Source organism: Heteronotia binoei, chromosome 5 (genome assembly GCF_032191835.1).
Source record: "Heteronotia binoei isolate CCM8104 ecotype False Entrance Well chromosome 5, APGP_CSIRO_Hbin_v1, whole genome shotgun sequence".
NCBI lineage: Eukaryota > Metazoa > Chordata > Lepidosauria > Squamata > Gekkonidae > Heteronotia > Heteronotia binoei.
In genome coordinates, this window is record NC_083227.1 from 111,438,478 (window position 1) to 111,573,687 (window position 135,210).

The 135,210-nt window shown below is 43.8% G+C and overlaps 1 protein-coding gene across 1 annotated transcript; it reads left to right on the top strand.

Annotated features, from left to right (window-relative positions):
- Positions 1–25,029: 25,029 nt before the first annotated feature.
- Positions 25,030–120,685, top strand: CAMKV (CaM kinase like vesicle associated). The gene is made up of 11 exons (XM_060240078.1): positions 25,030–25,388; positions 107,760–107,867; positions 109,009–109,140; positions 110,400–110,474; positions 111,167–111,309; positions 111,637–111,753; positions 112,870–112,945; positions 113,165–113,301; positions 114,195–114,273; positions 116,251–116,338; positions 119,915–120,685. The coding sequence occupies exons 2-11, from the start codon at positions 107,773–107,775 to the stop codon at positions 120,281–120,283; spliced, it is 1,311 nt and encodes a 436-aa protein (XP_060096061.1). The 5' UTR covers positions 25,030–25,388; positions 107,760–107,772; the 3' UTR covers positions 120,284–120,685.
- The last annotated feature ends 14,525 nt before the right edge of the window (positions 120,686–135,210 follow it).

The window sequence follows — 135,210 nt, forward strand, 5'->3', positions numbered from 1 at the left end:
TGGGGCTGGTCTGTTGTTCCAGCATGGGGACGGTAGTCCCCTGACAAAGCATCAGTTTTGGGCTCTGACTGTCAAAGCTCTCGCCAGGCTTGGCCTAGCGGGGGTTAAATTTGGCACTCATTCTTTCCGCATAGGGGCGGCTTCTACGGCGGCAGCTCGGGTACTCCCCACCGTCCATTCAGAAGCTTGGTAGGTGGCGTTCCTCAGCCTATAAAGGCTATGTCTGCCATCTGGCGCTACAGTAACTGGCATCAGGTTATTGAGGGTGTGGTTATTCACTGTTTTCTTCTTTTCTCAGGTGCTGTTGTCCGTGGGGAGAGATGACACATCCTCATATGCGGGCACAGCTTCGTGTTCTGGGCTGCCCATAGGGCCAGGAGGACTTCGGCCGGGTCACAGCTGGGGCTCAGCAAGTGGGCTACCATAGAGTGGCATGGACGGCAGGGTCTCCATTGGTCGGGCCTCTTGCCCTTGCTTTTTGAAAACATTCATGTTTTGCCACCAAATGTTGTGGTGATACATTTGGAAGGAAACGATCTAGGCTTGCTCAAGGGTAAATCCCTTGTGCTTCAGGCCAAGGATGACTTTTGAGTCATTAGGAGTCGTTGGCCTCAGGTTTTGATTGTGTGGTCGGCCATGATCCCACGCCAGGTATGGTGTGGGGCATGGGATCCATGGGCAATTGAGAGAGCTCGCCGCAAAGCCAATTTAGAAATTTAAAAAGCCCTTGAAGGGGGGTTGGGCCACTTTCTCCCTCATCCTGGGATCCCTGCTGATTGCACGGATTTATACAGGATTGATGGCATCCATATTTCCGATAAGGGAAACGACACTTTTTTGGATGACTTAAAACTTGGGCTTCAGGAAGTGCTAGGTGTTTAGTGGGCGCAGCTGCCTAAGCAGAGGCTTGGCCTCGCGGTGGTTGGGTTTTTTGCCTAATTTCCATTATGCAGCTCAGTGAGCACCAATAGCACCCCAGTTTGGAGGCACAGGGTCAAGCTAAATCATTCCTGGCCCGTGCAGACTAGTTGAGTGATGAAGCGGACTGCCTTGGGTTTGCATGGATTGATCCACCCTTCAGCCATGTGGATGGGGGCTGGAACTCCAGGGCATAACCTTTGCTAGGCCAGCCGGGTACAAGCCATGCATTTTGGCTATATCTAGGGGCAGGGTGGCTCGCCCGTCATGCAGCAGGGGAGGGGTATTTCATCCCCTGACCCTGCTGTGCTGCCTGTTATGTTTATAGCCCTTGTTGTTAATTTAATAATAAAGAAAGTGGCCCTTAGTTACCCAAACCCTTGTGTCCACCTCTTCCTTCCGTCTGTGGGGGCAATCATGAGAATATTCTAGAAATTTCATTGGTTCTCCAGTTTTATATTTCAAAAATAATATTGAAAATGGCAATGAAATATTTGTAATTGATATAAATTTAAAAGACATCCTCAAAAGAAGAGACCTGAAGGTGTGAACTGTAAATCAGTTTATTCAAAAGCATTCAAGTCATTACTTGATTACATACATGGCATTTCAATAGATTAGTATAAAATACATTAGGAAGACGTTCATTAAAGCAAGGGGCAGCTATTTGTATGCTTTTTGAGATGTAAACTTGAGACAAATTTTTCACTATTCTTTGGGATTTTCTGCATGTTTGACTTATTCCTGATTTTCTTGGGAGGTGATCCATGAGCATTGGAATTAGTTTGGGTTTTTCTGCATGTCTGCCCTCCCTCTGCATTTTTCCAGTTGTGGAGTCAGTTTATTTTCTTCCACCTGTGCCTTCAATAATGAGAATTTTAAAAGAAGGGTGCTGCCATCATCAGTGGTATCATCAGTGTCATCACAGCACATACACCCTTTATTTTAAAAAAAACAGAACTAAAATATTGATATATTGCTGGAGCATTGCAACAATGGGCTTAGGAGTTACTCTGAATTCCTAGCTTTAAACAAAAAGACTCTAGCCCTTTTCCTCATGGAGATATATGCCCTTTTCCTTAGATCTCCATGAGGGAAGAAGGTAGAGGTCTACTTAAAAAAAATAATAAAAAAATTAAAATTGTGGATTCAGAGAACCTCTGAAGCCTATTGTTACAGCACTCCAGTGATATATTGATATTTTAGTGAATTTGAAGCATTTAAGTTTTCTTAATTGTGGTTGGATAGAAGCCACAGTGTAAAAGTTTTCACAAGAGTTATATGGAACATTTTTCTAGGTGGAATGTCAGTGCAAAATAAAAGGGGAGGGATGTTTTTCAGGGCAAGGTCCCAAGTCTGCACTTTGTAGCCTGCAGAGTGCTGCAGATATAACTGCATTAGATGGTGCTAGTGTAAAGTGGGTCCTCTAGTTTCACGAAAAGCTGCAGGCATTCTCCCTCTGTGACTACATAAGGCAGAAGTTAATTGAATCTGTCTCCAGCACTAAATTAAAGACATGGGTCCCTGTTAAGGCCAAGAGCAAAAGGAAAATGGGGAGGTTGGTCCTTTGTATTAACAAAGCTAGAAATTAATGCAAGATGTTCTACTAGGTAAAAAGTCAATGGAAGACAAACTGGGAAATATTACCTAATAGTAAGCAAAAATGACAGAAAGTGAAAATAAACCAGAAATAAAGATATAATTAATAAAAGATCATATTTTTCCTCTAGTAGAACACAGCAACCAAAGATGCAGAACTCCAGGCCAGCTCCTGAAAGGCCAGGGGGATGAATCTCCCATGGCCAACAGCCACAACATAAATGCTTTTGACAGCAATGACTTATCTTTCTATTGAAACAAATTACCAGGGACAAGTACATTCACTACTGAATGAAGTATTTAGATTCAAAGAGAATAATGCTATAGATCACATTCACAAGTTATGGTCTCCAAGACAGCATGACTGAGGAAATATGTCTGACACGGGTTATGCAGCAGGTCATGCTAGAAGATTAGAACAGGGTCATCTGGAGCAGCTCCCAGAATGGAAAGCAATAGTTTTGATAATATGTCAGGTTTGGACTGCTTGGGAAAATAGAAATTGAAATATTGCTTGCTTTTTTCTGCTATTCTGTTCTTTTTTCCTCTTTATACTATGTAAACAGGAACACTGATGAATTGCACATTAAAAAAAAAAAAAAGCTGTGACAGACATTATTTATTTCATAAACTCTCCTGAGCAGCAAGCATCGGCTCTAACAGTGTTGGGCAGCTCAAATGCAATCTCAAGGAAATTAAAAACATGGCAAGTGTTTGTATTACAGTGCATTCTTATTCATTCTAGTTCAGATGCTTGTGTACCATGTCCCTTTATTTTATGCTGTAGGCTTTTGTAGTCTATGCATTTCTTGCTGTGGCACCTTGCCTGTTTGCATTTCATTATAGTATTTGCATTGCTCTGCAGCAAGGAAGAGTCGCAGTTTAGCAAAACTGAATCTTCAAGCAGCTTATATTTTACCACCTGAGCCAGCCTTGAGTCATATAACAATGTTCCAACTTTTTAAAAGTCAAGGCAGTTTTATTTTATAAAAACTCAAGGCTGTCAAGGCTGGCCCAAGGACTTTGTAGCATGGCTTTGTTTTGAATACATTGTGGGTGTGCGCGTTTTTTTTCTGAAATGTATAAAAATGACAGAAAGTGAAAATAAACCAGAAATAAAAATATAATTAATAAAAGACAAAACAAAGGGGAAGGACATGGAATGTCCCTGTGTATCAGTGTTAATATACCAATGTATCTCATTGCCTGATAAACATCATAGCAATAGCACATTAATAGATTAAGAAATGGTTGGGATCATTTTTCTTCACTTTTAACGTCTGTCTTGTTAATTCCTTCCTTTTCCAACCATGGCTGAGCCTTAATGGGTTAGTGAAAGTTAGAAGGTGTTTCAATCATGTCCACTGGAAGGCAAGGCAGGCAAATTACTAAGCAGTTTTTGTAAGAAGTGAACAGTGGCTCTTTTTCTCCAGGATGTTCAGTTGAGGAAAGAGCCCCTGAATTTTGGAACCCCGGATGTTGCCTAGTTTGCCTTTATGGTTGGACAGCCTCAAATATCCCTTCCTTGCTGACATTTCTGGGTGACCTGGACAATGTGCTTATGTGAAAGTGAGGTCAATTAAACTGAACATTAATGCATGTTAATAAGGGCCATTGGGTTCAATTACTGCTCTTCCAATCAATAACAGACCAGTCTGCCTTTCTTCTAATTTATTCAAAGATGGTGCTAGATTAGCTGGCCATTACTTCAATGTCCAATACTTACTTAGATTTTTATTGTCATTTTCCAAAATCCCTCCCCCCCTCAAAAAAAAATCTATGTCATGTCATTCTTCAGAATGGTCTCTTTCACATAACAAGGGACAAAGATCTCAGTAAGTGATCTGCAGGTTAATTATACTCTGTGATTTCTCTCATGGTCTTCTTGACTATTATCTGTCAATCTTCTTTATCTTTGAAGCATCTACTCCACAAATGATAGAAGTTCTGCTTGAGTGATAGGCCTACCAGTATTCTATATTCTTAAAAGAGATTACAGAAAAGACCAACCCCAAGGAGCTGAAAACATAGCAGCCTGGAGACAGCATGGTGTAGTGATTAAATGCAGTGAACTCTAATCTTGGTTTGATTCCGCACTCCTCCACATAAAGCCAGCTGGGTGACTCTGGGTCAGTCACAGTTCTCTCAGAACTTTCTCAGCCCCACTTATCTCACAGGGTGCCTCTTGTGGGGAAAGGAAGGGAAGATTATTGTAAGCTGTTCTGAGACTCCTTTGGGTAGTGAAGAGTGGGGTATAAAACCAACTCTTCTTCTTCATAACAGCATCCACCAAATGCCTTTGAAAACCAGAAACGTAGCTCCACACCAGACATGATTGCTTCCTCAGGGCCACTCCAAAGATGCAACTACCATTTTAAAATGTTTTTAAAAGATGAGCCATGGCTCAGTGGTAGAACATCTGCTTGGCATGCAGAAGATCCATATTCAATCCCCAGCATTTCCAGTTAATAGGATCATGTAGCAGGTGATCTGAAAGACCTCTACCTAAAAAGCCACTGCCAGTCTGATTAGGCAAACCTGACCTTGATAAATGCAAGGGTCTGATTCAGTATAAGGCATTCGTTAAAAATGCCATAAAGGCCAGGCTAATTAGGCATTCTTGTCCCCCCTGGCAGTTTTTCAATTGCTGAAGCAGCCATAGGATGTGCAGCTATTTCAGCACTTGATAAGGAACAAGGGGAGCACCTTAGCCCACTGCAATGCAAAATCAGGCCCTCACAGCATTTTAAAATCACTTTAAAATGGCAACTGCCCTGTGGCAACCATGAGGATGCTGTTATGTGCTGTTGGCCCTTCACTCATCCAAAATGTGACAGCCAGGCTACCACTGTGAATTGGATACAAAGATCATATCACTCTGGTTCTGAAGATCTATGGTGGTTGCCCATGAGTTTGGGGCCATAATTCAAAGGGCTGATTCTTTAAAGGCTATGTTGTTTGGGGCCAGGGTACTTGAAAGATTGTCTTTTCAATACTGTCCAGCCTACCAGATGAGATCTTTCTCACAATCTCTGTTCTCTGTGCCCACACCTGCAGAGATGAGATGGGTGGCAACTCATGCCCATTCCTCTTTGATCACATACCCAACTGGGTACACAGGAATACAACACATCATGGGGCATTTGAAATCTTTAATTGGCCATTTTGTTTCAACGCAGTAGAGAAAGTCACAGGACTTGGGAGCAGGCTTAGTATGCCCAGGATCCTTGGTTGAAGTCCTGCTTCTGGTGAGATACCAAATGGACTAGGAAGGAGACCCTGCATAGGATAAATTTTAAATGGTCAGGTCTACACATTAGTCTCCTACTTTGGCATATTTATTGCTCTACTGGGCTTCTCCCATAGTTAAGTCCAAACATATTGTGACCTATATACTTAGCTTGTTATTACTATTTAGCCTTTATAGGGCTTTATTTGTAGCAGGATCTCCTTTGCATATTAGGCCACACACCCCTGATGTCATGTAGCCAATCATCCTGGAGCTTAAAGTAGGCACTGTACTAAAAGCCCTGTAAGTTCTTGGAGGATTGGCTACATCAGGGGTGTGTGGCCTAATATTCAAAGGAGTTCCTGCTACAAAAAAGCCCTGAGCCTTTGCATAAATAAAAATATCTTCATTAAGTTGTATGCTAATTTGCTGTTCACCTATTGCATCTGCCTATATATATGAAATGTTAACTTCCATTTCTATGTATCTGAAGAAGTGTGCTTGCACACAAAAGATCATACCTTGAATAAACTTTTGTTAGTCTTAAAGGTGCCACTGGACTCAAAATATAGTCAGAGCCTGTCACTGGGTATAGGCTGATCGATTGCCCCTGGTTCAAAACATTTTGCTTACCATCTTCTGATATAGATATCCTTCTGCTGCTATTCGACTTAGAAAACTTTGTTCAGTATTTCCCCTTTCAAACATGTAGCCTTCATGGTTTAATCACAAATCATAGAATCATATAGTTGGAAGGGACCTCCAGGGTCATCTAGTCCAACCCCCTGCACAATGCAGGAAATTCACAAAATCCCTAAATTGACAGGATCTACATTGCTGTCAGATGGCATCTAAGCCACTGATTAAAAACCTCCAGGGAAGGAGAGTCCACCACCTCCCAAGGAAGCCAGTTCCACTGAGGAACTGCTCTGACTATCAGGAAGTTCTTCCTAAAGTTGAGCTGAAAACTCTTTTGATGTAATTTCAACCCATTGGTTCTGGTCTTACCTCCTGGGGCCACAGAAAACAATTCCACACCATCCTCTATATGACAGCCCTTCAAGTACTTGAAGATGGTTATCATATCACCTCTCAGCCGCCTCCTCTAAACATGCCCAGCTCCTTCAACCTTTCTTCATAGGACTTGGTCTCCAGCCCCATCACCATCTTCATTGCCCTCCTCTGGACCTGTTCCAGATTGTCTATATCTTTCTCAAAATATGGTCCCCAAAACTGAACACAATGCTCCAGGTGAGGTCTTACCAGAGCAGAGTAAAGTGATACTATCACTTCACGTGATCTGGACACTATGCTTCTGTTGATACAGCCCAAAATTGCATTTGCCTTTTTAGCCACTGCATCCCAGTGTTGACTCCACTAAAACCCCTAGATCTTTTTCACACATACTAATACCAAGATAAGTCTCCCCCATCCTATAACTATTCATTGGATTTTCCCCACCTAAACACAGAACTTTACATTTATCCCTGTTAAAATTCATTTTATTAGTTACAGCCCAGTTTTCCAGCCTGTCAAGATCATCCTGTATCTTGTTTCTGTCTTCTACTGTCTTCTACTGTATTCACAACCACTCCCCATTTAGTATCATCTGCAAATTTAATAAGCATTCCCTCTATTCCAGGGGTGGCCAACGGTAGCTCTCCAGATGTTTTGTCTACAACTCCCATCAGCGCTAGCCAGCATGGCCAATGACTGGGGCTGATGGGAGCTGTAGGCAAAAAACATCTGGAGAGCTACCGTTGGCCACCCCTGCTCCAAATCATTTATAAAGATGTTGAACAAAATAGGCCCCAGGACAGATCCTTGAGGCACTCCACTTGTCATTCCTCTCCAAGAGGATGAAGAACCATTCACAAGCACTCTTTGGATGTGATCTGTCAGCCAGTTATAGATCCACCTAATGTTAACAAGATCCAAATCACATTTTACCAACTTGTCAACAAGGACATTATGTGAAATCTTATCAAAAGCCTTACTGAAATCAAGATAAATGTCTACAGCATTCCCCTGATCCAGCAAGGTAGTCACTTTCTCAAAAAAAGAGATCAGGTTAGTCTGACATGACTTGTTCTTGAGAAAATCATGCTGGCTCTTAGTAATCACAGCCATTCTTTCTAAATGTTCCAGGACTGACTGTTTGATATGTTCTAAAACTTTTCCAGGTATAGATGTCAAACTGACGGATCAGTAGTTACCGAATCCTCCTTTTCCCCCTGCTTGTAGATGAGGACAACATTTGCACGCCTCTTCTGGCACATCTCCTGTTCTCCAAGAATTATCAAAAATAATGGCCAGAAGCTCAGAAATTGCCTCTGCAAGCTCTTTTAGAACCCTTGGATGCAGTTTGTGGAGAAACACCATCTGAGAGTGTTGGTGCTTCATCCAAAAAGGCAGGGATCAGTAAATCCATTCAGCAGGCTTTGTAGCCTTCCCCTCACTCCCCCCCCTCCCTTCCAGAGCCAAACCAACAACGCTAGGGGGAAAATCTCCTAGAGAGGCAGGAAGTGCTGTTGTTCCTTGCATGTGTTAGGCAGGAAGAGAAGCCAGATTTGAGCCAGCGCTCGAGCAAGCATGTGGTGAGCAATGGAGGCTCCTGCCAGGGGGGGGCCCCCAGGCAGGCAGACAAAGTAAGTCATTTTCTTAGGCAGATCAAGTATAGACCAGGGACAATACGATGCGTTTAAAAACCACCTTTATTTTGTTATGCTGTTTGCTGTGCTTTGCTGTGCGGTGCTGTGCTGGGCTAACTTTTTAAAGGCAACTGTTTTTGGTTTGTTTTTCTTTTCCTATCTTTTTCTCTTTTTAAATAAATATATTTTTACTGTTTAAATGCTGGCAATCAATCTCTGTACCACCTAGATCCCCAGACCGCTTTAGACCACGCTGTGTTCAGAAGGGGGCCCCGGGGAAGGGGGAAGGCATGCAGTTGGATAAGGTGCCAATCCTCCAGGGGTGCCCCAAAGAAGTGCTGAGGTCTCTGTGAAACCCAAGTGCAGGGTGGCAGAGGACCTGGAGGCCTAGCCTCACAGCTGGAAAGGGGGATTGGGAGTCCTGTTCCTCTCAATCTGAACCCCGGGACTGAGCAGGTGGTGGCAGCGAGCCCAAGGGGCAGGAGGAGAGATAGCTCCCTCCAGGAGTTGGCGACTCCATAGGGAGCTGACGGGACCGGGCCTGAAGGCAGAATCGGGCCGGTTCCGCCACACTTGGTGGCAGCGGTGGGATGAGAACAAACAGAGAACTTGATTGGCCAGGCATTTTTGGTTTTTGATGCGTGCAAGCACCCAGAGGAAGCAACAGCGGTTTTGTTTTATTTTCGGGTCAACTGGAGTAGGGAAAGTTTAGCTAGTTAGGATGGAGCGTGCTAAGATGCTGGAAATCCTGAAGATGACAAAGCCACAGCTCCAGGAAGAGTGTGCAAGGCACAAGCTGGAGTGTGACAACATGACTGTAGTAGATATGAAAGACCTCCTTTTGGAGTATCATCAGCATGCAGGGGCACTTGCAAAAGTGTTTCCCACCCAGTCAGAAGAACTCTTGAGGCTACGGTTGGAACTGGCAAGAATCCGTACCAAGGCGTACCAAGAGCGCAGAGAGGAGGAACGAGAGAGAGAGGAAAGACAAGCAGAGAGGGACAAGATCCGCAGAGAGGAGGAACGAGAGAGAGAGGAACGACAAGCAGAGAGGGATGCGATCCGCAGACAGGAAGAAGCAGAGATCCGCAGACGGGAACAAGAAGAGCAACGTCGCCATGAGCTTGAGGTGCTACGTCTGGAAGCTGAACTAAGCAAAGAGATCCAAGTCACCCCCAAAGACTTTGCAGTGTACAAGGAGGGAGAAGACCCCTCCATGTACCTCTCCAACTTTGAGAGGGCAGCCAAACAGTGGGGGATTGCAGAGGAGGACTATATGTCTTACCTCTGTAGCAACCTGACTGGAGAGCTTTCAGCCATCTATCACAGCATGCCTATGGAAGATGGGGGGATAACTTTTGCGGCCTATAAAGCCACTGTATTTAAAAGGTTTAAACTGGGGCCAGACCACTCCCGAAAGCAGTTCAGGGGTTTGGCTCCACAAGAAGGTAAATCCTATTCTGAATGTGGGGTAATGAAGGAACAGACAGTTCCAGTGTTATTGGGCCGGGATTTGGTGGTTGGCCAGTACTCTATCAAGGCTGTACCCCGCAGCCAAACCCCCAGGGGGAAGTGGGAGGAGGAAGGCAACTTTAAGGAAGCCACCTCACCACCAACCAGGGAGGGGGAAATAGCCCAGGTTACTGAGGACGAAGAGAGGGCAGTCACCCAGGAGGGGGAGGGCCAGCCTATCTCAAGCCCTGGAGTAGGGGGTTCCCAAGGGGAAGAGGGGTGTAGCTTTCCCCAAGTGCAGCAAGAGGCTGTGGATGTTCCTAGCGAGGAAGGGAACCTGTCTAGCATAAAGGATGTGCAAGCTGAAGAGACCGAGGTGGAGAGTGGAGATTTCACAGGAGGTTCTGAGAGCAGCAAGGCTAATGTGGGCTCAGAGGAGCACATAGCTGAAGGCTTGGGGGAACGGGAGCGGTTCCAGGAGGGGGTCCGGAGCGGCCTTAGGTTGGAACCGGTTCACCAAGTAGCTGTGGATCAGGAAGTGGGATCGTCCGAGACGCTCTCAAAACAGGTCATCTTGAAGCAGGGCAGACAGGAATCCTGGGAAGCTGTGGAACCTTCCAGGCAAGAAGGGGGTCAGTTGGGTAGTGCTGAAAAACCAACCGAGGGGACTGAGAACCCAAGCCAAACCCTCAGGGGAAGGTGGGGGGAGGAAGGCGACTTTAGGGAAGCCACCTCACCAACCAGGGAGGGGGAGGACCAGCCTGTCTCAAGCCCTGCAGGAGGGTGTGCCCAATGGGAAGAGGGGTGCCAATTTCCGCAAGGGCAGCAGCATGCTGTGGAGCCTGCCAGGCAGGAAGGAGCTCAGTTGGCTGACACTGAAAAACCAACTGAGGGGGCGGAGAACCCAGATCCCACTTTGGCTGAGTGTTCTGGAAACAGTGGGACTAGGGGTGGCTTGAAGGAACAGATGATAGGAAGTCTGGGGGAGCCAGAAATGTTCCTGTCTGAGGTTCAAAGTGACCCTAGGCTGGATCCACCGTGTGAGTTGGCAAGGGACCAGAAAGTGGAGTTCTCAGAAGCTGAGACAGGGGCTAGGGTGATGGATGTCCTGCCACTTCATACTGGTGAACGGAAAGTGGAATGGGAGGGACCCCATATGATTGTGGATGACCTGGGCGATGCTACTTATGTGGTGGCTATGGGGAAAATGGGAAAGGCAGCTCAAGTGGTGCAGGTGAATGTACCACAGCCAGTCTCTGCGAGGTCCATGGTGTTGCATAGAGGTAGGAAGGAAGGAGACAAAAAGAAGCTGGGACAGCAATTGTTTGGAGCCCCAGAGGTGGTTTTCTGGGAGGACAGAGTGGACAGAGGGAATATTCCACCAATGAGGGATAAAGAAGAAGCAACTGTGTGGGAACTGGGCAGTTTCCAACCCCATATGTGGGGCCAGGAATGTCCTCCTTTGATGGACCACTCACCCCAGCAACAGCAGCCACGGAGGGAGAGCACCAAACTCCAGAAGTGGTCCTGGGAGATGGAGGAGTACATCTTAAAGACTGGACATTCCTTCTGCATGCAGCAATGCAACGTTTTGTCCAGAAAGGACATGGGCACCTAGGGTGCTGGACTTTGTGTATTATTGGAGAAATACCTGAATGTTTGTGTAATATTTTGGGTTAATGGGTTTCTCCTTGTTTGTTTGGATTCTGCTACGGGGTCACCTCTGTAGGAGGCAACCCCTCCGGCTCAGAATTTAAGGAGGGGGACGTGTGGAGAAACACCATCTGAGAGTGTTGGTGCTTCATCCAAAAAGGCAGGGATCAGTAAATCCATTCAGCAGGCTTTGTAGCCTTCCCCTCACTCCCCCCCCTCCCTTCCAGAGCCAAACCAACAACGCTAGGGGGAAAATCTCCTAGAGAGGCAGGAAGTGCTGTTGTTCCTTGCATGTGTTAGGCAGGAAGAGAAGCCAGATTTGAGCCAGCGCTCGAGCAAGCATGTGGTGAGCAATGGAGGCTCCTGCCGGGGGGGGGCCCCCAGGCAGGCAGACAAAGTAAGTCATTTTCTTAGGCAGATCAAGTATAGACCAGGGACAATACGATGCGTTTAAAAACCACCTTTATTTTGTTATGCTGTTTGCTGTGCTTTGCTGTGCGGTGCTGTGCTGGGCTAACTTTTTAAATGCAACTGGTTTTGTTTTGTGTTTTTCTTTTCCTATATTTTTCTCTTTTAAATAAATGTTTTTTTCTGTTTTAAATGCTGGCAGTTCATCTCTGTACCACATAGATCCCCGACCGCTTAGACCACGCTGTTTTTGAGAAGGGGGCCCCGGGGAAGGGGGAAGGCATGCAGTTGGATAAGGTGCCAATCCTCCAGGGGTGCCCCAAAGAAGCGCTGAGGTCTCTGTGAAACCCAAGTGCAGGGTGGCAGAGGACCTGGAGGCCTAGCCTCATAGCGGGAGAGGGGGATTGGGAGTCCTGTTCCTCTCAATCTGAACCCCGGGACTGAGCAGGTGGTGGCAGCGAGCCCAAGGGGCAGGAGGAGAAATAGCTCCCTCCAGGAGTTGGCGACTCCATAGGGAGCTGACGGGACCGGGCCTGAAGGCAGAATTGGGCCGGTTCCGCCACACAGTTCATCTGGTCCTGAGGACTTTGTTTCATTTAAAGAAACTAGGTGTTTATGTATTACCCCTACGCTGATCTTAGGTTGCAACTCCTGTCTCTCATTATATGTTCTGTTTTTGCCATGTTGAGCACTGTTTCCATCAGAGAAGACTGAGGAAAAGTAGGAATTGAGAAATTCTGCCCTCTTTTCATCACCTGTTACAGGTTCACTTTCCTGCCCTCACAACAGGCCTACCATGTCCTTGCTTTTTTTCTTACTCTGAACATAAGAAAATAACCCTTTTTTATTTTAGCATCTTTGGCTAGCCTAAGCTCTTACTGAGCTCTAAACACTTTGTTTATATTCATCCTTGGTTATAAGGCCCTCTTTCCATTTCCTAAATCAACATGGTTTAAGCACAAATCAATGGTGATTAAGGAGCCTGCCTTTACCCTTTGCAAGAGTACAAGTGGACACTGGAGGACCTTTCGATGGAGGACACTGAATGTCTTCCAAGTGTGAGTCCCATGCTGAAATAGCTGAAGCTAGTAATGATAGGAGTCTATAACAGGGGTGGCCAACGGTAGTTCTCCAGATGTTTTTTGCCTACAACTCCCATTAGCCCCAGCCATTGGTCATGCTGGCTGGGGCTGATGGGAGTTGTAGGGGGAAAACATCTGGAGAGCGATCGTTGGTCACCCCTGGTCTATAACCCTATATAGCAAAGCCCATTTGAACAAAGAGTGAGCAATGAAGAAAAGAGAAGAAAAACAAATTGGATTTATACCCCACCATTCACTCCCCAAAGGAGTCTCAGAGCAGCTTACAATCTCCTTTCCCTTCCCCTCCCCACAACAGACACCCAGTGAGGTAGGTGGAACTAAAACAGCTCTGACAGAAACTGCTCTTGAGAGGAACAGCTCTGTGGCTAACTCAAGGTCACATCAGCAAGTGCATGTGGAACAGTGGGGAATCAAACTCTGTTCTCCCAGATAAGAGCCAGTGCACTTAACCACAACACTAAATGAAGCAGTTACCTGAGCAGCATCAGGAATGGAGTGCTGGAGACAAATCAGATTAATGGAGCTTCAACATCCCCTGAAACATCTTGGAAAATTCCATTGATAGCAGACTCATATGTAGCCAATGCATGCCCTTGACAAGTACAACTACGCTGGTGAAATAACTGTGAAACAGCTCGCAATGGTGCAATAGCTAGGTTCAAACATTGGCAACTATAGAACAGAACAACTAGATATTTACTAGACACTATAATAGTTAGTCATATTGTAGATGGTTGGCACTGCACTGTTGAATGGGGTCCAGCACTAGTGTTCCCTCTAAGCTGAGTAGCGTGAGCTAGCCTCTAGCTCATACTTTTTTGTTTTAGCTCAAGAAGGATGGCCTCACCAATTTATGCAGTAGTCAAATTGCTTGCTCACAACTTTAATGCCAGTAGCTCACTAAGTGGAATTTTTGCTCAAAAGACTCCACAGCTTAGAGAGAGCATTGGTCCAGTCTTACCTCTATCCCTATTGGAAGTTTGCCTGGAAAGATCAAAAAGAGACAGGAACAACAGGGAGTAACAGGAATACCTAGCCCCATATGAACCTACCAAAAAGCTATAGTCATTCCCTGATGCCTTGTTTTGAGCACGCCCACTTTTGACATTAGACAGGTTGCAACCCAAGAGAAGGCTTTCTTGGTCATGGCACCAAAGTTATGGAGCTTCTTCCCCACAGACAGTCATCTAACACCTATCACTGTCTTCCTTTTTTTAATTGACATTTTTAGTGATTTTTTTTAAATTTTGTCTGGTATTTCCTCAATGATCCCTCCTTCCTGCTTTATGTTTTATTTTGCTGTCATGCATTTTTTTATATGTATTTTTGCTCTGGTTTTATTTGCTTTTATGATGTATTTTTAGTATGCTTAATTAGGCACTTTGGTAGTCCTGATTGGACAGAATGGTGGAATATAAATGTATCTTCCGCCACCAAAATTATTTCATATGTGTCCTAAATGTGCAAGACATGAGGCCAAAGACTTGTAGCCTCATTACACACCCTATCATCTGAACTACAGGTGTTGTGCCCAGGAGAGCAAAGACTGGCTGCAGACTTAGCTGGTATTTTAATGTGGGCGATGACAGGAAGCAGGGGATGGGACTTTGTTTATGCATACACCAGCATTTTAGGCAGCATAACATTACACCAGAGCTAAAGATGAAATGTGGGCTGAAGGGCACAGAATACCATGTAAGTCTCTTTCCTTCCTTGGCATACCCCTTGCACCACACATTACTAGCCTGTATGCTGGCCAAACAACAAAAACACCAGCCCTACAGCAAGACTCTATTGTACTATTGTGGGGCTTAATTGCTATTGTAGTAGAATACTACAATACTGTTCCGCCCTGCCCTCCAAGGTTTTCCCAACACCCAGAAAGGCTTTTCTCTCTCGTTGGTAACCCAGCACCACCGCCAGACCTTTGTAGGAATTGCCCGCTGGGAGTGTCAGAACTCCCAGCTTCCCTTCCAAGTTCTGAAGCCTTGCCTCTGTGTCTCCTGTTGTTCAGTGCCTGGTCACCATGGAAACTGTTTACTGCCTTGTGCGCCCCTGGAGGAATAGCCACTTGCCAACTGACTGCCTTCCCCCGGCAATCCTTTTAAAATAACGTGTCCAAGACAGTGGAAGTCTATGTGGTATAGAGAATCACTACCAGCATCAAAAGTTATAAAGTATTTATTAAAGAGAAAATGCTCATAAGCAAGGGATTCAAAAGAAATTGGAAAAATGCAATTCCTATCAGGTATTAAAATATAGGACAGGCTCTGTAGTTTAGGAAGTAACAGGTTACCATTACCTTGACACTTCCTTCAGCTGTCTGGGCAAACACATAGCTAATGGCTGCCTCCTCCAGATCTCAGTTAAAAGTTCAGTCTGCTCTGATGGACTCTGCACCAAAGAGCCCTGACTCCTTGCTCCCACAAGTGTTATCACCACACTTTTCCCCACCCACTAACCAGGTCAGGTCAAGTCAGAGAAGCTTTTCCTGAAGTCTACAAAATGTCCTTCCTGGAATCTTTCTAGTATTTAATACCTCCAAACCTCTGTTACATGCTTAAAGGGGAAGAGCTTGAGCATCCCATTGTCTAGACCTATTAGAACTTGTATGAAGGTGAGCTGAGGTATGTCTGGAAAGCAGTTGAACTGACTTTCCCCTTTCCTGCCTGTTCTCTGCCCACAGGAGAGAGGAAAAAAAACTTTTAAAACTCATTTTGTTCACAAAGAAGAAATGCATTTATTCACAGCTATCCAAGGCAGTTTACAGAGCAGCCATATTGTGAAACATTTGGCATGAACTGGGGACAGTTCCTTGTATTAGTCAAACTTTCACTTTGGATGATCTATACAGATTTTTAAATAGCATAATTAGAGAAATATGTCTGTTCACAACATATGGAGCTAGATTTCAGATTAAAGCCCACAGATACCATGCATCATTGACGCAAAATGTAGGGATGAGTGCGTGTGTGTGTGTTCTTGTTGTTTCTCTCCTGCTTTTAATACCTGACTAGTATTGGTTTGTTAGGTATACATGAATGAAAGGAAGTTCCTGTAGCAAACTAAATCTTATGTTTCAGGACAAAAATAATATTAAGTTGTTAAGTCTACAGAAGCATCAATACATGATAATTGTCTTGCATATTATTACTTGCAAGCTCATGGCAATACTCTGCTACATCTGATTTATACGAATTTTCAGAAGTAAGCGCAAAACATTTGCTATGGCAATTTGTCTTAACTATAATTGGGGTTATTTTAGATAGGTAAATACATTCTTATGTGCATTTAATAATGGGACAGAGGCTGCTGAAACTATTTTCACAAGACATAACAGTTCATAGGGGAGGACCTATATTTCTATCATGAAGCACTATGCATGCTCTTAAAAATGTGTAGCTTTTTTTGAAATTATATCTTACTATATCTGTTGACTTAGCCCCGTGGCGCAGAGTGGTAAAGCTGCAGTACTGCAGTCCTAAGCTCTGCTCACGACCTGAGTTCAATCCTGGTGGAAGCTGGGTTCAAGGAGCCGGCTCCAGGTTGACTCAGCCTTCCATCCTTCTGGGGTTGGTAAAATGAGTACCCAGCTTGCTGGGGGGAAAGTGTAGATGACTGGGGAAGGCAATGACAAACCACTCTATAAAAAGTCTGCCATGAAAATGTTGTGAAAGCAATGTCACCCCATAGTTGGAAACGACCGGTGCTTGCACAGCAGACTACCTTTTATATATATATATATATCTGTTGACCTCTACTGAGGGAAAAATTCACTCCTTCCAACAAAACCTGAAATATCACTCTTGCCTTGGGGTCAGGAATGATTTAACCTTCCCAGAAGGGAATGAGTTAAATAGCAAAAATCGGAAAATGGACTGGATGTCACTTTCAAATAAGAAATCAAACTAGGCTAATTTAGAGCCAGGTTAAAATTGCTAGTCAAAACAGCAAAAAAATTTACTATATACTCTGTCAATTAATATGATTGACAGTCAGCTGTGCCACTCTTCCAAAAACAGTGACCATTTGTAAGTCTGTTTCCCACTCCATGCAACTTTGTTGTCTGTTAAAACATTATTATTGTTCAGAGGCTTTAAAAATGCCAACAGAAGCTTAAATCCTTTTGAAAATGACAGTGCCTGACACAGAGAGGTAATAGGAGCTCTGCTTCTTACTAGCGGGTGCAGCACCAAGTGTAAGAACAAACAGAAATAAACCTTGCCTTTGACAGCTTGTCTCCAACAGCTCCTCTCAAGAAAGTGCTAACATGGCGACAGGCACAGCAGTTAAGTAGCAGGCCCCTCTTCGCTATTGAGAAACTAGCAGCTGGATCAGGGCACCAAACTGTTCAGTGATGTGCTAAAACACCTCTATGGTATGAACAGCCTGTGCAGAGTGGTATGGGGTAGGTGAGCCATTTCATTTGGTGCAGATTGAGTGCAGGGTATGTGTGACCATCAGTGATCATTCACAGGCCTGTCTCCCTTTCCAAAAATGGAGGGACCCACAAAAATTATTATTTCAATTGCCCCAAATCAAATATTCAGCTTTTCTGTGTCACTACAGTAACTCCTGCAGAAGTGGGGGCAATTTCTGCTCCTGTGCATGGTAGAACAGTCCTTCAAGCTGCGAATTCACTGGGATGCCAGCTTAAAATTTCAAAACCAAGCAGAATATTGTACTATGCTGAGCCAGGGAATGGAGGCTTGAGAAGCAGTATCTTCTCTTAGGTTCTGTAGTTCAGCAGTATTCAAAAAATGGGGGCAGCTTGTTTCCTAATAATTACCTTCTCATATTTTTTGTGCCAAATAAAACACCCCATCCACACTTTGGAGGTGTGTTGGAAATTTATTAATTTTTTTTCCTGCAAACTGGAAGTTTTCAATGGCATAAACAATCTAATGGTAATCCTGAGAACTGCAATATGTTTAATTTTTAGGAAGTTTTAATATGGTTGCTATTTTTATTTTGTTTTATTTATGTATTAGCAAATTTGTATCCTGTCTCCTGCACGCTGCATCAAGCAATAAATAAATGCAATAAAATTTCATAATTTATAAAAACCATTCAGTGATTTAAGGAAAAAATATTTGAAATGGTAAAATAACATCAAACATAAAGCATCACATCATCCATTTGCAAATTAAAAGCATGCTTTAAAGGGAAGGCTTTACAGCATCTACAGAAGCTGGATAACAGCTTCCTTCTTAACCTCTGTGTAAAACTGGTATGGATTTACCAGACCAACTAGATGGATGATCTGGGATGTAACAAAAGAGTTTTAATGGTCCTTATCATGACCTGGAAATGTCTCTCTTCCCTGCCTTTGGAATGTGGTACCAGCAGACTAGAGGCATGAACAGAGAGACAGCAAGAAGCAGCATCAGATTTCATTTGGATTTCAAAAAAGGAGAGAGAGTCAAGAGTTTTAGCTTCAGTTAGTTGTACTGAATATGGGGGGGGGGGTGGCTCTTGCTGTTTCTTTATGGGATCTTGTACAGGATCAGCAATTTTGCTGCCTGTATTTTAGGAGTCTGCTTTCTTCTAATAGGCTCCTCATGCTGATTTGTAGGAAAACAAATATTACAAAGGCACCATAACTTCCTAGTGTTATTTCATCCAAGGGGGAAACAGATAGACTGACCTTCAAGGCTGTGCATTATTACTGTCTTGTTAAGTAATAATAAAGTATAGGCATACAGAGATGCTCATTTATTTTTGAAAAATATTTCACTTAAATATTCATTTGCTCATGCAGCAAGTTTTGTAAAGAAAAAAATGCACAGATAATAAAGGAAAAGTAGATGATTGCACTGCCGGGCTTAGTTAATCAACACAAAATAACTGCTACATATTTGCTTGGAAATGGCACTTTTTGTAGCCAAAATGATGAATAAAAGTATATTTTTAGAGCAAAGCATCAATATTCATATATTTCAAATGCAGTATATGTTAATTTACTTAATTAGAGTGCAAGAAACCTTTTGTTACTTCAGGGGAAGTTTGTGGGAGTTTTTAAAGTTTAAATGCAGAGTTCCATGCATATAAGTAGTTTAGAAGCCAACATTTCCTGTTAAACAGCTTCAACTCAAGTACTAACAAGCAAATTTTAAATATGATGTGCCAAACAACCTTGGACAAATCAATCATCTCCACAACGTCTGTTACCCATCTATAAAATAAATTAATATAGATTACTTTCTGTGCACTATTCAGTATTTTATGTCAAAAGAAGGGACCAGAATATGAAATTATACCAGGGTCAGGAAATCCTTGTATAAGCCCCACCGGTATGTGTATAAGAGGTTTTGGGAAAGATGGAGAAAAGTTTGGCAAGGGGCTGAGGTTTGTTGTTCTGATGGTAAGGCAGGTTCTAGCTAGGTACTTCACTACAGAAGGGAAATGGTGAGCTATAAAGGAAGTCATTCATATTTTCTCTGGTTCATTGAGTATTGTTACTAATGTTCTTGTGCAACCACACAGTTTTCTGTTATCACTCTCCAGCAGTGCTTTTTTTCACCTGGGGCAAAACCTTTCCCTGGTGTGGTTTTTTAAAATGACATGGTGTAGTGGTTAAAAGCTGTGAACTCTAATCAAAAGAACCGGGTTTGATTCCCTGCTCCTCCACATGAAGCCAGCTGCTTTGTGACCTTGGGCCAGTTACAGTTATCTCAGAACACTATCGGCCCCATCTGCCTCACAAGGTGCTTGTTGTGGGGAAGGGAAGGAAAGGCAATTGTAAGCCACTTTGAGACTCCTTAAGGTAGAGAGAAGGGGGGGTATAAAAACCAACTCTTTTCTTCTAATGCTTCTACAAAGGGCATAATTAAAGAGAAGAAAAGGGTCTTATAGCATCAGTTTCACTTTTCAGGCATTTGGCATCGTTGTTGTTCTGAAGGTAAGGCAGAATGAAGCAGGTTCTAGCTAGGTACTGTCCTTACAGCATGGTCCTTCCAGAATCTTCTAGTTCCTGATACTGACCAGGATCAAGTGCTTCACAGAATCACATAGCAAACAGCCCGAAGTGATCTGATGTCCATTAGTCAAATAGCCTGCAGTCAGGCACTGATCTGAAGCCCAACACAAGTTTTATATCTTCAGGGGAGCATGACAGATCAGAGTGAATGTATGCATGAGGGCAGGCCTGGACAACTTGTAACCCACCAAGCCAAATACAGCCCTTTAGTTATATATGGTAGCCCACCATTGGCATGGTAAGCTTCCAACCTATCTGGGACTGAAGAACCAGGCCATTTGTGCTTGCTTTGGCACATTATAAGTTGTGTCTTTATTACTTATTTGTTTAGAAACTGCCTCCACTGCCCATGCAGAGAACCTGCTCAGTGAAACATGTTTTTGTAAGACACATCCCTGATCACTTAGGCAAGCAAATCATCCCCTCCCATAAAGAGATGCCAAATAAGGTGGGAAGATTTAAACAGAACAGTCTCTCTTGTCTTTCAGAGCACTTATCTGGACCTTTTATGGCGTAAGTCTGCAAGCAAGATTTTATTCATCAAAGAGAAAATATTCCAGGATCACTATGCCCTATGTCTCATCTCCAGTGGTGGTCATCTTTGATGGATCATAAATAAAATACAGCATCTTAGGCTTTTGCTGAAGCATCAAATTAAAACACTTCAGTCAATACCCCTCACATTCATCCAGCTATATCTTTTTAATTTAAAAAACAAACAGACAAGACAGCAGCATTTCAGAGTTTATTTCTTTGAGTCAATCTGCATCCAGGGAGAAAATTCTTTTGCACCTCCATGAGTTAGAGGCTGGGGTTCCCTGTGGGACACCCAGGGTTATTATTCTTCCAAATGCAAGCCACAGTAGATGCTGTGGTCGATCGTTATCTCCAAAGAGATGGAAAGGTTTTTAATAGTTGATGTGCAGCTCTTTTTAAGCCGTGTGGCCCGAGGAGCTCTGAGTCTTTGTTTTTGTAATAATTCTAAAAATAAGCCATTTGGCCTCTTTTCCCTCCCATAAAAAGAGAAAGAGAAGAAGGTGCCTTGTTCCTGAGAAGCGCTTTGAACCTGAGTTTATCCAGGCACATTTGCCTTTCCCTAAAGCTGTTATTCTGGGATAGTATCAGAGGGTCTATGACACTGATATTATTAATGGCCGTCTTTGCTTACAATTGCTTACAATTTCCTATGTATCTATCTAAATGTGTCTCCTTTTCCATTGTAAATCAAAACTCTTTAAGCAAATGCTTCCCGTTTTTTTTTTCTTTGCCACTTGGCACTTAATGCTTTTGAGGTTTACAATTCTGTAAGGCAGAAATGTTTTACCTTTAACTTTAAAATAAGAAACCAAACTCTCATGTAAATCACATGACTACAGAAGGGAATCAAAGGAAGACACAATAAGAGCCATGGATACATTATCTCCATATTGTTGTCCCTATGCTTATAGAGTACTCAGGCTCAAGAGCTTGGAGGAGATAACTGTTACCTATGAGAGAAGTATGCATCCACGAAATACAACAAATGACCGATCCTAAGCAAGGCAGCTTGGAAGGAAATTTCACTAAGTGCAATGGGAGAAAGAGGAAGGAAGGAAGGAAGGAAGGAAGGAAGGAAGGAAGGAAGGAAGGAAGGAAGGAAGGAAGGAAGGAAGGAAGGAAGGAAGGAAGGAAGGAAGGAAGGAAGGAAGGAAGGAAGGAAGGAAGGAAGGAAGGACATAGTTAAACATAACGTTAATATGTATAATTTATTTTCTGTATTGTAATATAACTTTTTATATATTTATCCCACAAATCTTCTTGATCCTTTTAATCAATAAAGACATTATTCTTTTAATATTTCAAGCAAATAAGATAACTGGATTCATACCAGGCTTTGGTAAGAAGCTCCAAGCCTTCTGCTGGATGAAGAACACCGTCCCTTTTGACATTGGTTGTGATCTGCAGAAGTCCTGACTTCCTTGTGCCCTCCTGATTCCCTTACCCACTTGACTGGAAGCCCCACCCCTTGAAATGTTTGACATGATTCCACCACCATCAGTGGGTGTGAGTGGTGCTTTCTATCAACTGTTTCAGCCATGTTCCATCTTAATTACGCAAAGGGAAAGACTTGTTGTATTTGATGACATGGCAGCATATAGTATATGAAACAGATGTTATAGCTGTGTCTTAGGATTCACAGTCATAAGTAGCAGGAATTTCCCTGGACTGCTGATGAGACCCCATTTGCAAGGGAGTAGTGCTGCTGTTACCCTCCTCATGTCTGCTTGCCAGTACCCAGGCATCCAGCTCAAAAGCACAAATAAGGACAACACTGCTGCCCAGGCAGTCCCCTTACAGAGATGGATTCTGCCATGACTAGACCCAATATCACGGTGTATACTTTAATTTGCAGCACAGCATAAAATCTATTATTCAGACAAGGATATTCCTTTGACAGACATCCATTTGTGGTGCATGTAAGCAGTCCACAGCTACTGAGTAAATCCCTTGGTGCTACAGAAGCAGAATTATTAACAAAATGCCCTTTCTACGGAACTGCAAAATGTGATTACTTACAGGCCCTGATTTAAGAGCCAGGTAATGGTATAATTTAGTAATTGGCTCACAAGCACTTCCAGGTACAATTCCATCTCAGGTTATAAATCGTAAAACTTAATGTGTTACTCCCAGGTGATCCATGGCACCTCGGTACCTTGATTTCTTGCTTCGTAACATATAGTTATTACTGGTGTGCCTCGTAGACTTTCTTTTAACCATCAACCAAGGTTCTATTTCTAACGTTTCTTTTCCATGCAATGCTAACTTTACAAAGCTGATGCTCCCAAGTCCCAGTCCTATGAGCGCATAGTAAGGCATGCCTAAGTATGAGTTGATGTCAGTGATGGTGACTCATCCAAACCATGTACAATAATAAAATGAAATATCTGCATCCATATTAACAAGGCTGGGAACTCAGTGATATAAATAAAGCTTTAAAAAAATCCGTGAAAACCATGCAGGCTGCACACACAAATATGAAAAATCCCACACTGTGATATCTGGAGGGTCCCACAGATATCACATCTGTGATCTCAGTGACGTCCATAATAAGCGAGGTTTGTATTCAGTGACATAGCCAACTTCAGATTTATAGACAAATGCAAAGAACCCCTTGATCTTCAAGCAGGGGCGGCACTGGAGTTTTTGATGCCCTAGGCCACCTGCACGACTGCACCCCCCCCCCATGGGGGGTCGGAGCAAGGCTGCGGTTTCTTTCATCCATCCAGATGCCGGGCGGAGAAAAGGGCTGCAGGGCTGCCTGCCCTGCTTTGAGGCTGTCTCCCTTTGCAGGGGAGGCAGCTTCAGAGCGACGCTGCTCTCCTCCGAGCCCCACTAGGAAGCCAGGCTTCCAGGAGAGCACGAACTGGGACGCAGTTCCGCCGCTCTCAGCTCCTGGGGTCTGTGACCAGGGAAGCTGAGAGCAGCAGAGCAGTGGGAGACAGTGCCTGAAGGCGCCCTGTAGGCAAGGTGGCACCTGAGGCGACCACCTACCTCACCGACTCCCACACACTGGTCCTGTCTCCAAGCCAAATCCCTGCAGCATTCAAACTGTAGAGCATCTATCTGTCCAGGGTACTGTCCATGGTGCCCGTTTGCACAGATAATGGAATTACAAAAGAGAAAAGTTCTGGACTTTCAAGGGTCAGGGTTACAGGCTGTGGGGAGAGGGAATGGGGGGAACAAAATTTGGGGGAGCCAAAGAAGCAATTCAAGTTATGTGAATTGCATGAGATGTTTCAGTTGCATCTTTGTTGTATGAGAGTGATCAAAAGGGAATCTTTGTCAGGGATAGCAGTGGCTCTCAGAAGCCCTATCAAGGGGTCCTCTCCCTAGCATTAGTTTCACATTTATTCCTTGATGATATAAATCAGTCAGGGAATTAAATGAATTGTTATCCTGGGATAATTGCTTGATGAATAAATACTCAAGGGCAGGGCTTTTTTTTCTGGAAAATATAGATGCCAGACTTCTCAAGACAGAAATGAAGGAGACACTTAGGTGCCCCTCATCAACCTTTAAATGTTTTTGAGAATTTTGTTTCCACAAAGAGGTTCCAGAACTCAATTCTGCTGCATTCCCCCAGGGAAAAAAGTCCTGCTCAAGGGAATGATTTTGAAAGATATGAAATGTGGTACAGAGTTTCGAAGGTCAGCCAGGCAGACCCAGGTTTGAATCCTCACTCTGCCATCAAGTGCACTGGGTAACCTGGGCCAGCCTCTCTCTCTCTGCCTAACCCTTTCTTGCAGGGATGTTGTGAGAATAAAATGGTAAGAAAGCCATGTCTGCCCTTCTGAATCCCTTAACGGAAAGATAGCACAATAAAATGAGATGCTTTGTGTACTCATACCTATATCATATCCAAGAAACACACTTTTTGTTGGCAGCTGCTACATTAATTGCAGATGACAACAATAAAGTCAAGCTTTAGTCACACCTGGCCTGTTAACCAACACTTGATTCTTATTCTTTCTGTCTTCTTGTGCGTGCACATCACTACATTTTCATCACAGTGACCAAAATAGCTGTTTTGCCATTAAACCTAATACACCTCTGGATCTTTTTTGTGTGTGTGTTTCAGTCTTGCTGTTTTACTTCTGATGTGTTCAGTCATGATTGGATATTTCCCCACCGGCAAGTGCATCTAGTGCCATGTGACAAAAGCGCATAAAGCAAGCATATGTAATTCAGCTCTGGAGTTCTAAAAATGATAATCAGGAGTAGATGACGTGGGTTATCTTGAATTGCTCAGAAATAATGAAGTCCGCAAATAGTAAAAATGCAAATAGTTTATAGCTGGCCTTGTTCATCCTGAGGCAAATCAGACTGCTTAGAAATTTCCATCTTCTCCTCTTTTCCTCTTCATAAGCCTGAGGGTAGCTCAGCTTATCTCCGGGAGATCGTTTGGTCCTGGACCTGGGAAAAGGTAAGGCGCATCAATTTTCAAGAGCGATGGGAGGAGCTTAAAGTTTCCGGGTGACGTCAGTTGACAGTGGCCCTACCCTTCTTGGGCGGGTCCTTGTCAGTTTCATCCTTTGTAACTTTCCCACTTGGAACTCAACTGAGATGTTCAACTTGCGAGGAGCCGCGGAGCACCGAGAGCTCTCGGCTCCATCTTCAGTCGACGGGATCCTACTGTGGATTCGTACGCATCAATTTCCCTCGCAGCCCTTCAGCCACCCGAGCCCCGAGAACAACCGGACGGTCTATTGAAGCGTCCGGATCGGCTTCGGGAAGGCACCAGCACCTAAGGGAGGGGGGAAAGTACCCCCTGCAACCCAGACCGAGGTGTTAGGGGAATAAGCCCCCGAACGCTTCCCCCCCACTGATCTCTTCCAGCGGCCGGGGCAGATTTGCAGGTGAGTCGCGCGCCGCGAAGAGCACATGCTTGCTGCAGTGTGGCGAAGGGAGGAGGAGGGTTGCTGGAGCTTGTGGGGAAGGCGTAGGATCGACATGTGCCTCGAGCCTGAAAAACTATTTGTGCCTGGAGGAGACATGACACTAGGGCTGGGGGGGGGGGGGGGGGCAATGCTTTGAGAAGATGCTTGCTGCCCCGCTGAGCTTTTGGAGAAGGCGCCTTTGCCGCTGATGCGAACCTGTCGGTTTGCGTGTCTGATGCTGCCGGTCTTTGCAGTTGATTGCCACGAGTCTTGCTCTGTCGCTCCCTTGCGCGCTGACTGTGGACCATCGCCGCTGTCCCCCTCCCGCCCCACGCCAGAAGGGCAAACCCAGCGGGGGGGGGGGGGTCTTGAGACCCGGAGGGAGGGTCAGTGGTCTCTCCGGATCGCCGGTGGGCGGGCCGAGCCCTGTGTGAGGAGCAGGTGGCGGGGACTGGCCGCGTTAAGAAGAGAGTCCGAGGGGGCTCAACTGAAACTTGATCTGTGGCTGATCCTCCGCTAGCGAAGCGGGGCGGGGGGGGGGGTGCAGGCTGCTACGTGCGCCGCCACACTTGCTCTGGGCCCCGGGCGCGCCTCCCTCTCTCGGAGCTGCCCCGCTGCATTGGCCACTGTGGCGCCCAGCTGCTGCGAAGGGCCCGGCCAGAGCAGAGCGCCCTGGGCTGGGGCGGAACTTCGCGGGGACTGTTGCTTCCTCCCAGGCGGGGGAGATTTCCCAAAGGAGGGCTGTCCCGGAGCAAGGGGGCCTCTTCGGGCCCGCAGCACACACCGCCCTTGGGGTCAGGCATGCCCGCCCACCACCGCCGCCCCCACCCCGCCAGGACTTCCTGCAAGCGGCCCCGGAGGGAAAAGGAACGCCGGGCCAGCCCCGCTTTCCCCACCCAGAGCCTGGCGCAGAAGAGAGCAGCAGCAGCAGCAGCTCCGGGCGGAAGGGGGCCGGCGCTTCGTGGAACCCCGACCAGCGCGGGAGGCCTGAAGCAGCAGCGAGTGCAAACTCCGCCGCCCCCTGCGCCCCCCTCCCGCAGCTCCTGCTATTTTAATTTCCTCTCCCCGCCCTTGAACTCACACTCTCGCACTCATTTCCATGACAACAGCGACTGTCACAACTCCAAGAGTCTGTCTTAATTGCGGGGGGGGGGGGGGGGGCGGCGAGGGATTTCATGCTTCGATGAAGATCGGATCGGGGCTCTGGCTGAACCGAGAGGGGCCTCCAGTTCGGGGCGGAGGGGGGCGGGCTGTGTGTGGCAGCGCCGCCGGGCCATGTGCGTGGGAGCCTTTCCCCGCCTGCGTGTCCCTCGGCTAAGCATGCTGCTGCTGCTGCGGGCGGGCGGGCGGGCGCCTCTCCAGCAGCTCCCGGGGCTGAGGTGCGCAGCAGCGCCGCCGCCGCAAGCTCGGCTGTTGGCGAGAAGCGAGCCCCGCAGGGTTGCTTTCCCGGCGCCGCGGCGGAGAGGCGAGGAGGCAACTGCAGGCGGCTCGAGTGAGAACAGGCTCAAGTTCTCCCGAGCCCAGCTGAGATCTTGCACGAGGCCAAAGAGTTGGTTTTTAACTGGCCTTTCCACTTCCACGGCTTAAGAGAGTGAATCAAGGGGAGAGAGCGTGAAGCAATAAATGCTGGGGCTATTTTAAAAAAATATATATTAAATTTACATCAGGATCATTCCTTACAAAACATTGCCGTGGCTAAAGGCAGGGTTTTAATCCATGTGTCCATTTCTGTGCATTCCACAGTGATAGAATGTCTTTGGTTAGTCAAGAGAAATTATCCCCGTTTAAACCAGCCTCAAAATGCCACCTCATTGAGCTACTGCATTCAATTAAAGGCAAGACAATCCTCTCACTACCATGCAAAAGGATTTAATTGGCTCATAACCCTACTTCTCCTGAGAGCTTTCCCAGTACCTATTGCAGGGCTGTAGCCAGGATTTCATGTCTGGTGGGGCTCACAGCAGGATTTGTTATTTGGGGGATCAGGGGGCCACCCGGTTTGGTGTTCCTGGGCTCTCGGCACTGTAAGCTGCCTTGAGTTCCACAAGCTAACCCCCCTTCACCTGGGCAGTCACAGCTGCTCTGCTCCCCCCACCCCTTTCTTATGTGCCCCTCTCTCAGAGAGACAGAGACCTCATGACTCTCCCCCACCCCAAGGTGCGTTAGGGAAGGGGAGAGAAAAAAGTGAAAAGACCAGCAGCAATGATACTACTTGTTCAGAGTGATGGTAAGCAAAGGGGACAGATTTGGGGCTCTCCAATGGAGGGGCCATACAGTTGGAAGTGGGGTTTGAAAGGACGGGCCTGGCCCCCCTGGGCCCCCCTGTAACTACAGGCCTGACCTGTTGGCATCTGCTGAACTGACTTCTCCAACTCAGGGAGGAACTGCTGTTGTTTGGAATACAGTATCTGCTGGATAGCAAGGGTCTAGAAAATTCCTATCCCTGCTACAGAAAACTACTTCGATGTCTCCTGATAACCCACTTGGAGTTATCCCACAATTCTATCTGGCATATTTGGACTAGGTTGGAGAAGGGGGGATGGGGGGGGAGAGAAAGATTTGCATAGGTAGGAGAAATTGTCTGGTGCCACTGACTGAGGTGCAGGGACCCTGAACCGAGCCTGCAAACATACACTGGAGCACCACATCAGCTCACCTAGGCATCTCTGGGCACAGATCCCCACAGCTGCAAGTGGCAAAGGCTTCTTTCATTCTCATTAGCACTGGGAACCAATTAAAGACTTTTTACTTGATTGATCACCTGCCTTTTAATTAAGTGATTAATCAGTTCAGTGTAAATACATTTAAATATTGCCTAAAACATCATAATAGGCACATTTTGAAAGGCGTGTGAGATGACTCCCAGCATAATAAGAAAATCTACCTCTCTGTGTTAGAAGGAAAGACCTTTTTAATGTTTTCACTTTTATTTCTTATCACAGATACTGACATATTCTTTAAAAATAAACAAGACTGGTCTTAATTTGAAGTCCCACTGATTGCCCTTGCTGGTCAACAATGGCTCCTTAAAAGTATTAATTGATTGATCTACCCATCAAACTGATTAAAGCATGTAGCCCTGATTTCTTGCTTCACATGGGACTAGCAGCAAGCACCCCCTAAACCCCTTGGGATCCTGCATGAATCACAGTGATCCACCAGCCTACAGCCTGTAGCTCCCAGGAATATTGGGGATTTATTGCCTTCATAACGATGCTGTATTCTTTATGCCATCTCAGCACCCATTAAACTTCCTATTACAAGTTATATGAGGTATATTTTAGTAGTAAAAATAAAAGCTTTATTTTTAAGTAAAAGTTTTATTAAGAGATCAGTTTTCTATTATGCCATGAGCTTAGAAACACCCAGTGTGTTCACATTAAAATGGCAAGATGCATTTTTTAAACACAAGCACACTTGGAGCAAGCTACTGTAGTATAAATAGTAGCATGTCAGACTAGAGAGACCAGGATTCAAATATCCTCTCTGTTAAGAAGCTGACTGGATGTTCTAGAGCTATTTCAGCCAGCACTTTTTCCTCAAAGGATTGTAGTGAAATTATAGGATCTTAGCGTATAGCTGTGTAAATTAAAAACCGCTAAGACACACCATAAATTTTAAACAACCAGACAGTGTAATGTAGAAGTCAGTGGTGTTCTGACCAAGCTTGCACATAGAACTTCAAATAAACAAGAGCATGAAGCAAAAAGATATTCACAGAAGACAGTTCAAAAACACTTTCCGATCACAAAGGAGTAATAGTATTCCAGTATTTAGTTCATAGAACTAAAGAAAGCCCTTCCAAAGACGTCTGTTCTAGATATCAAGACGTTTCATCCATCTTTCTTCAGTTTGGAGAAATTTCTATATGTGCATTTACAGAAAAGACCCATGACAAGAATTCAACTTTTGAGTTGATGGTCAGAATGGTAAAGTGATTACACTATTCAAATAGAGATGCTGGGGTTAAAATCCCTATTTGACTGTGAATCTCACTAGGTAACATTAGTCCCATCTTTTTTCTCTCTGTCAGCCTCACCTACCTTGCAGTATAGTTGTGAGAATAAAATAAAGAGGGTGAATCATGCTCCCCTGAGGAAGAGTGGAAAAAATTTTTACAGCTAGAAATCCAGTCTCCTGGTTGTGGGCCTTTCCTATAAAATCCATATAAATTCTTCCTTTCAAAGTTGTGTTTTCATGTACGAGAGAAAACAAAATATTACTTTGGTACTGATACTCCATGCATACATTCTCCCGGAACAGACCAATATCATGAAGTCCAGCCTTGATACCCAGGCGTAATTTGCCATTGACATTTTGCAGTCAGAGCAAAGGCAATACAGTAATGCAATCCTGTGCAGAGTTGCTCAAGTACGAACATAAGAACATAAGAGAAGCCATGTTGGATCAGGCCAATGGCCCATCCAGTCCAACAATCTGTGTCACACAGTGACCAAAAAACAACAACCCCAAGTGCCATCAGAAGGTTCACAAGTGGGTCTAGAAGTTCTTCCACTTTGCTCCCTCCCAAGCACCAAGAATACAGAGCATCACTGCCCCAGACAGTTCCAATAATATACTGTGGCTAACAGCCACTGATGGACCTCTGCTCCATATTTTTATCCAATCCCCTCTTGAAGCTGTTTATGCTTGTAGCCACCACCACCTCCTGTGGCAGTAAATTCCACATGTTAATCACCCTTTGGGGAAAGAAGTACTTCCTTTTATCCATTCTAACCCAACTGCTCAGCAATTTCATTGAATGACCACAAGTTCTTGTCTTGTGAGAAAGGGAGAAAAGTACTTCTTTCTCTACTTTCTCCATCCCATGCAGAATCTTGTAAACCTCTATCATGTCACCCCACAGTCAATGTTTCTCCAAACTAAAGAGCCCCAAGCGTTTTAACCTTTCTTCATAGGGAAAGTGTTCCAAACCTTTAATCTTTCTAGTTGCCCTTTTCTGGACTTTTTCCAGTGCTATAATATCCTTTTTGAGGCGTGGTGACCAAAATTGTACACAGTATTCCAAATGAAACCGCACCATCAATTTATACAGGGACATTAAGATACTGGCTGCTTTGTTTTCAATTCCCTTCCTAATAATCCCCAGCATGGCATTGGCCTTTTTATTGCAACCACACACTGTGTTGACATTTTCAGTGAGTTATCTACCATGACCCCAAGATCTCTCTCTTGGTCAATTTCTGCCAGTTCACAACCCATTAACTTGTATTTGTAGCTGGGATTTTTGGCCCCAATGTGCATTACTTTGCACTTGGCCACATTGAACCTTTTACTCCATGACTCTCGAGCTTACTAAGGAGCCTTTGATAAGGAACTTTATCAAAAGCTTTCTGGAAGTCAAGGGAAACAACACCTATTGGGTCCCCTTTGTCCACATGTTTGTTCACCCCCTCAAAGAAATGTAACAGGTTAGTGAGGCACAATCTTCCCTTACAGAACCCATGCTGAGTCTTCCTCAATAACTTGTGTTCATCAATGTGTCTACTCATTCTGTCCTTGATAATGGTTTCTACCAACTTTCCCAGTACTGAAGTCAGACTGACTGGCCTATAGTTTCCCAGATCTCCTCTGGGACCCTTTTTAAAGATGGGGGTGACATTTGCTACCTTCCAGTCCTCAGGAATGGAGGCAGATTTCAATGAAAGATTACATATTTTTGTCAGAAGATCCACAAGTTCAACTTTGAGTTCTTTCAGAACTCTTGGATGTATGCCATCCAGACCTGGTGACTTATTAGTTTTTAATTCATCTATCAGTTGTAGGACCTCCTCTCTTGTCACCGCAATCTGACTCAGGTCTTTCAACACCCCTTCCAAAATAAGTGGTTCTGGAGCAGGCAAACACTTCTCATCTTCCACAGTGAAGCGGAGGCAAAAAATGCATTCAGCTTCTCAGCCATTTCCCTATCCTCCTTCAGTAATCCTTTTACCCCTTGATCATCCAAGGGCCCCCTGCCTCCCTGGCTGGTTTCCTGCTTCTAATATATTTGAAGAAATTTTTATTGTTGGTCTTTATGTTTTTTTGCAATATGCTCCTCATTGTCCATTTTTGCCTGCTTTATCACAGTCTTGCATTTGATTTGCCACAGCCTGTGTTCTCTTTTATTAATCTCACTTGGACTAGCTTTCCACCGCTTAAAGGAATCCTTCTTACCTTTTACAGCTTCAATTACTTTATTTGTTAACTATTCAGGACTTTTCTTATACCTGTTTGTGCCTTTCCTAACTTGTGGTATATATTTTATCTGAGCTTCTAGGATAGTAGTTTTAAATAGCCTCCAGGCTTCCCCAAGGGTCTTGACTGTGTTTACCTTTCCTTTCAGTTTCCTCTTCACATGCCTCCTCATCTCAGAGAATTTACCCCTTTTAACGTTAAACGTGGTTGTGCTGCTCTTTTGGGGCAACTCCCTATTTATACAAATGGTGAAATCAATAATGTTATGGTCACTGCTCCCAAGCGGTGCAATCACTTTTACATCTCTCACCAACTCTTGGCCATTACTTAGGACCAAATCCAGGATCGCCCCACCCCTGGTAGGTTCTGTGACCATCTGCTCCATAGCACAATCATTGAGAGCATATAGAAACTCAATCTATTTCTCTTGACCAGAACACTTATTGACCCAATCAATCTGCGGGTAGTTAAAATCACCTATTATGACACAGTTTTTACGTTTAGCCGCTATCTTTAATCCTTCCATCACATTATAATCGTCCTCTATCTTTTGATTTGGTGGGCGATAACAAACTCCCATAGTTAAATTTCCTTTTGGGCCCTCTATTTTAACCCAAAGCATTTCGAGAAGGGAATCTAATTCTTTGACCTCAGTCTTACTGGACTGTATACCCTCTCTGACATACAGAGCCACCCCACCTCCAACCCTTCCCTTCCTATCCTTCCGATATAACTTACATCCAGGAATCACTGTGTCCCACTGATTCTCCTCATTCCACCAAGTTTCTGAAATTCCCACAATGTCTATGTTTTCCCCCCAACACTAAGCATTCCAACTCACCAGTTTTACTTTGAATACTTCTAGCATTCGTATACAAACATCTATAATTTCCCAGGCAAGCTAGGCCCGCAACCTTCCTCTTGCTGCCTCGAGACTTTGGCAGACAGTCCATTCTGTTTGTCACCATCTCAGTGGACAACTCTGATCCATTACCCAGTAGAAAAGTAACAGTTAACCCTTCATCTCTTTGAGATGAGTCCTCCTGAACCAGAGACGTTTCATCTCCTGCCGGCTTTCCCCCAAGATTTAGTTTAAAAAACTGCTCTGCCACCTTTTTGATTTTAAGCGCCAGCAGCCTGGTTCCATCTGGGGACAAGTGGACTAAGTCTAAGTCCACTGAAAACAGTGGGAGTAGCACCAGAGTAAGTCTGGATTGCGCTGTGAGTTTACATACTGCTTTTTTCCCTGACCCTTTATATGAAGTAGCCTCAAATATCAGGTTCACAGAATTGGCTCCACTATTGTTCAGATGCGCATTCTTTTATGCCCCCTGGTCATGAGCTCTGCTATATGTTTCCTCACTCCATAATCCTCTGTTATGAATAGCAGTTGAGCTGCATTCATGCAGACAGATTGTACTGTTGGTCCATGAACATGAAGCATCCTTGGCTGAAAGTGTATTTTGTATCCCCAATGACCTGCTACTGCAGGGGAAAGCTCATTCCTCCTGTTCCCATGCAGTGAGAACCTTACAGTCTTACAAATCTTTGTATATTTTTCATGGCACAGAGATGTCTTTCCCTATGGCACGTAGACAAATACTGTATCCGTAGTCTCTTCATACTTTTGCAGTTCCTTGTTCAGATGAAAGTCTGCAGCTTGGAACACAATCTACCCAGAGTCGGAACATAGTCCCACCCCACCCCCCTGCCAAACATTGAAGATAATTTGAAAGAGAGATCTCTGCTCATGCTGTGTATATTTCACCTTTGGAAAACAGGTTTCACAGTTGGAAACAGGTTTTTCAAGTTTTTAAAATTATTATTCTGAAAACCTGCACAACCCATTTGGGTCAGAGTTAACACTGAAACAGAAGAAGTGTGCATATACTGAGAGAAGGACCATCAATGAGGAAGTATTCCCATGTACTTGTCACTTGGTAACTGAAAGTTCTGTGGGATCCTAAATACTGCAAGGAAGACTCTGGTATACCATAAAAGTGGGGTTTGAATTTGTACATTTATTTTATTGTTTTTATTTATTTATAGTCTGTCTTTCTCACTGGGACTCAATAAACCTATACAGCAACTACTCATTGTAACTATCCCTATGTGAAATGTTACAATTGCATAACAATGAAAAATGGTTTAATAAGTCACAAGCATTTTCCACAGTTAGGCCCCATTCCCTAGGATACCAGAATCCAGGTCAGACTGCTTAGGTTAGTTTAGAACAGCAAAGCTTGATTAGATGCTCATCTTATAAGCCTAGCCATATTGGGGACAACTTACCTATTCTTACCTTTGGCTGAGGTAACCCAACTTACCTTTGGCCGAACTGCATGTTGCTCAAAGAACAACTCCAGCCTCAGGACAGATGAGGAATGGGCTACAGGGGAAGCTGCTAGGCAGTGGCTGTTGCTAGGCAACCAAGCTTGGTTCTGTCAGTAAAAGATGGAGGGAGGCCCTTTCCAGGCCTATTTTGGCCATTGAGGGAGAACTCATTGGGGCCAGTCCTGACTAGGGATGCCAGTTCCAGTTGGTGGGAAATTCCCAGACATTTTGTGGTGAAGTCTACGGAAGCCAGAGTTTGGGGAGGGGAGAGGCTTCAGTTGAATATAATACCATACAATCTACCCTCCAAAGCAGTTATTTTCTCCAGGGTGAGAGAGATCTGTCATCTGGAGTTCAGTTGTGATCCCAGGAGATCTTTAGACTCCACCTGGAGGTTTCTTATTTTAGGCCTCGTAGCACCCTCTGGGTGACTTGATGCCACCTGACTTCTGTGACTTAACTAGGCCTGACTGCTTGCTCCTGTTCAGCAGCAGCCCCCCTATGTCAGCCAGTGTGATGTAACAGCACTTCAGAGTAGGGTCTGCCTGTGAATGCTGACTAGGTGATTTTGGACCAGTCATAGACTTGTAGCCTAACCTACCTCACAAGGTTATTGTGCAGATCAAAAGGGGGAGAGGAGAATGATGTGATCTGCTTTGGTCCTCACTGTGGATAAATTCTTTTCCTAAGTAGAGACTGCAGGGAGGGGGGAGGAGATCAAACGCTGAAGTCAGAGGGGCAAATAAAGGTAGGTTGATGGTTGGCTGGGAAGGAGATAGGATTGCCAATTCCAAGTTGGAAAATTCCTTGATATTTGAGGGGTGGAGCCTGGAAAGGGTGGGGTTTGAGGAGAACCCCAGACAGGTAGAATGCCATAGACTCCACCCATCAAACCAGTCATATCCTCCTGGGGAACCATTGTTGCCAATCTCCAAGGTGAGGAATGGATTTTACTCAGATTTACAACTGTTCTCCAGATGGCAGAGATCAGCTCCCCTAGAGAAAATGGCTGCTTTGTAGGGTGGACTCTGTGTCATTAAACCCTGCTGAGGTAGCTTCCCTCCTGCTTTGGTCCCCACTATGGAGAAAGACTGTACTTTTCCTAGGCAGAGGCTGCAGGGAGGGGGAAGAGATGAAAAGCTGAAGTCAGATCAATTTCCCTACAGAAAAAAGCTGCCTTGAGGTGCATACTCTATGGTATACCATAACACAACCATGCCAGGCCAAAGGGAAAAAAAAGATTACACCACAAGCACACACTGATGCTAAATGCTGCAAGGCCAAAGGCAACAACAACACACTGCAGACAAAATGAATGCTGAGCTTCAGTGTCTGCATGATCGTCATCATGGTATGAAGCCACAGCAAATTGATGCTGAGTGCCCAAGGCTGGGGCACTTGCCCAGAGTCTCTTTCAAGAATCCTTTGTATTTATTCTCACAATGGGCCTTATTTCTAGTCTTTCTATAAAATTGTTCTGGGTAAATCTTGATATTCTGGCTGCAGTGACTGAGTAGTGCTGGTTAAAGAGGTCTAAGAAAAGAGAATTTGCAGATCTGAGAGCAAGCTGCATTTTGAAAAGAAATGGTCAGTGGCTTTTCTCTTGAGAGTAGATAGTTGATCAACAGGGCTGAAGATCAAACATGCCAACCAGCATCTGATCTTCCAGAAAGTATCCCCTTAAGAACCAATTCATGAAACACTTGGACATTTAAATTCACTAAAATACCAAAGTATTGGCATAATGATACACAGTATAGACAGAAAGTTACATTTCAGCTATTAAAACTGCAGTGAGAAGACCAGAAAACAGACAGGAACAACACAGTGGATCCAAACTTCTAGTGCGCTTTGCAGGAAGATGGACTCATTGGCTTGGATCCCACAGAATATCTTTGCTAAGAGAGAGAATTTCCATAACTGAAACAGGACTTCCTTGATTTCCCCCCTCCTGTTGCAGTTCAAAATGCCATAGTGCAGCTCCTGGGGGACAGAGGACACTACAAACAGGATCGATGGAGTCATGGGTCTGAAGCAGGAGGGGGGCCATCAGTGAAAATTGCCCACCCTTGAAATCTTCTGCTGTCCTCAATCCATTTGTTCAACAAGGTTGCTTGCTCTGCTGCTATATTCAACTAATTTCCTGAAAATTGAGATTGTATTTCTTTTTAATGTTTAAATGCCAACAATGCTCTTCAGACTCAATTATCTTCCAGAGATTCATGATTCAGATATGTACTTCAGTAGAGGCTTGCAGTAAGTTGTCCTCTTTCTACTATTATCTGCTATTGGTAAGCTGCTTTGTGTAATGAATTGTCAAAGTTTCCAGTTTTCATATTCTACAATAACAATGTGGTGATTCATTTTTCAAGTGAGTTGAAATCCACTGTGACTCTTTTCATCATGTGCAGGACTTGAAACACAGAGACCCAGGTTCAGTGAAGCTCACTGAGTGACCTTGAGATGGACACAATTTATTTAGAAGATTTCCCTGTCACCTCCTAAGAGGCCTCCTGAAGGCAGCTAACATGAAAAAGAAAGAAACAAAGTCATGGGAAATACAAGTTAAACAATGAATCAAGGAAACTATTCAATAAAACTAATCCCCTGAGCAATATAAACAATCCCAGTTTGCAAATGTGTTCCTTCATAAAAACCACAGTCGATAAAGTCAACAATATATCAACAGCTTAAAACAATCATAGGAGCATTAAAGCAGGTCATAAAAACATCACAAACAGGAAGAGAATGCAGACCAATTTCATAAAAATATCAAACTAAAAAATGGGATAAAAATATGGCTATATACACTATATCTGTTATAAAGTTAGTTCCGCCAGCTCTTAATCAACCAAGAATGCTTTATTCAGAAGAAACAGTTGCAAACAAACAGACATCAATGATGAACTATATACATTTGGAAACAGGGAAACCACACCCAGCAGGAAACAGGGAAACTACACCCAGCAGGCAGGCACTCACCAATCCTGTTCAGCTCTCTAGGTCCTTCATTTGCATTTCCTTGTGAAATGCCTCGTGTCCTGATTGGCTGGATCTGAAAGAACAGCCAATCAGAATGTAGCCATCAGGATCCTGCTTTCCAATGAGTGCCTGCCTCAAGCTCAATCATTAACAGCCCAATCCAGAGAATCGCCATGTAGCTGCACTTGAGTGCAGAACTAGCGTAGGCAGCCTCAGTCAGCTCCCAAAGGGGAAACGTTATGCCACGTGTGGAGGGGGAGCGCGGGCCTGACGAGTGAGAGAGAACCTGTCACCATGGTGATTCCATCCATGAGCACACCATTGACCCGCTGCCAAGGTGGGGGAGGCACAGGCTCGCGCGGGACCACAGGATTGACCAGCCCGTTGCATGTGACTGGGCGAGGGGGTGGAAAGTCTGCACCTGAGAGGCCATCAATTCCCTCACACCCTCATGCTGTCAGAGACTCTGCCAATGGCAGACAAACGGGCAGAGGCATGTGCAGACAAACAAGAACCACAAAATGCAGGAGTTCGCTGCTCTAAGCAGTGGCTGGAATGTGTGTCTAGGAGCAGGCAGACCACCAAGTCCAAAAGACATCCACCACCACCATCCAGAGCCTCCACAGTGTTGCCCTGCCGCTGCCCCCTGCTATGTGCAAGAAACACCTCCCCCGGGGGCCGCAGAACTCAGAGTGCGAGCCGCTGGGCATGCATCCACTTCATCAGCCCCCCCTTTGTGCCCTGAGCACAACAACCCTGTGGGGTTGGGTAGGCCATCAGCCTGGGCAGGCTGAGGAGTGGCACCCTCCCTCCCCTCTCCAGCCACGTGGGGGCAGTGTGGCAACTCATAGCCCACTCCCCCCCCCAAGAACCAAGTCTGTCCACCCTCCCAGGGATTCCTTTGGGGAGGCCACTGACAGAGGGGGGGGTGCCCAGGGAACGTGCAGCAGATGCCAAGCAGGAGAGACAACAGAGGGCACAGCCCAGACTTTATTTTTGCAGAACAGAGTGCAACAGTTTCCCTGGTGCGCGCTGGGCAGTCTCACCATGGGCGGGCAGAAACAGAGAGGGAGTGGAGGGGGGGGTGGAGCGACACACACAGAAGCCTCTGTGTTGGATTCCCACCTGCAAAATGGAGACAGAGATCAAGAGCATCTGCAGGGGCGGCAGCTGGAGGAGCAGGCTGCGTTCCAGCCGGGCGCTCTCTTAAAGGGACAGTCTTTGACCCATCTCCCCACATCGAGGCAGCTGCCACACACACCCCGGGCTTGGGAACGTGGCAGAGGGCAGACCAAGGGAAGGGAACAGGCAGCAGCACAGGGGAACGATGTCAGCAAATGCCCGCTGCCAGAGCCCACTGCCTGGTTCAAGTGCCAGAGACGCTCACACACTGAGCGGTCGAGAGCGAGGGGAGGGGGAGGACAGTGGGGGTGCACAGTGCAACTTACCCAGCCATGGCCGACAGTCCTCGCACGCAGAGCCTTCGGGAGCCCAGAACCTGTGGAGACCTGGAAACAAGACCAGTTAGCCCCAGGGGCTAACCTCACTCTCCCCCTCACAAGTTAAAGATATTGTCAAAGCAACCGCGCAGTGAAAAACCCATCACCAATGTGCCTGCCTGTCCCTCGTGCTAAGTCCATATGACAGGGAGTTCCGCAGCAGAACTTCTCGCCATGCAAAGTTGTTCCTAACAACTGAGTTGTGCGAGGCCAGAGCAGAAGTATTTCTAGGAGGGGGGGACCGCGATTGGGTGTTGGGGAGGGGGCTCGTCAGCCCAAGGCACAAGGGGATTGATGAGACAATCACACCGCTCCCTAAGGAGTTTGCGAGCTTCTGCAGTGGCGGAACCAACCTTTGTTTTTGGTTTCCATGAGTGTATATGGGGCGTGCCACTGTTTTTGCAGACATAACGTTGTGCTTCTCAGTGGGGGCATGTCATGGCCCAAACTCCTCAGGGAGCCGCCTAAGGCTGGCCGTGCCCCCAACTCCATTCACTCCTGCGCCTGAGCACTGCGCTCCACCTAACTTCCGCCAACGCTCGGGCACAGCCCTCAGGCACCACTGCTCTCAGGCAGAGCAGTGCTCTGGTGGCCCCACATGCACATAACTCCCTTCCGCCCTGGCGGAGCCGGCCATATGTGGGTGCAAATGCTTCTTGCACCCATGTAGCGGATCATCTGCTCCCAAAAGACTTTCCTCCTCCCTTAGGATTGTGCTCTTAGTACACTACATAACTTAATACGTACCAATATCCCTTATCTATCTTACATTAATTTAATCTTCATGCCTCTCCCCGAAAGAAACAGGGAAATCATAGTTTAGTGAAGGTGTTCCAAATTCCATCAGCAATCCCTAGTAACATCATCCATAACTACACTAATGTACATGTATATGTATGCACAGTCTTTCAGTTGAACTTACTTCACACTGTTGTGAAAATAACAGAGGGCATCATCTTCTTGACCTCCCAGGGAAAAAAATGGATTAATAGATAGCTTTTATTAATCTCTTAGTGAACATTTCCTGGGGTAGAAGTAGCTCAGTTAGTAAGATTATGGGCAATTCTTCCAGGGCACAGGCCCAAGTGGAAGTAGTGATGTCATTAAAATCCAAAATTATAATGGAAATGTACTCTCAAAGAAAGTTCATCAATACTGAAGCACTTCTGAACAAGCTGAGGGCAGTTCAGCCATCAGTAAGTGGAGGATGCTAGTAAATGAGAGGTTGAAACAATATGTGTAAGACCTACTTTTTATCTGTGAGAAAATTCAGTCTTGTTTCTAGTTGTCTGTTAGCAGCTCTGTCCTTTTCCTAGTCTTTGTATTTAGGCAGTGCTGGGGAAGGTGGAAGAAGGAAAGGGAAAGCTCAGAGGAAACTCTATTAGCAAACATGAAAACTAGAGGCTATTGTGAGAGGGGTATTCCCCCGCACACACACACACACACACACACACACAATTTAAGAATGGAATAGCATGAAACATCTCCAGTTTGTGTCTACCGATTATGAACTGGATAGAAGACTAGCCTGGCATTGCACAGAATACTCTGTTGGAGTTCCCAGTGCATTCAATGGATCCATCCATGTATCTGGGATGGGGCTAGTTTTTATCTGTAGTGCAGTGATGAAATAACTTAAGCTAGCCCTTCCTAGAACACTGGTATTCATCTTCTGTATGTAATCATCATCTATCCACATTGCCCTGATGACTCTCAGCACGCCTGCTGCCTTTTCTCCGCCTGTTCTCCCGTTGCTTAGCCCAAGAGAACAGTAACTGAATGCAGTATTTGAAGTAAAGAACAAGCTGCTGATTTATTAAAGAGCATCTTTTCTGCTATCATTCTCTTTAATACAGTTCAGCATCCAGCTTCCTTTGCTGCTAGCATTGCTATGATTGATGTTAGCAATGCCATTAGATTCAGTACAGGGCTATGGGGGTTGTCTCTATAGCCACGGCTTGTATGTTTTATTTTCCTCTGATTTTTCGGGCAAAGTGGTGAAGTATCATGTGAATGGAAGACCTGGAATAATAATCAGTTATGAACATCAGTTCAACGCAGGTGGAGTGGAAATACTAACATACGGCCTATGCTGATCCATATACTGGACCTCAATCCTCTCTCTCTCTCTTCCCTGACCTATATATGCCAAATTCATTGCTTGTGCGCATCTGAGGATACCCAGGGCCTTCCAGCATGATCACATTTGTGTGCATGCATTCTTTCTAAAAGCACACATTCTTTCTTGCTTGATCCATATCATCTGTACATTTTCACTTGGCATTAGCCCTTGTCTCCAGGATATTTCATTTCCCTAGTATTATTAATGACAATCTTTTGTATCTGAGAGACCATGTCATCCTTCATACCCTGAGATGGTACATTCATAGCTATTCTCATTGTTGTGTCAAAGGCATTCTCCGGGACATTTTTTTTTTTTTTTTTGTAATTTGACTAGTGCTAAATGATATCACTAAATGAAACCACTATTCTCCCCTACTCTTTGTACAAGTTATTTGTGAACCATTTAAAAAGAAGTTCTATAATTCTTCGGAGACTCTGCTTTCCTCACTGGAAGAAGATAATATACCCCCCCCCCCCACACACACACACACACACCCTATGCAGAAAAGCACATTTGGCACCTTTCTTTTTCTGTGTAGCATTATCCTATTTTAAAAATGGAATCAGTGCATTCCCTCTCTTCTCTGGGCTAACGTTTTTATATTGGAGGGACCAATCTCAGCCCAGCAGTTTCCTTCAATAAAGCTAGCCTCCTCCACCTAGTCTGTTATGTGTAGATGGGATAACTTATGATTGATTAATAAGAACTGCAGAGAATTATTACACTATGAGTAAAATACAGCTAGAACACTCTTGGACTGATAATTGGGAAAGGCCTTAGAACTAGGCATTCTCCATCTTGGCCTCTTAATCCAGATCTTTCTATGGATGACTGTTCTTTTGCTCTCTGAGCCAGTGTTTTAAATAAATACTCAGCTGGGGAAAGGGCATTCTCTCATGTCATGAGAATAGCCAGCATCTTCCAAGCTGCCTTGCTAACCATGAACTTAGTCTAGGAAACCTTCATTCAGATTCCAGTTCTGCCATGCAGCCAGTTGATGACCTTATGCAAGGGACTCTTCCTTGCCCCTGGCAGCTAATAAGACTGACTTCTTGTAAGTTTTAATTAAAGAAACTTTAATTAAAAGGTCCAGGTCTGAAGATCTGTTCTACCAGTCCCATGCTCCACAAATGTTTGTCAAAAGTCTATTAAGACTTTGAAAAGTTATTTGTGATTTGGCATGGGAATCTGCAATACACAGAAAAAAATTCCAACGAGTCACACACAAGCCTGATTTGAGCACACCGAAAGCCATTCTTTGGATCCTGGCTATCATATGTGAAGTGCTCTGAACACCTGAAAATTGCAGTGGCAAGTGCAAACTGGGTACCATGAGGGAGTTGCTGCTTAGTGTGAACCTTCTGTGTGTGAGCACAAAGATTTTGCTATTGTGTATCATCCTAAATAATTCCACATTAGAAGCTCTCTCCCATGCTATCTTTTAGACGATAGAAAAGCTGCTTTTGTAAATATTTAGGTAAGATTTCCAGTGCAGCAGATCATTTCTAATGTTTTCCCCTTCCATTTGTCAGCATCTTTTAACTGAGGCAAGCCTGAGAGTCAGCTGGATGGTGCAGCCGCACTAGACTTGTGAACAAAGGGGGCTGCAGTTTCTCACATTTTATAATAGAATGCTTCTGAGTTAGCAGAACTGCACAGGCGGTTGTGGGGTTTTTTTCCCTTTCTCACATCCCTAGAAATGCTAGCAGAAGTTTTAAAACAAAACCAAAAAAAGTCTGTGTCAAGCAATCAGCAACAGACCACCGCCAGTGAGAGAAGGAAATGAGCACTTGGGCCAGTCTAATTCCTGCCTGTTTTAGGATATTCATGTGAAGAGTAAACAGATCTATGAGAATGGAATTCTCAGGCTGTGAACATCCTTAGCCCATTTGTGCCATTACTAATCATCCCTCCCACTCTTCTGCCGTTGTCGGTCACGCTCTCTCCTAGTGTCTTGTTCCAAACAGAATGATAAACAGTTGAGGACGAGATGGTGTACTTCATGTATGAAGCCATGTGTGATCCCCTCAAGCATATCCATCACCTTTTTTCTTGCCTCCCTTAGGAGCACACGAATTGTCCAATTACTCCTGTTTGTTGACTGCCTTTCTTAACACCCTGCAGGATTTTACCTTGAAGCTCTGTTGGCCTTCCCATTTCTTTTTCCTCAGAGACTCTCTTCTGGAATCCTTGTCAACTTGCTTCTAATCTCTTTTGCCCCCCTGAACAATCTTTTGTTCCCACAGTTGCCCATATCTTCATATTTGGTCTTTGCCACAAAAAGCTTGCCGCTTGCATCTGCTTCTGGATACTTAATGAAGATATAAATGAGACTGGGACCTAATCCTGATCTCTGTTAGGTTCCTTTTATTTTGTCTAATGCATCAGTGGTAATAATTATTCAGGCTGTAACCATAGGATTGTCCCTTGAAGCACATGTGAGTTCAGGGAAGTAGGAGGCATTAATTTCTCATTAGAAATTAGTTTAGATGACAGGTTGCATCTACAGTAGAAATTCTCCAAGCCAACCTAGATCAATTTGATCCATGACATTCATTTTGTATGGTCTCAAAATGCTGTAATAAAATCCCAGGCTATTGCTCTGTCCAGCTTTTACTCAGTTGCTAATTCTGTAATTATAGAAAAATAAATGCTGTCAAATTCTCTAGCAAGATTTATTCCAGTAATCCCCTTGTGCTAGTTTTGGCTCAAGGTTCTATTATCTTCTAATAGTTTGGAGCTGGTTCCTTGTCTCTGATTTTGGTAGAGCAAATGAATTAGATTTACAGGGCAACAATGGTCAAGGATCACTGTCCATTCCTGGCTTGAAAATCAATACCTTACTTATTTAGATCTGGTCTTCTGTTCCCCAATACATTCTTGCTGTGGAGAGGGAATTGTCCCCCATGAGAAATAGCATTTTCCTGACTAATACGTCAATGTCAAAATGTATGTGATACATGATTTCTCTTCTGATATTTAAGGGACTGATGCATCATGAAGGCCTGGGAATGCAACCAGAAATGATGGCACAAGTGGCAAAAGTGGAGGAAAAGGGGAACATCCAATATTCATTTGAATCCAGTAATTCAACTTAGTATTTGCCCAGCAGAATGGGCAAGCTAGCAAAACAAGAGCTGTGTGTACAGTGTTACATATATTCAGCTACTGAAAACTCAGACCCATATCAGGTTTCACAGTATTCCAGGGGTATACAGGAGATGCATTCCAGGTACACTATGTATTCAATAAAAACCTGTTTGTATATACTTGCATAAAAATAATATTGATAATTCATTCAGGCAGCTTGGACTGTCATGGACACTTGAAGACAAAGCTAGGTTTGCAGCTGCATGATACGTGAAACCCTTATTTTAAGTCCGCAGAAATTCTTAACCAACTGTATTGTCTGCTTTCCCCAATGCTGCATACTGAAAATGCTGTTGTTCCTTTTAGAACAGCTTCTCATATTTATTTTTGATTTTCCCATTTCCATGTGACGTCAAACCAACCCACAGTGTACATCTTCAAATGTTCACATTTTTGCATTCTTAGAAAACTAAACACCCTAGACCTGTATGCTTTATACTTGTATGCAATCTGTTAGCCATTTCTATTCATAATCTTCTTGCCGTACTCTATGGAATTTTAAATGGTTTCAAGTTTGAATGGGACTTTAGAGGAAGAGAGAACATTTCTGAGATAAAGAGAAACAAAAATGACAGCTGCTTATTCAAAGAGTGGATCTCTTTGTTTTTCCTCTGGTAAAGATGGCTAAGACATAGCAAGGTGTGTGGGAACACTTAGGAATGTGGCTTTTACCTCATTTCAGATAGTTAGTCATGAGACTGTTGAAATCCATGGGATGTAAATTGGCTGAAGCCAATGTCTCATTGCTTTCAACAGTCTCCAAGCTCAACTAACTTGCTCCCATATGTTTGCTTCTAGTTTGGGAAATATCAGCAGTCAAGAAATCATCTTATTAGTGGGTTCTGAGTTTTAATATAGTTCTAGTTCTTTTGCTTTGACTATTACATTTCTATCCCACCTTTCCACTAAAGAGCTTGATGCAAGGGCATGGCTTTTCCTCCCCACCATTTTATTCTCACAGTGATTATGTGAGGTTAGGCTGAATGAGAATGACTGTGTCAAGATCAACAAGTGACCCTTGTGGTTACGTGACAATTTAGATTTAGGCCTTTCTCCAATCCTAATCATTCGATTTCCAGTTCTATGGTGGTAGGTGCAAAATGGTAGTTTTGAAGTGGCCTGCTTCTATCCCTTTTACAGAAGTTTGATATGCACAAATCAGAAGGGGAAGCTTCACTTGACATGGAGCTAAACAACATCAGCTGCTAGTTGCTGAAGCTGAAAGGGAAAGCTACAGAGACTGGCTGGCAATCCTATGTTTAGTCCAGCTGTGGTTCCTAGTTACTGTGGCCACTACTGGAGATAAGGATGTTGCAGACATGAGCATCCAAAGGTTTGCACCTCTTCCCCAAAAGCACCTAACAGAGCCTGTAATTATTTTCAGAAATTGCAGACCCATTGTTTTAAAAAAGGTCAAAATCAAAAGCCATGTCATATGACTAATTAAGATTATTCAACATGTGCAAGTTTTTGAGTTCTCCAGAACTCTTCATCAGGGTAGACATTTAAAACCAGAAGGGGAGAGGGGAGAAGATGCTTCAGGTACTGATCTTTGCCTGCTAATCCTCCTCTATTCAAATCTGCCTGGTATTTTATGCTAGATGCAGAATGGAGACCTTAAGGTCAGGAGTGAATGGTTCTGTCTGTCTCCCTGTCTTTCTCTCTCGCTGCCCCATTCTTTGTTTTTTTTTTTAACATCCAATCTGTGTTGGAGAGTTCTAGAGAATGCAAAATGCTTGCATGCTGTTTTGGGTTATTTTGGTTGGTTTTAATCAAAGGTTTGATGGCTTTTGCTTTCAATTCTCTCCAATTTCCTTCTGGTTTTCATCTTCAGATGGTTTCTTCCAGGGCCAGTGCATATTTGAGGGTGAGCTCTAGAGTGGCCCCCTGAGTATTACTTGGAGGGATTATTGCTACTTGATTCACTCATGAAAGATTCCTGTTCTCTTTTCTTCTTGCATGTTTGGCTCCTTCTTAGCCCTTCTGCCACTTACCCTTTCATGCCACAGCCTGAATGCCTTCTACTAGCCTTAGCTTAGCGCTGCATATAGGTGCTGCAGCCTCTCTTTGCTCCTGACTTCCCATCTCTCACATTTCGGTGTCACTTTCTAACCCTGGCGGTGTTCTCAGCCCCCATGTAGCCGTGCAATCTGTCTGTCTTGGTTTTCCTCTTTGGAAGAATCTGCGCTCACTGCACCGTAATGAGGCTGCTCCCAAGAATGAACAGACTGCAGTTTAGCACTTCCTCCCACCGTTCTTTTTATTCACACAGTTTATTCTCAAAGCTTTCCAGAATTCTGGCTCGCTTGCAGGATTGTTTCGTGCAAAGGCCTCTGTTCCCTCCAGCTCTGTGGGAGCTCATCTCAAGTCAAGCTTTGGTGTCCTTGCTCAAGAGGGAAAAAGAAAAAACCTTCTCTTTTCTTCTGCCAGGGTATCATGACCATCATGCAATTTTTAAAAAATCCTATGAAAATTCTGTTGCGTATCAGAGGGACTGAATCAATGGAAGGCAGAGCTCCTGGACCATTAATAGGTGCATTAAAAAAGAGGGATTTCAGAAGCAGCTAGTTTGGCAAGGGTGGAAAAGGCTGCTGAATTGATTAGTGGCACAGGAGCCGTCTATTCATTTCCATGTGGACACAGAAGAGAGCACAGATGCTGCCTTCAGCGGTTCACCAAGAGGTTGTGTTGGAGACTTTCAGCAACACAATAGTGTTCCTGACATCAGTCACAGTACTTCTTTATTTTATGATTATTACATGTGTAGCTTCCTTCATGGAACTCAAGGAATTCGTGGTCTCCCATCCAGGCACTGGTCAAATCCAGAACTACTCAGTGATAACAAGATTGCTTCTAAACATTCCATGATGCCCTGCCACAAATGGTATTTCTTCCAGGAAAAGATGCCCATCCACAGATCTCTTGTTGCCTTTTCTAGTGGTGGTTGCAGCCATGAGAATAGGGACAAGGAGGAGGTATAGGGAAACATGGAAGGAAGCAGAGCCAGAGCCAATGAGAAAGAGTCAGAATGTGGGTGGGTAGGAGAGAGGGAAAATGCTACTTTGGGGAAAACAGGAACAATCCTCAGCCAGGGGAGGGGGAGCACCCAGTAGGAGGTAGAAATAACAGAGGCTTAAAACCATAGGGAAGTGTGTGTAGGGGGGTGAAATTTGTCTTACTCTGCAAAGCTTCAACACCGCAAGTGCTCTATTCCAACAAACACATCAAATTAGATTGAATTTCCCAGGAAAGAGGAGTTCTTTCGTTACATAAAGAATGTCCAGAATGCACCAGTTCAGCTGAAGCAGCTGTTGTAATCCATGGAACCCTTTCTAAAATCATTAGAATGCCCACCTCAAATTTACGAGGATACAGGGCAGACTGGTCATTATGGACATCAGGACATTTCTTGGGGGGCTGATTGCCTGACCCTCCAATGTAGATTGAGTCAGTCCAATGGCAAAAAGGGCAGTGCCTTCCCTAGACTTGCTAAGCACAATGTTGGAAGGGCAGCATATGGCCTGGCTGAGCTGTGCATAACACCAGGAACACAGTGCCTGGCTCAGCCAAGCATAGAGAAGACAGCACATTACCCAGTCAAAGAGGAAGAGGGCTGGCCAGCAAGGCAAGGAGAATGTCATAGCACCACTTTCCTTCTAGATGGTTGACAGAGTTTGTGTGCGTAGGAAGTTTCCCCCTGTGTGAGTAGACAGTTGAGTGCAACTCCAGAACACTGTGGTGAAGAAACAAAACTCCACAACAGCCAGTAAACAGTTGTATTTTGGGTTAACACGTAAGAGGCAGTCACAGGCAGGCAAATGGTCATACACAGAATAGCAGTCCTTCCAATATGCAGCACCAAATCACAATCCAATAGAGAAGTCTAGAATCCAGTCCAATACATTACGTCAATAGCCAAGCAATCCTCCAGAGTAACAGTATATCAGTCTGTTGTTCCTCCTCTCACATACGTCCTTCTCCTTCTCCTCCATCCACCATCGCCCAACAACTACTGTGAGCAATGCTATCACTGATATAGTGCAGCCACCCAATCCCAACACAGATTGTAACATTAGCTGCACCTGTCCCTCTCGTGACTTCTATCACAGCTGTTTTAGTTGCATAACCTTGACTCAGCAGTTTAGTTCTCTTAAAGCAACTTAACACTGACAATGGTTCTTTATCTTTCTTTGGAGGTGGGGCTGAGGGCAGTAGGGCTCTTTTCCAGGGCTGCTTTTTTTTCTTCCAGTTAGCTCCTGCAAGTAGGGTTGCCAAGTCCAATTCCAGAAATATCTGGGGACTTTGGGGGTGGAGCCAGGAGACTTTGGGGGTGGAGCCAGGAGACACTGGGGCGGAGCCAGGAACAAGGGTGTGACAAGCATAATTGAACTCCAAAGGGAGTTCTGGCCATTATATCTAAAGGGACGGCACACCTTTTTAAATGTCTTCATTCCCTCCACCAGGCGCTCTCCTGGGCCTCGAAAGCGGCGGCCTCAGCATGGTGGGGGTGGTGGCCGAGCTGCTGCAGGCTGGGCTGGCGGAGGCGTGGCAGCGGCAGCTGGGGGTGACGGGAGGCGGCCAGCTGCTTATGAACATATGATGCTGCCTTATACTGAATCAGACCCTTGGTCCGAGACCGCACTCTGCACATGCCCCAGAGCCTCCTCCCGCTCCCCAGCTGCCAAGCGCGAGCCCTTCCCCGGCTCACGGGCCGCCCTGCTCCTTGCCTCCTCATCCCCCGCAGAGCCAAGTGGCGCGCCTTTGCGCGGCTGAAAACTAAGCACCCCAAACCGCGGGCATCTCCGCCCGCCCTTGCAGCCCCCTGCCCTCCACGGCAGGCCACCCACCCCTGCACCCCTGAGCGCGGCACTGCACGCCCTCCCCCCACTTTCGCTCCGCCAACCCCCCCCCCCCTGCAGCTAGGCACAGCCCTCATCGCCCATCTGGCAGAAAGCAACGCCCGACCGCCTCCCGGGCCAGCTCTCCGATCCCCGGGCAGCCAGGGAGGGCTCAGCGGCCGGCAGCCCGCGAGGGGCTCACACTCCCGTCCCTGGCCGGCATGCTCCCGTAGGCGGGCGGGGGCGCTGAAGACGGGCTCGCCGGCCGTAGAGGGGGTGCTGCGGCGGCTGCTGCAGGCTTGCCGCGCTCCTGGCCTCCCTCCACCCTTCCCTTCTCTGAGCGGGCAACGCTGCTGAGGGCGAGACGGAGCGGGCGATGCCGCTGCGCTGCCGCCTCTTCTTCGCTTCCCAAGCAGAGAAGCGGCTCCTAGATGGGGCGGCTCGCCATGCTTTTTGGCGCCCTTCCCCCCCTCCCCCCCCCGCTTCCATTTTTGGGGGGAGCGGGGGAAGAGGCTGGAAACCCTGGTTTCCCCCGCCAGGGCGGGAGGGTTGGGACCCCTACCTGCAAGTAGTCACTTAAAAGACAATTTAATCAATGGCCCAGAAACCAGATGGGGAATCTGGTCAGATCAGTGGGAGTAATTTGATCAGAATCTAGGTGGGCATCTGTGCTGGTCTGAAGTGATAGAACAAAGTTGAAGTCCAGTAAGACCTTTAAGACTAACAAAGTTTTATTCAGAATGTAAGCTTTCGTGTGCATGCACACTTCATCAGGCGATGAAATAGGGTACAGCGAGCAGTGGTATATATAGCTGGTGGACAGTGGTTAAGCATGCAAAGTAGTACAAAGTTAAAATCCAATGTCAAAATGTTGATTTTAACAAATTGAAAGAACACCAAGTTTGGTCTGGATAGCATTTGCATGGGACAACAACAAAGGCAGTAAACAACAAAGGCTGTAGGCATATCAGAATTGGAGAATGATGGTGAAAGTGTCACAAGGCAATAAATGCAGAGTCTGTTAATTGCTCTATTGCTCCTCAAGCCTGGGTTAAATTGAGAATGCGTTTTTCTCAGAGTTGTTCCTGTCTTTTTTAACATGTAGCATACATTATAAACATCATTCCAGTTTGCTAATACAAAAAAGAATATATTAGAATATAGTGAAAGATGGGTTTAGCATATGTAATGAGATAAACAACCAATATCCCTTATTTAAGTTTGTCAATACAAAAAAAGACATTATTCTGACACACTATTCTAAAAGAGAAATACATTGGAATACTGTGTATGTCTAGCTCTACTTGGCAAGAATGCGTCTAGCATATATAATGAGATAAGAAACCAATATCCCTGTTCAGTCCCATGGAGGTGTTTGTTCCAGGTTTAATAATAATTTGTAATTCAGCAGTTTCCCTCTCCATTCTGTTCTTGAAGTTCCTTTGCAGTAAAACAGTTACTTTGAGGTCACTCACTGAATGCTCAGGAAGATTAAAGTGTTCTCCCACAGGTTTCTCAGTTCTGTAATTCCTAATGTCAGATTTGTGTCCATTTATCCTTCAGCAGAGGGTATGTCCTGTTTGCCCAACATAGAGAACTGAAGGGCAATGTTGGCATTTAATGGCATATATAATATTGGAAGGTGAACAACTGAATGAGCCTGAGATGGTGTAGTTAATGCTGTTAGATCCAGTGATTGTGTTGTCTGGGTGTATGTGGCAGCGAAGTAGGCATTTTGGTTTATTGCAAACTCTGGTACCAGTGTCCATGCTCAAATGAGATGTGGTATTGTTGTGGGTGAGTAGTTGCTTGTGATTGAGAAGCTGTCTGTGTGCAAAAAACAGTTTGCCCTCCAGTACTTTTGAAAGAGATCTGTCACTGTCCAATAGAGATTGTAAGTCATTGATGATGCGTTGAACTGTTTTGAGTTGAGATCTGTATGTGACCACTATTAGTGTTCTGTTATTGTCTTGTAACCAGGCTGCAAGTCTCTCCCTCCCTCCCTCTCTCTCTCTCTCCCTCTCCCTCTCTCTCTGTCACACACACACACACAAGACTCAAGCAGTAAATAAAGACAAGGAGGTTTAATGCCCTTAGACTGCAGGCGAGGAGTTCTGTTTGCATGCCTAAAACAATTCTCCTTGCAGGTAGAAAACTAATATGTCATGAGGCAAAGGGCTTATAAGTGTCTTCTCCCTGCTATTTTTCTGTGTACAAGGAGCTTTCTATGGGACAGTTTTTCTACATGCATCCCTCATATAGACACATCAACCGTGGCAGGGAGAATTAGTGCAATCCAGGAAAAGCTTTCCCACTGGATTCTGCTGCTTGTAGACCTTAATGAATAAATATGGTCAGCTGCCCACCACTTTGCCTTCAAAAAAGAGAGCAGACTACCTTCATCCAGCAGCTAGTACAGGTAGCCAAAGCGGGAGAGTTCCCTGTTTATCATCTCTCCTTTGCCTTGCCAGGATCTGCACTTCTTGCACAACATCAGGACCCTGGACAAAACACCGTGCGGAAGGCCAAAGTAGACCTAACCAGGAGCACTGGAGGTTAAACAGCAGACCAAAATAAAACAGAAGTCCAACCTATCATAACAAATATTTATTCAAGCATGAACTTGCATGAGCCAGACTCACTTCCTTGAATGCAATGAAAAGACAATAATTTTCCTTGTATTTGTATCAGGAAAGTTACAGAAGGAGAGGGAGGGGCTGGGCAGAGAGGGGCCCAGTATCATAAATCAGGTGTGATTCTCTGTGTAAGGGACTGGAATGGATTGGGTTGTTGTATATAACAGATGATGGGAGAGATCAAAGATTCTAGCTCTTCTATTAGGAGTGTAATGAAGTGGGAAAATAACATCAAGGAAGAAATAGTTGAAAATTGCCTAGAATCAGAAAAGGGTTACAGTACAATATAGCATGTTCAGAACAATAAATTAAAGTTTCTAAAAAGTGAGTCCTGTTGTGTTATTAGAAACTATAATGAAAAAAAGCAAATTACCTGGAACACTGCTGTAATTGGTCAGAACACCAGTGGGAGTTGCATTACTTTTTCAGGAAGAGGTATATTCTAGGCTCACCTTTCTTGGAGGAGACCAATTCCAGCTCTGGGATGTGTAGGCATGTTAGTTGTACCTACTTCTGCCTCTAGGACTGGTTGCAGTGGTGAAGGCAGAACACCAGGAGCTGGAGCTTTTCTGGGGAGGAATTCTTAGAGAACAATCCCAAACAGGTCTAGTTATAATCCTACTCAGGTTGATTCAGTGGGGCTTACTCCCAGGGAAGTATCCTTAGGATTGTGCTGTTAGTCTCTGAGATCATCAGGAACAAAACATACCTGGGGGCAGGTGATGAAGAAAACCCAGTCCCTGAAGATTCTTTTCCACTCGTGATCAGGAGAAGGTTCCCCAATGGTAGCTTTGTAAAGGGTGTTAGGGATTTCTGTGTGAAATTCTATTTCTTTATCTCAAACAGTGCGATGGATCACTGGATGAAATAATCATTGAGAGACATTTAACATGAAAAAGCAAAAACATATTTATTTCTACAGGGAAAGGGTACTGGGAGGTGAAAATAACAAACACTATAGAATTACATGGTTACACTAGAAGATCATGTGCTTAATGGAGACTACTTCCTCCTTCTTCTTGACCTCTCTGCCTGAACAAAGGAAGTCACCTGACTAACTGACCAAACAAACAAAACAGGTTTTCCCATTTCTAGACCTTGATTGACAGCAGTCAGTATCTTCTTGCCAGGTCATGCAGACAATAGGGAATCAAGCATAGTGTTAACCCTATGATGACTAGAACTTTAGAACATTGCAAAGGACATACAGAACAGATACATATTTCCAACAAAGGGAAGGAGGGTTAGCACCTTTAGACTGCAGGTGAGCAGTGTTTGCATGCCCAGATTGACTCTCCTTGCTCATTTGCCCCAGAATTTTTCCTTTTATTTAAAAAAAAAATCCACAGCTTGGACCATGATATAATGCATACTCAAATGCAATACCGACCCTGTTCGATAGTGAAAATAACTTCATGCCCTTTAGACAGCCTACTGTTCCCTCAGTAGGACAAATGGGTGAAAGGAGTGGGGATCTGTCATATGTATACACAAGAAGGAGGAACTGTAGCCACCACGTGAGAGGGCTAAGGACAATTTCACTAAACATGGAACAGGAGTAAATATGCAAAAACAGCTCCCACTACTCCATCCTGGCCAGGAGTACAGGACGAGGTCAGAGGTAGACAACCACTGTCAAGAGATTCTCCAGCTCCTGCCTTCTCAACTGGCTGCTGGAACAAGGCTAGTGTATGAATCAGTTCAAAAGATCAAGTTGTTGTAGCATATTGTTAAGCAGTTTCTAAGCCTTTGACATTGGACCCTTGCTTCTGGCACCCTATACTTCCTCAGAAAGACTAGATGTGACAATGTGCGTGTGAACATGCTTGTTCTGCTGAAGTGAGGATGCCAAGAAGAAATAGCTGTAGCATCTCATAACAGGCTTCATTTGCTCCCATTTCCAGGTCAGTATGGGAGGCCAAGGAGCTAATTTAACAGCCTTATCTCCTTATTAGGTCCATAAACTAGTGTGGCATTTCATTAAGGGGATGCTAATGGCAGGCAGCATGCTCAGATATTATTGTGCAACAGCACCTGAGGGATACATAACAACACACTGCGACACAGAAAAGTTCATGTAACAGTCAGGAGCTAAGGCCTGGTCAACTTGAACCAGCACATTTCTCTTACTCAAACACAGCCCTGGGACAACTTGTAAGATGAGAGGGGAAAGGCTGGAGGCAGAAAATGTTTCTGAAAAGAGAACGGAAAGCAGTCTGAGAGACAGGCAACACTTGCTTCCTACCGTATAGACAGATTTCTTCCCGCCACTCTCCCTTCCAGTGCTGAATCTGTTCAAGCAAGGTTTTGAAACCATCCAAAACCCTGTAAAAACATATTTTGCAAGACTGAAAGTGGGATGAATGTACATACCTTGAACAGTAAACTCTCTTTCAAACCGCCTTCAACTCCTGGGGGAGCTATCATCCACCTCTGACTAAACCATCTATATTTCACTTTGGTGTATAATGTAAGGAATATCTCAAATTGGCATGTTCTGTGCAAAGCCTTCCTCCCCAGTTTTATTACAGATCATGAAAAAAATTGAATTATTAGTATTATGTGTGAGATATTTATTTATCAGATGGCAGAGTTACACACAGGATGTGTATAATAATATAAAATGTGTAACCAAGTAGATACAATGGGTCTGCAGACTGACTGGGCAATTCCCCTAAACACTAATATCTGAATTTTGAATCCACTCAATTGCAACTGGGAAGAGTTCAAAGAGTTCCATCACATCTCCCTGGAAAGCATGACAGATGGAAAATAGTTTGGCAGGCTGCACCAAAATTGCATTTGGGTCCTGGTACTTTGCCCCATATAAACAACAGGTCTGCACAACTGCCAAAACCTATTCATATTCTATTAGCTATCTTCCATACTGTTCCGCCTCGGGACTCGGCCGAGGGAGGGGGTCGGCTCGCCAGCAGCCGTCCCCCCCACCGGGGTCACTCCCCCCACAGGCACCCCCCCTGGCCGAGCCCCACACAGACCCCGCCACAAGTCAGCGCGGCACCTCCACTCACCCCAACATGCTCCAAAGAGCCCGGAGGGCCGGATGGCGGCTGTGCCAGACTCCGCGGCCACCCGACATAGGAACAGCCGGCCAGCCGCCAGGGAAGAGGAGCCAGCCCGGGGAGGGAATGGGGAGAAAGGGGTGTGGTGCAAAGGGGAATAAAAGCAAGCCAGTCTGAGAGGTCGAGAAGGAGAGAGGCGAATGAGACGGGGAGGCTGCCCAACACAGAGAGAGAAAGTAAGGGAGTCTCCACTGTTGAGCCGGGGAAAGGAGTGTCAAAAGGGTGAAGCAACCCGACCTCCGCCCATTCTGAGACCTTCACAGCTGGCGACGAGGCCCGCCGGGAGGGCTGGCCACTAGGGGACCCCCCAGAGGGCAACAGGGACGTGACACATACTTTATGTGGCAGTTCAAATCCTGAGGGAGTTTTTCAGGTTATGGATAATGGGTGGAACCAGGGCTTTTTCTGAGCAGGAACGCACAGGAACACAGTTCCAGCTGGCTTGGTGTCAGGGGGTGTGACCTAATATACAAATGAGTACCTACTGGGCTTTTTCTACAAAAAAGTCCTATGTGAAACAATGCTGACATCAGGGGGTATGGCCTAATATGCAGATGAGTTCCTGCTGGGCTTTTTCTACAAAAATAGCCCTGGGTGGAACTGATTTAATCCATGTTCACAACCATTCATACCCTTGATTAAAATTTTGTGATTGCAGGATTTGTGCAGATCTTACCACAGTGTGTTGGGACTTCAGTCTGGTTAGGCACGTCTGTCATAACTTTGTGGATAGGCAACTCTTTTTTCAATTCTTTCTATATTAATGAAGAAGAGTATCTTGCCTTCAAGGGAACGATGTGGCACAACATAGGTAGCCAATAGGTTGGAGTGGGTTTAATATATGAGAGAGAATATAGATGGATCACTATATTGTCCATTCAGAAACCAACACTGTCCACTTTTCAGTAACTCTGCCCTCTTCTGGAAACAGAAGGAGAAATATAGAGCTACAGTTTCTAAAATATACATTCACAAGGTTTACCAACTGCTTTTATCCAATCTTAGCTATACTTATTGCTCAGTTACTTATGCATCTTAACTCTAATTAGTCCTTCCTGGCAACTAACCCCCACCCCACCCTCTCTGCCTATATGTAATGGTTGGTGAAGTCTGTTTCAATGTATCTGATAAAGCTTATCACATGAAAGCTTATACCCAGAAATAAACTTTGTTGGTCTTAAAGGTGCCACAGGACACAAACTGTATTCTCAAATATGCATGAGACATACTTGGATATATCTTTTCACCTGGGATTAGCAGCAGGTAATAGACATGAACATTTCCAAATCCATATATTTTGTGATTACCTTTAAATAACCTTATAGTATAAACAAAAATGTATTTTGTTTTTATTTTATTTACTTCATTTACTGACTGTCTTTCTCACTAGGACTCAAAGCAGATTATAAAACATTCTGAACATTTTTTTCAGACAGCAGCCCCACCCCCCCACCAGTGCAGTAGGACTAGGGTACCAAAAATTGAAAACAGTGCAAACAAATGAAAAATAAACTTTTCCAAGGCAGAACATACCTGAAGAAAGTTTACAAAGGCAGAATACAATGCAGTAAAAGCAAGGTGGTATATATAGAGCACACTGCAATAGACTACAGTCCTATGAATATAGTGAGATTGGCTATATCTATGGATACTTAAATCCACAAACTTGGGGCAAGTGGAAAGAGAGATTTTCCCACAAACTTTGCCCCCCCCCCCATGCTTGCAGAAAAAATTAAAAACTTTCCCAAAATGGAGGGGGATTAATTTCTGCCCCCCAGAACCACTCTGCACTGACACAGAACCACCAGTGATTCTGCTAGCTAGCCCCACCACTGCTGCCTCTCCTCAGCAGCCTGTGAGGCAGTGGCATTACATGTGAGGAAGCTGGGAATAGTAGTGGTGATGTAGGCAGGGGAGGAGGAGGAACCACCACCATCAATGCTGTCAGCTCTGCCATCACTGTCTCTACTCAGCAGCTTCTGAGGTAGGCAAGAGAGGAGGAACCACCATGCATCATGAATGATGCCAGAAGAGGAGCTGCTCTCCACGTTTCCTGCCACACCACCTTCTGTATTTTCCCTGCTGCAGCCGCATGAGGGAGGAACAACAAAGCTGCCAGTGGGTGGGATCTCAAGAATGAGAGAGAGAGAGAGAGAGAGTTACAGTGGACATGGGGAAGGGAGAAAGAGAAAAAGTTACAGTAGGCATTTAGGGAGGGAGAGAAAGAGTGATACTAGCATGGGTGAGGGAGAAACAGAAAGTGAAAGAGTGACAGGTGTGGGGAAAGGAAGAAAGAGAAAGAGACAGTAGACATGGGGAAGAAAGAGAGAAAAACAGAGGGAGATAAAAAGTGAAAGGAGTGAGAGAAGGAGAATGAGAAAAGAAGTGGGATGAGAGGAGAGGATGCAAAGGCAGGCAGAATGGGACAGCTGCTCCCACAAGTTCACTGAAGAAGGGAAGAGAAGTGATTGGATTTATACCAAAGGAGTCTCAGAGCAGCTTACAATCTCCTTTCCATTCCCCTCCTCACACCCTGTGGGGTAGGTGGAGCTGAAAGAGCTCTCCCAGAACTGCTTTTGAGCAGAACAGTCTTAAGAGAACTTGTGGCTGACCCAAGGTCCCATCAGCAGGTGCATGTGGAGGAGTGGAGAATCAAACCTGGTTCTCCCAGATAAGAATCCATGCACTTAACCACTACACCAAACTGGCTCTGCAGGTCTCCGCTTGTTCCTTTCCAAAAGCAACCTACTGAGCTTTTCTATTATACATATTATTAGAAGCAATTCTAATCACTTTATAAAAATGCCCTCTTGAACATTTGTTTCCACATTCTACAAAGTGGGTGGGGGGGGCTTCCTGACCTTCTCTGGCAGGCCATTCCACAAGTTAGGAGCCACCATGAAGAATGTGAATGAAAGACAGGTCTTACCCATTTGTATGGTGGTATCTCCAGAATAATTTGCTTAGATGAACAAATCTGTCTCAAGGGAAGCAAAGCAGGAAGTGTGGTCCTGTTGGTATATAGGTTAGCCATTAAGGGTTTTGTAGGTGATAACAACCTGCTAATTGTGTTCATTCTTCCAGACTGCCAGAGCATGTGGAGGCAGGACAGGGAGGAAACTTCTGGAGGGGGGTGGGTAGAAAGGAGGATACCAACCGTTACTGTCCTCCATCAAAAGCCTGGCAGAACAGGCCCTGCAGAAGATCTCGCAGGGCCTGGATGTTTCATCAGGTAGAGGCCAGGAGTGAAAAAGCCCAGGCCCTAGTTGAGGACAGCCAAACCTCTTTAGGGCCAGGAATCACCAGCAGATTTTACCAGCAGAGCACAGTGCCCTACCAGGGATATAATGGAGAAGATGATCCCATAGAGATGTTGATCCCAGACCACTCAAGGCCCTGAAGGTCAACTAGGGCTGCCAAGCTCCCGCTAGAAGTGAGGGATCCCCCACCCTGAAGGGCCCCAACTTGCTGGCAGAGAGCAGGCCACTGGGGGATCCCTGCCACCCAAGATCCCTGTTGGTGCACACACCAGGGACACTCTAGACTCATGGTAAAAACTCTATGGTGCCATAGAGTTTTACTGTGAATCCTAGAGCGTTTCTTGTGTCTATGTAGTTTGGTAGTGGTTCTGCAGGTTCTTGGGCAAAGGTCTTGACATTACTCCCAGATCCTTTAACTAAATATTCTGGGGGTTGAATCTGGGACCTTCTTCATGCCAAGCAGATGTTCTATAACTAAACCAAAGTCCTCCTTGAGTCAAAATGATTTATAAATGGACCAGACAGCATACTGGGTATTTCAGGTGTCTCAGCTATATTACAACCAGCATACAATCAGAATATATTCGGGAGGTTTTCTTGGGGGGGGGAGGAATCACAAAAGCACCACAGCTATTCATTAGCGCCTCTGAAAAAGTCTCAACTATATAAGAAGAGACAGCTACTACCTATGAAACCCCAAATTCAAATCTTACTCCCAGAGAAGTGTTCTTAGGATTGCAGCCTTACACTCTTGCAGTACAATTTCCTTCTCTCATTAGATTTTTTCCCCCAAATTGGCACTGCTGATATATCCATTACTATAGCTGGGCATTTCATATAATTGATTTTTCACTTGCATCCAGATTCTAATTGAACATTTATATTACCAATGACTCCATGTTCAGTGTGGCAGCCCTGACCTGCATAGGAAGAGACGTAGGGCTAAAAAGGACCCCGGAAAGTACAGCTGCAGGAAGCCTTAGTCAAAATAAAAAAGATTGTACATAATTCATATTGCTCACATAGTTCAAAATTAAAAGCAAGAACCTTACCTTATAATTTCTGTTTTAAGAAGTGTGTGAGCTAAGTGCCTCAACTCTTTTCTTTTGTAGTGTAGAATTTCCTGGTATTTTAAAAAGGAAAAACACTGATTTACATGAGCTCTTTATATTGGGGGTGGCAACATTTTATTTATTTATTTATTTATTTATTTGTCTTTTCACAGACGTTCAAAGCACTCCTATACAAGCCAAAAAACAAATTTAAAAGCTACAAAACTAATTTTTGTGTGCCAAAATACATGTTTAGGAATTAGCACACAGCTGGTTATAGTTGAAGGGAATTAAAACACATTGTATTCCTGCAGTATAACACTATTTCAGTCTCATGCAATTTCACAGTTGCAGAACAAAAAGAAAAAGATTAAAAATAAATTCACCTACTAATTTTCCCACCCCTTACCCACACCCTTTATCTTTCTTGGTATTCTTCCCCACCCCCAGATAACCAGCTCTGCTACTGCAGTTCAGGTTGGCTCCCCTGTCTTTGAATAAGAAGGCAGGCATCTTTTTATGTTAGGATAGAGCCAGTGTGGTGTAGTGGTTAAGAGTGGGAGAATTGATTCCCCATTCCTCCACATGAAGCCAGCTGGGTGACCTTGGGCCAGTCACAGTTCTCTTAGAGCTCTCTCAGCCTCACTACCTCACAAGGTACCTGTTGTGGAGAGGGGAAGGAAATGTGATTGTAAATTGCTTTCAGACTCCTTAAGGTGGAGAAAAGCAGGATTTAAAAAAACATCTCTTCTGTGTGTGTGTGTGTGTGTGTGTGTGTGTGTGTATATATATATATATATATATATATGAGAAAAGCAGGATTTAAAAAAACATCTCTTCTGTGTGTGTGTGTGTGTGTGTGTGTGTATATATATATATATATATATATTTGGCCGCTGTGTGACACAGAATGTTGGACTGGATGGGCCATTGGCCTGATCTAACATGGCTTCTCTTATGTTCTTATGTAAAGAAGGCTTGTTCACTGATCATACATATACTCGTCATCTGTCCTTATTTAAATGTTTTATTTTAAAACGGAAACTAGAACCTCATAATTTAATAAAGTTATGATGTTTCAGCTCCAATTTTAGAATGAATAAATAAATCAGCATATACAAATTAGGGGATATGTGTGAATTTCTGACAGAACATAAGAAGAGCCCTGCTGGATCAGACCACTGGTTCCATCTAGTTCAGCATATTGTCTCATAAGAACATAAGAGAAGCCATGTTAGATCAGACACACACACACACACACACATATATATATATATGTGTGTGTGTGTGTGTGTGTGTACATATATATATGTATGTGTGTATGTATATATATATATATATATATATATATATATATATATATATATATATATACACCTCTGCTCCATATTTTTATCTAAACCCCTCTTGAAGGTGGCTATGCTTGTGGCCGCCACCACCTCCTGTGGCAGTGAATTCGACATGTTAATCACCCTTTGGGTGAAGAAGTACTTCCTTTTATCTGTTTTAACCTGTCTGCTCAGCAATTTCATCGAATGCCCACAAGTTCTTGTATTGTGAGAAAGGGAGAAAAGTACTTCTTTCTCTACTTTCTCCATCCCATGCATTATCTTGTAAACCTCTATCATGTCACCCCGCAGTCGACGTTTCTCCAAACTAAAGAGTCCCAAGCGTTTCAACCTTTCTTCATAGGGAAAGTGTTCCAGCCCTTTAATCATTCTAGTTGCCCTTTTCTGGACTTTCTCCAATGCTATAATATCCTTTTTGAGGTGCGGCGACCAGAACTGCACACAGTACACCAAATGAGACCGCACCATCGATTTATACAGGGGCATTATGATACTGGCTGATTTGTTTTCAATTCCCTTCCTAATAATTCCCAGCATGGCGTTGGCCTTTTTTATTGCAAACGCACACTGTCTTGACATTTTCAGTGAGTTATCTACCACGACACCAAGATCTCTCTCGTGGTCAGTCTCTGCCAGTTCACAACCCATCAACTTGTATTTGTAGCTGGGATTCTTGGCCCCAATGTGCAATACTTTGCACTTGGCCACATTGAACCGCATCTGCCACGTTGACGCCCACTCACCCAGCCTCAAAGATCCCTTTGGAGTTCCTCATAATCCTCTCTGGTTCTCACCACCCTGAACAATTTAGTGTCATCCGCAAATTTGGCCACTCCACTGCTCACTCCCAACTCTAAATCATTTAGGAACAAGTTAAAGAGCATGGGACCCGGTACCAAGCCCTGCGGCACCCCCCTGCTTACCGTCCTCCACTGCGAAGACTGCCCATTTATACTCACCCTCTGCTTCCTATTACTCAGCCAGTTTTTGATCCACAAGAGGACCTGTCCTTTTACTCCATGACTCTCAAGCTTTCTAAGGAGCCTTTGATGAGGAACTTTATCAAAAGCTTTCTGGAAGTCAAGGTAAACAACATCTATCGGGTCTCCTTTGTCCACATGTTTGTTCACCCCCTTAAAGAAATGTAACAGGTTAGTGAGGCAAGATCTTCCCTTACAGAACCCATGCTGAGTCTTCCTCAATAACCCACATCATTCTGTCCTTGATAATGGTTTCTACCAACTTTCCTGGTATTGAAGTCAGACTGACTGGCCTGTAATTTCCCGGATCTCTTCTGCAACCCTTTTTAAAGATGGGGGTGACATTTGCTACCTTCCAGTCCTCAGGAACAGAGGCGGATTTCAATGAAAGATTACATATTTTTGTCAGAAGATCCACAAGTTCAACTTTGAGTTCTTTCAGAACTCTCGGATGTATGCCATCCGGACCCGGTGACTTATTAGTTTTTAATTCGTCCATCAGTTGTAGGACCTCCTCTTTTGTCACCTCAATCTGACTCAGGTCTTTCAACACCCCTTCCAAAATTAGTGGTTCTGGGGTGGGCAAAAAGTTCTCATCTTCCACAGTGAAGACGGAGGCAAAAAATTCATTCAGCTTCTCAGCCATTTCCCTATCCTCCTTCAGTAATCCTTTTACCCCATGGTCACCCAAAGGCCCCACTGCCTCCCTGGCTGGTTTCCTACTTCTAATATATTTGAAGAAATTTTTATTGTTGGTCTTTATGTTTTTTGCAATATGCTCCTCATAGTGCCTTTTTGCCTGCCTGATCACAGTCTTGCATTTGATTTGCCACAGCCTGTGTTCCCTTTTACTAATCTCACTTGGACTGGTTTTCCACCGCTTAAAGGAGTCCTTCTTACCTTTTACAGCTTCCATTACTTTGTTTATCATGCAGGCTTTTTCTTATGCCTGTTTGTGCCTTTCCTAACTTGTGGTATGTATTTTATCTGAGCTTCTAGGATTATAGTTTTAAATAGTCTCCAAGCTTCCCCAAGGGTTTTGACCGTAATTACCTTTCCTTTCAGTTTCCTCCACACATGCCTCCTCATCTCAGTGAATTTACCCCTTTTAAAGTTAAACGTGGTTGTGGCGGTCTTTTTGGGCAACTCCCTATTTATACAAACGGTGAAATCCATAACATTATGGTCTCACACAGCAACCAAACAGTTGCCACAGAGGGCACAGAAGCTAAGGCCTTCCCTTGCTGCTGCCTACCAGCACTGATAGTCAGCAGTTTGCTGCTTCTGTAGATGGAGTCTCCCTTCATGCACGCTGGCTAGTAACCATTAGGGATGAGCATGAACCAAATTACTAATGGAAGTTTGTCATGAACCAGGTCCGGTTTGTGGTTCACAAACTTTGGTTCATGGCATCCTAACCTCATGAGCCACACAAATCTCCCATGAATCTCCCTGGTGAGCTTGTATGGCTTGTGGCAGCAGACACATTGGCACCAGCAGTGGGGCTGGAATAAGAGACCATGGCATGGTCTCTTTAAATGCCATTTTCAAGCTGCACCACCACTATGGCATAGCTTGCAAAAATGGTTTTTTCAAGCCATGCTACTACAACCATGGCAGTGCAACTCACAATTGAACTGAGAAGGCATTTAAATTTTGACATTCCCTTTAAATGGCTTTTGCAGGATCTACTCCTTGCCCACTTCCATTTTGCTGGCCTTGGAGAGCTACCACCAACAGAAAGGAGAGAGGGAAGATCCAGAAACCTCACAAACCAAACTGATTTGCAAACCAGGGGAGGCTCATTGTGGTTTGTGATTCATGGAGAGCCAGTTTGGTGTAGAGGTTAAGTGTGTGGACTCTTATCTAGGAGAACTGTGTTTGATTCCCCACTCATCCACTTGCACCTGCTGGAATGGCCTTAGGTCAGCCATAGCTCTCACAAGAGGTGTCTTTGAAAGGGCAGCTGCTGTAAGAGCTCTCTCAGTCCCACCTACCTCACAGGGTGCCTGTTGTGTGTGTGGGGGGGGGAGGTAAAGGAGATTGTGACCGCTCTGAGACTCTGAGAATCAGAGTATAGGGCAGGATATAAATCCAATATCAATATCATCATCATGAAGCATGAACCAGGAGGAACCTCCATTTTCCCAGTTTGTACCTATCCCTAGTAGCCATTTATGGACCTTTCTCCATGAAACTGTCTAACCCTCTTTTAACGCTGTCTACACTCATGGCCATCATTACCTCCACTGGCAGTGAGTACCACAGTTTAGTTACTCATTGAGTAAAGACTTATTTCCTTTTCCTGTCCTGAACCTATTTGCCAAGAATTTAATTGGGTGCCCCCAAGTTCTAATATTATGGAAAAAGGAGAAAAAGCTCCCTCTACCCACTTTTTCCAGCCCATGCATAATTTTATAAACCTCTAGCATGTTTCTCTTTCTCCTTTTTTTTCTAGGCTGAAAAGGCCTAGACTCTTTAACCTTTCTTCATAGGAAAAGTATTCCAACCCCCTAATCACCTTATTTACCCTCCTTCGTACTTCTACCAGCTCTGCAATACTGTTTTTGAGATATAGCAACAAGAACTGCACACCGTCTTCCAAATGAGGCCACACTATAGCTATACTGTATATAAGGGCATTATAATATTGGACATTCTGTTTTCAGTCACTTTCCTAATAATTCCTAGCGTGGAGTTTGCTTTTTCAGCACTTCTGCGCACTTGGTTACATCTTCATCAAGCTTTCCATCAGAGCTCCAAGATCTCTTTCAATCTCAGTCTCAGCCAGTTCAGACCCTATCAGCATATATTTAAAATCAGGACTTTTTTCTCCAATATGCATCACCTTATGCTTATCAACTCTAAACTTCACTTGCTGTATTGTTACCCTCTCACCCATTTTAGAGGGATGCTCCTGTAGCTCTTCACGGTCAGCCTTGGTTTTCACCATCCTGGTATCATCTGTAAACTTGGCTACTACACTGCTCAGCCTCAATTCAAAAACATTTACGAAAAATTTGAATAGCACTGGTCCCAATACCAATCCTTGCGGGAATCCATTGCTCACTTCCCTTCACTGAGAGCACTGTCCATTTATTCCTACTGTCTGCTTCCTGCCATTTAAACAACTTTTAATCCATAAGGGGACCTGTCCTCTCACAATTGCTAAATTTACTCAAGAGTCTTTGGTGAGCTACCATGTCAAAAGCCTTTTGGAAAGCCAAAAGGTCCTCTTATGGATTAAAAAGTTTGGCGAATGTAAATCAGAATAGAGAAAATGAAAGTATGTTTTAGGTACTGAAAAAATTATCACAAACTTGTGAACTATCAAGATCAAGGCACATTTTTAAGCTTCTGTAATTTCAGTCATTATAGGTTGAATTTAGATCTGTAAACTCATGTTAAATTGTAACACAAATTGTAAAGTTGTGTTTATATTTATTCTTTTTTGCTCATCTTCTTTGCCTTTCTTCCCTTTGCTATAATTTTTGTTATGTTTCTATATGCCGGTTGTTATGTTACTATATATACACATTGAATAAATATAAATAATTTAGCAGGATTATATTGCATCAGATAGACTCTCTGTGTCATATTTCAGGTCGATAGACTAAATTGTCTGGATTTAATGAGGATAGAATTTTCAGGCATTATAATGGTAGAGCACTGGAAACCTAATGTGCCTTAAGTATACAGCAGCTCCTGCAGCTATATAATCCATAGCTAAACAAAAAAAACTTTGAAGAACAACAATTTACTTAAGGAATACAAACTAGAATAAAACCTACCTCATATGAAAACAGACCCAATCACAGCATACTAACTTTGTCTTAGCTGGTGACAGCATTTTTTGTGCCTCAATGACTTTGCATGCAGAAGGCTCTAGGCTCAGTTCCCAGCATTTCTGCAGTTAAAAGGATCAGAGAGTAGGTGATGTAAAAGGTCTCTACCTGAGACCCTGGAGAACAGAGATGGTCAGAATAGATGGACTGACTTTGATGGACTAATGGTCCAGTTCTGCCTGAGGCAGCTTAGTGTGCTGTAGGAGAAAGATTCATTTCTGGAACAGAATGAGTTTGATGGGTCTGAACCAAACCAGAATAATTCCAGTTAAGTTTTACATTGGATACAAATGTATCATGTAGGCTTGAAGCCAGGAGAGGGGAAAATAGCAGGAATCTTTGGATTCTGACAGTGTTCCTCCTCCTAGGAAATACTGCATTGATGGGTTAGTTGTGGATGGCTCTCACCCACAGTTATTTCAGGCTTATTATCTTGGTCTAGGAGCTTAACCTTTTCTGGAGGAGGCAGCATGATACAAACTGGATGGGTTTGGGTCAACAGAAACACTAAAACAAATGACTGTATAGATTAGTGCATATCTTATCTCCATGGTTATAGACATTTAGGCTGAACCTCCAAATATATTTCTTGATGTCTTAAGACTTAGGTCTAATTAGGTCACAGACTTCTCTTAGCATCAGTTGAACACAAGACAGTGATATTTATTATAACCATTTGCCATTATTACATAGCACCATCAGTGCTCACAACAGACTTGATTTTAATGGCAAGAAGAAGACATAGAGATCCTAGCATGTGATGGAAAGAATCCATTCTTTCCTTCCTTCCCTGTTGCATGCCTCACAGAAATATTGTACTGGCTACAGTCCCTGACTCTCTAGTTCTTGATATTTACTGGATGAGTCATTTTTGATGACAAATTCACCAACAGCATCTCTTTACCCTGCTTTCCAATCATCCTTGTTTTGTGCAAAATGCAGCACAGCACAGCCATAACAGCTGTAGGATCGTTTGTAATATACAAATCAATTGTAGATTAAGTGTTTGCCTAGAGCACTGTGGGCCAAGGCCAGAACAATCACAATAGCAATGAGGCTTTGCACAGGCATAAATCTTGTCCATACAGTTACCTTCCAGTGCATCAGGAAAGTCTATGCCTTGTAGGAATAGAGATGTTCTCCTACCTTCCCCATAGCTGCTTTATTTGCTACGCTATGCATCAGGGTTTTTCTAATGATGAAAGAAACCTTTCCTCAGTGGTTAAGGGACTGAAAAGTGGGATCAGAAAGACTGGTCACAGGAGAACTTCAATAATAAATGCTACAATAATACAAGCTAAACTAGGAATGGTACTTGGTAGAAAAGCAATTTATTTTCAGAAGGTGTCATATTGCATGATCTCCAGGGCATGCATGTGAGTACACAGAAGAACCTGGGCTACAGTGAAAAACTGGGGACAGATCATGAATAAACCTGAAAATGTAATTCCACTGATGTTCATAGGCTCAGGTTCCTTGATCTGAAAGGGGAAATATGTGGGGATTGTATTGTTGGTGCAAACAATATAATGGCTGGTAGCTGAAAGTTATATTATTTATAGCCACAATTTAGTTGTGGGTCTTATGCCATTCACAGTTAAGTCAAATGACTAGTGTATGTGTGGCAGAGTCGTGTCAAGACACCCTACTCTCCCCTTTCAGCTGCGAAGGGGAAGAACATACCACATGGTAGTCACTCTCCAAATGTTGTTTATCACAAGCTCTTCTTGCTCTGCTCCCCTCTATTCTTTAGGGCCTAAGCAGCTTTTTTTCAAATTTTGACAGACTGCATGGCTATGCCAGCAATAAGCAAGTCCCCCATGCTTGTATGCTGCTAACATTCAAACTTATTCTACTGAAACAATTGCAGTAATTGACACAGACTGGCATTCATATACTGTTAAGTGTGTGAGAGAAGCTGTTGCCTTTGATTATGCCAGCAATACTGGGAAAACATTAAATTAGTGTTCCTCACTATCCAAACCACTGATGATGAATTGCCACCATTTCCCACATGGCAGGCAGCATCTGTTTCCATGAATTGGAGATTTGGCATTGTAATAATGAAGCAATCACTGTCCGGATGGCACAGAAATATTTTACATGACCATTTCAGATGAAGAGCTAGCTATCACAACAGGTGCAGAGATTCTTCCCAACTAAACACTATGTGTGATGGGGGGGGGGGGCTTTACCGGGTACTTGTGAGAGCCAAGCTGGGGGTACTGACAGCCATACCTGAATCAGATGGCATGCTGAACACACAAGCTGCCTTACACTGGTGTCTATCGGTGTCAGCTTTGTCTACTTTTACTGGCAGCAGCTTTCCAGGGTCTCATGTAAAAGTCTTTCTCAACACCCACTACCTAATCCTTTCAACTGGAGATGCCAGGGATTGAACCTTCTGGATGCAAAGCAGATGCTCTGCCACAGAGCCATATCCCATCACCTGTTCTGTAGAAGCATCCCTGAGATCAGTAACTTCCACTAGCATCTAAAAATGCCAAGCAGAAAAATTATTCCATTGATCAGGCAAAGGAGGAAAATGAGATTCCTAGTGATCAGACAAGGCCTAGGCAATTCAGAAACTTCATATCACTTGTCAATCAGAGGTGCAGACCCTGCATGCTTCTGCCCTCATCTGCTCCTGAAGAAGTCTCTGAAACAGGAGCACATGTAGCCTACAGTCATTTATTGTTAGATCCCTCTCACCATTACATCCTGCTTCAAGTTCCACAATCCACAACAGGTATGTCCACACGGGAAGCTTCCATTCTGTCAAGTTTAGAACCAGAATTCAAAACACAGCAAACAGTACAAAACAAAAAAGGGGCTTCATGTTGCTTAGTGTTTTATGGAGTGTACTGCCTTCTGATCTCAATATTGCTCCTGCTAGGGGGGCAGCACAGTTGCTATGTGGTTTGCAGGACCTGGCAAAAACCCTATGCAGATGTGCCTCAAGAATTATAGTTTCCCTTCTACTTTGCTCCAGAGACTGAGTGGCAGTTTGCCTTGAGCTTCTCCACCAATTGAAACTGCTCTCTCTCCAGAGGGCATGGACCTGACTAGCCAGGCTGCCTAGACTTTTCTCATATTTGTTCAGATGAAGTTGACCAGCTAATTCCTCCCTTTTAAAAAAAATGCAGTCTGATGAAAAATTCTGGAAAACTCAAAAGCTTGCCCACTGTTTTGTGTTATTTTGGTTGGTCTTCCATTTTTCAGTTTTGCTATGAAGCAACATAGCTAACCTCTGTCTCTTATTAATATAATGTTAGTGAGCTGATCTCCTGATTCTGAGGGCAACAATTACATAAGAACCACCCCACCCTATTGGATCAGTTCAGTAGTTTACCCAACCAGACTCCCACCTTCACACAGTGAGTTGGATCCAGACCAAATTTGCCATCAGAGGAATGGAACATCCCTACCTTCCTCTCCCATAGCAACCCACTGATCTCCACAAAATGCCTTAAAGTCGGGGGGGGGGGAGGGATAAAGTTTCCTGAGGAACTGCAGCAAGAAGGAAGAATCAGTGAGAAATGCTAATTTAGCCTGGGTCCAGTTCAGGAGCCAGATGTACTAAACCAAAATGGGGAGGGTGAGAAAGAATTTATCAAAAGCACTACCCACAGCTAACCTTTTCTATGCTACCACCCACCTGTCCATGTGGCTCTGGCAGCAGCAGCAACAACTGCATTCCACACCACCACTGGGTGTCTTCTTGCTTGCTAACCAACTTCTTTGCATTCTTGCTTTTTTTCCATGCCACCTCTCCAAAGACCTGCTCAAGGTGATTCATAAAGGAGAAACAATACAATAAAAACACAAAAGTGATAACCACAAATTTATCAGTCTTAAAAAAACATAAATGGCATATTAAGTAACCTAATATTATATCCATAAAACACTTTTTTTACCCACAAGTCACCAGCAGTGCCTCTTGATCTTGCTTTGGCATCCTCTGAGCAGTTTTAAGAAATGGTGGCCAGGAGCAGCAAGAAATGTGATCACCACGACTAATAAGTGGGGCAAAGACTTGACTTCTGTTCATGACTTCCCTGTCTGGAAAAAAAGATTCTCCAAAACCTCTTCATTTTTCATCCTGTGAACAGAACAGTAAAGTGGGCAGGGCGTTTTGTCTCAACAGCAATCTAGATGTTCCCAAAAGACTTCAAAGCCCAAGAAGTTAATGCTTCCTTCATAGCAGTCCTCTTAACCTTCCTCCATTTTAAATACAGTGCCCTCATGGTTTCTGGCTCTTAAGAGTGTTATGTATGCACCTCCAACTCTCCTTCTCTTCTGCCCAGTCACATTAATAGTTAATGATACACTAAATTCATTTCATCTTCAAAGTCTTCTGCAAACATTCGTTAATTAAGCCTCACAGCTTGTCTGTGAGTCGCTATTAATTTCTACAAGCAGTACAAGCCTCTGCCTGATTTGCTGTCCACCCTGAGCCTGCTTTGCAGTTCAGCTTACCAGAGGATTACTTTCTTCACAGATATGTTTGCTGCCTGTGCTAGTTGTCACCTTCTGCCTGGATTTCTCCATCCACCTCCCTCAGTACAGTTTCTCTGCTGTTGCTGAAACATGCAGCTCTTTCCCTCCAAGAAGTCTCTGGAGTGTAGGAACCACTAATTTTGACGAGAGAGAGAGAGCGATATTTCCCAGTGTTAATGAGCTCTCTATGGAATTTGAACCCAGCACCTTCTACGTTACAACACACATTTCAACCACATCAACTTAAAAGAGTACATTTCTCCCATCAGGCTTTCATAGTTGAAGTTCATACATAACTGTTTTGATTCCCAGATATGTTGGACACATCCTTCTTAGCAACCTTGGAGCTGGTAATTCCTACTTCAGCAAATTAGGCAAACGAGCTTAGAGTGAAATATCATCTGATTTTTTTCCATTTCCTTCCTGGACTGATCAAAATGGATCCAGGCAAGACTAGCTTAGTCTTCCCAGGAAAATCCATTCTTCTCTGTGTAATGTCCCCTTAATACCAAACCATTAAAACTCTGGTATTTGAATGTTTAAGAGCCACTATGTTTTGAACATACTTGTCCTTGTTCCATAATTGAACCCGTTGGTAATGTTTTGTGAACTGAACAGCTACAACAATCCAGAATGAAGTGAAAGATATCAAATAGGTATTCTGAACTGAGATTTTATCTAACCACTGTGAATGCTTCTACCCACCCCCATCCTCAAGTCACACTGACACTTTGAAACCCATGCTTCCAGCAGGTTCCACTGCCTGAGCACAATTAACACCTTCTAGAAGACTTATGTTTTTAGTGTCCTTTAGGATAACACTCCCACCCTTAGGTTATGTGGATGATACAAGCAACATGAACACTCAGGGTCACTGTGTTGCTACCTCTGTAACCCACAAGGCTTTTGCAGTAACATACATGGAGTTATTTCATTTCAAAACTCCGCATTTCCCTGCATCCAAATCCTACACTCTGTGTAGTGTTTTCATAGGGTGCATACTCCCTCTAAGCTGTGGAGTCTTGTGAGCAAAAATTCTACTTTGTGAGCTACTGGAATTAAAGTTGTGAGCTACTGCATAAATTAGTTTGCTCTGGGGTCATTTTTCCTGAGCTAAGACAAAAAAGTGTGAGCTGGAGGCTAAAAAAACTGTGAGCTAGCTCACACTAAAACCACTTTCACACTAGACTTTTAATTCTGGTTGAGTGCTGTACCCAAGCTGACATTCTACACCAAAATCATAGAATCAGAGAGTCATAGAGTTGGATTATCTGCTTCTCTGACTCTAGTGTAGAATGCCAGTTTGGGGACAGGGCTAACCCAGGATTAAATAACTAGTGCGAAATTGGTCTAACTTAGCTTAGAAGGAACACTGGTGCTGATCCTGTCTTGCCAGCCCTGATAGTTTATCTATCCAGAATCTACCATCATCAAAGAAACAAGCAATTTCACCCCTCAGTTCAATCGCCCTTTGGAAACACAGCTGGGAATGGCTTTTGAGGGATACAATGGTTATTGCAGAGTTATTTCACCCAGATGCACACATTCCTTTCCCCGCCCCCTCTCTGCCTCACTAGGGTCCAAGATAAAAATTATCAAACTGGTGTGGCAGGGTTCTGTAGTGTTTCAGACAATATCTAAGAAAACCCAAAACTGTATCCCTGCAGAACAATCAAAACTGCTGTAGTAGATATCTGTACATTTTGATGTGATCATTTTAGGTACCTATTGGTTAGTGCCAATGATAAATAACCAGGATTGTTTGCAAAAGTTTTAATTTAGTTTAAAAAGATGTCCCTGATACCGCATAACAAGGATGACTGCCTGGGTATTGGTTACCTAAGAGACCACCTCTTCCCCTATGTCCAGCAGTAATCTCTGCGATCAACTCAGAATGTTCTCTTAAGCATTTCACATAATATTCATATAGGGAGGCATTCTATAATTGTTATGCCCATTCCTTTGGTATTTTCCAAAGCCAAGTCTGAGAGTATAGGCAGACATGGATGCAACAAAATCATGTGTCAGAATTGGGTTGCTGCTGCTGGCCTACAAAGTGGAGGGATGGGTGACATTATAAAGTGCTGTTGATAGGGGCAGATAACCCTTTCCCTGCCCATGCCTCCCTTCTCCAAAACACTTCTCTCTATCAGTTTTCCTCTCAACAGAGCTCCAGGACTAGAAATCTCCCACCAAACAGCTGGGAAGAAGCAAGAAAACATAGATTTGGGTATGCTGTACTCCACATTGTCTTTTTTAAAGGAAATTAGCATGAATTGCATTCTGACAAATGGCATATGCTATGTAATGTCTGTTCCCACTCCCAAGCTTTTTTCTAAAGCTATTTGAAATCAGATCTATACAGCAAGCAACTGCGTGAGTGGCTGCTTGAAATGCAAGCCCTTGGGCAAAGCTCTAGATGGTACATAGTGTGTAGAAGTGCACTCAGCCCTTCCCAGGCAGTTTTTAGCCACTCACACTAACCTCATCCCTCTCTTACTTAGTGTCATGTGCTGATATGGCAAACACAAATGGCTTGCTACTGCATATTTGCTTCCAGTGGTAACCCATGTGACTACTTACAAATATGAAACATGCCTAGGGTATTTAGTTGCTGGCAATATAGCTTATTTCACCAGTATCTTTTTTTTTCAATGCACATTAGTTGAAATTTTTCAGACAAACCCTATGAATTAGTTTGGGATGCTTTGTGTCTGTTTTATGTCATAGTACACTGTGATTTTAAAGACTGCAACCATCCCTGGCATATTAAAAGGCTGAATTCCAAATAGCATCTGCTATTAGGATGTATTTTGAACCAGTTTTTCTCCATTTTGCCAACAATGGGTGAAACCTGTAAGAGAAAATCCATGTATAAATCCACATACCTCAAATTCAGGGACAGATGTCTAAGGAATTTCCAGCTGTTCTTCTGAAAGTCTGGGAGGAAGTCAAACCATGGACAGTTGCCATATCAAGAGTTTAATACAGAGGTCCCATTGTGAGGTCTCTAGACATTGAAGCCTCCAGAACCCAGGGTAAGTCGCCCAGTAAATTCCCCTGTCTGAAATTCCAAAATCAAGCCCAAATACTAATTTGGCAAAGTATGCTGGCATCTCATTTTACTTTTCTCCTGAGATATCCTGGTAATCCATATAAAAATAACATCTCATTGGTTTCTTTAACCTTTTCAGCTGGAACATTTAATTATATCAGTCAACTTTTGTCCTGGAACTTATGGTCCTTTTCCCTCCTCTTGGGCAGATATTTAGGCAGAGAATTCCACCTAGTAGCTTTGAGGAAGGAAATTAGATTCTGTCCTGGAGACTTCACTGTGCTTTCTTTTGTATCAAATTGAGCAGAATCCAGTGCCTTGAAAAGTTACCTTTTAATGTCTATCTTTTTAAAAGTTTTGGTTCAACTGACTCTTGGCCATGCAAGTCATTGCTGTTCAGATGCTTGAGCGTGTGATTTATTCATTAGGATGCATTTAATATATTGATGTTCCTTTTTGAGCTATTTCACAGGAATTTTTTTTTTCCATATTGGCAGTGTATAGTAAATACTGTTCCATTATTACACCAAAATTAGCATAATCCAAACTCCTGCCAAGTCAATAGTGATGAACTGCTGACAAGTTGTTGTTGGATTGTAAGTTACTGGTCTTTTTATACACAAACTATCAAAATATAGACGAGCATGACTCAAGAAATTTCAGCTGGAATGTCTAAGAGCCTTTTAGTGATGCAATGAAATTGTGCTAATTTAGATCCTAAAGCCACTGGAACAATTCTCACATGGACAGACAAACACAACGGTAACAGTAGACACAGATATGTAGGGTCTGTGTACCTTTGGGAATGGTTTCTTCCATGTGTTTCCATTCTCTTAGATCTATTGAGGAGGCATTGCACTGCACCCCATCTTTCTCAGAAGTCAGATCTGCAACAAACAGATTTTTAGGGTCTGCTCACTGATGGTTCATATAAACTGGAGTTTTATTTATTTGATAGACTGCTTCTCCAGAAATCTGCTGGACACTGTTCACAACAGAAATAAAAACAATAATGCTAAAAACAAGCAACAGTACTAAAACCATGCAATTTCTTTTTTAAAATCACTTAAAATATCATAACACCATAACAACTTTAAGGGGGCAGTATGTTTAAAGCAGAAAAATATGTGTGCTGTGAAAAACATAAGACTCAGTCAGTCAAATAAGACTCAGAATGGCTAATGGATAAAACAGTTTCTGCATTAACAGAATATTATCAGCCATATGACAAATTAACCAAAAAAATTCCTCTGAAATTGAATTATTTTTATGTGGCCCATTTCTCCATAGCAGTTACTGTTGTAACCACAGCATCTACTTAAATCTGTTCAGGCAAGGTTTGGAGGAATAGTTTTTTGCAGGGGGCTGCGAATTGCCCTCCCCCCCAGTCGGAATAATGAGGCAAACACGAGTTGGGTGAAAATCAGGGCCACTTTATTAACAATGAACTGTGTGGGGCAAGAAAGCAGGACAAGCCCAGGGAAGAGACTACCCTGCCTTGTCCTGAATAAGGGAAGCCACCCACCCCCAACACGAGCCATCAAGGCGGCTACTGCCGGGCAGCTGGATCTAGCTGGCCCCCCCTCTTCCCAGCCTCCCATTCACAGGAGCTTTACAAGGCGAGGGCAACCACTGGCCGGCCCCCCCACGACAGAAAGCCATACAGCGTAGCTGCCAATGAAGCCAACCAGAGCCCTGAATAGGCAGACCCCTGGGCGCTCACCATAACATCATACTATGCCCCACCTAACTCTAGCCATCACCAGCACCAAGCCTCAGCTTAGATGCTTGCGCCCCACCTGAAGCCCTAACTGGAGGTCAGCAAGAAAGGCCCTGGTTCCCCAACACCGACAAGTGAACCCCATCAGCCCGATAAAATTCGGCCTGAACCACTCTAATCTCTGGATGCGGCAGGTATAAACCTAAGCCGCGCTCTAAGGCCCTCTATATGGCCCGATTAGCCTTACTTCTGGCCCGCTCTACCCCCGCTGGTTCCCAGGCCACTCGCCACACCCAGCAAGGGAGCATGGCGAGCCAAACAATTATCACGCCCGGCCACCTGCGCAGAATGACCTGGAAATCCTCCACCGCCTGGAGCAAAAGAGCTTTCCCCTTCAGGAGGCCAAGGTCATTCCCTCCGAGGTGTACCACCAGCACGTGAGGCGGAGGGCCATCCCTCCCCTGGAACAACAGTGGCAAGAGGCCAGCCCAACAGAGGCCACACCACCCCTGCCATTCAACAACAGCCCATTCACTAAGCCCCAGTTGGGACCCAATTGCTGTCCGCCGGGCTTGATGGGCTGCCCAGAACACCATGCTGGGTCTGAAGATGAGAATCCGCCTTCTCCTTGACCGAGCCACAGCACCTAAAACAAAAGAAACAGAACAGGTAACCAAAGCCCAACTGGGCAATAAATGAACGCAACCTTAACTGTCCACCAGCAGGCAGACATAGGAGCAGTATGCAGATGGCCACCATCGGCCTAAGCGCTGAATCTCTGGGCCTGAATACCCCATGGCAGCTGCTGTGGAAGCCGCACCTATGCGGAAAGAGTGAGTCCCAAACTTGACCCCTTCCAGTCCCAGTTTTACCAAGGCCTTTGTGGTGATGGCTCAAAATTGATATTTCGTCAAAGGTGAGCCATCCCTATAATGAAAGAGCAAGCCAGAATAATCGCCCCTACTCTCTATGTACTGTTTAAGGGTCCTCGCCGGACAAAGGTCCTGTTGGTCGCATGGGCCCAAAATCAACTCAGAGCCTCTCTGAGCCTGGTCCATTTTGGATCGCCTGATCTTACTGGTGACCTGGTTACCCCCAAAACGAATGTCGCCAGCCTCCAGCACCCAGCCCGACATGTCACCCTTGGAGCGGGCCACGAGCTCGCTTACCCGTAAGGCCCCAAAGAAAGCTGTCAGGGCTGCAGCATGAAAAAGCATGGCTTCAAATCATGATGCGCACACCCCTGGCCACACTCCGTACAGACCTTGAAGGACTGTAGGGGAAATAGGTTGCCTAGGGTCGGCCCTAGGGCCCTGCTCACGTGTCCACCGTTCTAACATTGTCCTTAATCGGAAACCCCCTGAATTGTTGGAAAATCCCTGAGCCCTGCTTGTAAATGCCAGGGCTGCCAATTGGGCTGTTATAGATTTCACCGCTAGGCCCCGGCCCTTTAAATACACACTGTATTGCATAAGATGGGCCGCAGGGATAGGCATGTTCCAGCCCTATAACTGACCACAAATAAGCTGCCATCACAGGGCCCTGCGGATCTTGAAAGGGAATCCTGAACCCAAATTTGAAACCCTCAATTAGATAAGCCTTGTCAGCCATCTTGGGATATGCAGCCAGGAGCCGCCTAAGCACTCTCAGCCTGATGGGGCTGGGCTCCTTTTCCAGAATGCTGCGCTGCGCCGTGCCCCCAGCTGCTTACCACCCCCCTTGAGCTTGGTTTTGCTGCATGCTGAAAAGGCCTGTGCTCCCCCACACAGCGGGCATTTGTGCTTGTATTTGCACATCTTCCAAGTGCACACGCCTTGCGACATGTATTCCCAGCAGAGCAGCCAGGGTTGAACCGACTGCCCCACCAAGGTGCAGGATGCCTGGGTTCCAGCTTGTTTACTCACCAAGTGACCGCTATCTGACCGGTCACCTGCATTCGGCTTAGCCAGGGACATCAGCTGCAGCCAAAGCTGTTGGTTAATTTGGTCCCATGACATGCTGGGGTTCAAAGCTGCATGCATACAGAACTCCTCGTCGTACTACAACCATGCAGCACCAAGAAGTCCGTATAAGCTTTGTAAACTATATCACAATACTGGAACAGCGGTGCCGCCCGTACAGGCTGACCACACACTATCACCCCAGCATAAATCAAGCAACCGGGCAACCAATTGGCCCAGTTCCGTTTCACCTTCCTTCTCTTCAATTTTTCTTTGTCCTTATCATCAAGTTTCTACTTGTCCTTTTTCTCCAGCTCACAGTAAAGGAGGCTGAATACATCCACGTATTCACCATGCAATATTTTCTCCCTAGTGGCAACCGTGAGGTGGTCCCCCAGGTGCATGGCCGTACTCCCAAAAGGACGCTGCTGGAAAGGAATGGCTCCATATGCTGGGGAAAATCCCATGGCCCCCATGGGTGATAAGGCCAGCCCTGCCCAGGCAGCATCAGGGTTTGCTGCCCCCATGGTAATGCACCCGAGGAGCCCTGTTGAGCACAGACAGCCCCGTAGGAGGACTAGGACCCAACTTGCCCCAGGAACTCCCCTGGACTCCACCTGGGAAGTTGCATGGGCCTGCCCGTAGAATCCCCCGTAGCTGTGGCCAGCAGACCAAAAGGGGGTGCTGCCACTGCTCTGCCCCTGTGCTCCCATGGACCAACCAGTGTTGATTGGGAGACTCGACGATGAAGGCAACCACTGCCCCCATGGCCAAGTTCTCCCCTGATAGGCTGCATTACACCCACCTTCCGTTTCCACCGGCGCCACCGCAACTGCCACTGGAGCACCACACCTTGGCTAGCTGAGTCCTGGAACGGCGCTACTTGCTTTGCTGGCCACTTCCTGAGGCTTCTCCTTTCCCTCCGACATCTGCTCGTCCTCCTCCTCATGATCCCCGCCGTCCGGCATCTCCTGCAGGGCAGACAAGCGAGCCAGTACCTCTTTCTCAAAGGCTCTCATGGAGGTCCAGGCTGCCTTGCGGTTTGAAGACAAACCCCTATCCCTTTCCAAGGCCATTAACTGATCAATGATAGCCTGCCTAGTCCTCGCTTCCTCTTCCCCCCAGAGTCCTTGGGGCCTACAAGGGCCTGATTAGCCGACTTCTTAAGAGGCTGCTTACCCTTCCCCATGCCCTGCCCCTTCTTAGGGCCCATTACTGAGGCTTAAGAGTCCTGGCTGCCGCCCCCACCAACCTCCACCAACGTGTAGCCTAAACGGGGGGGGGGCTGAGAGGGCAAATAAAAAGGGGGGGTTGAGCAGGCACCCAACCCATCCAGAGACTACCCCACCGCCTCCCACCAAGAGAGTCAATGACTGCCTAAAGAGGGAGGGAGTGGGAAAGGGGAAAGCCACGTTGGCACGAAGACGCACAAAGCAGCCTCAAAACGCTGCGCCATTCGACCCGCTGGTGCCAATAAGGGCCACCCAAAATAGGGAGGAGGTGGGTGAGGGGGAGCCACATTGGCGCAAAGGCCAGCAAACCACTGCGCCGCCTGTGCTCCGCTCATCCTCCTGGCCTGCTGGAGTCCACTCCGACAATGTGTGGACCGACGAGCCGCGCCATGACACCCACGAGCCGAGCGCTTCACTCCGCCGCCACCGCTCACATCGCTTCAAGCCCTAACGACCGCTTAGAAGCCCAGCAATGAGGACGCCGAAAAAGCATCCTCACATCCGAAGAACGCCGGGAGCAACTGAATGCTCCTGGGCGGGGCTTATCAATCCCCTGGCACCCTGCCCTCCCCAGATCCCCGGATGGGCGGGAAGGCCCATTAGCCTCCCATCCGTCCGGGGAGGCAAAGGCGGCCCCCAGCCTTAGCTACGATTGTGGCACGGTCGGGTGGGGGCCAGACTACTTACATAATTTTCACTGCCTTCCTAATTCCCAACATGCCACACCGTTTTACCATGTGATCACAGTCAGTTTGTCCTCTTAATCAACAAACTGCATGTATTTCAGCCCACTATGCCTGATCCCCTCATCTGATGAAGTGTGCTTGGAGAGCACACGAAAGCTTACGTTCTGAATAACACTTGGTTAATCTTTAAGGTGAAGCTTGATTCCTACTTTGTTCAACTGCTTCAGACCTACACAGCTGCCCACTTGGATCTATTTCCCAACAGAATCTTCAGGATTCTTTGGCAAAAAACTTAACAGTTAAAATATATGTTTATTTATTGTAGATACACTTGAAAAACAGCTTTGCTAAATCAAATCAAATAAGTAATTCATCTAACCAAGTGATGCATCCAGGGCTTTTTTTTGTAGCATGAACTCCTTTGCATATTAGACCATGCCCCCATGATGTAGCCAATCCTTCAAGAGTTTACAGGGTTCTTAGTACAGGGCCTACTGTAGGCTCCAGGATTGGCTACATTAGGGGTGTGTGGCCTAATATGGAAAGAGTTCCTGCTACAAAAAAAGCCCTGGGGTGCATCTGGAGCATTCATATGGTTTTAGCCACTTTGAGCTGACATGGAATGGTGGGATAAAAATTCTCAGAGAATCTGTAAAATAATAAAAGTCCTTTCATCTTGGCAAAACTGAGCAACCTGATTGGTTGAGAATGTGGTACATCAACTATTGGCCTGTCAGACTATCAGACAAGAGTACTTGCATGCCATTGGTTGAGTCTGCTCCTCTCTCCTGCCTAAGTGGCTGTTGCTAGCCAGCAAAGCTAATTCTGTCTCAGTAAAAGGCAACTAACCTTAGTTGAGAGCCAGTTTGGTGTAGTGATGAAGTGCGTGGACTCTTACCTGGGAGGATAGCGTTTGATTCCCCACTCCTCCACATACACCTGCTGATGTGACACTGAGTCAGCCACAAGTTCTCTTAAAGCTGTTCTGCTTAAGAGCAGTTATGGGAGAGCTCTCTCAGCCCTGCCTACCTCACAGGGTGTCTGTTGTGGGGAGGAGAAGGGAAAGGAGATTGTAAGCCACTCTGAAACTCCTTTGGGTAGTGAAGGGTGGGGTATAAATCCAATCTCTTCTTCTACTTCTGGCAGTTACTGATTCTCCCTACTCTCCCATTGACTGAGACACCTGTCGCACTAATTCACAGAGGAGAGAAAGAAACCCTTCCCTCAATTGGCTGAGGGATGGAGAAGAGAAACAGCCAGAGAAATGCTTCCCATTATTTGCTGAGGACTCCTCCCTATCCTCCTCTGGCAAGGGGGAGAAATGGCATCCTGTGACAACAGACCAGATAGAGAGAGAGAGATGCTGAAGGAAAGTGAGACACAGAGAGAGATTGAAGTCCTGTGCTTAAGACCAACAACGTTATCAGAGACAGACTGTTGGTCTGAAAGGTATCATTAAAGGCCTCTGAGGCAGAATTCATGGGGGACAGTCCTGACTATGGCTGCCAGTTCCAGGTTGGTGGGAAATTCCTGAAGATTCTGTGGTGGAGTTTGAAGAGGGCATAGGCATAGGAATTACGGCTTCAGAGAAAGGCCTGCCAGACCCAGGTTCTTGCTGTGGAAGCTGACTAGGTGTTTTTGGACCAGTCACAGACTTCCAACCTAACCTGCCTCACAGAGTTGTTGTTCAGATCAAAGGGGGAAGAGGAGAATGATGTAAGCTGCTTTGATTTCCCACACAGACACACTGTGGAGAAAGACTGTCCTCTTCCTATGTAGAGGTTGCAGGAAGGGGGAAGGCAATGGAAAGCTGAAATCAGAGGGGCAAAAAAAGGGAAGAAGATAGGGTTGACTCCATGTTAGAAAATTCATGGAGTTTTAAGGGGTGTGGCCTGGAGAGGGTGGGGTTTGAGGAGGGGTAGACCTCAGACCGATACAATGCCATTTCCTCCTGGGGAACCACTGTTGCCAATCTCCAGATGAGGGCTGGAGATCACTCAGAACTAGATCTGCTCTCCATATGGCAGAGATTAGCTCCCCTTGAGGTGGGGGTGGCAGGAGTGAATGCCTTCCACTTGGATGGAAAGACAACAAAGGTGGGGGGGCACTCACCCAGAGCCTCTTTCTAGAGCTCATTGTATTTTTCTCCACAATGGGCTTTATTCCTGGTAAATTCAATAAATGGAGGGCTGGAGAAGTCATATAGCAGCAGGAAGTTTCAAGAAAGAATTCCATTCTCAGTTGATCACTGGCCTCTCATGTACCATTCTATTTGTTGTTTTTCAAGTAATCACACATTGGCTATCACTATCTACATTCCACACTAATGCATTCCAAAGATCATTTGCAGTGGTTGAAAAATCAACTCTTTAATTAAACACAATTTGAATATTCACTTTGTGCAAACCATTTATGATTCTACCTACCTCTGTTTTAATAACCCCTATACTTTTTTTCCTGTAATTTGTTTCAGATTTTATATCTTTTATATTTATCTTTATTTTCCAAATCATCCCTAACATTGTTTGCCCTTTTTGATGGCCCCAGTGGGTTATTGCATAATTTTCTTTTAGAAGACTGGTTGCTAGAATTCATTGGAGAAGTCATAGAACTAGGCTTTATTTTTTTCTAGTGTGCATCGCTTTGCATTTACAAACATTTAATTTCATCTGCCATTTCCATTGCCCTTTCTCCCAACACTCCACAAGTCTTCTGTAAATCCTCACAGTCTGCTTTAGACTTAACTGTGTTGAATAATTTAACACCAGCTGAAAATTTAGTCACTTCACTGTTCATTCCTCTTTCCAGGTCATTAATGACTATGCTATAAAGCAAAAGTTTCACACAGATTTTGGGGCATCCTCTTAAATCTTTCCTACAGTCATAATTGATCATTTGTAAGTCCCCACCCCCACACTATTTCTACTGCTCATGCGACAAGTTCTAAGCTTGCCTGATACGATTTTGTTACCTGTCTATTTGTAAAGACAAAGTCAGTTCTGGATAATGATTATTCTGTCACAAAGAGACAAAAGAAATTGAAGCACAAAACAGAGAGAATTAAAGACAACTGATGGTTTTCCAAGTTCTCTCCCCAAATCCAATAATATAATCCAGGGAAATAATAGAGAAATATCTCACTGGTATCAGTGATGCGGCCTAAAGAAACAGTCATTCAGAAAGAATCCAAACTCGATTCACTTTCATGAGTTGCTAGCTCTAATAACACAGGATCAAATCCATTCAGAGTTAAGAACTTTCAGGCAGGGGTTGGCTCCTCCAAGCAGCGGGGCACAGAGTTATAGTATGAGCAGCAGTAACACAGCGGCTCATTTAGGATAGTAGCACAACCACCACAAACTCAAAGGTAGTCTCACTTAGATGAGTGAACCTATAACTCAGTTGGACAGTGATATCATTTGCATGATTGTACAGACTGGAAAGGTCCTGACCTGTATGGGCCAGGCAAGCCCAATCTCATCAGATCTCAGAAACTAAGCAGGGTTAGCACTTGGATGTGAAACCACCAAGGAAACAGAGCTAAACCACCAAGCTAAACAGAGACAGATTATGGTAAACTGCCTGTTTGTCTCTTGTTTTGAAAACCCTATGGGGTTGCCATAAATTGGCTGCAATTTGATGGCACTTCTGCCACCACAGACAGTTTCAATCAACAGTTCTACATTTTGTAAAGCATAGATTTGTGACACAGTAAAATTTAAGCAATCCCCTAGTGTGACCTTTGCAGAATCTTCACTTTCAGTGGTGTCTGAGACAAGCATCCTAATCCTTACAATGATCTCAGCTTCTCAGGTCTTGAAACAACATGGAAATATATCTGCTATCTCTGACATGTTTTGAATTGCCAATTTCTTTTTCTTTTTCCTTTTTCCTTCCATGAGACTAATTTGACTTCTTTCAGGCCCCACATCAGAATACTTGCTAAGGCCATCTGACAATACCTAGTTAAGTGTGACGATATAACATACTTTTCAGAAGAGGGGTTTGAAGGTACTTCCAGTGTCTGCCACTTACAATTCAGCTCTCATAACACCAACCCACTTTTAAGATACAGGGTGATACAGAAGAGCTCTGGTCTGACATCAACTTGTGCCATTCAAGCACTGAAACCCTCAGTGGCATTGTTTCATAAGTTATTCTTCTGCAGTGCAGATAGGCAGGGCTGGGCTCAGCAGAAGAAAGCAAGGCTCTGCTCCCTGGAGATGGAACCACCTTAAGAGTGAAAAAGTGGAGGGAACCAGGGGCTGAATAGCACTTATTACAGAGGGGGGGGGAGCTTATATGGAGACTAACAAGTTAATGTACTGTATGGTTTCAAAATAATTTATTTTAATGCTATTACCACTGGATTCCTCTATCTACTGATACTGCATCCTGTTACCAGAATTGGTCTTCAATAGAATGAGGAAGGCTGAAGACGTGGGCTGTTGCCAATGCATAGAGGCCAGAAGGAACTAGCAAGATACCTGTTCTGCTGCCACTGCCCCATACACACAATTTGTTCAAAGGCTGGAGTTTACACAAATAGCTAGTTATGACCATGATGGTCTCAGAAGCAAAGTGTGGGTTAGGATATCAGAAGGGACTGGTGAACGGAACTAGCTGAGGGGGGGAAATGGCTCAAGATTATAAGAACTTTATATTCATTGTTGCAAAAAGCAGAAAAGATTCCATTTTCCATTCTTTCACCTAGTGATATACAGAAACCTTGATTGTGGCTTCTGCCTCTAGCTGTGAGAATCTTTTTTTTTCCTTTTTGGTGTTTTAGCAGGCAATGTAGCAATAAATAAATATTTGAGGAGCTGGGAGAAATGCTGTACAGAAAAACAGCTTTTTATTGTATTGTATGGAACTACTTTTTGCAGATGGATGCCTGCGTGGTGCCTAAAATTGCCTGCTGAGTACACATTCTCTGACTGTTGTTTAGGGAGTGGTATATGTTTCATTCCTTCACTGCTACGGTAATTTTTCCTGTACAACTTTTTATGCTCTCTGTACTTTGTGTAATGTGTTTGCATTGACAGCTTCCCAGGCTTCACAAAGAAAAATATTACTTATCTCTGAAGTAATATTTCTGCATTTGGAGTAATACCCCCACAATCATGTTATGTAATTAATGTTGTTTCTCTGTTTTCTAAATCCAGGGCAGAGTGGCTATCTTAAAAGTGATTGTTTCTGTTCTTTTTGTCCTTCGTGCTACATCCTCACCATTCCCAAAGGTGGCCCCATATGGTAGCAATTCTCTTTATTCCCTAAACAGGCAGCATAAACACAAACATAACCCAACAGCCAAAGCCTCTGCTGTTGGTAGCTGGTTGCCAACATGGGCAATAAGTTGTGTTGCAGCGCCCTCTGGTGACCAACTGACCCCTCTGCTCATGGACTCCGCCATAATTTTCTCTTCCGGGGCTAAAGGAAACTGTGTCTGCGTGTGTGTAAAACTGGCTGACAGTTTCCATTCTGATAATTTGCCTGAATTGGATGCTTTTAGGAAGCAAGGTTCCACCTCCACAAAACACATCTGAACAGGATACTGAGCAGATTTGCTTAGTATTGTTCTGTAAGCCTAGGGCTGGTGTGTGGGAGTAGGCAAAGCAGGCAGTCGCCTAGGGCACCACCTGGCCTAGGAGGCACCACTGGGTGCCCCCTCCCTGACGTATGACTCTGGCTCCTGACCGCTGTCACCTTGTCCTCTCCCATCACCAAGCTGCCCACAACAAAGCCAAGCCACCCTCCTCTCCCTGATGTGTGACTTGGCCTCCCACCTCATCCTTCCTGACATGGCTGGCAAGCACTTATTCTCACAATTTTTTTTTATAACATCACATTTAAAAAAAATTAAAATTAAACATTAGTAAATCAAAAATGTGAAAAGTTTCAAGTTTGACACTCTTCAATTTCCCTATTTTTTAATAATGGGGGGGGGGCGCTAGTGGGTGATTGGCCTAGGGCACCAGAAAGCCTAGCACTGGCCCTGTGTAAGCCATATCCTCTTAGTACAGGGAGGTCTCTGTAAATACAGATCCTGCTGTCTAGAAGGAGATGTTGGGGACATAGTCTGTCTGACTACCCTCTGCTCAAGAAGCCTATCTTCCAAATTCTCTTCATACTCTCTCTGTGGGAAATCTCTGCAGTTACTCTGTAGTGAAGGAAATTCACTCTGCACCTGAACAAAGGCTTTTTTGTCTTCATATATCCAAGGACTAGACATTGACAACAAATACCAAGGTTGAGCCATTGTGTGCCCTGGCATAAATTAAGCCTTACATAAAGTATGCAACATTTTATGCATTGAGTCACATTCCACCTTCACTGCTGGGATTTGTTCCATGTGTAGCATGGGTGAGAGTGAGAGATTGCCACAGAACATGTAGATTTGAAAGGAAAATGTATAGCAAGTATTGAGTTAGTTTTGAAGTCAGCATAGTATAGTGGTTAAAAGTGGGGGACTCTACTCTGGAGAACCAGGTTTAATTTCCCAGTCTTCCACATGAAGCCTGATAGGTGACCTTGGACCAGTCACAGTTCTCTCAGAGCTCTCTCAGCCCCACCTACCTCACAAGATGCCTGTTGTGGGGAGGGGAAGGGAAGGCAATTGTAAGCCACTTTGAGACTCCTTAAGGTAGAGAAAAGTGGGGCATAAAAACATACTCTTCTTTTAGAAATAACAATGGGAACAAGAAGATCACACTTTGCATTCAACAGTATCCTTCCATAACAGGGCATCTCAACTTGGCCTTGCCGTGTTAGATGTATGAAAATTATTTTTTCATAGCAAGATACTGATCTTACTGCCCTTTCCTCCTCATTCTCACAGCTGGATGCTGTCCTATTTCTAGCTCTACTCCCTTTCTGATGTTGGATTAAATGGGTATGTAAATTAAGTAACTCACCCTATTAAGCTGGCAGTGCTGAGATCCCAGTCTAACAGTTTTTATGGTGTGCAGAATAAGGAGCCCTGGCTTTTCACCCTTTCTGTCATGGGACACAACACATCTCTAATACACAACCAAGACTTTTAGCTCGGAGCATATGCATGGAACTGTACACAACACAACCTTCACAGCAGAATAGGAAATAGGTGGGGGAGGTACCTGTATAATTTTTATATACAGAATAAATTAGATGGAAGGATGCAGAAGTGGTAGAATGGATTATACCATTTTAAAGCAAAAATGGAGGATCACATTTTTGAATGTTCCCCTAAGTTAAACCCCCCCCCCAAAAAAATGAAATCAGCATGAGCCAAGAAAGGGGTGGATAAAACAGGGTTGCCAAGTTTGGGGTGGGAAATCCTTGGTAATTTGGGGTATGGAACCTGGGGGGGGGCAGGGGTGGTTGGGGGGGGAAGAAACATCAGATATAAGGCCATGAAGTCCACCGCCAAAGCAGCCATGTGCTCCAGGGGAACTGACTGTCATCTGGAGATCACTTCTAATTCCAGGTGATCTCCAGGCCCCACCTGGAGGCTGACAGCCCTAGGGTAGAACATTTCTCCTTTCTGTACTTGTTTTTTCCCCCTTTAATTTGATTTTTTAAAACCTGAATAGACATGCAAAGTTGGAATTCGCTATCAGATATGACTACATCACTGAGCCCTCACACTGCCCCTGCTGTACCATCTCAGGGTTCTATTACCTCCGTATTACCTCCTTCTTCTGTGTGAACATGGCCTCTTTATCACTATGCTACTCTAGCTGATTATGCAAGCCTCACGTGTGCAAGAACCATCATCATATCAGAAATTTCTCAATAATAGCACCTACATGGTGGACCAGCCTTCTGGGGATGGTAGAAAGGCCTCTGCACTATTGATTTTTTGGAAACTGCAAAATTACTTCACTCAGATGGAGGGTTACATATATAAACTTTAGCTCTCTGGTGTTCTGGCTTTTATGATCAGATATTGACATTGTTAGAATTTTTATCTTCATTTTACTGTGTTTTTAAATAACATTGTTGCTCAAGTGGTGTTCCTTCTTAGAGAAAAGGACATTAAAGTGTCATGAGCAAACAAAAAACCTGCTGTGCCAGGGACTGGAATCCATGTCCTTGCTGTGAAAAGAAAGAGTGTCACTCGGAGAAGGAACTGATAGTCCTCCTTCTTCCTCATTCCATGTAACATTTTTATCTTCTGTCACCACATATTACCAGTAAAACCAAAATAAGAGAGAGCTCCCATTGATGACAAGAGCCCTTATCTATCAGCAAGTATAGAGCTACTATGCTGACTTCAGCAAGTATAGAGCTACTATAGGCGTAAGAGCTACTGAGGACAACATTTTTCTAAAAAGTGGGCTGCCCAGTGCTAGTGAAGGTAACAACAGTCCTCAGTACTCCACCATCACTCAGATGGCCAGTTCACTACTGTAATGTTGTTCAAAGACTGGAAAATGAAAAACTGACTCCAGTAAATTCCACCAGAGAACATCATCACAAAAATATCTATAATCAGATAATTTGGGTCAGAAAGACCAAAGAAGTATGTCACAATTCCTGCAGGATCTGTTTAAGTTCTCAAAAATGAAAAATTAGGGGAAACACACACACGAACCATGGTGTCTGCTTTTTATGCACAGTTGAGTTGTTGTGGTTGGGGCATGGAGTGGAAGGATAGTCATCTGTGTTAGTGATAGGATGTATATTGGTGTTCTATAAAACTGCAATTAGAACTGTGCCAAATTTTTGCAGCATTCAATTTTTGATGCAAAAGTTGCCACCTCAAGTGGGGAGGTGAGAAAGTAACCATTTTTAAAAAGCTAGACAGTCTGCAGTTTGATAGTCATCTTTTTTCCACAGTGATGCCTGGATGCTTTTTTTTTTTAACCTTGTGTGATCACTGTGTGCATGGGGGACTGAGGAAATGCATCCCTATAGCCCAACGCTGCCCATTTTGTTATATTGCACTGGCCTGAAGCAAGCCCATCTCTAGAAATGCTTCGTTATGCATGACTAGATGGAAGAGAGTGTGAATGGGAGTGTTTACATATCTCCCTGTACCCATACCTGGAACACGTTTTTCACCCTTTTACAGGGATGTGGGGGGAGGGAACCTGAAAGAGGAGGCATGTTGGGGGGTCAAAGATTTTCATACACCTCTCTCCCCGACACCAACACATTTTAGCTCAACACTAGTTATGATGAACATATAAACATATGAAGCTGCTTTATACTGAATCAGACCCTTGGTCCATCAAAGTCAGTATTGTCTACTCAGACTGGCAGCGGCTCTCCAGGTTCTCAAGCTGAGGTATTTCACACCTACTTGCCTGGACCCTTTTTTAGTTGGAGATGCCGGGGATTGAACCTGGGACCTTCTGCTTCCCAAGCAGATGCTCTACCACTGAACCACTGTCCCTCCTCGATGCCCTAGCACAGGGATAATTTGTCAAAACAATCACCCTACTACATTATCATTTTATTGAACAGCAAAAGTGTAGTTGACAGTTGTTCTGGGGAACCACAATCCATACACCCACTTTTATGTAATTGCAGGGGAATCTTATTTTCTCAATCGCAATAATAAAATTTTGAAAACAAGAACAAACCATATTTCCCAGTCCTGTAAGCCTGTCTACTGCATTGGGGAATGTGTTCCTGTTGTTGTCATGGGCAAGTATTTCCTGATGATAATTAGCATTTATATAGCCTTTTAGGGTTTCATAACACACCATACAAATTATCTCAGTAATCCTTACTTTGCAAAGTAATTTAATAATTTTATACCCACATTGCAACAGGGGGGTCAAGATTAAGAGACAGTGGCTTTGTAAGGCCACCTAGTAAGAACATAAGAGAAGCCATGATGGATCAGGCCAATGGCCCATCCAGTCCAACACTCTATGTCACACAGAGTGTGGCTAATAGCCACTGATGGACCTCTGCTCCATATTTTTTTAATTTTTATAATTTTATTGGTTTTAACTACAAAAGAAAAGGCATAAGCATAGATACAGAAAAAAGGGGGGGAGGGCATATACAGAATGGGAAAGGCGGGGGAGAAAAGGAAAAATACAAATATATCGATTTTAAATCTACCTCCAAATAAAATATCCAATTCATTTTACCTGCAAGTATAAAATTCTCCATAAATTTTACCATCTTTATCTTCCATTATAAAACATTTTTACTAAGCTATTATTTGCAATACAAGTCTAAACAGTTCTTCTTCAATACTTATAAGTATGAACAGGTCAGAGCAGTCTCAGCACGAAACTAACTGGCTTAACCTCGTTAAAAAACACAAACTAATTTGTTAGTTTAACAGTATCCTCATTAACAAAGACACAAAAAAATCATATATTTATCCTTAAAAAACTAAAAAGAAATACAACATGGTATTTTGTCTATCTCAATATAAACAGTTTCTCCTGGGAGACATATTAAAAAACAAATCTAGCAGTTTACATAACATCTGTGTTGTCTACCTTTTTAACAATTAGTCCACCTTCCACCTCTTGTATCCCTATTGGGCTAGGAAAAACAATTTTTATGACCCAAAAATAAAAATCCCACGCCTGTTCTTATTGAGAGTTACATACCCAGCTACCCACCAAGATAAGAACATTTCAGGAAATCCTTCTTTCTAAAAAGAAATCTATCTCCCGAGTTATAGATGAACTTGTAGAATTACCCATATCTATAACAAACATAGAAACTAATATCATTATCTATTAAAAACAAGTTCAGCAATTTGTCAGGAAATTACATTATCTGCCTTCTTAAAAGTTAATCTAAGATAACTATTTTTACATAACATTCTTTTCAAAGACTTTTTCGTCCTTTAACTTTTAAATCTATATTATTTTAAACACAACAACTTATTGTAGCCCAAAAACAAACTAAAAGAAAAAAAGAAGTCTCACTTAGCCTTCTAATTTCACATATTAGAGTTTCTTACAAAGTCCATGTCCAGCTATCCACTGAGAAAAATCTAATTCAGGAGGCTCTTCTTTCTGAAAGATTTCCACATAATGATTTTCTGGTTAAAATGCATCTTCTTACTTCTTAATGCAGTAATCCTTCTCAAAGGAGGTGAGAAAAATTCCACAGCCTTTGTTCCTCTCAACCTAGCTTGAGTCTGTCTCCTTTTCTGGTCTTCTTTTTTAACTAAGTCACAAGATTCCATTTTAATTTTCTTTTGTTGATTTCCCAACAGCTCAGTCTCCCATTTCAATTCCACAGACATCACCAGATTCTCTTTAGCACTCTGCTCATGTAGATTTGAGATTTCGCTAGCTTTCAGCAAAAAAGCTGCCATTTGCTTCTTAACCAAGTCTGCCAATAAACCGAGATCTTGCCTCAGAATTTCAAACTGCTTAAAATATATTTTTATAAGAAATTTCACTTAGCAAAGCCATTTTTCTCTGTCAGCAAACTCAGTCCATTAATCCTGATTAAAAAGTAGCTCAGAGTCCCAGATAGCCCATCCTTCCCGGTCTTCTCCAACTAAAGTTTTAGATGTTAACGTATGAATTCCAAATGAGACAACAAGGAAAAATCCCTCTAACAGGTATCTCATTTTGTTCAGACCGTATTGCAGCCAAATAATTGTCTCTTTAACAAATATCCAATTATGATCTGGGTCGATTTAAATGTCCATATTCCAATTAGTTCAAATTGTTTCCAGTATTTAGAGATGTTCTTAGACTTTCCACGGCCTCATTCATAGGGAAATTAGAGATATTGAACTCTTTCCCTTCCTTTGAACTACCAAGTCATTAAAATGTAAAAAGGACCCATTAGCCCTTGGTAATTGAAAGCCGACTTACTTGCATTGCAGATTTGTCATGCTTGAGATAGAGGGGTGATAGATCAAAAGCTTTTTGAAGAAAAGAAAGGCAAGCAATCGGGCATTCAACTGTTGCTGCTGTAATAGCGATCGTGATGGGGAGAGCTTCAGGACACACAGAAGGAACAGGAGCAACTGCCGTTGCGCCCCTGTCCCACTGTGAAATCTCCATGCCTAAGTGACCCCCCAGGGTCTCTTTGGGGGTGTCACATCCATGGCACCCCTCCCCCTGCCCGATCAGGGGGGTCGCAAGCAGGAGAGCTCGCAAGTCCACCTGATAGCAATGTGACGTAGCCCGGAAGTCTTCTCTGCTCCATATTTTTATCCAATCCCCTCTTATTGATTTTTTAGTAGAGATAAGATTTGAACTGGTATCTTCCTGCTCCCTATCCTAATTACTATGCTATACTATCTCTCAGTGCTTAATGCCTCTGACACTCCTAGTGATGAATGCCAGCAACACTCCCAAGCTCAAGCCTATTTGTAAACTTTTTTTAAAATTAATGTTCTATTTATATGCTTTTTATAAAAACATTTTCAGAGGTGGGACATTCCCTGTGATACCGTTCCACAACAAAAACATTAATATGTTATTCTAAAATAGGAGGGAAACTTATAACCACAGCAATTCTCTGCTATTGAGTAAAATTGTCAGCCCAGTGATGATCAAGTATCGCACTAAGAGGGAATTGAGTTGCTAAATTTGCAGAAATGAATTCTCTCTCAGTTGCTCCCATTTTTCTGTTCTTGCTTTTTTCCCCTCACCTTTTGACTTGAGTGAAATTATCCACTTTCCTCTTTTAATGTTAAGCTGTGTGTTCTTCCCTTCCATCACGAAAGCACATCCTTTCTCTTTTTACAAAATTCATCAGCACCAACAGAAAAAGGTCCTGCTCAGAGCCCTGTAGTTTTCCTTTGAAAGCAAGGCTACTCCTGCAGTCCACTGTGTGCAGGTAGAATACTGAGCTGCAAATGCCACTGATCTTGAAATAGTATTGGTATCTGCCAGTCTCCATAAGACTTTGGATAAGCAGCCCATTCTTTGTGAAGGGAAACAGCAAGGCTGAAGTATATTCTCAGTATGTTCTCAGTTTCAAGATAGCCCCACAGCTGTGTTGCAAGCTGAATCAGGAGGAGCAACAACTGCCAGGGTTGTCACAGTTCAGATTTCAAAATCCAGGCAGCCTAATCTGCATATTATTCAAACTGTGGTTAATTATATAAATCAAGCACATGAACAGTTGCATTATCTACTCCCGACAACCACCCAAAGAAGTTTGGGATGGGTCAGAGAAAGCATCTTTTTTACCTACTCATTTACTCATGTCAGGACTTTGCTTTATCCTCAGACAACAGCAAAGCTTGCTCAGGAAAGATGGAGCAAGCATGTTGGTCATGGCTGTGACTTCCTTCATTGATGAGAACAATAGAAAGCAGGAGATAACAACTATATTCTATCTATCCCAACCCTTTCTTCAAAGAGCTCAGAGCAGCATGTGTGGCTCCCTGGCTTCATTTTTATTATCACAACAAGCCTGGGGGGAAGGGCTGGACTGTGAGAGTTCCCCTCCCAAGCTTCATGACAAAGCAGAGATGTTTTAAATTTCTTTATTACAAAAATTATATCCTAGCTTTCTGCCCTCACAAAGGCCATCAAGGTGGCTAACAACATACATAATAAAATTACTTTTAACACACACACACCCAAAATACATTATTTAAATCAGAGCTAAACTATATATATATTATATATATCAGATTAATCCCCCTGAGGAGAGAGTTCCAGAGTTTTGAATCCATATCTACTAGATTTAAAACAATATTCCTTCAAAAGTGTCAGGGGATATAGATACCAATAGAATCTGGCACAAATATATATATATATATATATATATATATATATATATATATTTGGCACAATCTGGCACAAATATATATATATATTTAAAAGAGGGTTGAGAGTGGATTCTTTGGATGGCACAGAGTATTACAGACAGATCTTCAACATTCAACCTTGCAGAAATTTTGTTTGCTATATGTAAATCTATGTACATTATGTATGCAGTACCGGTAAGTGATAGCCATGGCCAATTCTAGAGGGCAACCAAATGGGGCAGGCCCAGAAGCCTGTAATGGGCTCAAGCTATCACCAGCACAACCCCAAGAAGGTTGGAGAACAGCATGGATCCTTGTCACCTCATCAGAGGTGGCCCAGCTATTAGATGTATGTTTTAGGTGATAGCACCCACAGAGGTTCTCAGGCCAGGCCAACCCTCCTGCGGCATCAAAATTGGTCATGGCAAGCAGTTAGGGTTGCAAATCCCCAGGTGGGGGCAGGGGATCTCCCAGTTTGGATCATCAGAAAGTGGGGGGGGGATGTCTGCTGGGCACTCCACATCAGTCATATCAAGCCAGAACCAGGGCAGTACCAAGCTGGAACCATCTACAAGTCTCTCCACCAACCAGTTCCCTTCCTCCATCCCAGCAGCTGCCTTCATTTTTCTTCCCCTAATCTCAACTAGTACATGCACATGCTTCTGTCTTATCCAATGTACTTCCCCAGTTTTCTGGTCATTCAAAATCCAGAGAGGAAACAGGTATCCCCTCCACACCCTTGCCACCTTTCTTCAGGGATTTCCCCACCCTACTTTTCTCTCTCCCTTCCAAAGCTACTGGGAAAGGTGGATAAACCATCACAACCCACCTCCCTTTAATTCAAACAACCTGTTTTCCAGACCACCCCACCCTTTTTATTTTGCTTAAAAAGAACTAAAACAAAATTAAAACAAAATTAAAAATCCTAGAACAGGCATTTCCTGTAACCCCAATCATTTGCTTGTTTATTTATGAGTCAGACTTGTTCCTAAGTAATTGTACATAGGTAACTTCCTTTTTCTTTTTGTTTAAATAAACAGTGTGACACGGCTGTCATCCATGTGGGATTATTTTCCCTTGATCGCTTTTCTTTCCCATAGAAGTGGTGCCTCTTCTGTAGCCCCACAGCACCAGGAAAGCTGTGAATGTAAGACACTGTGTTTTTAATTATGTTTTGTTGTTCATTTTGAATGCCAAGTAAATAAATGTTATTTCTAGGCTTTCTAGATGTCATACTTGCATATGATTATATCCTATCCAGCTTCTCCCAAATATATTTGCATGTGTTTCCCAAAATCTACCTGCAAACTCTGTTCTCAAAACACTGCACCCTAAATCTCAGTCACATGCAGCTTTCTGCTAGGAAATAAGAAGGGTCAGAAAGGAATGCCTTAGTTGGTAAACTGGATTTGCTAAAGATCCAAGCAGATATGGAATTGCCTTCCTCTCCCAACATGTGAGCAGGCATCTTTTAAGCACATTTTTTCTGTAACAACAGCAAGTTTTGCAATGCAACTTTCACCTATTCATACAATGTCTTATCTGGATTGAAGGAGGCACAGTTCAGTGGTACAGCATCTGATTTGCATACAGAAGATATCAGGTTCAATCCCCAGACTCTCAGATTAAAAGGATCAAGAACATGTGGTGCAAAAGACCTCTGCATGAGATCTTGGAGTGCCATTGCTGGTCAGAGTAGATAATGATGTCCTTGATAGACCAGTGGTCTGATTCAATTTATTGTGTTCATTATTTTTTGTTCTGAAATAAGACTCCATCTCTAGCTGAAGCTGTCAAAAGAAAATGTAGATTGGCTCTAATACATATAAGTCACACCAGTGTATAAGAGGTGGCAGAGAGGCAGCATTTGTAAAAAGAATGTGGTAGATTTATATTATTTATTTTATTTTAGTATATTTCTATTCCACTAATTCCCTGTAGGGCTCAGGGTGGAGTACAACATATGATAAAACAATAAAATACAGTAAAAACATTCTATAAACAGACAGCTCAACAGCACTCAGATTACCATGACATCACATATTGCCCAGCCTAGCCATCTCACATTATGATATCTCATAGAAATGGCAGTTTTTATTCCAGTTTCTAGCACAGATGACAGTAATGGGAGGCCAACCTGATCAAGAATAGATGCCCGCAGCCTCAGCGAAAAGCCTGGTGGAACAGCTCCATTTTACTGGCCCTACGGAAGGCTAATAAGCCAGGTAGGGCCTGGATCTCAATAGGCAGCTGATTCCACCAGGTCGGGGCCAGGACTGAAAAAGCTCTGGCCCTAGTTGAGGTGAGGTGGGCATCTCTTGGGCCGGGGACAGCCGACAGATGTTGGGAGGCTGAACATAATGACCTCCTGAACATGTTGGGAGGCTGAACATAATGCGGTGCCATGGTCAGATCACCTAGCCCTCAAGGCCCGTATGGAGACGCCACTCCAACCCTGTAAGGGCGGAGAGCCTATTTTGGCTCGCCCGCGGAGCCTGATGGACCCGGAATGGTTCCAGATGGCTCTTCGGGACCCCTGGCTCCCGGGCGATTCCCTTGACGCCCTAGTTGATGCCTGGCAAGATCGGCTAACTGGGGCAATCAACGAGATCGCACCTCGATGTCCTCTGCGCCCTCGTTTGAAGCTGGCTCCATGGTACACCTCGGAGTTATGCCAGCTGAAACAAGGACTCAGACGACTAGAGAGGCAGTGGCGGCACACTCATGGCAAAGCGGCGAAAATATCTTATAGAACGCTTATGAGGTCATATGAGATGGCACTCAAGGCCGCGAAGAAAGATTACTTCACAGCCAAGATTGCGTCTGCAAAATCGCGCCCGGCACAATTGTTCAAAATAATTGGAGATTTAACTACACTGCCCCAGGGCAGGCCAAATGTTAAAGAATTGGAAATAGGCTGTGAGGCTTTTGCGAAATTTTTTGCAGACAAAATCACGTCACTCCGCCAGGACCTGCCCATTACATTTGATACAGTACACGAACTGGAGGCTCCGTGCCTGTCTTCAGGTTTAGTTCTGGATCATTTCGATCCACTCAGCCTGGAGGAAGTCGATGGAATTTTCATCTCTGCACGCCCAACAACTTGCGATTTAGACCCATGCCCCTCTTGGCTAATTAAATCTTGCCTGAGGGAGCTTAGATGTCCTCTACGGGACATCATAAATAGATGCCTCCTGGAGGGGCGTTTTCCAACGCCCTTAAAAGAGGCCTTGGTCCGCCCCCTCTTGAAAAAAAGTACAGCAGACCCGGCCGAATTGGCAAACTACCGGCCGGTCTCGAATTTACCGTTTTTAAGTAAAATTATAGAGAGGGCAGTGGCATTGCAGTTACAGGGTTTTTTGGATGACGCTTCCATCCTAGACCCTTGCCAGTCCGGCTTTCGCCCGGGTCATGGGACGGAGACAGTGCTGGTCGCCTTGGTGGATGACCTCCAGCGGCATCTGGATCGAGGCGGTGTGGCAGTGCTGATGTTGTTAGACCTGTCGGCCGCGTTCGACACGGTCGACCATCGGCTACTGACCCGCCGCCTCGCCGATGTTGGGGTTAGGGGGTTGGCCTTACAATGGCTTTCCTCCTTACTTGAGAATCGGGGACAAAGGGTGGCAATCGGGGGTGATCTCTCCCAGAGACGTACACTACATTGTGGGTTGCCTCAGGGAGCAGTTCTCTCGCCGATGCTATTTAATATCTATATGAGCCCCCTTGCCCAGATTGCCAGGAGGTACGGGCTTGGGTGTCACCAGTATGCAGATGACACCCAGCTCTATCTGCTAATGGATGGCCGGCCTGGCTGCGCCCCAGAGAACTTGGACCTGGCACTGCAGGCCGTGGCAACTTGGTTAAGGCTGAGCAGGCTGAAACTGAATCCGGCGAAGACAGAGGTCCTTTGCTTAGGTCGGGGCGCTCTGAGAGGGGAAATACCTCTCCCGGTCTTTGACGGGGCGCCACTGAAAGCGGCACGCCGGGTCAGAAGCCTGGGAGTTCTACTGGAGCCTTCATTATCAATGGAGGCCCAGATAGCAGCCGCTGCCAAGTCAGCCTTTTTTCATCTGAGGCGGGCAAGGCAGTTGGCCCCCTTCCTAGAGCGTCGGGACCTGGCAACAGTGATTCACGCAATGGTCACCTTGAGACTGGATTACTGTAATGCCCTCTACATGGGGCTGCCTTTGTGCCGAACCCGGAAACTGCAGCTAGTGCAGAACGCGGCTGCCAGACTGTTGCTGGGGCTCCCAAAGCGGAAGCACATACAGCTGGGGCTGTGTGAACTGCACTGGCTACCAGTTATATACCGGATTCGTTACAAAGTGCTGGTTATTACCTTTAAAGCCCTATATGGCCGAGGACCTGCCTACCTTAGGGACCGTCTCTCCCCGTATGAACCCCAGAGAGCACTGAGGTCAGCAGGGAAGAACCTGCTGACTATCCCCGGGCCAAAGGAGGTAAGACTCCAGAGTACCCGTACTCGGGCTTTCTCTGTTATGGCCCCACAGCTGTGGAATCAGCTCCCAGAAGAAATGCAGGCCCTGTGGGACTTTGAACAGTTCTGCAGGGCCTGCAAAACCATCTTGTTCCAAACGGCCTTCACCAGCTGAAACTACTAAACTACCAAGTAAACTTGCCAGCGATTATAGCACTAAATGCACTAATGTTTTTGGAGTTTTAATGGATTTTAATTGGTTGTAGTTGAATGTTATTTATTATATAATGTATGTGTTGAGGGTTTTTTTGCTGTTAGCCGCCCTGAGCCGCTTGGTCGGGGAGAGCGGGATACAAATAAAATGTGACTGACTGACTGACTCCTGAGCATATATGGAAGGAGACGGTCCCGCAGGTATGTTGGTCCCAGGCTACGTAAGGCTTTCAACGTTAGAACTAAAACCTTGAAGCAGATCCGATACTCAATGGGCAGCCAGTGCAGACTGCAGTGCGCCAGCCAAATGCCCACCCGTAAAGGTGGTGCAGTCAGCAGGCGAGCCACCGCATTCTGCACCTGCTGCAGTTTCCAAATCAATCTCAAGGGTAAGCCAGCGTACAGCGAGTTACAGTAGTCTAGTCTGGAAGTGACCATTGTATGGATCACTGTAGCCAGGTCCTGGGGGGATAGATATGGTGCTAGCTGCCTGATCTGCAGAAGATAACAAAAGGCAGACCTGGCAACCATCATGAACTGGGCCTCCATGGAAAGGGAGGCATCCAAGGTCACTCCTAAGCTCTTCACTTGTTGGGCTGGCACCAATGTTGCACGATCCAAAGCTGGGAGCTCGATGCCCATACTCAGGTAAAGGACCTCCATCTTAGCTGGATTCAATTTCAGCCGGCTCTGTTGTAACCACCCAGCCATGGCTCCCAATGCCTCAGACAACTGGTCAGGGGTGGCAACTGGCAACTCATCAACAGATAGAGCTGGGTGTCATCAGTGTACTGGTGGCAACCCAGCCCAAAACCTTGGGCAATCTGGGCAAGGGGGCGCATATAGATGTTAAATAATATTGGCGAGAGAATGGCTCCCTGTGGCACGCCATGTATAAGTGGATGCCGCAAGGAAGTCTGCTTGCCAAGCACCACCCTTTGTTCCTGTCCCCAAAGAAAGGAGGAAAACCATTGTAAGGCCACAGTGAGGCAACAGTGAGGCAGTGGGTCATAAGGTTGTAATCGACCATGTCAAATGCTGCTGACAGATCGAGAAGTATCAGCAGCGTTGACCCGCCTTGATCCAGGTGCTATCTTAGGTCATCTGTGAGAGTCTCCGTCCCATGGCCCAGGCAAAAGTCTGACTGGAATAGGTCCAAGGCGGATGTCTCATCCAGGAAAACCTGTAACTGCTCCGCCACCACTTTCTCAAATACCTTACCCAGAAATGGTAAATTTGAAACGGGACGGTAGGTGGCCAAGACCCCAGGGTCTAATGATGGTTTATTTTTTTATTTTTTTTATTTATTTTTTTAACATTTAAACATTTTATTGAAGCATAAAAGTAGCTTACAATCCATAACACAAGAAGTTTACCGTGAAAATTAACAGAGATAACATCGCAAGCTTAATAGACAAAATACGGAGCAAAAACATTTAAAAACAAAATAAACAAAATACAAACTGAAGGTAATAATAATTATAGTTATTATAACACAGTATTTAAAAATAAAATAAGATCAGGGAAAGGAAAAAGGAAGATATAGTACACTTTAAGTAACTTGAAATTAACTTGTTAAAAAGAAAAAATTTATAACAAAAGGAAATCCTTATACATTTTATTTTTAGAATAAGAGTTAGCATAAAATGGGTCGGTGTCAAGCTTTTCCAGAATGGGAAGCCAAGTTGCCAGATATTTAGCGTAGGCTTGGTATGGGTCTTTGTGGTCTATGGCTGCCTGAATTTTATCCATTACAATGTGTTCCCGGACCTTAAGTAGCCAGTTGTCAAGTGTCAAATTCAATGAGTTTTTCCAGGACTGCGCGATCGTGGTTTTAGCCGCTGTCAGGAGTTTAACTATCAAGGATTTTTTAGAAGATGAGAGACGGGTATCAGACCAATGATTGAGAAGTATCCTTGATGGGTCATCTGGGATCAAGACCCCAACTAGGGAGGAGAGATGGGCACAAACTGAGGTCCAGAATGGTCTGATTTTGGGGCAGTCCCACCAGCAGTGAAAATAAGAGGCTTTGAACCCACAATTTCTCCAGCAGTCTGAAGAGCCTAACTGGGTCATATGGGAGAACTGGTTAAGAGTAAGGTACCAACGTGCAATCAATTTAAAGTTTTGTTGAGATATATTTATAATAGTAGATTGTAGGGCATCACTAGCCCATATAGAATCCCATTGGTCGGGGGAAAGGGTGATGCCACAGTCTTTATGCCATTGAGTGGTATAAGAGGGTAAGGTTGCTTCGAGTTTAGACAATAGGATTCGATACAGCCATGAAATGAGACTTTTAGGCGTTCTCTCTTCGTGAAAATGAAGAACCAGATGTTCGTAGTCAGATGAAGGGCGAGAAAATGAAGAGATCACATTAGGGTCCTGAAGAAAGTGCCTGATTTGAAAGTATTCAAATGGTTTATTTTTCAAAAGCGTATGAACTAATGCCTCCTTCAGTTTCTCTGGGAAGGTCCCTATTGAAAGGGACAAGTTGACAATATCACCCAGAGAGTCCCTGATAACATCTCGGCTGGCTTTCACCAGCCAGGATGGACAGGGATCCAGGGGGCAAGTAGTAGGCTTCACTGCAGCCAGGATCCTTTCCGCATCCTCCGGTAAGAGCCTGCTGAAACAGCCCAATATAGGACCAGAAGATGGCCAAGGGGCTTCCAGCTCGTGTACAGTATCAATTGTGACAAGTAGGTCCTGGCAGAGAGTCAGGGTTTTATCTGCAAAATATGTCACAAAAGCCTCAGAGCCAATATCCAGTTCTCTACCATTTTGATAGTCTGATTGCAAGACTATTAATGACCGAATTACTCTAAAAAGTTGGGCTGGGCTCAACTTCACAGACTCTATGGAAGCCGCATAGAACTCTTTCTTAGCGGACTTCATAGCCCCTTCATAGACCTTCATAAACGTTCTATAAGAGGTTCTTGACTCTTCGTCACGAGCACATCGCCACACTTGCTCTAGCCGTCTAAGTTGCTGTTTCATCCTCAGCAGCTCCATGGTATACCAAGGGGCAGCTTTGGTGTGACAACAAAGAGGGCTCTGGGGAGCAATGTCATCAATGGCAGTGGAGAACCGGGAGTATCAGTCCTCCACTAACTCATTCAATGACCCACTAGGGGGCATCGGATCCCACAGGACCTCCTGAAACCTCTCTGGGTCCATTTGGCTCTGCGGGCAATTTGGAGGATATGAAGACAGAGGTTAGAGCACCACCACTTCTGGGGAATGCCAGTCTTCACTGTAGTTAAGGTCTTTTCACTGGAGACATCAAGGTATGTGATGTATCACTGGTGTATTGGATACCCCCCACCTTAAATACAAGTCCTAGCAAAAGTCGAACATTTGGATGTAGCATTTCTGTCAGATTTTTCACCATAACAGAGATTTTGTTTTATTTTGCTTGGCTGAACATTTTAATAATTGTATTTTTATTCCTTTCTGTGCTATTTAACAGAGCAATAAAGGGTTTCATTTTACTTTCTTCAAAGGATTCTGAGATTCTCAAGTACTTTCAGAACCGAGTCCTGTTTTAAAATAAGAAAGCTATGGTAATCCTTGATTTGTGATAGGACTGTGATTGCTGCCAGTCCTGCTGCTGGGTTTATCACACTGTCATTCAATGCACTTGTAGCTAATTACACTTCTTGGAGATGTGTTAATGATGCACCTGTCACTATCACTGTGTGACAGCAGAGAGGCAAAGAGGATGACTAATCCAAGTTCTGACCTGGGTTTCATCTTGTGCTCAATTCTTGTAAACCTGGTTTCTAGCATTCCTACACCTTCATATCTTTGACATGGAGAACAAAACTTTGTCCCTGACAAAATGTTACTCAGGCGCACAGAACTACCTATCATGTATACACATAATGGGAAACTGTGAGGATAGATCTCACCTAGGGGTTGCCAACAGACCTGGAGAAACATATCCTGTCCCTTTAATAAAGGCTTAACAGGATGTGATTTATCAGGTGGTGTTATTTATCTCTGTGCTATAGAAAGCTTCAACTGCCCATTTCCACATACTAAGTCTCTATAAGGGATAGAACATTTTTTCTCCATACTTGATGGCAACTTAGCTGTCACCACCACCGTGCATTTGCAAGTTCCCCCACTGCCACTGAGAATCCATGTGGTATAATGGTTACAGTGTTGATCTAGGCCAGAAGAGTTCAAATGCTCTCTCTGCTATGAAACTCAGTGGCACTGCAGTGCTAAACAGCGATTCCCATCTTAGTCCATTGAAGTTAGTAGGGTTAGAATGGTGTAACTCTTCTTAGGATTCCACTGTGGGTGACTTTGAGGTGATCTCTTACTCATTCTACTTCCTGGGTTGCTGTGAAAATTAAATGAAGGAGGAAAGAGCCACCAATGAAGTCTGGGGGGAAAGGGCAGGATAAAAGTGTATAAAATAAATAAATACATGTACAGACATTGTTAGCATAAAACTGTAGGCATCTGACTTTACATGTTCATTTAAAAAATCAAGAAAATATTAATATGTTCCAGTTAATGTGAGTTCAAGGAAGACTATGCATAAATCCTTAGGATTTATTTCTGGTTTCTGATGAACTGAGCTAAGACTCATAAAAGCTTATACTGTGGGAAATTGTGTTGGTTTTTAAGGTGCTACTGGACTGGAGGTTTGTTTTACTGCTACAGACTGACTACCCATGGGATATTATATACATTCACATGAAAGCATGGAAAATGTGCACAAATTTACAGGAAGAACAGTGAACTTTTACTGGCTGACCAGTCAATATTAATAGTTTCTATGTTGTGGTGTGCATATGATTATAATGATATGTCTGTAGGAAATCTTGTGCAAAACAGCCCTCAGTCAGTAGAAGGATTATTAAAGCTAATTTTAGAAATTACCAGTGTCAAATACACTTAATTTAAAACAACCCCTCGCCACCAAATGCTAGTTCAAGCAGGAATTTGACATTGTTTCATGAAAATACTTGATATCTATTTCCATGGGAAATTAATTTCATAGTTGTACAAAAAAAAACCACCCAACCACCAAGAACAACTAACTTTGTTTTACATTTCTGCTTAGATTTTGTTGTGTCCTAGGCTCAAATGGGAGAACTATTACTTTTGGAGGGAACTGTTACTTTTGGAGGGAAGCCGAACAAGCCAGAGCTTGAACTCCACACCAGGGTTCCAGAGAAGGCCTAAGCGTGCCCAATCAGGGGAAGGATTGAAACATAAGTAGCCAATCAACATCCAGGCTCATACTGTACCCTGATAGGCCCTTAGGGCCCTGTAAATAGCCAATCCATGTAGATAGTTAAGGACCAATCAGAAGGGGGGAAGAATTGTATAAAGGAGCGGGAAGTTTGAACAGAGCTCAGTCTGTGTGTGTGTGTTCCTGAAGTAAAGCTTGCTGAAATCACTCTCCGACTCTGGTCTCTTACTGCGCCGATCCCAGTACATTACAGATTTAGTTCATAAACACCTATCAATTTGGCCTTTGACTACGTGAGGACACAACGTATAATTCCAAATGTGGACAGGGAGCAGACAAGTAGTACATTTCTACACTGAACCAAATTTACTAACTTTACTAACATAGTACACCATGCCCTTGACAGGAAGAATCCAGCCACAGTTGTACACTGGAGGTTGGATTATAATAATAATAATATAATAATAATTTTTAATTTATACCCTGCCCTCCCCGCCGAAGCAGGCTCAGCATGCTTTATGTTGGACTCTATCAAGGAGTCCAAAGCTGAACCCTGTGGATCCCCAGGGTTGTTGTACACAAGTAACCAAACCCATCTTCATTTTTTAAAAAAACAGGACTTTTTTTGAGCAGGAATGCACAGGAACACACTTCTGGCTGGCTTGGCATCAAAGGGTGTGACCTAATATTTAAATGAATTCCTGCTGGGCTTTTTCTACAAAAAGCCCTATGTGAAACAATGGTGACATCAGGGGGTGTGGCCTAATATGCAAATGAGTTCCTGCTGAGCTTTTTCTACCCAAAAAACCCTGAAAAAAACTAAGAAGTTTTTAATTTCTGTCAAAACAAAAACGTTTATTCTACAACAAGCATCTCTCTCTCTCTCTCTCTCTCTCTCTCTCTCTCTCTCGGCTTGACTTCGCGAACGAAGATTTAAGAAGGGTGCAGTAGTCGACGTCTGCTGCAGGCTCGCTGGTGGCTGACAAGACCAATGCGGGACAGGCAGATCCGGCCACAGTGGCTGCAGGGAAAAGTCTGATTTGGGGTTGGTGCTGTAGCAGTGCGATTCTTCCTCAATCTCCAACAAGCAACACAACAACAAGCAACACAACACTCTAAAATCACACAGCAAAGAAAACTAGTTTAACTATCTAACACATTTTCTTGACCTACGTTAGATGGCACAAACCTTAAATCCAAGAGTCAAAGGCCATAACTTATGCATTCACTATTTTGCTGCCTACTGCAAAATAAACGTCATAGTCTATGCCTTCAATCCATCAGAATCCAAGCTAGCCCCCTTTTCTCTAGGCTCTTAGCTCAATCATAGTTTTTGGCCAAGCAGCATCAAGTGATGATGACACCCAATCAGGATGCATTCTTGCTGGAAATTTCAGGGGTGTCAAATTCATTTGTTATGAGGGCCGGATCTGACATAAATGAGACCTTGATGGGCTAGGCCATGTCAGGTTGGGCCAAGCCATGTCAGGCTGAGCCATATGTGTACCTATTTAAGATTTGGTAGTAGAGATATAAATTTTATAAAGAACACAGACAAACACAAATATATATTTTTTAAAAACTTAAAACATGTTTAAAACGTTAGCACTCGTTGGTCTTAAAGATGCTTTCTTTGTATTTCTCCCATGGAAACCAGGGAACTAGGCAAAGGAAGCTCTAGCTCTTTCCTTCCTTCCCCAGGGGACTGAGGGGGGAGCCTCAGTCAATAGAAGGAAGAGAGGCTTGGCTCAGTAGCTCTGCTGTGCAACTGACAGAGCCTAGCAAAGCCTGGCAAAGCAAGCTATTCCTCCCCAAGGGAGGAACCTCAGCCAATGCAGAAAATAGAGGTTTTGCTTTGTAACTCCTGTGCAATTGAGCAAGCCTTGCAAAGCAAGCTGCTATGCAGAAGGAAGCAAGATATAGGGAGAAGGAAGCAGATGACAGCCAGTTACTCAGGGACCTGATAGGAGCCCTCCGGGGGCCTGATTTGGCCCCTGAACTGCACGTTTGACACCCCTGTCTAGAAAATTACCTCATCATCACCCCTGATTCTTCCCTCCAATCCTATGGCCTGCAGGTTCTCATGAGAAATTAATTAACACATTTCCTGCTCTGGCCTTGAAGATAATAAGGGCTGAGTAGGCAGAGAGAGAGCAATTAGCAACACCTGCAGGAAGGAACCAGCCTGTTAGCAATCACATTAACCCTTGAGGGGAGTCAGGGGTGCTTTACCTCAAAGACTGCCTTTTAAATGCCTGTAAAATTCAGCTGGTCCAAAATGTAGCTGCCAGGGTGGCATCAGAGGGTCAGCCATGCAGATAACACTATTTCAGTCCTGCAAGAGCTATATTAATTTACTGTTGGTTTGAGGCCCAACTCTAGGTGTTGGTTTTTGACTCTCGGCAGTATGATCTTTCACACAGTTATACCCTTCTAAGTCCACTGATGTACTGGTTCATCTTCCTCAGGAGGCAAGGACTGGAGTTCAGCAGGGCAGGTCACAGGCAAAGTTGCAGAGATTAACTGAAATCCAATCCAAAAGTTTCAGAGTTCCAGAGAACAGGTTTACTAAAGTTAGGGCTACCAAGCCCCCGGTCCGGACAGGGATTCCTCTGCCTGGGACATTGGGCCAGCAGGGGGAACCTCCCCCAATGTCGGCACGATGATATCACCCAGAAATAACAACACCATGCCCGTGACGTCATGTGGCAGCCACTCTAAATGTTTCTGGGAAAACTCTATGATTTTCCTGGATACTGTAGCCGTTGGGGAGGGGAAACTCTATGGTACAATAGGTACCATACAGTTTTTCCCTCCCAAATGTTTAGAGCATCTGGGAAAACCATAGAGTTTCCCTGGAAATGCCTAGAGGGGGCACAAGCACCGGCACCTCCACGATGACATCACTTCTGGGTGACATCATTGCGCTGCGCATGCACTCCACATGTATGCGAAAGTCTACTGCTGGGCAACACTGGGGACTTGGCAACCCTAGATCCAGTTAGGGTTGCAGAGGTCCAATAACAGCAAGGTTTGTGGTTCAATAGCAAAGTGTACTTGTGTCCACAAACTGCTGCTTCTCCTGGCTGAATTTATAGCCAAGTCTTAATGAGCTAAACTCCCAGCCAATTTCTTGACAGTCATCCCAAAACTACTCATTTGTCTCTTCAATTGACAGCTACTCATTTGACTCTTCAATTGATACTCTTGCACTTCTCTTCCTTCCTTGCAACTCTAAGCATCTCTAATAGCGTCAGTGCAGCAAGTGTGTGGGTGAACTAGATGGGCTTCTGAAGACTATTTACTGCTTCAGAGCTACAAGGCATTGGCACGGTTTCAATTGTAGGCTATAACTCCTGATCAGCTGGTAACCTGATCTCTTGTTGTTCTCCTTCTGGCACAGAGCCAACTGCAGCTGGCTGTTCAGTTACCAGCTGAGGGCTAGCTGTAGGTGGCTCTTCATCTGAGAAATCCAAGCCCTTGCTCAGCATAGACTGACATGACAGTCGATGTTTGAACTTAGAACAGTATAAATATACTTAGGACATCATTTTAAGTGGTCTGAGATCAGGACACCTTCTCCCCCAGTAAAGGCAGTCCCCTGTGCAAGCACCAGTCATTTCCAACTCTAGGGTGACATCGCATCACGTTTTCACGGCAGACTTTTTTATGGGGTGGTTTGCCATTGCCTTCCCCAGTCATCTACACTCTTACATAATTTCCCAAAGCCGTGTTTCATATCCTTCCATCATCCCAAGTATGATGGGAAACAAAACCCAGCAGGATCTTTTCAGTGACTTTATCTTGATCGTGCACTGTGCCCCCTCCAGCAGATTTATGTAACTCTCTTACTACCAGAATCTAGGAGGTAGCTGAATATTTGTCCTATTTTGGCAAGCTTTTAAAGTTGTTTATGACAGAACAAAATGTGGTGTTGAAAATGTTATTGTGGTTATAGCATTTATTAACTGGAATTGCTTCATTTTGTAAAATCTTTGGAGGCCTAGTTATTCTAGTTGTTTGTAAGCTTCTTTGAAGATCTGGATTGTTAAGAAATGTGGGGTCTAGATTATTAATTAAAAGCATAAACAGAACAGAGTTCATTTATAGTTCAAAGATGCTCTAGAACAAAGCATAGGGAAGTGTTCTTCTGCTATCTCAGTGACATCTACTTCCCTTGGGAATGCTTGCTCATGGGCTTGGAAACAGCAGACTTGCAGAATGTCCCCATATATATGAGGTTACTCATCCCACCCAAACAATTTCAATAAGGAGCCAGCCTGTTTTCATGCAGAATAGGGCCTCCACCTTTTTTCCTGACCCAATTCTACTAAATCTTTCTGTCCTGCCTGCCTGCAATCTTATTTCCCTAGCGCTGTATAGAATTTAGAGAGCTTAATTTCTTGCTGGCAAGAGAAAAAAGCATTTCCCAAATCTATATAATTATGCATATTTAAGCTCATTCGCATGAAGCTGCATCAATATGGCACATATAGAGTCAGAGACAACTAGCATCAATATTAGTATTGTTCTGCAGTACCATCGATGTTTCTGGTACTATACAAAGTAAGAAAAGTAAAAGACTTGACCCTAAGAAGTTTTAAGCTTTGTAGCAGGTTCAAAAAAGGAAAAAGCAAGATGGTAAGACATTCCATAGCACTGAACTATGGAGAGTTTCTGGCATTTGTGGGACTTCTGCCCCTGTCTGAAGAGAATCTTCACTGCAGCCTAGTAGATTAAGCATGAAACAACACAGTCCTGGACCTTGGAAACTGAGCAAACAACACTGGAGAAAGAGCTCCAAGAAATGCTTGATTTTAGATTGTTGTGGAGTAATAATTATTATGAGATCCAAGGCAGCGGATAAATCATAAATAAAAACAACAAAAAATCATTAAAAAGCAATAACTTAAAAAATATAAAACTGAAGAGCATCTTAAAACCATGCCAGAAACACCATAACTGTCATAACTTGCTTTAGGTGCCCCCACCTTTGCCATCAGGTGGGCTTCAACCCTGGAGAGGGCCTTCTTGGTTGCAGCACCAAATCTATGGAACTCTCTCCCCAGGGAGATACATCTGTCCCTTCCTTTGCTATCTTCCACCAGCAGGTGAAAACTGTTTTGTCTTGTTTGGCATTCACTCATTGATCCTTCCTTCTTAACCAATATTTTTAAAGTTTTGAATGTATTTTAACTCTGTTTTTATAACTTTTCAAAAATTATTTTTAATGATGTATGCTTGGGAGTGGTGTTGATTTTTATGATTTTATAGTGAGATTTTATCTTGTATGTTTCACATTGTTAGCTGCCTTGAAGGTCCTTGTAAGGACAGAAAGGCAGGGTAAAAATTTTGTAAATAAAATAAATAAATGAGGCAATAATTCAGAAAGGCTTAATTTTTTACTCCCATATACCATCAGAAAGTGAGGGCACTAAGAAAAGGAAAATCAAAGATTACCTCAACAGGGAGAGAAGATTAATAAAGAAGAGGAAGTCCTTTGGGTACCCTGACCCCAGATCTTTTTCAGGTTTAAATGGTCAAAAACGCATGGTGAATTATGCCCAGAAACCAACAAAGATGTTTTAATAGTAGCGTGAACCTCCAAAGATAGCAATAAATTAGCAAGGAGTTTTTCAAACTCCTATCAGCAGGCTAAACAATCCACTTTCACTTGATGTAGTAAACAATATTTACTACTAAAACAGCCTCAGTCTGAAAAAAATTAAAAAGTTATTAAATAGTAAGACCTTAAAATCCTCAGAGCTCTGCAAATGTGTCTGTGCCAGCCGCCACCCACCTGGAAGTCCCCTTCACCTACTTCAAGTCTGCCAGCACGTGCGGAGTATTCTTTAATAGTAGTGTAATACATTAATTACAGTGCGTTCTGTTAAAAATATAGCTTCTATCATCTAAACCCAGGTTTCCAATAAGTTTCCAAAGGCAACTCCATGTGCAATGTATCATAGAAATAACAGAGCAAGAATGGCTGAAGCTGGATTAGATGACTAGGATATGAGAGTTACAGAGTATGAAACAGTTGGCTATAAATGGGTCAGGTGATAGCAACTCTCAATGGTGCAGCTGAGGTTAACTGGTAGCAATATTTTGTTCTGTGACTGTTGATTATGAATCCTTTTGTAATTCTCTTTTCTAAACTAGCAGTAATGAAAGTGGATTTTGCCAGAACTTGCCTGCCTGCCTGCCTGCTCCTTTTCACTCCAGTCTGCTCAGTGATAGTGTACTGAGCAGGTCTCCCTAATTAAAGTCAGCAGGACTACCGTTTGATTCCAAGGTCAATGACCTAGGGCCTTTTTGTCTCTTGCCTTTCAGTACTGGGTTGGCAATGCCTTTTGGATGTGTTACCCTGGGAGATAAAAAAGATTACAATCAGCCATCTGAAGTGACTGACAAATATGACCTGGGGCAGGTCATCAAAACGTAAGTACCTTAATAGTTGTATATTTGATTAGAGACTGGAGAGGTCCACTCATTACTGTGCCATACATTATGCCAGTTCTGGTGAAGCAGTGCAGAAATCAGAATAGCAATGAATGTAGTGGGGATGGGAGCTACTACAGTAAGATTTCTGCAGTTGGTTTTAGTGAGGCCAAATTACAAATTATGGCTGGCATAGGAGATACACTATAGGAGATTTCTCCATGTTGTTTCCTCTTTGTTCTTCCCATGATGCGAAATTTTACTTAGCCCTAGTGTGACATCATGCCATGCATCCCCTACATCCTTGCATTTCACAACCTTGGCTGCTGTTAGCAGGGAATGAACATACCACAATAAGTGAAACTGTGCTTTTGGGGAAGATTTACAGCATACACTGTAAATCAGGGGTCTTCAGCACAGTGGCCATGGGTGCCATGGTGCCCGCCAGGTGTTTTTAGAAAATGGATGGGGCCTGATGGGGCTTTGACACAGGAGGCTTTCTGATTGATTGAGCAGGTTTTTTAAAATGTTGGTTTTGGAGCAACTGCCACCACAGCACAAGAACCTTCACTAAGTGACTGAAGATAAAAATATTTTTAAATAGTATATTCGTTTTAAAAGGCATTCTGTTAAACAGAGTTTCTGCCTCAAATGCTGAAGAGTTACTATTAGAATTATGCATAATCTCAGTCCCAGACATGTTGCTGTTGGTGCCACCTTCTGTGATGGCCATTCTATATTTTCCAAATGAATTTGCAGGCTCAAAAAGATTAGAAACCCCTGCTGTATTCTGTAGGTGGGAAATTAATTAAAAGTAAAGGTGTATTGATTCCATCACTGGAGTTATTTTCCTTCCTGACAGATCTACAGGAACACATGATGTGAGGTGGTGTGATTCATTCTCTAACCCCCCACCACCGCACACACATATCTGTTGCCACTTTCCCCAAAGCTTCCTAAATTAGGCAGGATCTGAACTGATGTACGTGGCAAGAAACTTATTAGAACTTCTGAAAGTAAGAACATAGATATCAGTATTTCTCCTGGGAAAGCAGCCCATAAAACAAAATTATTCACTACTGGGCTGCCTCAACTCTTGTACAAGAGCTGTTCAAATGTATGGTGACTGATGTTTCCCCAGAGAAGAGTTCTGTGAGATATTCCGTGCCAAGGAGAAGTCAACAGGGAAGCTCTACACATGCAAGAAGTTTCTGAAAAGGGATGGGCGCAAAGTACGGAAGGCAGCCAAGAATGAGATCATCATCCTGAAAATGTGAGTTGTGAACATTCACAGTGACAGTGAGCCTTATTCAAGCCTCTGCTTCTTTAGCCACACTATTGCTCTTTTCACTTCACCAGCAATCTTCTTCAGACAAACACGGCATACAGCATGAGTGCTCCACACATTCAGCTGCAGGCTGGAACACAGCAGATGCATGTGCAATTTCTTTTTCAGCATTCCTAATCACACACCCAGGCATCCATGAACATTGAGGCTTTATTATCTAGCCTTCAATCAAACGTGAGGGGGCAGGCGAGGCAGAGCCTACTCCCACAATGCTATCTTCTACTCTCCACACATTCACTCTCTGTATGCTGTTGTCTGAAAAGAACCAGTGAAGAAAAGGCCACATCTGCTTTCCAAAGTGATAATCATGACTCACACTAATCCCATTGCTAGACTGGTTTTATCACTGAGGTGTGACATTATCAACAATCATATGTAAGTAATTGCAGTTCTTCTTGAGCTCTCCATTACGAGCTCTTTTCAAAAATGATTGGCTTTGCACACTAGCTCATCACATGACCCTAGTGACCTCAGATCATTCACTGTGTGACTGATTGTTCATCCTGACTGTTTATTTAATATATGAAGCTGCCTTATACTGAGTTAGACCATGCCATTGTCTACTTGGAATTGCAGTGGCTCTCTAAAGTCTGAAGCAGATGTCTTGCTACCTGAGAGTGTTAATTATAAATGTTTGGGACTGTCCACATGCAAAGCAAGTACTCTGCTACTGAGCTATGGACCCTCCCCTATTGAATGTAGAGCTTCTTCTGGATGGTCATGTGATTGAGCAACTGAGAGGCATTAGCATTACAGATAAATCTCAAGACCAACTTTTCTGGCAGAAAGTCATGTTTCACAGCTAGGGATATATACCATGCAGAAACTCACAAACTTCCTTATTTATTTGTGACATTTTAACCCATCCTTTTCTAACAATGACTAAAAGGAGGAACTAAAATCAGAATTAAAAAATAAATATACAGCAATATCTGATCGTAAAATCAAGAATATCAGAGTGCCCAAGTTCATATTAAATGGCAATTAGATTTCCTAATTATAAAAAGAATACAGGAATGGAAGGAGTTGGAGTTATTCATACATGTGATGGAATCCATCTTGGTTATTTTCAAGAAAAAGCTGGACAAAGTTGTCAAAAGATAAATTCTGCATATATTAAGTCAAGGCAGAATAGTAGAACACTTCCAACTGTTTGCTTTTTTCCCCCCTCCCTTTTCCTACAGGGTGAAACACCCCAATATTCTGCAGTTGGTGGATGTGTATGTCACCAAGAAAGAATACTTCCTCTTCTTGGAGCTGTAAGTTGGTTTTATCCAGAGTTCCTAAAATGTCTCATAGATATTTGTTTCCTCTTCTTGCACTGCCAGGGCCTCTAGGTTACCAAGGGGAACCTTTTTGTTGCCTCTACAAAACAATTTGTCAGAAGCATGTCTGACCTTCCAGGAATGCCTTTGATTTTCATCCAGCATAAAAGCATGGGTGCAGAGAGATGTACCTGGAAACAGGCTGGGTTCATATGCTACAAGGCAAACTCTCCTTGTGCGAAACTTTTGTTCCCAACTGATTATATATACATTATAGATATACACACACACAGGGGCTGGCCAGAGTTTTTTAAGTCCTGCTTCTGTTGAAAACCAAAAGAACAAGTTTTTCCAAGTTCCATTTAGGAGTGAGCGTAGGTCACACATCTGAAGTGCAATGAGCACACTTCTACAGTGGATTTATCTCTGCAATTATATACTTCTGTCTGCAAGCACATTCCATGAATGATTTTTTGCTCTCCGGTTCCCTACATACCATTCGTGATTTTATGCTCACCTTATACTCCAAGGACAATTTGCAGTAAACAAAGAACAGAAAAACTACATCTTCATGGATCTGTGAAGCTTCTATTGCAAGGCTCTGGTGTAAATGGATGCTGGATGCTCAATTTCTCAATTTGCAGCTTTGTCTCAATCTTCTGCTTTGTCCCTTCTCTCGTCTGCAGAGCCACTGGCCGGGAGGTATTTGATTGGATCTTGGACCAAGGTTACTACTCTGAGCGTGACACCAGTAATGTCATTCGGCAGGTGTTGGAGGCTGTGGCATACCTGCATACACTCAAGATCGTACATAGGAACCTCAAGGCAAGTTGGTCAAACCCCATTAGTCTTTGCTACACAGACACCTGAGCCAATCATCTCCCCATTCACCATCTGCTCTTCCTTCCACTTAAGAACATAAACAAATACAACATTAACAAATACAATAAAGCTGCCCTGAAGCTCCAACTTTGTATCCTTATGCACCCTCTCTCAACATGGCATCTCTTGCTCTGCCCATCAGTATGTTACATCCTTGTGATTATGAAGGAATTGTGTCAACATTCATAAATTTTCCAGAAAGGGAATTAGGTTCCTTTCGCATGTCCTCTTTCATATCTGAAGTCTTCTTCCCTCCCTCTGTTTGCACAGTTAGAGAACTTGGTATATTTTAACCGACTAAAGAACTCCAAGATTGTAATCAGCGACTTTCACTTAGCCAAGTTGGAGAATGGACTCATCAAGGAACCCTGTGGAACTCCTGAGTATCTAGGTAAGAGATGATCTGTTGAGCAATACTGGAGTGATACTTTCATTCAAGGACCATCAGGGGATACATAGTGATGTCTCACTATGCTTCTTAAACACACCCTCCCAATTTCTATAACAGATGGGTATAAAGTGTACCACTCTTTCCCCCCCCCTTCCCTGTTCTAATACGCAAAAGTACCCATTCATCCAAACCATAAGGTTCTGCTCCCCACCCTCAGCTAGGCTACCCCAGGTATTTGTTACTAGCCATGATTCCAGAGAGAGAAGATCGCTGTAGCTCAGTAGGTGGAAGATCCAGGTTAAAAAAAATAGGTAGGAAAAGTCACTGGTTCTAAACCTACGCCTAATCTCTCTAATACAGTGAAGTGAAACCAGAACGCTATTTTGTAAAGGCATGATACATATATAACAGAGTAATAAATGCCACATGGTTATCCTGCTCAAGAATTCATACTGCCATCTGTTCTCAAGAGCTTTGCAGGAACAAGCCCCTGAAACTATACACCCAGTTGCTTGGTACTATAAGCTGGTTGTCAGTTCTGCAGATTCTGGTGTTTAAAAATGTGGATTTGTATAGGTGACCTTTTCAAAGACACAATCACTCTTGCTGTCCTCATGCAACCACCACACATTTGAGCCGCTATCTATACAGGGGCCCTTTTGTATACACTCTAATACACACAGAATGAGAAATCCTATTTGTATCCTGAAACAAATGAGAAAAAATTCTCTTGAGAATATTTCACATTGCAGGTACTAAAGTGGGTAAAGTAAACTGCTTCACCTTTATATTAAGAGTTCATTATCCTAAACTTTGAGTACCTGAAAAGCTAGTATATCAGGGGAAAGTATTACAGCCTGGACCTCTCCCTGATGTCCTGGTTTTCTATTTGCCATGAATTTGCACCCATTCAAATATGGAATTCCTCAATCTCCATTTTGAAATGGTATGGTTCTAGGTCTTTACCTTGAGACATATCTAAATGCGCAATTAAATTCTGATCAAGGCAAAGATCTTGGTAACATAAGCCTGGGAGTTTTATTTAATTGTGATATTTTCAGTGAGAAAGAGATCTGTCAGTGGAATAGTTTTCACCCCCTACTTCTGTCCTTGCAGCTCCTGAGGTGGTAGGCCGCCAGCGATATGGGCGGCCTGTAGACTGCTGGGCTATTGGTGTCATCATGTATATTCTGTAAGTAAAAGAGTATGAAAAAGTACTGGGCTTCTCAGCTTATCAAAATAGCTATTTGGCTGGGGAAAATGGCCAGAATATTGGAATAGTTGTCTTGGGAGATCAATGACTGAAGTAATGATCATCCATCAGAAGGGGGGAAATGGAAATGAAGACGTATGGCTAGTGGCTTTACCCGCCCCTTAAATGCTCTTCCCCCCAACCATCTCTGTCTTTTAGTTTGTCAGGGAATCCACCCTTCTATGAGGAGATGGATGAAGATGATTATGAGAACCATGACAAGAACCTGTTCCGCAAAATCTTGGCTGGTGACTATGAGTTTGATCCTCCATATTGGGATGATATCTCACAAGCAGGTAAAGCTTCTTGAACTGGGGAATGAAAAATGCATGCTACTACAATGGATTTCTTACTTGTGGGGAAAAGCTATTTTTAGCTTGACAGCTCTCAGGAACTTCAGAGTTGTGGAAATTTGAGATACCAGCATAATGCACCATCTGTCTTTGCTTCTGGTTGTCTGTCTGGAAGACAGCATTACACAACACTCTAGGAATTTCCCAAATCTCTATGGTTTTTATGCTAGAGATTTGGGAAATTCCTAGAGCATCTCAAAACACCACTGCCAGGTACATAATGCAATGTCATGGTGTTGCATTATGCTGGTCTGCCCCCCCCTCCCATTTTGCTCACGCTGATCCACTGAGCACCAGCAGGAACCTGGAGAGATGGCTGCTCATTACAGCTCCCTCTTCTCTGCAGATGGAAGGAAAGACTTGAGAGGACAGTGACTTCGGAAAAATGAGAGGCTTAACTAAGCCTTCCCTCCACTGTTCTTGAATCAAAATGGCTTTTTCCCAGTTGTTTCTCATCTTAAAAACATATTGCAAAATTGTTAGTCACTTGGTTCCTGCAAATTAGCCCAAAGATACCACACCTGAGTTGCTTCAGGTAATCCCGTCATAGCTGTTGCAGTTTGGGTTACCAACCTGGAGTTCCACCAGAATTAGAACTGATATCCAGATTACAGAGATCAGTTCCCTGGAAGAAATGGCAGCTTTGGAGGATGGACTCTACAGCACCACATCCCTGCTGAATTCCCTCCCCACCTTAGACACCACCCCAAATTGCCAGGAATTTTCCAAGCCAGAGCTGGCAACCCTAGTTGACACAGAGCCAGAGCACTGTCTGCCATGATACTCCTTTCCATCCTTTGCAACCCACAAGTAGATTTAATTTTTTGGTCTTGCAGCCAAGGACCTAGTGGCCCGTCTGATGGAGGTGGACCAAGATCAGAGGATTACAGCAGAGGAGGCTATCTCTCATGAGTGGTAAGCCTTCATAACTGCTCCCAATAAAATAAAAGAAAGAGAACTTTCTTTTCACTGTATGAGTCAGAGTGGCAAGAAAAACAGGAATGCAGGATATAAGATTAGTAGGGTTGTGATACAGTAATGCTCCTTTATGCCACAGGACAGCTACAGATCCTACCTATAAAATGTAATGGAGTGAACCTGATGAAAAGGAAAGGAACAGGATATTCCTGTGCTTAACAGCACTCATTTTTTAAAAGAATTAATTTTTATTGGATTTTATTTCTGTATACAATAACATGTTTTATTTTATTTCTGAATACAATAACATTCATTCTTTTTATTCAACGCCTTCTTTGATTATTCCTATATGCATTGCAATGCACAGTTTCAAGACAATTTAGCTTAATACATTCTCCAAATATGCACCACTGGAAATGCATAGTTACAAGGAAGTTCCTATAGCTGTCCACTATTTCCAGGTCATTCAATAATCAACAGGCTTGTAACAACAATAAACACATGTGCAGTGAAGATAGTTTCAGAGGGTAGGGTTGTTGTTTTTTAACAATTAATCTCTTTGTTTGCTATCGTTTGAATTACAGCAATCAAGTAAACAAAGACATCTTTGGGACATACAAGTAACAATGATCATATCATGTAACAACATCATAAACTTCTATTAAGCTTATACAAAGAGCCTTTGTTACAATAGCTAAATAAGAGGAAAGAAAAACTAAAAATACATAAATCGGCTGTAAAATAAATTAGGTGGAAGAACAAAGTATTTTTTAACAATAACAAGCCAACAGCTTAGTAGTTACTTCTAGCAAAGGTAAGGTTAATGCAGTACAAGAACAGAATTATAATTGTTCCTAAGCTTTTGCAACTGGATCATAATCATGAAGCTAATATAACAGCATTCATAAACTGAACTGGCTTGGGCTGAGGAGGGAATTTTGTGGTAATTGCAGGCTGTGGGAACAAGGCCTCCCCAGCTAGGTCTCAACAATGAGTAAAACTAGAGATATGAAGGTGGGGAGAGGGAGACTGCGGTTCTTTCCCATTTTTCCCAAGGCCTTTGCCCCCCACTCCAATTTTTCTGAGAGAAAATTGGAAATTTTGGAGAATATTGGGGAAAAACCTCCTATGAAATATTTTCTTTTAGAATGAGTGAAATGCTTTTAAAGACTAAGTGGACATGCTGTAGGCATATACAGCTCCTAAATTCAAAGTTTCATGAGGAGATAGGGTTGCCAAGTCCAATTCAAGAAATACATGGGGACTTTGGGAGTGGAGCCAGGAGACTTTGGGGGTGGAGCCTGGAGACATTGGAGTGGAGCCAGGAGCAAGGTTGTGACAAACATCATTGAACTCCAAAGGGAGGTCTGGCCATCACATTTAAAGGGACCGCACATCTTTTAAATGCCTTCCCTCCATTGGAAATGATGAAGGATAGGGGCACCTTCTTTTGAGGCCCATTGAATTGGACCCTCTGGTCCAATCCTTTTGAAACTTGGAGGGTATTTTGGGGAGAGGCACTGAATGCTATGCTGAAAATTTGGTGCCTCTACTTAAAAAAAACAGGGCCCCCCAGCCCCAGATACCTGCAGCTCAGTTCTTCATTATACCCTATGGAAATTGGTCTCCATAGGGAATAATGGAGTCTCCAGCAGACATTTCCCACCCCCCACCCTGCTTTCTGATGACCCTGAAGCAGGAGGAGGGTCTCCAAACCGGGGGATCCCCTGCCTCCATCTGAGAATTGGCAACCCTATGAGGAGAGCATGCAGAGATTTCATTCCTTCTCAACAGTTGCATGTCCTCTGTTGCCCTTTTGACCTTGTTTTTTATGAAAAAAAACATGCTTTTTTTCTCCATGGCTTTAAAATTTTCAAAAATTTTACATTTCTAAGTAAAACTAAGCAATAAAATGAGATTAAGGAGGGGTTATTGTCAAGAGGTGCTTTTCATTATCATGTTTTCTGTTCCTAGGATCTCTGGCAATGCTGCTTCAGATAAGAACATAAAAGATGGAGTGTGTGCTCAGATTGAGAAAAATTTTGCCAGGGCAAAATGGAAGGTAATGTTGCACTTAAGGCTGCTGGCATGGTTTCCCACTTGCAGTACAGAAAGTTTAAAATCAACTCAAGGCTTGGGGGGAACACCTTCTTCTCACGCTGATTCTCCCCTATCCCTTCAAGACCTGTTCCTGAAAGCCTAAAAATATTTGTAAGGAACGAACCCTAGATTCACTGCAGCCAGTTAATCAAAGGAAAAGCCATTGTCTACTCCCCACAGCACAAGATTTGATCAATGATGCAGCTAGACTGTTGATGGGGAACCTAGATTAAAATCTCCCCTCATATCTGAAGCACAAAGCATGGCCTCCTCAAACAAGTTAAATCTGTCAGCCTAACTACTACTTTGAAGGGCTGTTGTAGTTATTTTGCCGTGCCCCAAGGCTATATTGCCTCAGAGGCAGGACAGGAATGAGGTGCAAATAGAAACTTCTCAGATTCATTTGAAGTGGGTTTTGTATACTGCCAGTGCCTTTGCACAGCTGTTGGGAGTGTGTGTTTATTTTCCAAAGCCCTTTGCATAGTCTGAACTAGGACATGATTCCCACAGTGGACCTGGGAATCATGAGGTTATGCCTACATTCATACTTTGATGCATGTTCTCAGTTCTTGCTGGATGTTTCTCTGGGAATGTAAATGAAAGAAAACTAACCTGCAACCAGTTAACTAATGGAGTTGATAATGATGGGGGAAAGCTCTTGAAGTAAATGGAAATGAATAAACTCCCAACAGGCATGAGCCCCTTCTCACTGCACTATACTTTATGAGAAAGAAACTAGAAGATGGGGGAGATGGTTTCCTTTCTTACATAGTTTTCCTTCTAGGTAGACTACTGAAGTAGAAAAAGTGCAAATAAAATGAATAGCAGTTTTGGATTTACCACACTATTAGCATACCTGGAAAATGTCTATATATCTATTTCTCAAGTCTGGACCAGTATGCAGATATTTAAATTCACAGATCTGGTCCACACTGAAAGGAAGGCAGTTTTTCTCCAAACTTGGGGGGCCTTCCCCCAAGTCTTGCAGAAAAATTTTAACACTTCAAAAAAAATTCATTGGAGGATTAAATCCCCCCAAAAGAAGTATGCAGACAACATACTTACCTCTGTGGGTGTAGTCTTGACAGTGATGGTGGTGGAGCCAAGAGCTGTAGTTGGCCTCATGGGGAAGGCTGGGAGTCACACCAAGCTTGTCAACAGCAACTGAGAGGGCTGAGGGAGTTCTAGAGCTGCAGCAGGCCCAGTGGTGTGGGCCAGGAGCTGTGCTGGCCTTGTTGCCACTGATGTGGAGGGCCAGAAGCTATGCCAGGCTCACCAGCAGCAGCTGTGAGTGTGGAGGGGTTTCAGGAACTGCTGTGGGCCCGGTGGTGAAGGCCAGAAGCCATGCTGGGCTCACCAACGTTAATGTTGGGTAGAGGGTAGGAGCTGAACTGGGCTCACTAGCCACTGATGAATGTGGGGAGGTTTTGGGAGCTTTCCTGGGCTGGCCAGTATTGATGTCACAGGGTGGAGGGGTGGGAGGACAGTGAGCCTTGCAGCAGAGGCCAAGACCCATACTCGAATTGCTGGCAGCCATGACCATGGGGAGGGGGGCCGTGATATTCCCCCCAAAAAAAAAATTAAATTTAAAGTGGTCTACAATAGACTGTATTGTGGGTCCCTCCATGAATTTTAAATATTGGAAGCTATGTTGGAATTATGATATTCCATGGCCGCGGTCACACTCACCATTAAATCCATCCCTAACCCATCGCTATTATACCCCGCAGCTTTTTTACAACGATTTTCCTGATCAGACATCCCTCCATCCTTCAGTTCTAAGCAGCATTGGTCCCATCGTTGGTTGATCAGAGGTCTCAACTGGACCTCATTTTTTGAGATGGCATTCCGCAGTACCGTTTTGAGACCACATTCCGCACCCACTGGGGTGTTTAAATGGGGGGGGGAGCACAGGAGCTCTCTTTGCCGTCTCCACCTGGTGGAGAGAAGGCAAAGGTGGGCGATCTGCCTTTTCCTCACATTTAAACACCCCACCTGGGTGTTTAAAGAGGGGGTGGGAAGCCGAGGAACTGCCTTTGCCATCTCCCTGCCTGACAGACAGACAGCAAAGGTGGGCGATCTGCCTCCCCCCCCCCCATTTAGGAAAGGTCCCCTGTGCAAGCACCAGTCTTTTCGACTATGAGGTGACGCTGCTTTCACAAAGTTTTCACAGCAGACCTTTTACGGGGTGGTTTGCCATTGCATTCCCCAGTCATTACACTCCCCCCTCCCCCAGCAAGCTAGGTACTTATTTTACCGACCTCGGAAGGTTGGAAGGCTGAGTCAACAATTGCTGGCGCAATGATATCATTTGAGTGGGCTCTCGCAGGGAAGCGGATGTGCGCTTGTGACGGCTACAATGGAGCGTTCAAACATAGAAAGTACGCGTGGGAGTCGTCGGAAGCATTCTTGGTCCGGATTTAATGTACTATCAAAAAAGTCCGCATCCCAGTCGTGGCAGTGCAGGACACAAACGAGCCCAACAACCACTGCCAGATGCTGATGTTTGGACAATCACATAAAATATGACATGCATCTGGCTTTCACCCATGCCCATCTCATCAGTTTATGTGCGTCTGACGTCAGCCCATGTACCCCAAATTTGATGAGGATGAAAAGCACTGAAGATGGCTATATTTTGTGGTGACAAATGTAGCTTTTTAAATATTAAACTGTAGGTTATCTTCCTAATTAAAAGAAGTTGTGCTTTATATCAGACTGATTAAAACAAGGCTTGACAAAATTTAAATATAACTGATCAATAAGAAGCCAGACTGTTAACAGACCAGAATCATCAAATTGATGATGACCCTAGGCTATAGTTTTTAAAAGATTGCTAGTTTAGAGGAGTTAAGGTCCAAAATTCATGCAGTTGGAGTAATCATTATGAGGTGTATTATAAAGTAGAGGTGTTATTTTTCCTCCTTATTTGCTTGCTTTCTGATGTTTTAGCCTTGAGAATATATTATAGACCAAGGGTGGCCAAACTGTGGCTTGGGAGTCAAATGTGGCTCTTCACACATATTGTGTTGCTCTTAAAGCCCCCACCACTCTGTTGGCTGGCTTGGAAAAGGCATTTCTCTCTTTAAATCACTTCTCTGAGCCAGCTGGTGACTTGGGGAATGCATTTAAAGTCGCTTTCTTTCCACCTCTTGCCCTCCTCATCTTCCTTCCTTCCTGTCTTGCAGCTCTCAAACATCTTACATTTATGTCTTGCAGCTCTCAAACATCTGATGTTTGTTCTATGTGGCTCTTATGTTAAGCAAGTTTGGCCACCCGTTATAGACATTCTCTCAAGAATTTGTCTGCAGTCACAAGCACAGAAAGTATACTTGAAATAAAACTGATGTTCTCTGATGCTAAGACAATGAAGTTACAAAACAAGCGCACCAAGAAACTCATAAGAGGCTAAACAAGTAATGTCCAATTCTGGGGGACAGACATGCAGCTTCTAACCTTCAGCCCTATAATATAGAGCAGAGGACTTAAAATTGTCATGTTACCAGTGAGTGGCTGTCTTTTTGTATTCCAACTGCAGAAAGCTGTTCGAGTGACTACTATGATGAAGAGACTCCGAGCATCAGAGCACACAGATGGAGCCAAACCAGCCATTCCTGCTGCTGCAACAACAGACAGTGCTGCCAAGACAGAGACCACCAACGCCCCACAAGCTAAAGCTGAAGCAGACAGCACAGCGCCAACCACTGCCACCACTGCTGAAGCAGTGCCAGCTACAACAGCAGTGGCTACAACAGCGGTGGCTCCAGGTCCTGCAACAAGCCTGGAAACAACACCAACAACTCCTGCAGAAATTTCGGCAACATCGTCAGCACCAACTACATGTAACGGGGAGGAAACCACTACACCTAGTGCCACCCCAGAGTCCTGGAAGGAGGAGACTGGCTGAGTTGGGGGGTAGGGCAAGGGTGGGGTTGCACCTCTCTTTGTTGAATCTCTCTTTGTAAATAATCACTGGCATGGTATCCTAGCCTTTCCTGGCTTTCTAACCAACCCCTCTGCGTGTGGCCGTCAGTCTGTCTGACTTTGTGTGTCTGCAGCTAGGTGCCAGCAGAGTTTCTATTTTTATGTGACAGAGTCCAGAATGGCCCTCGTGGGACCAAGTAGTTCTGGAGACTGAGCTCACTGCATGAAATTCTATCTTTTCCTCTGTTGCGTTTCTTTTCTTTGTCATGTTTGGCAACCTTTAGTAAGTTTCTTTTCTTACTACTAGCTGCCCCCAAGCATTCTCTCTGTCAGTCAGTCACCTCCTACCCAGCTTTCTCACTTTGCCAGGGTCACAAGACACTGAAGACCTTTTCTTTACAAGCAGATGCTAAGGGACTAATCTGAACCAAGGTTACGGTGCCAGTGTAGAGGAGGAAATCTTTCCTACATGGATTTTCCAAAAAAACACCTTCTGAAGGGAGGGTTAAATACCGACTACCTCTGTCACAATCAATTCAAATTGGGGTCCCCCTGCAGCTGCTTTTAAAGAAAATTAGAGACATTTGGTCATTCAGTCATGGATCTTTACCATCTTGACCCCTTGCCTTCTGAGCCTACCTGTGAGAAGCAGGAGCAACCAGATCAGATATAAGAGCCATAACCTTCAGCTGATTACTCTGCTATACCCTGGAGGTAGGGGAGAATAGATGAACGGGACAAAGGTCCAGATAAGGTCGTTTTGGGGTGGTATAGAGGTCTATATACCGCCATTTTGGAGCTGTCCCATTAGACATATATCAGATGCAGGTGGAATCCATGTGCTTAGGTGCAGGTGAGTTCTTCCATAATAACTTACCTCCATGTCTGTCCTATGGTTATGTGTGTACAACAATGACATTTATGTGTGTCTGTGCTGGATCTGCCACATAATGGTCAATACATGGACACAGCTGAGGTGTGGTGTTCATGTGCTTGTCTACATGGATACAATCCTTTCAGGGAACAGGGGAAAACTAACCTTCCTCATGGAACTGACTGGCTTATCAGTTTAAAGGCAAATGGGAGGTTGCATTGTATTTCATGTTTTGCCACCTTATCCCAATGGCTCAAGATAGATGACAATATATGGGTTATGGGAGTCCTGAGAGGGAGTTCAAGGTAATAAGTTGTTGTTCCTAGAAGTCAGTGTTCAAGAAGTAGGTGTGGCTATGGCTCAGCGATAAAGCATTTGTTTTTTATGCAGAAGGTCCAGGTTCAATCACTGGCATCTCCAGTTAAAAGGACTAAGTAACAAGGGATGTGAAAGACCTCTGCCTGAGTTCCTGGAGAGCAAACACTACAGACCCTGATAGATGATCTGTTTAAGTCAGTATGACAGCTTCATGTGTGCATTCAAGAGGCTAAAGCTCCAGTGTTCTCCAAGGCAGCATTGTAGACAGATGGATCCTAATATAAGACAAACCCTTTTGCATGACATTTCATAAAAACATTGTATGACTCAAACCATGAGACCAGAGGGGTAAGTTCCAGTCTTTGGCAACTATACAAGGTTGTGTTAAAGCAGAAGCAAAAGAGGACAGAGCTCCTGTCCCTTTAATAACTGTTCAGAAGAAGGAATCCCTGCAGCATTTTGCACCTCTGAATGACAGAATGCACCATTCAAAATTGTTCAGGACAACTAAAAAATATACTGGTAGAAATAAATATGGCATCTGTAACAGAATGGATTTCACAGTGAGTAGGAATGGCAATAACTAAAAAGGATGGGGAAATACACTTGGCAAGGTGGAAGGGGGACAGGAAGAGAAAGAGCAGAAAAATGATCTGCAAGAGTCAGCAGCTATAAGAGAAGGAAACAAATTGGCACAGTATAAAGGAACATAAGCTTCTACACACTGTGAAATAGATCACAAGCCTCCCAAGAATTGCAGTAGGCAAGCAGCTCAGGTACCAAAGGTGAGAGTAACAGCACATTCTCCTTCATCCTGAAATATGCTCACTGTGTTCCAAAAGCCAGAGCTCTTCTGCCTATGTAATAAATACTGGAATTCTCATTTTGTCCTTATTCTGTATCGCAATTCCCCTGTCTGCAAAACAGAGATGAAGATGCCTCTCTACCTCACAGAGATATTGTGAAGATAAATTTGTTTTATGCACTAGGAAATGTAATACTTTGGCTGACAGGCTATGAAAGAGGTATAAGGCCATAACATGAAACATTAATGAGTAGCTGTTCAGGGGACAGATAGTCATCCAGGTTGTGAACAAAGATAAGAACTAAAGGGAGTGGGGAATGAAACCATGAGAGATGAGACCAACAAGAACTGTATTATAATATATCTAATATGAGAGCTAATGGCTCAGTTCTAGGCATGTTTACTCAAAAACTGCACTGAGTTCAACAGGACTTACTTTGAAGTTCACATGCATTTGCATAGGATAGACAAATGGTAACAGACCTAGGTCTGAAAGTCTGGTTCAATACTGAAAACCTGAAAAATTGGGGAAGGCACAATTTGGAGGGAAAACCCAGCAGAGGACTGCTAAACTCTCCACTTACACCTTCATCCTTGTCCTCCAGCCACTTTACCCCAGCTGGAGTTTTATAGATTTTCTATAACTGGGAGAAAAGCAGCTGGATGAAAGATGGTGCAGGGGAAGAGTAATGCATCACAGTCCTCCACTTTCTTGACCACATTTTGATGGTTGCTGGTGACCCCATTTTCAAACCCAAGTCTTCCATCGAAATGTAGTTCCATCATAAGCCAAGTTTACAAGGGCTGTAATGATAGTTAGTAAACAGTTAAATGTCAGTGTATCACAGCTGTTCCTCCATGAAGCAGCTGAGAAATAAAACTTTGACCATAACAGGAAAACTGCTTTCATCAATTAGGAGAAAATTCAACTGCTTTGCAAGAATATAATACCACTCCTATATGAGCCCCCTCCTCATTCAAGATATATGAACACAGAAGCTATCATTTAGGAGGGATGGTGGCTCAGTGGTAGAGCATTTGCTTGGGAAGCAGAAGGTCCCAGGTTCAACCTCCAAAAAAGGGTCCAGGCAAATAGGTGTGGAAAACCTCAGCTTGAGACCCTGGAGAGCCGCTGCCAGTCTGAGAAGACAATACTGACTTTGATGGACCAAGAGTCTGATTCGGTATAAGGCAGCTTCATATGTTCATTTTGCCTATCGTATTTTTTTTTAAGAATGGAAAGGTCCTTGTTTCTTTTTCCTATGTTAAATGTCATCCTGTGACTGAACCATGACTACTTTGCATGGCAAATTTCTTTTGAATGTTCCCTCAATTATGTAAAAAGAAAATAAACTTTCAGCATTTTCCCCCTGACGTAACTCTTACTGCATATATGAATCAATCCTGAAAATGTACTGTTATGGAGGATCTGGCTATTTTTATGCTATTTTTGCAATTTGTCACTTAGGCGTCCCAATCCCCAGGTCCCAGCGGGGGATCCCCTGGTTTTACAGGCTTCCCCCCTCCCCCAGCCAGCTGGCCGGCGGGGGAAGCTCCACCCCCACAGCCATTATGCACCTCCAGGAACAATTCCCATAGGGAATGATGGGGAATTGATCTGCGGGTATCGGGGGCTCTGGGGAGGCTGTTTTTTGAGGTAGAGCTGCCAAATTTTCTGTATAGCATCTAGTGCCTCTCCCCAAAATACCTCCCAAGTTTCAAAAGGATTGGACCAGGGGGTCCAATTTTATGAGCCCCAAAAGAAGGTGCCCCTATCCTTCATTATTTTCTATGGAAGGAAGGCATTCTAAAAGGTGTGCTGTCCCTTTAAATGTGATGGCCAGAACTCCCTTGGAGTTCAATTCTGCTTGTCACACCCTTGCTCCTGGCTCCACCCCCAAAGTCTCCTGGCTCCATCCCCAAAGTCCCCAGATATTTCTTGAATTGGACTTGGCAACCCTATTGTCACTGCACAGTAAAAAACCCATCAGAACTAAGCACAGATCCACTCACCCAAACAATCGTCACATGCTCACTTTCAAGCAGCAACAGTGTGCTTTAACAGCAAGTGTGAACAGGATCTATGGACTCTGCTACAAAAGCTTGATTGTATCTCTTTGACAGTGAGAATATTATATCAATTATTTGGAGCTCTGGAAATATGGGCTACCTTCTTCCCTGCCCCCCCATCCTCACCACAGGGGGGAAAAACCTGGCATCTTTACTTATAGTCACAGCACCCAGATCTGGGATAATATTCCTCAGTGTACTGCAGCCTCCAATTCGTACAGCTGAGTAGGAAAAAGGGGGGGGGGGGGGGCACAGAGACCAGCAGGAATTGATGTGATGGAAGATGGAACATCCCCCAAGCCATTTCCAGATGCTTATTTCCATCTGTTAGGCTTTCTAACTGTCATCATTCACTCTACTAGTCAAGGGCTGGAAACAATGGTTCCTGCTGAAAGTTGGTTCCTGAGCCCCCTTTATGTGGGTGTCTGTCCAAAGAAGAGTGTGAGCCCCAAAAGAATGTATACAGTCAAAACGATTCCTTCTTGGTAACAGAACAGCTTTGCTGTGGGAAGGACTTTTTTTGTAGCAGGAAGTCCTTTGCATGTTAGGCCACACACCCCTGATGTAGCCAGTCCTCCAAGACCTTACAGGACTCTTAGCACAGGGCCTACTGTAAGCTCTTGGAGGATTGGCTACATCAGGGGTGTGTGGCCTAACATGCAAGGGAATTCCTGCTACAAAAAAAGTGGGGAAGGATACTGTAAGACTAGAGACTGCTTTGTATACATGTTTGTGTCTTGCATTAACATTACATTGTATGTTTTGTATGTACAGCATATAATGCTATCAGGGATATTTTTTTTGTAGGAGGAACTCCTTTGCATATTAGGCCACACCCCTCTTATGTAGCCAATCTTTTAAGAACTTACAGGACTCTTCTTACAGGACCTCCTGTAAACTCTTGGAGGATTGGCTACATAAGATGGGTGTGGCCTTATGTGCAAAGGAGTTCCTGCTACAAAAAAAGCCCTGAATGCTATCATACAAATGTATCATCATGTCTTTTAGAAAAAACAGCTCAGGGCAAGCATCAGGCTCTTTGTGGTATCAGGGTTTGTTCTAATGTACTTTATGACGGGGTTACTAAAAGAGGAATTTTATAGTGCTATCAGGCTGCAGAGCTGCCCCTTGATTTTAAGTGGAGGGGAAAGGACAGGATAAATTATACTAAGAGACACAGTCCTGATCCATTTGGTCACTAAGCATCACAACCACACCAAGAATAGCACCTAAAATAATACGCATCTAATCTGTCCTGTGTCTGACTGTTTTGAAGATTCAAATGATGCAATCAATTATTTCAGCTGCTAGTGAAATACAAAAGTCTTTGAAGGCTAGAGGGTTCCCCTTGTTTTCTAACCAACTTCCTATCTGATGGAGCATTTCCCAATGTAAAGATGTGAACACTTCCATCCCAAGGGGATTCCAAGAGTGCAATCCTAGGCAAAGTCACTCAGTCTAAACCCAGTCGTTTTAATGGAATTAGAATTTAATGGAATTAGAATTAGAATTTCCACTGTAAATTACCCGCAAAGCAAGCTGTTGCTGAACATTAGAATTTTATTTTATTTACTCATTCAAAAAAAATATCCACACCTTTCATCTGTTCTAAATAGTGTATTGTGCACACTCAACCATTAAGGAATGTTTTAATATCTATCTTTGTGAAATTTTAAAATCCATCTTTGGCTTAAATTGTATTTTAAATAGAAATTGTGGCTTCTGGATAGAGTAATCATAGAAGCAAGATATTTTCAACCATGTGCAAGAGCCTTGGCTAATAGTACGACAATAGTTCAAACAGGTTCACAACTCACTTCAGAAACAGGCATGAAAGGCAAGCGGCACAATAGTTTCAGGAGCATTTTATCCACATCATGGAGACATCTGTAGAACCCCATGCATAATTGCTAAGTATAGCTCCTATGAGAGGGGTCTGGGGTCAGACACAACTTGGGATGTCCCTTCCTTTGCCAACAGAGGAGTGTTGCCTTTCAACTACAGAAGCAGTAGAAATTCAACAGATAGACCTTTCCTGTACCACTGAATAATAATGCTGAGAAAAGATGTGCCTGTTGAATTTGTCCATCACACTGCTATTTAAACACAAACCCTCTGTCAGGAAAGTAAGAGGCAGTCCTCAGCATGAACCATTAGCCCCCTCACCTTCAATCACTTAGTCTTGCTCTCTCAGCCTTAGCCCCACCTCATTGTACACTAGAGGATGCCTGGCTCTTGTGTGTGGCAGACCTCCTCTAATGAGGCCTTTTTACCCATCTGCCTGCCTCAGTTCCTACCTTTGGCATTTCTTTCCCCTTCTCCTCCTTCACAAGCAGCTGCATGTTTGTAAGTTTGAGTTCAGTCTGTGAAATTGTTTTATTTCAATGACAGCCACCTAGCAATTCCTGTGTAATTGCCGCACTGTACCACATGGAAAAAAAATAAAATCCTTTCTAAGGATAAACAGATCATCTCCTTGTGCATTGTCTGCCTGTTTGTATCACCACCAGACTGAACAGACTAACCTGTTCAGAGGTTTTCCAGATTAAAAAACACCAAAGATTCACCAGAACATGTCATCATGATCTTATATCTAGTTTTAAACTAATGTATGCTTTTATCCCACTTTGCACTCTAAAAGAAAGCCCTGTGAATTACACTAGTCTGAAGAAGTCAATTTAATTTTGTAGAGTAGACATGTCTTAAAGTATGCCAAATAGGAATCCCTTTTTATTCCAATGATCTTCCCAGCTTTGACTTTCAAATCCTGTATGAACTATTTTCAATCACACTATCTTATATTAATTTTATTCTTAATGACCTCTTGACTAAGATCCCCAAGACATATGCTACAACATGCCTAATGATAGCACATTCCCAGATCCCTTCTTCATGAGGATTCAGACATAGGAGACAGTGCCTAAGCAAGTGCATATCTGGAAGAAAGCCCAACCACCCAATGAACAACACCATGCCCATTTTCTTTGCTATTTCTGCTTCATAGTAGCCTTCCTCAAGTCCCTAATTCCATACAAATTTGAAACACCACAAAAGAAATAAGCAGATACATATTCCACCTCTATACACATATTTCCAGATTAGGGATAAGAGGAAAATGGAAGAGAAACAAGCTAATCAAGGAAGGTTAGGGCCAACATCACACATGCATTTTTAAGTAATGATTACTTGGAAACCATATCCCACTTCATTACGACTGCTCACAAGTACACTCCTCCAGCTAGCACATAAGACACCCAGGGTACTGGCCCACATTTCCTCCAAGATTAGTAACACTGTGGACTTCCCCTTTCTGCTTTACCTGCCCCATTCCCATTTTCTTTACTCAATGGCAAGGTCAGCCTTTTGGATTCACCAATGACTACAGTAATATTTCAATTAAGGAAAAGAGAACACAGCTGTTTGGACAGGAAAACCCATGCCTGTGAAGCAGATACACCTTTCCCATTCATGTGTTGGTTTCACCAGGGAGATAATTGTGAAGGATGCAGATGCCCACCATCAAAGAGAAACAGAAGAAACTGGGTAAGAGAGCTACACCTCTTAATAATCAACAGAAACACACTTATGCACACATAGGAGGGATTAAAGGTGAAAAGCCATATCCAAATTTGCACAATTCTATAGGGAAATGTTGAGTTCGAGAATGCAACATGCAAAAAGATGTGGAAGCTATTATAAAACTACCCTTCCTGCATGTTCAACCATCTTTAAAAACTGGACACAAGCATATTTAAAATTATTTTGCTTTCACATATTTACACCAGCAGCAGGAGAGTGAATCAAAACCAAAATGTGTGAAATCTAAGATCCTACCCTTAATTAATCAAATTACAGGTTGAATATGCAACAGAGTTGCCACAGTTATCCTAATGTCTATGGTCATAAGAGTGTGGCAGGATGCTGAATTGTATCTATCTGCAAATTAATTAATTGCTTAGTTTGAGTCCAACAGAATGCTGGAAAGTCTCCATTTGCAATTTCTGCACCCCTAAAGCCTGACAAGACTGCCTTCTTTTCCAGGTTTCACACCCAAACTGTCAGGTTTTGCAACCTTTTATGCAATTCATGACAGTTTTCAACTGAAGCTGATGAAGTGAGAAGTGTGTTGAATTTCCAATTCCCACAGAAGTTTCTTCACTAGTTAAAACTCATCAGACACATATACTGTTCTGCAATCCTTTGGGCAGGAATACACTTTTCCCTGCTTATACTTAGCAAAGCCTAACACTTATGTAGTTTCTATTAATATCACTGTTTTCCACTGTGAGAAACCCTGCTAGGTCAACTTACAGATTTTCCCCAAGATATGTGCCATAATGATGCGATTAGGTATGACACAGATGGGATGTAACCCTTTTGTCGTGCTCTGAAAGTAAGCAGCAGCTTGAGCAGACAGTAAATTCATTCATTCAAGACAATGTTCTTTTGGAGAAACTGCTGAGTGGAAGAACACATAGAAAAACACAGCTAAATGCTCCCGTAACGTTCCACTACTCCTTCCCCTATATCTTTTGTATGAAACCCCAAAAAGCATAATTGAAAATGGTTTAGACAGATACAATATTTGGGGAGAAGTTCTAAGAAGAAATTATGGAATGGAGGCATAGCATGTTTCATTTGAGACTGAATTCCACAAGCCTTAATTGCACTAGACTACATGAGTCATTTCCACACTTTCCATTCTCATCCAAGGGGAAGTACTGATTCTAGTCCATCTGCATCCTTTAGAACTACTGTTCTAGAGTCCAATTCAACTCATATTCACTTACAAGAACCCCATCCTCTCTTTCAAAGTATTAAAAATAAGATTTTTTTGAAGTCTTTCCCCACTTCTGCTTCCTGAAGTCTAACTACTCTCACATTGACTGGACAAATGTATGTTTGAGTCCTGCTGTAGAAAAGCGGTACCTAGATATTATAACTTACTGAGCATTAGAGCAGCTAGTAATGGCACTAACCAGAGGTTCTGAGCAGGGTTCAGATCCTAGCACAAGGCTTAGATATTGTTTCATGAAATGGGAACAGTTCCCACAATGCCATCAAGTTCAGCATTCATACCAGTTAAAAGATACTCCAAAACTCTAAAACAATCACTTTTGATTTCAAAACAGGGTACTTTGCAAAAATGAGGGAGCTAGTAAGAAGAAAGTTAACCAAGTCAAATCCCTCCAGCATGCCTCTCTCGGCTTGGCTTCGCGAACGAAGATTTAAGAAGGGTGCGATAGTCCACGTCTGCTGCAGGCTCGCTGGTGGCTGACAAGACCAATGCGAGACAGGCAGGTCCGGCCACAGTGGCTGCAGGGAAAAGTCTGATTTAGGGTTGGTGCTGTAGCAGTGCGATTCTTCCTCAATCTCCTTTTGTCCTCAAGACCAGCTATGTGTGCGTTCTCAAAAGAAGAGACAGCCTGGTGGATGGTGTGCCTCCATGCTTTGCGATCTGAGGCTAGGTCAGACCACTGGTGATGGTTGATGCGACAGGTGCCAAGGGATTTCTTCAAGGAGTCCTTATACCTCTTCTTTGGTGCCCCTCTATTTCGATGGCCGGTGGAGAGTTCGCCATACAGGGCAATCTTGGGAAGGTGGTGGTTTTCCATCCTAGAAATATGCCCTGCCCAGCGCAGCTGCGTCTTCAACAGCAGTGCCTCGATGCTGGTAACCTCCGCCCGCTTGAGAAGCATGCCTACAAACTATTTAAAACTACACTAACTGAGGCACAGATAGAATGTACTCCCCAAATAAAGAAAGGCATCCCCAAGTCTAATAGGATGCCTGTGTGGTTAACAATTCAACTTAAGGCTTCAATGGAAAGGTGGAAGGTTTGCCCAAATGAAGTGCACAGAAATGAGCACAGGTTCTGGCAAAACAAACAAAAGCTGACAATAAAGCAAACAAAAAAGAATTTGAGAAGCAGGCATAGAAATACTTTTTTTACCCAACAAAGAAATAAATGGTGGAATTAATTGCTGGTGGCTACAAGTACAGATGGCTTTGAAAGGGGGCTGGATAGATTAATGGAGGAAAGGTCCATTAATGGCTACTAGTCATGGTGACTAAGGGGAACCTCCGTATTCAGAGGCAGTAAACTTCTACAACCCTGTGATAGGCGGCAGTATCAGGGGGAGGCTTTAGCCTTGTTTGTCTGCCCCTGTATAAAATAGGATGCTGGGCTAGATGGACCACTGGTGCCACCATCCTAAACGCACAGGAATGCAGGTCTGGCTGGCAGAAAAGTCCCAGCAGGGACTCATTTGCATGTTAGGCTACACCCCCTGACACCAAGCCAGCCAGAACTGCATTCCTGTGCGCTCCTGCTCAAAAAAAGCCTTGACTGTGGTAAAGGAGCATTTGTGAGCTTACAGGGAGTATAGGATTGGGATAGGCTCTTACCATTAAGGGAAATGTCTGTTAACATGAGGAGAGCGCTACTAGATTGCACCAGTGGTCCATGCTGATGACGCTTGCCCACAAAGTCAGATGGACCCTGTGCGGCTTCAAATGCTTCTGCGGGATCCTTGGCCCACTGGCAACTTGCTAGCAAAGATGTGACATCAACAACTCACTGGCATCCTCTTCGCCACCACTCACAGTTTGCACCGTGGTACACCCAGAACTGCGACTGATGAAACGGCGGCTTAGAACAAGGCAACAAGAACGTCTTATAGGCTGTTTATGAAGTCCTACGAGATGGCAGTCAAGGCTGCAAAGAAGGTTTACTTTGCAACCCAGATTGTGTCTGTGAATTCTTGCCCGGCCCAATTATTTAGCTCAATTCGGACCCTTACAAACTTGCCACAGAACAAACCAAATGATAAGGAATTAGAGATTGGCTGTGAGGCCTTTGCAAATTTTTTCACAGATAAGGTCCTGATGCTCCATCATGACCTCCCTGCCAATTTTGATACAGTAAGCAAACTCGAGGCTCTGAGCACATCTTCTGGCTTGATCCTGGATCATTTCACTCCAGTCAGTTTGGGGGAAGTCGACAAAGTCCTCTGTGCTGTGCGTCCCACTACCTACAGTTTGGATCCATGTCCATCCTGGCTGGTGCATGCTTGCCGGATGGAACTGTAAATCTCATTGCAGGAAATTATCAACAGGTCCTTGACTGAAGGAACCTTTCCCATGCCCTTTAAAGAGTTGGTGGTTTGCCCTCTCCTCAAAAAAACATCTTTGGACCTGGCCGTATTGACAAACTACTGGCTGGTTTCAAACTTGCGCTTTTTGGGTAAAGTCACTTAGAGGGCACTGGCAGCATAGTTGCAGGGGGTTTTGGATGATGCTTCCATGCTAGACCCATTTCTGTCTGACTTCTGTCCAGGTCATGGAACAGAGATGGTACTGGTCACCCTCATTTTTGAGACATCTGGATCAGGGTGGCTCGGCAGTGCTGTTGTTGTTAGACTTGTCGGCTGCATTTGACACAGTCGACCATCAGCTACTGTTCCGCCACCTCACCGACGTGGGGATTCAGGGGTCTGCCCTTCAGTAGCTTACCCCTTTTCTCCAAGGCCGGAGACAAAGGGTGGCAATAGGGAAGCAATTATCCCAAACACACCCACTTGTATGTGGTGTGCCTCAGGAGGCAGTTCTCTCCCCAATGTTGTTTAACATCTATATGCGCCCCCTTGCCCAGATTGTCCGGAGAGACAGGCTGGGTTGTCACCAGTATGCAGATGACACCCAGCTCTATCTATTCCCACCTGAGGGATCTACAACAAACTTTTTTGGAACTAAAGTATCCACCTGATGAAGTCAGGAAACAGATTAACAAAGCCAGAATGGTACCTCTACTGGACAATGACAGCCCTCTTTCAGAAACACTGGGGGTAAACCTTTTCTTGCACACAGACAACCTCCTAATCTCAAACAACTCACCCACAATAATACAACATCTAATTTGAACAACACTGATACCAGCACTTTTTCAATAAACCCAAATGCCAACTTTGCTGACACATACACCCAGATAACACAATCACTGGACCTAACATCAACTACACTATCTCAGGCTCATTGACTTGCTCATTTTCTAACATTGTATATGCCATTAAATGCCAACAATGCCCTTCAGCTCTCTCATAGGACAAACCCTACACCAAAGGATTAACGAACATAAATCTGATATCAGGAATCACAAAACTGAGAAACTTGTAGGGCAACACTTTGGCCTTCCAGAACATACAATGGGTGACCTCAAAGTAGCTGTTTTATTAAAGAATGCAAAGGGAAAGCAAATAGAATACAAAGGGAAATTGCTGAATTACAAGTTATTACAAAACTTAGAACAAACACCCATACAGGATTTAACAGAGATATTGGTTTCTTATCTCATTACAAATGCTGAGTTTGTTCTCACCAGGAAGGACTATACATCCTCTGTAAGAACATGCATCCAATGTATTTTTATGCATTCCCATCTCTCTCTTCTCCCTTTTGAATAATATAATGGAATACTTTTTGTAATAGAATGTAATACATGGGAATAGATTTTTTTCAGACACAGCACCTGCAAGAACATATTAGTATAGTATTTAGAACAACATGTAGTGATTGTCACCTTCATGCTTGAGGGGAGGCATGTGAGATTAGCTTCATAAAGTTAACTTTCCCACAATTAGAAAAGATTCGCTTATAGACTTATCTCCTCTTTTGACATTTTTATTGTATCAAATGTTGTTTCCCCTTAACTGGATCCATACAGCTGTTGACCTTGTGCACTTGTTGCCCCTGTTTTGTATCAAAATGTCTACATCATGTTATATGCTAATTCACTTTTTTTTCAATCCTGTCCATAAATCTGAATGCTTTTCTCCCATTTTATTGTATCTAATGAAGTGTGTGTGTGATACAGGAAAGTTTATACCTTGAATAAAACTTGGTTGATCTTATAGGTGCTACTGGACTCTTACTTTATTCTCTTTCTACATCATGTACAAGTTCTATATAGTGCCAGCTCTCAGCCTTTTTTCTTACTCATTCAAATACCCCAAGCTGGGTAGAAAAGTGCTGCAGGGTAGGGGGAAGGAAGAGCTCTCTACAGAGGGGCACAGAGAGAGAGACAGACAGACAGACCTAGACCCACCCTTTCACTCCATGTGAGGCATGAAGGCAACTGACATGAAAGCTGCAAAATAAAATCTCAATGGAAAGATTTGCGCTATTATTAACAGGGGCAAGGTTGGCCCTTGCAAAACATTGGAAGAACCACACAATGCCCTCAGTCAATGACTGGAGAATCTGACTCTGGGACTATTTTATACTTAGAAAAATATCCTCTTACAGTTCTCCAGCACACACATCCAAGTCCAAGGAAGCCTTTGTGAAGCTAGGGTTTCCTATTGTTACATACCTCTCTGACCTTGACATTTTACCAAAAAAACAAATTTTATCATAAACTGATATTTTTTCTAAAAGCAGTGCCACTCCACTTTTGTCTTTATTGTGTATATTGGGTCAATATGTGTTCTGGTCGAGAGAAAGAGATTGAGTTTCTAGATGCTCTCAATGACTGTGCTATGGAGCAGATGGTCTCTGAACCTACCAGGGGTGGGGCAATCCTGGATTTGGTCCTAAGTAATGCCCAACACTTGGTGAGAGATGTAAAAGTGATCGCAACGCTTGGGAGCAGTGACCATGTTATTGATTTCACCATTTGTATAAATAGAGAGTTGCTCCAAAAGACCAGCACAATCACGTTTAACTTTAAAAGGAGTAAATTCTCTGAGATGAGGAGTCATGTGAAGAGGAAACTGAAAGGAAAGGTAAATACGGTCAAAACCCTTGGGGAAGCTTGGAGGCTATTTAAAACTACAATCCTAGAAGCTCAGATAAAATATATACCACAAGTTAGGAAAGGTACAAACAGGTATAAGAGAAGGCCTGCATGGTTAACAAACAAAGTAATGGAAGCTGTAAAAGGTGAGAAGGACTCCTTTAAGCGGTAGAAAGCTAGTCCAAGTGAGATTAATAAAAGGCAACACAGGCAGTGGCAAATCAAATGCAAGACTGTGATCAGGCAGGCAAAAAGGGACTATGAGGAGCATATTGCAAAAAACATAAAGACCAACAATAAAAATTTCTTCAAATATATTAGAAGCAGGAAACCAGCCAGGGAAGCAGTGGGGCCCTTGGATGACCAAGGGGTAAAAGGATTACTGAAGAAGGATAGGGAAATGGCTGAGAAGCTGATTGCATTTTTTGCCTCCGCCTTCACTGTGGAAGATGAGAAGTGTTTGCCTGCTCCAGAGCCACTTATATTGGAAGGGGTGTTGAAAGACCTGAGTCAGATTGAGGTGACAAGAGAGGAGGTCCTACAACTGTCCTACAACTGACAGACAAATTAAAAACTAAGAAGTCACCAGGTCCAGATGGCATACATCCAAGAGTTCTGAAAGAACTCCATACCATACCATACCAAACCTTTAATGGCATAATAGATTCAGATAAAAATACACAGAATATAAAAATTTAAACATTGGAGATAAAATCAAAATAAAACCGAGCTTACAGATACATTCAAACATGGTCAGAATTAAATTTAAGGATGTCAGCCAGAAATTTTGCCAAAGTTGAACTTGTGGATCTTCTGACAAAAATATGTAATCTTTCATTAACATTTGCCTCCGTTCCTGAGGACTGGAAGGTAGCAAATGTCACCCCCATCTTTTAAAAGGGTTCCAGAGGAGATCCGGGAAATTACAGGCCAGTCAGTCTGACTTCAATACCGGGAAAGTTGGTAGAAACCATTATCAAGGACAGAATGAGTAGGCACATTGATGAACACGAGTTATTGAGGAAGACTCAGCATGGGTTCTGTAAGGGA

Excerpts from the sequence above, each read along its gene's own strand:
- CAMKV (XM_060240078.1), top strand. The coding sequence starts at position 107,773 with ATGCCTTTTGGATGTGTTACCCTGGGAGATAAAAAAGATTACAATCAG. Across the intron at positions 107,868-109,008 it reads CTGGGGCAGGTCATCAAAAC|AGAAGAGTTCTGTGAGATAT; the intron begins GTAAGTACCTTA and ends ATGTTTCCCCAG. Across the intron at positions 113,302-114,194 it reads GGATGATATCTCACAAGCAG|CCAAGGACCTAGTGGCCCGT; the intron begins GTAAAGCTTCTT and ends TTGGTCTTGCAG.